This window comes from Cyrtonyx montezumae, unplaced genomic scaffold (assembly GCF_038088225.1).
Source record: "Cyrtonyx montezumae isolate F1298 unplaced genomic scaffold, pur_monq_1.0 scaffold_8, whole genome shotgun sequence".
In the NCBI taxonomy this organism is placed as follows: domain Eukaryota; kingdom Metazoa; phylum Chordata; class Aves; order Galliformes; family Odontophoridae; genus Cyrtonyx; species Cyrtonyx montezumae.
The window spans coordinates 109,780,294-109,906,794 of record NW_027072089.1 but is presented as its reverse complement, the minus strand read 5'-3'; the positions used below and the strand labels follow the sequence as shown (position 1 = coordinate 109,906,794).

The following is a 126,501-nucleotide window of genomic DNA, read 5'->3' as shown; positions in this document are numbered from 1 at the left end:
ACAAAAGCCCCCTGCGTGGAGCCCGTCCTGCCAGGCTGCTCCTATACTAGGCCTCATCACTGCCATTATGCTATTAAAGATAGTGTGTTTAAAACACACCTGCAAAATAAATGGTAAAAGGAATGAAGGAAAAGATGCAGACAAAGCCTACATCCATCAAGAGCACAGGAGAGCCACAGCCCTTTTTAGTTATTTATTTTTGGCAGTAGAGAGATGAACCTAATGGAGAACACAAGAGAGAGAGGAGAAGCAGAAGGGGCGAGCTGGAAGAGGCTATTTCTCAGGCTGAGAGTGTGCAGGTGGCCGTTTGTCTACTGAGACAAGATTTCTCGCTCTCTGTACTCCAGGAAATGAATGGACGTTTCAGAAATATGCAAAAATCCCTCTTCAAGGTTTCCATCCCTAATCAAGGTTTCCTCCCTGCCCTATTTGAGAAGCTCATCTCTCAGAGCTCTCCGGTTGCTTTCCGCTGAACTCACTGTAATGAAAAAACAACAGGATTTCCACCAGCAAAATATCTATTCCGTGAACTGTGGACACGCTTGGAATCGTCATTTTCTGGCAGTCACAAGCGATGGATTACAATACTACATCTGGGGGAAAATGCCAGAAAGAGTTCTGTGCGGCACAGATCTGGATAGCTCAAGAATGTGCAAAAGTAAACAGAATTTCACAGAGATAAAACACACTTGACAGGTTTAAAATACGGTAGTCAGCTCAGTAAGAAAAGAGAATATTAAAACTGAGCGGTTTCAGATTTTCTGAGGAGGACACCTCTTAGCAGCCGCTGTGCCCCTGGGCATGGCTGCAGCTCCTCACATCTTGGGAAGGTGTTTTCCTCCCAGTTGGTGGTGTGCAGCTGGCCGGGAGCTCTGCAGGACCAAAATCCGGACCCAGTGAAGGCCGATTCCAGTCAGGTATCCTACAGTCTTGTGGTTACTGTTACAGAGACCAGCTACAGCTGCTGGACAAAACAAACTAACACAAGGCAGCACCCCACAGCACTTCCGATGGGGCACTGCTCAGGACAGCACCCCTCAGAAACCAGAGCTTCATCTGTGCCTCCACCCTCCCCAATCCTACCAGCTGCACATGTGAACGAGGCTGAATTGCACTTGCCCAACCTCAGCTTCTGGCTGACCCAGTGAAGCAGCAATCTGATGCAGGCTAAAATATTAATGAGACACAGCTGTGAAGGGCAGAAAACCCAGAAAATTACTGTTCACTGCACATGGCCTTTATTCTCTGGTCATTAGCTAATTCATTCAAATCCTGCCCTTCCATTCAGTGAAGTCAACACGAGGTAATACCAACAAAGCAGACCGAGTTACTCCAGAGTTACACAGCTAGGAAGGATCTGCCCCAGTGTTCTTCAGAAAGCATTTTACATGAGCTGCATCTCCCAGGGCTCTGCGTGCCTGCAGCTCCCAACACCCCCAGCCAGTCTGATCCTCACAAGCTGCCCTTGCAAGGCAACCTGCATTATGTTTGCAGATCTATTATGGTAATTTCTCATCCGCCAGGATGATTAACCTGTCAGAAACAAATCTGTGTCTTCAGAACCTTATTTTCGCAAGTGTTCCCAGTATAAATGCCTAAACTGTACAAAAATGAACCAGACAAAATGTGCAGACACTTTATTTGGCGTGGAAAGAAACCAAGGACACGGCACGACCCTGTTACGGTTGCAAAAATAAAAGGAGTATGGGGAACTTGGCCTTCCTAAATGGAAATTCTCCATTTGGGTGGCCTTGCTGCAATCTGTGTGGGGCTGGCAGTCATTGTCTCTGAATGAAGAGGCTGGCTTAACCTGGAATGCTATCAAATCCTCCCTTCCTAAGATCTTTCATTTGGCAGAGGTACTGACAGAAATTCTCTGGCTGAGAAAGCACAATCAAATCCTGTTACGCATAATATCTTGAAAAGGGGTCCATTAGTCTAAAACACTGGGCAATTTTGACTGTGGTTGTTTAATGTTTTCTCCTCTTGCTGATTTATTTGAATTCTCCTTCAGATGAAAATCCCAGACTTGAACTATCAAGGAGGAAAAAAAATAAAAAATAAAAAATAAAGGATTTGCAAGGATCAGTGTTTTGAAGGGACCGGATTAAATTCTTCCACAATACATCTCCTACACATCACCCTCAATTTGTTCAATGCAGCAAGGATAACCACAGCCCAAACAATGAGATTACTGGCTAGGGTTACTGAGCAAGGAGCAAGTTCAGAGAGTGGCACCTGGTACAAACAGTCAGGCTGGGGAGAAAATCCCTCCTGGTGTAAGCAAGAAGGGATGGGCCCTGTATCAGCATAACCCCCCAGACTGCCACATGCTCTCACTGCGTGCACAGCAGTGACTTATGTACCAGCTGACTGCCACGCTCACCCTCCCTCCCACAACAAAATCTGCCCTCTGGATGGCGATGCAGCCTGCAGTGCAGGTGCAGAAGCAAAGCCACAAAAACATATTTCAATGCCCAAGGCAGTATGCCAGCTCTGTGTGCCATCACTTGCTCTCCCTTGTGCCTTATGTCAAGGGGCATTATAAACACAGTTTTGCTTCCAGCTAACAGCAGTGCTTGAACTTCATGAACCAGCTCTAGCAGGGAGCGTGTTCTGCTCCTTCCCACGTACTTTTCACCCTCCTCCAACAACGGCTGGCATTTGCTTGCAAGCATCCCACTGAGCACCATCCCAGCTTTGGGAATTTTGCTGTTTGTCTCAACAGCAGTGGATTGAATTCCCAACTCTGCAGCTTTTACTTACCCAAGGAAAGCCTGCAGGCTCTGACTCCAGGCCGTTTGCAAAGCCTGTCAAAAACTATCTGTGTATAGAGACTGCAAGAGCAAATACCACATTTAAGGCTAAAAGGCAATTCTACACCAAGCTCATTCTAGGTCACTAACTTCCTAAGGGTATTCTTCCAAGAAATAGTTTTATCTTGAGTGGTTCTGCCAGCTGAGAGAGACTGTGAGTTGCAATTAACCCCTTCTTCAAAAGCAAGAGCAAGAATTATCCGTTCCTTGACATTCACCACTCATTATTCATTCATGATAAGACAATTTCTTTTCAGAAGGGAATTAAAATATAAAGTTACAAGGTAATAGTACCTTCCAATGGAAAAAAAAAATCTACATCCTTTCAAAAATGATGCTTTTGTGTGTGCATATTGGGCAGTACCCACATTCCTTTTATTAAAGTAAATACGGTGCATTCCAATTTAAAAGTAATCTCACACTAAAGCCCATCATCAACTCCAGTCAAAAGCTTCAATGCCTGAAAAATTCACATACACATCAGGAGAGTCACTGCAGCAAAGACAGGGAAATCTAAAAGGTACACAGATGTGGCTTTGAAGAGAGAGCTGAAGCCACGTATGAAATGCAATTTAGCTGTTTAAAAGCTGGGAGGAGAATGGCATGAAGCAGCCTGAAACTGCCCTACCAAAACACAGAGTTTGCACACCTTCATCAGCCATCACCAGGGAAGAGCAGCAGGAATACACCTCGGGTCTGAGCTGTTGACACTTGACTCAGGGCACTCTGCCTTCTTCCAAAACATGCCTGGGCCATCAGCAGGAGTACATAGGAGAAAACCATGGTTACTCTGAGCTCAGATTCTGAAAGGCTTTTGCTTTAATTAAACATTAAGACATCAGCCTAGTGCTCAGGAAGCTTCCAAAAGCATACCTAACATTAAGTAATTTTGGAAAGTGGAGAACAGAGCAGAGAACAAATACCATCATGCCAGTGTACACATGATGCACTTACTTTCCTTCCTCTCAATGTGGAAGAGCTGGGCAACATTCCTAGAAGGCCAACAGGGCACAGAACAGCTCCTGTGGGGAGCGTGGCTGAGTAGACAGAGACCTTACACACTCAAAGCAGAAGTGAAATAAATGTCTTCAAATGAACCAGTGCGCAATGGGTTAAAAAGAAATGAAAAGAGATGACTTTCCTCACAAAGTGTCCCCAAACTGGGTTATTTCCTTCCATGGGATGTAGTGGATAATAAAAGCGTCACAGATTCAGTAAGTTATTAAGATAACTTATGGAAATATATATATATATTTATGCTATTAAGTATTAATGCATCTATCTGAAGCAGCCCATGACTCACAATGAGGATGGTAGGATGCTCTGAGGAAGTGCCACCACACGGGAGGAGGGCAATGCTGGGGATGGGATACTGGGCTAACTACAGACCCTTCCTCTGACTTGGAACAGCAAATTCTCCTGCTGATGCCACTGCTCATATCTCACCCCTCAGGACAAACATTCTTTATTGGGTCTGAAATAGCAAACCAATGGGTGGTTGGTCTGTACCTCTCCCTCCAGACTGCTTTCCTATCTAAATGAAGAGTCCGATTTTCTTTTCTGGGCTAAGGGATGCACACCAGCATCCACCAGTGTGGTGACACCAGAGCAGGATACTGAGGCTCACAGGAGTCTCTGCATCATATAAAAGCCAACTCAACTGTATTTTACCATTATGAGAAGGGAGGAAAGGGTTCATAGTACAATACTACCTAAAGGATTCAATAAATACCAGAAGGTGTTTGAAGCAGCTTTGCACAGGTATAGAATTTGCCCAGGCTTGTGGTCAGAGATGTGCAGAAACGAGAACCATTAAGCAGTAAATATTCATGTGCTTTTTTTTTTTTTTTTTTTTTTTAAGAAAATCATCCCCTGAAAAATGCAGGTTTTTTTTTCCTAGAGAATGTGAAGTAGTTATTATTCCTCAGACCATACCAGAAAATCTGCACTTCATGTAAACACCACAGGAATATACACAGATGTTGCAGCGTTTTAGACGTCTAGCAGGCTGGAGTCACTTCTAGAAGGGTTTTAAACAGAGGCAATTCTTAACAGTGGTTACAGTCACTGCGTATCAGGCTGCAGAATGGCACTGGTGGAAGGGCAGCTGAGCTTCACACACTGTCCAGCACCTTCAGGGCAATCTCCTCTGCTGACCGTACCCAGTGGCAGCATTAATGGCATGGCAATGATTTTCCATGATACAAGAGGAAGCTCACACTGGGCTGGGGAGCTGCCAGGAACTTTGAAGAGGTGACCTGATAAGCAAACAGATCAAAACAGGGATGGCAAGGAGTAATGACAGATCACTTTTGCTTTTACCCCCCTGGTAAGCCCCTTTTGACCCACTTCCTGCATGACAGCAGGTGACACTGTGAAAGCAGTTGGCCAGCTGGGCACAGTGTCTCTGTCGTTGCCCTCATCACACAAAAGGTTTCAGCAGCTCCAGGGCTGACAAGCCAGCATCCTCAGGATTACACAGGACCCTCTGGATCCTCCCTGCCCTTCCTGTTTCCCCTATGCCATGGCTACTACAGAGAGACATGAAGAAAGCATTTTAAGTTATAACAAAGCAGAATCAAAGCTAAAGCCTAACTGAGCACAAAGAGAAAGCAACCCACAGGGAACTGTGTGCTGAGAAAATCGTGGCATACATTTGTTTGATTGTACTTCAACCTCGATAAATCCTATTCGTACTAACACTTCATTAAGCTTTCAGTGTAGCAAATACTCATCCCTGCAGACAAGGTTGGTCTGAACTGAAATTAAGGAAAGATGGAAACAGGGTACATAGAAGCTATTTTTCCTGGTGGCAATAGAGAGCTGCCAGTGTACTTCCTTAATTGGTACGTTGAAGGTTTATTTAAAGTTGACCAGTATCTGCTTCTTGGTAGATAGATCACACTGACAGCCTACACACACATCTTTATTAACATGATGTTCTGCAAATTAGGTCAATTTCTGAATGGTGCTGAGAATCCAGATTAAAAGTTACAAAGGAAGGAAGAAGAGACAAGGCATTTGCATAATGACCCTTGGGTCATTACAACTTCCCTAACATACAGGCAAATGGAGCAAGTGCAAGAGCTGAAGTTGGTGACCTACAGACCTCAGCTCTTGGAGGTCCAGGGTCTCTGTCACAGACCTATTCAAAACAAGTCATGTACGCCTGATAAACAGGCACAATGATTCAGAATTACACAACCTTTTAGCTAATCAATCCATCTGCTTGTCGGATGCAAACAAAAGACTTCTCTGTGTCCTACATAACTGCCTTTTTGTAAGACAAGTGAACCATTGGTTCCGGGAATATGTAATATACAAGTAATGCACAAGGGGCCTACACACTGTGCAAGGGCCCGTGGTGGTATGAAGAAACCTTGTGGCTGAATTCCTAGAAAGGAACATTTCTGATGGGTTACTCAGATTGCCCTGCCTCCTGTTTTGGAACTACACAGCATGGAGAACTGTAAAAAGCTGTCTGCCATCACTGGAGTCTAAAGCTACTCACCAGCTCAGAAAGAACAAACACGGGCAGCTCCTCAGCATCACTGAACTTTCAGAAGGATGAACTCTGTTGCCATAGAACTCCATCCCTCTCCACGTAACAGAAGATACGAAAGCAAACAATAGCTCAACAATTTTTAAACACCTATCCCAGGCCACAGGAGACAGATATCAACCATCCTTGTTGTTTTTTAACTCTGTGTTTTTATTATACAGGGACAGCGATTATTCCCTGACGATCTGTAAGATACTGCAATACCAAGCTGAGTGCAATTTCTGTGGGCAAAAGAGGACACACCCCTTCCAAACAAAGTCAGCCACATCTTACTCTTGTTATGCTACTAAAAAGCTGAGGAAGGAAATAAAATGAAAACCTCAATAAAGCATTGATATATACTACATAACACAACTGTAATTCATATACAAATGGCATCATACAACATGCTCGTCATAAAACCCTAAGCACTGAACCAATGTAACTTTCCTATAATCACATCTCAAAAAGCTATTATCTGTATTTTAGAACAGTGGTGAATGCTACAGAAAATTATTTCAGAACTTGTATTAGCATATGCCAAATAAAATACAGCTGATACTTCTGAATACACATTCTCTGGTGTTCCTTTTTCAACTTAACTCTACATGGTTTTATCTGGAAGAATTGTGGAAAACAAACCCTGATATTTATGCAACTGTAGTTTGAACAAGGAGCTTAAATAGGATTCCTGCATTTATGGATAGACTGAAAACCACTTATTTTTAGCTAGCCTGGAGAAACATCAGTATCACAACCATAGCAGCAACTCAGCACCTTCAGAAATCCATGTGGCTGGTGCACAAGCAAAGTAACAGCCCACTATAATCACTAGTGCAGTTTTAAACATCTTTATTTAAGCAAAAGTCAAAATAAATATTCATAGCTAACCAAAGTACCGCAGCATTTTCTGAAGCAAAGATATATAAGTGACTGGAGTGCCACCTGCTGGCTTAAGCACAAAAACAATTCAAGTTGTGCATACTGCCTCAAAAACTTCTGGCTGAAGGAATTCACCTTCTGCCTGGTTTTGCTTTAACAAGTAATCAGAAGGTTCATTCCCAACATTCACAGAATGTTGTAAGTACAAAAGTAATTAAATACAAGACATCAGTAAGACTTGCTTATCTGGCCTGTAATTCAAGGAGCAGTCTTGGAACCAAAGTACTTCAGAGCATATTCTTGCAACATCCTTCTACCCTAAAAACATTCCTTTCTAGTAATGCATAAAGTGAACTGTGTGCATTTCTTATCTAGGAAATGACAGATCCGAACTAAACAAGACTTAAAATTTAGAAAAGGCAGAATTACAAACAGAACAGACAACCACAGCCTATTTTATATCTGCTGCAAGATTCAAATCACAATGTGCTTGAGAAAATATGGGTAAGTAAGAATCCACTTTGAGTTCAAAGTTCATTTGCATATTATTAACACTGCAGGGGTAAAAAAAATGTTGATTCCTGTTTAATTTCACACAGTGTGTACAAATGTAAATCATTAAGTCAGATACTCATTTAATACAGCTACCAAAGCTGTTTCTGCCATTCACATGTTGCACCCACCACAGTTATAATATATCCACGCTTTTCTTACACTCATAGGAGTAAAAACAATTTACCAGCAGCACTGGTTCCAGATCTTGCTATTTGCCCCATACTTAGAATATGGTGGAAGTGTGAGGGCACAAAACCAAGGAGATAGCAAACTGCCTCAGAACTGCACTTCTGTACAGCACCATACAGAACCATGGAGTCCTCTGGACTTCTAAATGTGCCTCCCAACATTGCAGCTCTCTATGAGATTTCATGCTGGTATATGCCCACACTGAACTGTACTGAACTTCTCTGCATAGTCTAAGAAGTCACTGCTAGATAACTGTTCTAATGTCACTGTAGAAGAACTCTGCACACCACTTCTACATATCGATTTGAAGTCAATTAGGATCACAGTCCTGGTCTTCCAGAGTATGTATCTCAATAATATAACGTTTAACACAATTGAACAAAACTCATTCACGTCGATGTCCCAGAAAATTCTTTTTCAAGTTATTAAGACACTTATTGCACGTGTTTCTCACAGCAGCAACAGCTTCCAGGCAGAGCAACGTCTCTTCCCAAAATTCCCATAACTGCTTATCCTAAAGCAGCAACAGTTCATGATGGATTCATCAGCACTTTACCAGTTCCTTGTTTGTCAAAGGTTCTGCAATGACTTCATCACGCATGAACTGTTCCTAGAGACAGTAAGTAGAGTTTTAGTTGGCTTTTATTTTTTTTTTTTATCTCCTCTTCCTCAGAAAAACATCAAATAATCGTTTTGTTTTCTAGTAGTCTGGGTGTAAGCAGCACAAAATCTTCCCCACAAAGATCAGAGAATGGATTAGGTTGGAAAGGACCTTAATGCATATATCCAGCACTCTGCCATGGCTAGGGTTGCCAACCACTAGAACAAGCTTCCCAGGGCACCATCCAACCCATCCATGTCACCTTCACAGATGGGGCATCCACAGCTTCCCTGGGCACCTGTGCTACAGCCTCATCACCCCATGAATAACAAGTTTTTCCTTGACAGCTAACCTAGATCTCTCTTCTTTTATTTTAAAGCTATTCCCCTTCATTCTATCACTATCAGACTGTCTTTTTTTTTTATATACGATTCCTTTAGCGATTTGAAGACCACAATAAGGCTTCCTCACAGCTTCTTCTTCTACAGACTGAGCAGGCCCAGGTCCCTCATCCTCTCATCATAGGCGTGGTGCTCCAGCACTCTGACCATCCTCACAGCCCTTCTCTAGGCTTACACAGCCCCACACCCTTTGTGTGCTGGGAACGTGGGCAGAGCACTGCAGATAAAAGCTTCAGCACGCCTAACAAAAGCTAACAAAAGCTGTTTGGCCAGGTGACCTTAGCTGGGGGCACGGAGGCCCTTGTGCCTGCGTTTTACCCCACAACAACACAAAGCCGAGACATTCTAGCTCAGGCACAGTAGGAGATGCCGTGGACCAGAAGAACGACTGGGACAGGACACAGCATTATAAAAGAAGATGCCACCGGCTGCCCCCAGCCGCGCGTGAGAGGCTTTCAGAAGCCGTCAGTGCGCCTTTCTCAGGATACAAGCCCAACCTCGGCTCGCAGATGACGCACCTGGTCGTAGATGACGCGCAGGATGAGGGAGCAGCTGGGGCAGGTGGCCACATCCTCTCCGTTCTCCAGCTCCTCCTGCAACAGCCCACGGGACACAGTCACGCACCGTGCGGCCCACGTACCCGCGGCCTAACGCCCCCCCCACCCCCCACGGCCCGCCGCCGTTACCCGCGTGATGAGGAAGCGGTCCCCGCAGGGGCACGGGTAGCTGTACGTCTCCGTCTCCTCATCGTACTCGAAGTCTTCGATCTCCACCTCATCGTGGAACACCGCCATGACGCCGCCACGGAGCGGGAACGCACCGGAAGAGGACGGGAATTGCACCGGAAAGGGGCGGGCAGCATACGCATCATGCGCAACAACTACGGGCGCTTTCCGTCACGTGACGCGGCGCCGGTAGGGACTGCGGTGCCGGGGTCGCGGCCGGAGGGGATGGGGCAGTCCTCGTTGGCCCCGGGTGCTGGGGGGCAGGGGGGAACCCTTCGTGGTGACGATCTGAGGGGTGTGGGTGTAAGAACCCCTGGTTTGTACAACAGAGTCCTGTGCTGCTCCGTTGAGCGTCCTCGCTGCCCCCTCGTTGCGTTCTGGAGTAGCGTGGTATCCAGGGCAGAGCAGGTTCACTGAAAGTCCCTCTCCTCCTTCAGATGCGGAGAGGAAAGAAGAGGCCGCAGTGGTAGACGTCATGCAGCATTAATCCAAGGCCGCTGGCTCAGAGGGTAAGCAGAGGGAGCTCTTCTTGGGAAGAGGTGTGAAAGAAACACTCATTTCACTCTGCAGAGCAATGGAAGAAAGGGAAAGTTTGTAGTGGATATTGAACGGGGTATTTTTATATGGTTTGGGTAGGAAGAAGACAAAAAAAGAATATTCATCAGAAGGGGAGCCTGGAGTGCTGCACTCAGAGGACAGGGAACTGCAGAGGAGCTGGGTGAGCAGGCAAGGTGAGGAGACAGCAGGTGGAGGACAGGCTGTTCCCATCTGAAAGCCACAACTCACAGCTGTGCATGGCAGAGCAGAACCTGGGCTCATGGAAGAAGACTCCAGACTGCATTAGTTGCAGCATACTGATTTCAGGATTGGAAAGTGATTGATGATACTGTAATACAGACCTAGGAGGTGACCTCACTGGGAAAGCTGCTGGGCGAGAGTTAATAACTTAGGGCAGTATCACTTTCTTTTAAAGAGTAAAACAGCACATTTATTTCTTGAAATGCTAGCCATCAAACTGGTGCTAGCTTTAAAGGGCTGTCAGGCCTAGGAGCAGAATTACACTAAACCAAGTACATAAAATAAACAGTCATGTATCTTTGTGTTGGATCTCACTACTTCTCTCTCTCTACTGTCAGTACTTGGCTTCTGAAGCAAAGCATTTTACTTCATGCAATTCATTTTGTCGTTGTGATGATTTAGTTAAAGTCACAGCTATTGAAATAAGCTGCTTATGTAAAGTTGTCCTCCTCCATGCTTTTTGTTGTTTTTTTAATTTTAAATTGGTTTAAGCTTGGAAGTATAAACTAGGAGATATAAGTGGACATAAGCAAAATACATTATCTGAAAGACTCTGGATTATAAAGCATTCTCACAAATCTGAGCAACCCAATGATTTTTGAGCATACTGGCTTTTCAGGCTGACTGCTGATGTTGATAGATGTGATTGCTTCATCACATTTCTTCATTACAATTTGTCTTGCTAACTGTAATGCTATAATGGGATGGAAAGAACCATGATAATATCAGGGTGACAGAATCTTTGGCCGCAGCAAATAAGAGCAAGTTCAAATGCAGCAGACACACAAACAAGAGAAAAAGAGCTGCTTACCTTCAAAAGGCCTCAGATAAGCAGGGACCTCCAGAGGGATCTCCTTATCTCCACTGCCAGCCCTTAAATGAGGTCTGGGAAGGGGTGGCTCCTGGCTTCACCCCTTCAGGTCACTCAGGTGCACTGCATACACCTGAGCTCCCCTGGGTTGGCCCTGCCTTCCCACCAGGTGCTCAATCACTGGTTCAGGTCACGACTGAGCATTTCTGCTACATTACTGTACTGTAAGGACAGTAATCACTTTGTTATCATACCTTCTATCCATTTACATGAAGGAAATACTAAGTTATTTTGTTTAAATAGAGAATAGTTTGTACGTGCTGTTGCAAAAACTTCTTGAAGTAATTTCACCCACTGTTAGCAGAAGATTAGTGAATAATTTTGCTTTGAAAAGTGGCAAGCTGCTGTATAATTAAATGCTAGTAAGCTATTATGAATTATGGACAGGAAGTATTTTTTTGTGCTTGAAAGTAGACATTTTCAGTGCTTACAGTAAATGTATTCAATTTCTGAGCAGCCTAATTTATGAAAGCTCTGCTTCCCATTTATGAAGATTACAAACAGAACAAATTACTGAGTGACCAGCCAATGCAGCTGTTGTGAAAGCCTCAAGAGTATAGGCCTGATTAGTAAAGCAAGCTGGATCATTGCCATCTAAAAGGGTTCAAAATGAAAAAAACAATTTGAAAATAAATTATATGCTTTAAAAGAATGCAGGAGAAGAGATTTAAATGAAAGTTAATGATTAAGAATGCTTTGTAGAAGCAAGGGACTGCTTTTTAGAACTAGTGTGATAGGTGAGGATCACGTGGTAGGAAATTATGCTGATCCATTTTAGGAAAAACAAAGGCAGATTTACAAGCAGTAGGAAATACCTTTTCCTAAACTTTATAAATGAAGGATAATCTTGAGTTGTGAAATTTTTTTGTAGGTTGCTTTGAAAGTAATGCCTCCCTTTGCATGTGTGTGTGGATGAGACCAAGGTGTGTGGTGTGGTGGTTGACATGCCCAAGGGATGTCATCCAGAGAGATTTAGACAGGCTTAAGCAGGGGGCCCACACAAGCCTTATGAGGTTCAAGAAATCCAAGTGCAAGGTCTTGCACCTGGGTCATGGCAATCCCCACCTCCACTATCAGTACAAGCTGGGGCATGTAAGGATAAAGTAAAGCCCTGCCAAAAAGGACCTGGGCATACTGATTAATGGCAGCTGGACATGTGCTAGAAATGTGCCCTCTAGCCCATAAAGCCAACCATAACCTGGGCTGCATCAAAGGAAGTGTGGGCAGCAGGGAGAGGGAGGTGATCCTGCTCCTCTGCTCTGCGCTGGTGAGACCTCACCTGGAATGGTGTCCAGATGTGGAGTCCTCAGTACAGGAGAGATGTGGACTTGTTGGAACTTGTCCGGAGGAGGATCTCAAAAATGATCCATGAACTGGAACATCTCTCCTGTGAGGATGAACTGATAGAGCTGGAGCTGTTTGGCCTGGAGAAGAGAAGAAGGCTCTGTGAAAATTAAAAGAGCAGCCTTTTAATATCTAAAATGGGCAATAAGGAGACAGACTCTTTAGCAGGACCTGCTGTGATAGGACAAAGGGAAATTGTTTCAAACTAAAGGAGAGGAGATTTAGGTTGGGTAAAGGATAAGGAAGAATTTTTTTATGATAAGGGTGGTGGAGCACTGGAACAGTTTGCTTGGAGAGGTGGTAGGAGCCCCATCCCTGGAGACATTCAAGGTCAGGCTGGATGGGGCTCCGGCTAACCTCATCTGGCTATAGGCATTGCTGTTCATGGCAGGGGATTGTGTCTAGATGACCTTTACGCATAGAATCGTAGGATCACTGGCATTCGAAAAGATCTCCAAGACCATCCAGTCCAACCGTCCATCTACCGACAATATTTCCCTACTAAACCATGTCCCTCAGTACATCTAAGTTATTTCTTGAACACCTCCAGAAATGGTGACTCAACCACCTCCCCTGGCAGCCTATTCCAGTGCCTAACCACTCTTTTAGAGAAGCTGTTTCTCCTTATGTCCAACCTGAATGTCCCCTGGTACAACTCAAAGCCATTCCCTCTATTCCTCACTCCTAGATTGTGGCTGACCCCCTCCTCGCTACAAGCTCTTTTCAGGCAATTGTAGAGAATAAGGTCTCCCCTGAGCCTCCTCCAGACTAAACAATCCTGGTTCCCTCAGCCAGTCCCCTTAAGACTTGTGCTCCAGCCTCCTCATCAGCTTAATTGCCCTTAATTGATGTGCTTCAGGGCCTCAGTGTCCTTCTTGTAGTGAGGAGTCCAAAACTGAACACAACACTTGAGGTGTGGCCTCACCAGAGCTGAGTACAGAGGTATGATCGCTTCCCTGCTCCTGCTGGCTACACTATTTCTGAAGGCCAGGATTCCATTGGCCTTCTGGTCTACCTGGGCACACTCATGGCTCACGTTCAGCCAAGCATCAGCCAACACCTCCAGGTCTGTTTCTTCCAGCTGCTCTGCCCCAGGCCTGTAGCGTTGCCTGGGTTTGTTGTGCCCAAAGAGCAGGGCCTAGCACTCATTCATGTTCAACTTCATCCCATTGGCCTCAGCCCAGTGATCCAGCCTGTCCAGATCCCTCTGTAAGTCCTTCCTACCCCCAGGCAGATCAGCATTTCCTCACAACTTAGTATCATCTGCAAACTTACTGAAGGTACACTCAATCCCCTTGTCCAGATCATCAATAAAGATATTAAACAGGACAGACCCCGATAATGTCCCCTAGGAACACCACTCATGACCGGTCACCAGCTGGATTTAACTCCTCACCACCAATCTCTGGACCCAGCTTAGCCAGTTCTTTACCCAGCAAAGAGTGTACCTGTCCAAGCGGAGGATGCCAGCTTCTGTATCAAAGGCTGCTGGATGTAGATCACTCGATCATAGAAGATCAGGTCAATCAGGCAAGACCTGCCTTTCATGAACGCATGCTCGTTGGGCCTGATCCCCTGGTTGTCCCTCACATGCCATGTGATCTCCATCTAGAACATATGTTCCATAACCTTTCCTTGCACCGAGGTCAGGCTGACAGGCCTGTAGTTCTCCAGATGCTCCTTACGACCCTTCTTGTAGATGGGAGTCATGTTGGCAAGTCTCCGGTCCTCTGGGACACCTCTGGTTGACCAGGAACACTGATAAGATTGTGGAAAGCAGATCCCTAGGGTGAATCCCATCTGGTCTCGGGGACTTGTGACAGTCCAGATGGAAGGGACCTCAAACAATTCTATTAATTTTCATGCAAATGATAACAAATACAAAAAGTGCAATAACACTGTTTGATAGAGCAAACTATCTTAAGTTTGCTGATGGTACATTCTGTCACAGTAAGGTTAATGAATATTCTCAGTATCAAACCCAGGGTATTTTTGGTTTCTAACCAGCAGTCTTGTTGAGTTGTATATGAGAACAAGTCGTGTGTAATATAAATATCAAATCAAATAGCGTGTAATATATTTAATGAATATTTATGTGGATTTTTCAGGAGCTGGTGATTCTAAAAGACGGCCCAGTTATCATGGCTCACGTTACCACGTACATGGGTTGTACTATTCCTCACTTACTGAGAAGTGCTAGCAGACTCTGTCCTGCTCATTCTGCGCTGGTGGTGTTGAGACACTCTGCTTCTTGTTACTGTACTGTGAATGGGTAGGTTATCTATCTACAAACACCTTTTTTTTTGAAGAGAATGTCATGATAACACTTCAAAATAACAAATGACAAACTATTACAGACGTGTAAATACTTTGTAATCATCAGATTATATTTCTGCGTATAACTGATTTAGAACTGTGCCATCTGGAGCATACACTGGATCACACTGACAAATTATTGGATTCATAGACATTCATAGCAGCAAGGTACCGTAGCACAGCTGTCAGAATGACACTTCGTTTGCTTCTTGTTGCAGCACAATACAATCAAAAAGGAAAATGGATCACCTAGAGAGAACAGCAAGTAATTTTCGCCAGGAGGTTAGTGTCCTGTTCTTTAGGATATTAATAAGTTTTCTTTTTGGCAAAGAAACTGGATAATTGTATTTGACTCAGAGGCTTCATTTTCTCTTCAGATGGAGTCTCTTTCACTTTCCCCCCCCCTCATTTTTGTATTTGATACTGTTGTAAAATTGGTGGGTTTTGTGGTCAATGCAGGAATTTAGCGAGGTATAAAAACTATTGTGATTCTGTGTACTTCATGTTGGATGAGAAATTGAACAGAATTCTGGTCATGTGGACTCTGATACGCAAACAGAGTCTTTTTCAGAGAATTAGGGCACTTTTTGACTGAAAAAATACATCTTTAATTCCCAGAACATTGGGCAGTGGTGCCTAGTTTTTCTCCCTTCTTTATATAACTTTTCTCAGTTTTAAAGAGTTGATCAAGACAGGCCAATCCTGCCTTTGTCACAGAGCAGGATGAACAGTATGCACCTCACACTTTGCAACATTTATGGTCATGTATATTATAACATCTATGGAAGAGCTTTTGCACCTCTGGCATAGGCTGTGGGTGGATGGGACGAACATAGGTTCATTGTGGCTGTTGGCAAAGCTGCTTTAGAAACCATTTGTCTCAGAGCTGTGCTACAGCAGCTCATGTCCATTACCAGCACTTTCTTGGGTATGAGTCAGCAGCTTTTCATGTAGGTCTGACCGATGCCAAATTAACTCCGTACCTGGCCAGAGTGACTCTGTAACAACAGGTGTAGATGATGATTTTTGCTTCTGACATGGGCAAAAGTCTTGCAGTTTTGCAACCATATATTCATCTTCCTTTTTTTCCTGCTCAGAACAGATAAATGGTGTTGGGAGCTCTGAGATGGTACTGGCAACCGCTAAGGTCTGAGGTCTGAAGGAAGCTGTATGGGTTAGGCGTACTGGGTTCAGTGGATGTCAGGGGAAAGTTCTTCACAGAGAGAGTGATGAGGTGCTGGCCCAGGCTGCTAAGAGGCTACGGATGCTCCATCCCTGGAGATGTTCAGGACCAGGTTGGATGGGGCCCTGGGCAGCCTAGTCTAGTGCCAGATCTGGAGGCTGGTGGCCCTGTGTGTGGGTGGTTGGAACTTGATCCTCGGCGTCCCTTCCAACCCAAGCCATTCTCTGATTCTGTGATTCATTTCTGTGAGAAATTCTCCATATGTCAGAGAATTATATTGTTTCTTTCTTTCTTTCTTTTTTTTTAATGCTTGATTTATGCTTTGTTACTTTTTCCCCGACCACTTTAAAATCAGTTTATTTTAAATCCTCTGCTTGGTTTTAAATTCCGTGTAATCAGCAGTTGGCTTCTCCTAGTCTGTATTGCCTTATTTGGCCATTGCAATCCTTTAGAAAGATGAAAGAAGGTCTGTTTTGCATTAGTGTGCATGCCACACTATCACCTGTTGAAGACTGGTAATGTGAAGGACAAGAGCAAGAAAAAGTGCCTGACACCTTCTTGAAATAGAAGGTCCCAGGTAGCATCCTCCTGTCTCACTGCAGTTTTGCTCACAATGTTCCAAAAATACTGGCTGAAGGTCTTTGATCACCCTGACTAGTTTACCATTTGTAGTATACTGATTAAAGATTACATTTCCAGTACTCTATCAGATGTATTGGGCAAAGAACAAATTAGGGAATGCTCAGAAGAGTAGAGAAGGGAAGGAAGAAGATCCAAGCTCAACGTCGATTTCCTGCACTTAAAGTTTCTCCAAGAAAACAACCATTTAAGTAATTAATCTGACATTTGTCTTGTTAACATAGAAAGATTGCTTTTCCCTTTTAATAGAGTCTGCTAAAGTGGAAAGGAAGCGTTTGCTACTTTATTTTAAATTGGCAAATGTCCTGCTGTTTTGTGGGACAGTTGATGTGTTCAGATGCTGCTTTATGAAGAAATTAATTTCCTGCCACGTGTTTTAAATTAAAACATAGTTTCTTAGGTTTCTTTTCTATTTTTTTAATCTATTTGATCTTACACAAATGAGAAGTGGTGAACTTGTGGCGAGTTACTTGTATTTCCTAATGTGGTAAATGGCATTCACACTTCTAATAGAGTGTGTATATTGGTCTGTTTAGAAAATATGCACAACATTACTTTTTTTGTAGAAGTAAAAACATAATAATTATCATCCCTGCTCCATCCCTCGTCATTTTTAACTTATCATCCGTCGTATTGATGGGCATCAAAGAGTTTAAACCTAAGTGGGAAACTCCTCCCCAAGCTGCAAGATCTGCTTTTCATTTCCTTCCTCCCACCCTTCCTTCCTCCCTCCCTTCTACAGCCACTCCTATCTCGTTGCCAAACAAAACTCTTAATGTGAACTAAAAACGAACACTTGTGTCACAGTTTCCTGTGCTCACAGAGCACGTATGGGGTCAAACAGGTACGTGTGCAAATCAGCAACACAAGGCATTCAGCTACCTGGAGCTAGATACAAATCCACAGTTCTCCCAGTGACTTAGTAGCAGCTGAGCTTTTGCAAGTTTCCTCTGTCAATTTTCACATCAGAGACTTGTTGTTGTTGCTAGAAAGATAAAGGAGCATTTCCTTTGTGGAAATGTGAAGAGAATGTGATGTAACCATCAGTCGCTTCTCTTTACCATTACATTCTCTTCAGCTGAAATAAGTTTATATACAATCTTAGATAAGTTCTGACAGAAGTGACAATCATGGTGGTCTGTGAGTATAAAACTGCACCTCCATTCACTAACTGATCTATTCTTGTTCCTCTACAACAACAAAAAAAAGCTGGTGCTTTAGGTAGTGAAATGCTGCAGGTAACGTGAAGTGCCAGGTATCTCACTTACAGGTTCTGGAGTGCTTTTGCTGCAAAAGCTGTTCACATCATGAAGGGACTTTATTTTTCTTTTGGTAGGTAATTTCACAAGCCAAAGTGTGTGGAATCACCAATGAATCAGAGACAGTCAAAAGACTACGTTTGGCCATCACAAATAAGGATTTTACTTTCAAAGCTGGACAATGGTAAGATCTTATATATAAATGTATCTTTTATATCTTATACATAAGACATATAAAGGGAAAAACACTAGCAGAAGTGCACTGTCAAGAAAGCGTTAACAGCCTCTGATAATTGGGCATTGAAAAATGGTAGTAATTTGTATAATAGGATGTTGTGATAGGACAAGGGGAAATGGATTCAAACTAAAAAAGAGGAGATTTAGATTGGATATAAGGAAGAAGGTTTTTTTGTTACAGTGAGGGTGGTGAGGCACTGAACAGGTTGCCCAGAGAGGTGGTTGATGCCCCGTCCCTGGAGAGAATCAAGGTCATGCTGGATGGAGCCCTGAGCACTTGATCAGGCTGTAGGTGTCCCTGTTTATGGGAGTGGAGTTGGACTAGATGACCTCTAAGGGTACCTTCCGACTCAAACAGTTCTATGACTCTAAGATGTTTTATTATTCATGGCTCAGTGGAGGTGCTGGTATATGGCTAATTATGCTAAATAACAGCACTTCATTAAATATTCTAATACTAATTTCTAAAGAGCAAAAGTATTTTTCTTTGATTATATATGTCACAAGACTTCAATAGTACTTCAGGATAGAATACAGTAGAATATTTCAGTTGGAATGGGCCTACAAATATCAGCAAGTCCAACTGCCTTTGAAGTACACTGCACTTTATTCTTCAAGTTCTCTACAGTTTTACCCTGGAATTTTCATCTCTGAGAGGAAGGGCCTGTTAGGCTAGATTTGTATAGAAATACAGATATGCGAACTTGAAAATGAATGGAGTCTAATTATTAAGCCTCTGAGGTATTAGCTGATTGCTTAAGCAGACATACAGCTTTTATTTTCCTACAGTGATTTTCATGTTTGTCTTCTTACAAAAAACGCTCCCACTCCACTTTTTGCTCCCCTTCGAAGATTAATTAAAAAGTATGAGTAGTTGCACTGGTCATTTAAAAGATTCTTAAACTTCTGCTTGGCTTAGTCCATCTGAAAGCAGTTTTACTGGAATCCAACTACAGTTGTGAGGATATTAACAGCATGTGTTGCTCTTACAGTGTTAATATGCTGGCTTTTAAATTTAGAACCAGAACACAAGATGTTGATTGCAATAATTTGTGTTTGTGGAGTAATTTGCTGCAGTTTTTGCACATGTGCAGTGACTCATTAAATCCTTGCTTGCCCGTACTCAGAAAGTTCATTTACCCTCCAAAAATGCTTTAGCAATTATCATGCTGAAAACTGAAAGCTTTAATTATAATTACTCTATTTCATTTTCTTTTTCTTCTAAAGTGTTTAATGCTATTGTAGGGGGTACAACAACTTCTCTACAGCTATAAGCCATGGTCACATTTTTTTTGATGAGTGGTACAAAATCCCCTGCCACAATTTCCTGAGTAGAAAAGGCTAATTTGTTAGAATTTACTATAGCGAGATGTTACAGCCAAAGACTGTCACTGATGTGTATACACATACATATGAAAGTGTTTTGGTTAGACAGTTCTTCAGAATCAAAAGTGGATTTGTTTTGGTGGCATGCTGGTAGATGTTGGCCTTTATCTGACTTTAAAAATGAAGACTCGTTGCTGTTATCTGATTCAGTTTCCTAAAACAAGCACTGAGGCTTTCACAATGGCTTTCTCATCTTCAGCAACTGCTAATAATTATTCTTTTCTTAAATACTTGGCTTAGGTGGCCCTTAAAAGGAAGAAAATGAAAAGCAACCCTAAGATCTTCACTGTTCTACCTCTTCTCATGCCTTTTCTTCTTGTGAAGTTATATAACGTGTTTGCTTTTTCCCTGTGATTCTTTGTACTTAAGCTGTCACATACTGCATTCCATCCGAGGCCTTACCCTCTTTGCACACAGCTGAGACGAGCTATCAGAAACACAAACTAGTCAGCAAGTGACAGTATGCTATGCACTGAAATCTCTCATCATAATATCATTGGGAAAGCAGTGCTAACATAAAAATACAGTAGGCATGACGAATTTCACGCTTACATGTCCAATGAAACGTAACTTGAATGTGAGCTGGTGCTCTACAGCATAAATACAGTTTTTTATTCTTTTCATTGGTCTAAAGTGTGAGGTAATTTTCCACCAGAGGGCGGTAGAGAGCTGCAGGAGCTTCTTGAGTCTTTGCTACAGTAACTGCTGCTACATAGGAGCCATCCTTTCACGTCTTTGATTCTTACTGCCAGCGATGCTGAGCCTCATCAGAGGGGCTGTGGAGGCTGAGGACAGCGAGAAAAGTGAAATGCCAGATTTTTCAGATCTGTCGGTCTTAGGTGTTTTGCCTTTGCATTTGCGAAGAACTGTCAATTACACTTCTACAAGCCATCAAGTTTATTAGCACAGACACCTGTATCGCCACAGCATTGTGCACTATGTGCTTCAAGAGAAAGTGATTCTCCTTTGAAGGGCAAAGCTTTGTAGGGAGCAAGCAGGAAGGATGTTTTTTTCTTCAAGTAGTAAGCCATTCAAGTGCTTCTCTCCTCCCTCAATCTTTTGTGGCCTCCATGCAGAATACAGCTTTGGTGCTTAAAGAAGATATCTGTGCAATAGAGGCCAGCTACTTCATGTTACGTTCTCATTTAACTAACTCTGAGCCAGCTTAACTGCATCTCGCATTGAGTAATTGTTACAGAGTACTTGGCATTGCTTACCAGTGCAGTCGTTCCTTAAGAGGAGCAGCACAACTGGTTTTAAACATTTCTTTTCAAATACACTGATTTTGTTATCTGTTGTAGAAAATTGATCTATTTAAATGTTTTGGTAACACTGAGGAGTTTAAATGTTAGGTTATGTACTAATTTCAAACTTTTCCTCTTATTTAGGGGTGTCAAAGCCTTATTTTCATGAAAATTAATTACAGTGAACATGTAGTAATGACTTGCCTTTCATACTCTCCAGTTGCTGGGATTGCAGGAAGTTGCCATGAGTTCTTACAGTCCATTTCTAAAAACGAGTGCATCATTTTCCTTTGCTTAAAAGAAATCACAGTAATTTCTTCCCATTTACCACCAACTGGAAAAAGATGTCTGCCACCAGAGGGCAATGCAGTGCAATAAGTAAAGCAGTTCTGCTTATTCTAGTAGCAACTTTTCCTAAGGAATTTTTTATCCTTTTTTTTTTCCATTAGATATTTCATCCGAAACTGTTAATTCAAAAATATACTCCCTAAAAGTTAGTTTTCCAGAAAAGGGGAAGGTGAGGATCCTGGCTTCAGCCGTTCCAGTCACTCAGCTGCACTGCATGCACCTGAGCTCCCCTGGGTTGGCCCTGCCTTCCCACCAGCTGCTCAAGCACTGGGTCCAGCCACGACCCTGCATTTCCACTACACAAAAGAGTGGGATTTAAGCCACTGTTAGGCCACGTGATGTTTTTACTGCATAAATGATTTACTTAAACACAATTCTAATCTGCTGCAAGACATTGCATCTAATGCTTGAGGCAAGATGGTTTAAAAACCTGACAGTACAATGATGATGATGGTATTTCTAGATGACAGGAAATCAAAGAAAACAGTGTTACTCAAGATTAGATCTATTCTTTGGAAAAGTTATGTTCTGGGCATGAAGATGCTTTTGTACAGGATGGGTAACTGAAATAAAGCCAGCAATCTTTACTATTCCATGTCTCAATTTTCGTTTCTGTCCAATTTTTAGGGTTGATTTTTTTATTCCTGGCATATCTGTAATTGGGGGATTCTCGATGTGTTCAAGCCCCGGTCTGTTGGAAAGAGAAGGAGTGTTAGAGCTTGCAGTGAAGTACACGGATCATCCTCCTGCTCGCTGGATTCACACTGAGGTACACCAGATACACTCCTGATTGTGCAATTTGGCATTTTTTCATTTTTGGGGGGTAGCAGTGTTTGTCTGCTTTTTGTATTGATTACGGAGCTCCTCTTGACTTGTTGCATCATTTTTAAACATTTCAATCTTGAAATAGGATACAGTAATTTAATTATTGTCATCTTCTGTCTCAACTTGTGCATGGTGGGGCCTTGTGACACTGCAATCTATGCGTAAGGCTTCTCATACCTTTGGAACTGAGTGCACTGAAATCCACAATTTCTATAGTGTTCTTATAAATTTCTGATATTTTTTAATGATGACATAATCTAAGACTTGAATTTTTGCTGTGTTAGAAGTAAGGTCTGACACCTTGGCCTCTTGCAGTGTTCTATTCATCTGGTGAGGCCATTCAGTTAGTCAGAAGAGTACCACCCACCTGAGAGTATTTCATCGATGAACTTTCCTGTCAGCTTCTGTTCTTTTCACATCCTGTTCACTGTGATCCGCGCATTTACTGCTTCCTGTCTGGCATTCGTATCACTTAAATGTGGCTGTGGGATTTAAGTTGACAGATTCTTTCAGGTTTACAAGAATTGACAATATCTGAAGTGGTGCTAATCTAATACTTGCCACGAAGCCATCCACACTATTTCAGGGTTATATGGAGTTACCTCCACTGGGACTTAAACACTGTGCAGGAAGTGTAGCGGGCGTGCCAGCAGAAACAGACAATACTTAAAAGGCAGTGCCCTGCCTTCTGGTGATGCTCTTCAGAGAGAAGGAGTGCCTAACTTCATAATTCCCAGTCTCTGGAGGCTGCCTTATGAATTTTGATGTCACATTCATTTTGCCATTGATGAACTTTCTGTTTGAATTTATGGGAAAATCTTTAGTTAAAAAGTGAGCTAGTTCAAACATAATGCTGTAGGAAGACCTGCCAGGCGTGTATTGACTATTCTATCTAATAAGAACTGTATCCTGTTTTCTGAGAGAAGAATTAAAACCTGTCGACCTAGAATTTAAGCACATCGTTTGTATGGTGGGAAAAAAAAATCTCAGTTGTTTAAAGGTTACTTAAAAAGGAAATTGGTGTCTCAGAGTAAAAGATGCCCTGAGAACAGTACAGATTTACTTACTGTAACTTATTTTCAGAGGTATTTTTATTTACTGTGTGGAATGTGCACTTCATTTATCTAAGGCATTTTAGATTAGGCAAAAATGAGATTGTTTTGGTCTAAAACTGCTTATTTCCACTAAAGATACCGTATCCTATGTCCTCCCTCTGCAGCACGAATCTGGAACACTTCTGGATTTGTGTTTGTTTCCAACAGTGAAATCTGGTGAGAAATTTTACATTGTAAATGAAGAAATTGGTTTCAGGTTATAAATGCTGATTGCCTTACACAATAGCTGAGTGGTTATACTTCTATGCAGTAATCAGGAAAGACAAGGAGCTTTGTTCTCAGTGGTTGTGCTGGCCACTGTAGGAACCCCTTGATTCTGTGCAGTACCTGCTGAGGGGGCCTCCTTCCTTATCAGCTGTCTTGTGTCCAGACCTTTGCTTACTATACAGCTGTCAATAATGGAAATCCTTTTGTTTCAGTTACTGTTTTTCTCCATTTTTCCCCACCTTCTTTTGTTTATCCACCCTGTATATGGTCTGAAAAGAGCTGTGTTTCCTGCTCCTGTTGATTTTATTAACTTACAGCGATGTGGGAGAACTCACCTGGCTCCTCTGTACTACATTTTCACCCTTCGACAAGCAGTGCTTGGTTACCAAGAGGACAGTGACCCAAATGTTTTACTCACTGTAGTTTAGTTTTCCGTATATCCACCCCCAATAAAAAAACAAATAAAAATAAAACCAAACCCACCACACTTTGGCAAGTCTCTTCTAAGAACTGCTTTTGCCTGTTCCAGGAGAGAGGGAGGTTTTTCACTCTATTTTTCTTCTGCAGTTCTCAAGCTGCAAATGCAGAAGTGGCTCTGCAAGCAATACTCATGTGGGTACTTGCTTCACTTCTGGGTGGTTTCTAATTTTTTTTTTTGAATGGGATGGAAAACTCCTGAGTCTGTGCAACTCACTCTGACTTCCACGTCCTCACAGGGCCTTCTCTGACATGAGTCTGTGCTTGCATAAAATTGTGATCTCGCGTGTTAACCTTGGGTTTTCACATCAAATACTGCTGTTGGAAAACATGAATCATTCCTCTTTCAGCTCTAACGGGGGTGGGCGGGGGAGGCACCATCCTGCCTTATCAGAAGACTGAAACTTCTCAAAGTAGCAACAGATCTCTAGAGACACTGTAACAGATGACTTCAGATAACTGCATTTATTTTACAGTCCCTCAGTTTTCCCTCACTGGTCAGAAAGAATAAAAACTCACAGTTCAGCACATCTTGTGACTTTATGATGCAGGAAGACTATTTGGGACATGCTTTGAGTTTTGAAATTAAGTATCTTCTTTTCCATCCTAGTGTACTCTTGGCTCAGAAGTGGCTCTGCGAGTGGGAGGTGATTTCTTCTTTGATCCTCAGCCTGGTGACACCCCTGTAAAGCTAGTACTAATAGCAGGGGGAGTTGGAATTAACCCCTTGTTTTCTATACTGCTGCATGTAGCACATCTTCATGGATACCAAGAGAGTAAAGGAAACGGATACAAAATGGGAACAGTGAAGCTGTACTACAGTGCAAAAAATACAAATGAACTCTTATTTAAGGTAAATAGTGACCAATAATAATAATCTTCAGCAATTAGTAGGTGTATCATTTTGTTGCCCCCTCTGCGTAAGACGTGGTTCAGACAGGTGAAAGTCACTTCCTGCCTCAAATCCCATCTGCATTTTCTTACTTAAGCCAGTGTACAAATTTTGGGTGTTGTTGGACATACTTGTTCACACTGATTTCACTGGTAAGCTGACTAGCCCTGCATGGCTGCATTTTCCTGTAATCTCATAAGAGCATCATGGTATACCAGAGATCATATATACAGGACTTCATAAGCATTTACTTAGCAGTTTGAGATCACTTAGCACACATTCAGCCATTAAGGGCCACTGATTACATTTTAGGCTCACACGAGCACAGCCTCTGTAAAGAAGCATCCCTAACAATGTAGGCTTCTCTGAAGAAATGAAAGCTTTTAAGATTGAGGTGAAAGTGGATGATTATTCCAGAAATGGTATAAAGGATCCATTACTAGTTTTGCACAGAGGATTGAGGAAATAGGATTGCTGGGCTTTATGCTGTGGGGAGACTGACGCACATAGATCACCATGAGGAACTCCTAGGTTTTTGCTGATGTTTTGGAGGACATACTCCCTGAAGCAGCAGCCTAAGAGCAGTGCTGTCCTTTGGCCCTGCCAGCCTCACACTCAGCCTGGTACTCATTTGGCATGTGCTCTGGTTTCACAGGTATATGCACTGCTTTGAAAGTCTTGTTCTCTGAAATAGGAGAAGCATCCAATCTCAAGATTACAATTACAAAGACTAGCCTGTTAACTTTACCACTTCAAGATGCCATTTAGCTCATTTCATGTGGACTGAACGTTGTCCTTTATTGTGGCTGGGACAGTGGGATAGGTGTTTTCCCTTCCGTCTGTACTGCTCAATGTTTGCTTCAGTTTGTACAGCAGCTTGCTAGCCCACAGAGATCCCACTGAGCTGTTCACATTCTCTTTCATTCAGTTAAAGAGAGCCTGTTTCTTGCTCTAGGATACTGGAAGACATTACATGGTGGTTTACGTCCCATGAATCATACCTGCCGCTTTCTGTCCTTGTCTCTGGGTCACAGAGTGGTAGGTTACAGGCAGGTGCTGAGAATGACTGCAGCATTATTTCAGCATGTTAAGGCTTGCCTTAAACTGCTTCAGTTCACTCTCTGGGTAGGTCTTGGGACCTAGGGTTCAACAGGACATGGCTTGTTTCAAAAGTGCTATCAAATTGGACATGGTTCCACACAAGGGAGACAGTTTACCGTCCCATTTGGACCTGTGAAAGCAGGCCAGCATTAGTGGTACTTATAACGGAACAGCACAGAGCAGTGCTGCCTGATCTGCCGTTCATTATTCCCCATCTTTATAGGGAATCACAAACAGGTTTGTCTAGTGAATAAAATCTATTTGAATTTTTTTGCTAAGTAATCCATAGCAGTCTGTTCAATGCAGTAACTAGTCAGTAAGCAACACAGCAAAGTGAGCTAATTTACCTATTCACAGAATAGAAATTACTTCTCCAGCATCCATTCCAGCAGTGAAAACCCCAATTAGTACAGAATCCAGACAGTAAACAAGTCTTCATTTCACAGTACCTACAGCATCTGACTGACAGGGGTATTTTTTGGTTGGTTTTTTGTTTTGTTTTTAATTATGATTTGAGCTGATGCCACTGCGTCTGTGGTGGTAACTATCAGAGTTGTGAATCACACCATAGTTGGTTTTACTTGGAGAAGAAGAAAGGATCTGGTATTCTTACAAGGTAAAGGAGCTGGGACTCCATAAGTTTGTAAGAAATGGTAAACATACATTACATGTTTCTGTTGTTTGTTTTTTTTTCCAAATGGAAATGAAAGGAAGAAAAGACAAAGTTGTATAGGAGAAAAACAGGGAAGGACATAAATAACTTATTCTTGGATCCAAATCTTACCAATTACAACGTATTGTAAACCAGGAGGAAAGCACTAACAACAGAGCTAGTAGCATATTCAGATTCCAGGTATAGAAATTCAGCATACTTGTGCAGATCAGCCCTTTGAAGTCAAACCCACAGAGTACTCAGTGCTGAAATGCAAAAGTCTTGGTACTTACTCATGATCACTGGCGTTCTGGGACAGTATGCAAACATCTGCTTTGATTTAATGGCTTGTGGTATAAGAAAGTATGTTTAACATTACAGAAAAATATTCTGGGTTTGATGAATGCATTTCCTGGAAAGATCACATGTCGTTTCCACGTTACCCAGCAGAGTTCAAAGATCTGTGAAGAACTTCAGCCCCACGTCACAGGTACGCACAGTGGCGCTGTGCTGAGATCACTTCTCAAGTGCTACGTTTGGTTACCTCCTTGGGGAGCAAGTTTAATACAAGTAGTTCTAGTGTACGTTTACCTACGTAACATAGTACTCCTAAAGATTCAAAATGAGATGTGAGCCAAACATGAATAATTTCAGCGTATGCATTATGCTTCGGAGAAAAGTTATACTTCTGCAGTTTTTGTTTTCCCTTCTACTGCAGTGCTTCTGTTAACTTGAAACACCATACTGGCATTTCCCACTGAAATCTTATTCCAGCAACTAGTATTTACTTTGCTAAAGACTGATGAAGGATAAGATGACTGTTTGCAAGAGGCACTTCATCATGTTTCCATTTCCGTTGTATTTGTCTTAGTTGTATTGAGATAATTATCTGTTTTTTCATCTGAATTTGGGATTTTTAGTCATGTAAGCCACATTCAGTGACTAATACCCTGTGCATTCCAACTGGAAGTAGGGATCTAAAGCCCCAGGAAAACAAATTGTTCCGTAGGCCTCAAAACTTACCTGTTACCCTTAACCAGGCCTGACGTTTTTAAGAAATGAGTGCTTGCAGTACCCCTCACTGGTCATTCTTTTTGAAATTAAACAAGTAAATATTTCTGTACTCATTTTTCTACTTTTTTTTTTTCCAGAGGGAAGAATATCTGAAAAGGATCTACAAAAACACGTATCTAAGGACACTTTGTGGTACATCTGTGGTCCTCCCCCAATGATAGAATCTATATCCAAACTGCTGTACAACTCTGGTGTTCCAAGGAACTGTGTTTTCTTTGAGAAGTGGTGGTAATGAGCAGAAAATAAATTGGTTTTGGTGTATTTTGATGAGATAAAATGTACAGAAGATGGACTTGAAATTACTTGGAAGATTTTATTTCATAGATTAAGCTGTCCTCAATCATGACAGTGTTCTTTTAATTTAATGGCAATACGACTGTAATACAGTGCTGCTGCTTTTGAAAAGAAAAGTGATTTTATATTAAAGCCATCAGCTGTCCTGGTTTGTGGATGGTTTGTCTACTTCTTCATATTTTCTTCCATATTGTTTGGAAAAAAGGCTCTCAAAGCCTCACTCTTTGAAGATGTGACTATGCTTTGGAGTACCAAACCAACGTTTTATTCCCCCAGTCTGCAGAAAAGCTCATCTTAGAAACATTGAGAATAATTGAAAAGAAAAGCACGATGAGAGAATTTGTTAATCATTAAAATAGTTCAGATCCTTGAGTGGTAGATTCCCCATGTGTACTGGAGACCTCAAGAAAGGAACATCTAAATTACTAAAAATACTGATTAACATTATATTATTATAAATATGCCCTCTTCTTTCTTAGTGGCTTTTTTCCTTGAGTTAAATGGCAGTCCTCCTACAGGTAACGCAGCAGCTTTCCTCCCTTCAGCATCCTTCCACTTTGCTTTTAGCTCACGCTGAGCCTTGCCACTCCAAACCTTCTCCTATCAGTCTCAGTGATGTTTCACAGCCTGTCGGACACTGCTGCCACATCTGCATTCACCTCACCTACAGACACAGTGAGGCAGACGACCTAGGCATCTCCTGGCTCCAGCTTTGAGTGCAGATTAAGAACAGGATGTGAGTGTGTGGCAGCTGTTGCAGAAGTTGCAGACAACCAGCTGAAATGCTCCTGGAGGTTTTCAGCACACTCAGTGGCAGAGGGGGAAATCTAATTCCTGCAGCTCTGAACAAACCGAACTTGAGGAAACAAAGCTCTGTGTCCCGTCACAGAGAGGTGAATGCTCAATTATGGATAGTAAAGATTGGTCTCAGGCTTTCAGGGCACGGCACCACGTTCAGGGTCTGCCTGTAAGTTTTCATCTCCTGGTGATGGCAGCCCCCTACAGTGGGTCTGGTGCTTCTGTACTATACAGTGCTGCCCGCACACTGCAACTGCTTGTCCCCCATCAGTCACTGCAGGCCCAGAGGGAACGTCGCATCATATTGCCTCTGACTGAAATGAGGGGAAAGAGCCTGAGTACCCTACTGCAAGGGATGGTTCCTTGTTCATTCACTCCAGAATGTAAATAGGACAGTGTGCTTGTCACAAAGAATAAAACCAATGGGGTTTTGTCTTCATGAAGATCGCGACTGACAGGTCAGAGCTTGATGCTTGAAGGAAACAGGGTCTTTTCCCCTGGAAAGGTGCATGAAACTGGGCTGTGGGTAAGGGTTGGTGCCCTGAAATAAAAACCAGACTGGGCTCCTCTGTGTTTTATGGTGTAAGAGTAAGAAAACTGTGATAAACCTTTGCATGTTGTTTTCCTTATGATTTTTAAACTACTAAGTGTATTGTAAACTGATTTACCATTTATCTTCCTTAATGGACATGCTTCCTTTAGCACAAATTGCATCTCTTTCACAAACCACTCCTCAGACTTGTACCAAAATATCCACGTAACAAAAGGCATTTCTAAACCCTTTGCTTCTGTAATCATCTTCGTTCCCTCTAACCTCTTTCTGTCATCCCCTGTTACACTCAGACTGAGAGCTATGGGGCAAGGACATATCTCTTTAGCTGTATGGTTTCACCCGCTTGTACAGTGGTATTACAAACTCCTCTGTCCACCCACCCACACCCACACTCCCCACAGCAGCAGAAGGTGGAAAAATGAAAAATAAGTAAGTCACCCCATTCCCATCACCTCAGTTGCTGTTACTGAATTTCTTACCTTGAGTGTTTATGCTGCTGCAAGGCATGGAACACCTGAATTCCATAATGCAGAGTGGCTGTAAATATGAACCTCCCCTGCCTGCTGTCTTTTCTTGTTCCTACACAAGAATATTTTGGAAGAGTCTTCCTTCTAGAGTTTCATGGTCTCGTAGTGAAACTTCAGTTTCACCTTCAAGTCTTTCCTTGGATCTCACTTCACTGTAACTGAAGGCAAAAAAAGCAGGAAAGTAAATTAACCTATATAAACAGAGGCTGTACAAATAATTAACTGACTGCAATGCCATTGAAGGAAACAGAAACCAACCCCTGCTGCTCAGAAGCTGAGCTGGAGAAACATTCTCTTCACGCTGTCAAATCATAATATTTAATTTCAGAAAATATTTATTAATCTTATACGTGTATCACCAGCTAAGGGAAGATGAAAAAGCAGACCAACATTTACTTTTTTCCCCATGAAATGAATAATATGAGGTGTATGTTCATCTGCACACTTGTATTTCAGCTCGGTGAGCTGGTCTGTGAGTTACCTGTGCTACAGCCACACTCAACATTTTTCCTCCTCCAGTGATGCTTGTTTCATCAGTTTACTGTTTGCTCATCAGGTACAATGAATATGAAGTACTGCTTGGGTCTGCATTAACTGGAAAACAAGTGACTATTTGGTTATTAATGCGTTTTAGTTTGTAGAGTGCTTTTAGAGCAAATGAAAGAAAGCGTTTAGAGGGAAAACCCTTTTCTGCAGCCCTTTGGTGTTTGGTGAGGGACTGGTGTGCAGCAGCCACCACCCACAGGCCCCGTCCTGCTGAGCCCTGTGCCAGGACAGCCTTAAGCACCAGAAGCACATCTCTGCTGCCAGCACGGGCCACGGCTCCAGACCCACAGGCAAGCTGTGGTGGTGGCCAGCGCTCCTGGTACCTTTGTGAAGTGTTTTTTCAGCAAGAAATTAGTACCCGCTCATTTTATGCTTTTCAGTTATGGGATGATGAAAATCCCACATGAAAATGTGATAGTGCTTTATTTCTGCCCTATAATTGGCTCCCTGAGGCAAATGTACGGAGCCACGGGAACTACAAAGAGAGAGCACAGTGCCAACTGCTCACTGCAGAAACTGAGGCTGATACAGGAACCAAATTAGTCAAAAAGAACCCACAACAGCATTATTCTCTACGCAGCTCCACTTCCATGCATACATTAAAGCAACTTTGAGCTATTATTTCTGTTCTGTTTTCACGGCCCAAATTAAAGAAGTTCTGCAAGATGAAGTGCCAGGCCCAACTTTTGTGCATTTAGCCTCTCTTACAAGTTCACGTAAACTACAATGATGTCCAAAGGTTTTGGGCTTTCATCCCACCTTGGTTCAGCATTGACATCCCCACCTCCTGCTGTCCTCTTCTTCATCCACATTCAGCCTTTGTATTCCCTAGTTGGTCCTCTGAACTCATACCATCCAATGATTGCCTCCTTCAGATGACCACTTGTTCTCAGCAGCAGCCTGCATAACTCCCATCAGTAGCACACGTGCTCTTCCTCCAGAGGCAGCTCTCGTGCCTGGCTGACACCATGAGCCTGGCTGATCTGAGAAAGGCAGTGCCTACACTAAGTACAGCAGTGCTGCAGTGTCACCAGCCCACACCTGGAACACACCTTAACACAGTTTCTTGCTGAGACGTGTAGCAATGCATCCTGCTGTCCCACTCCAAGAGAGGTGCACCAAGAGCAGTTCTGATTCCTACTAGGAGATTCTGCTGGGTTGAGCTTCACAAGGAGGAAGGAACCTGGCTTCATTCTCTGCCTTCAGCTGGGGATGAGAAATCCTGCCCTGCTCTGGGTGAGCATAAGCACAGGACTCTACCTCTTCACTACCAGCTCAGCTGCCTTCTCTTTCAGCTTCTTCCTGCTGCTGGGGACACTGCCCTCACTGCTCAGCGAGTTCAGCTCTTCTCCATTCAGGCTTCAAACAGGGTGACAACTGATTGCTTTCATTTCCTTGGGTACTGCGGTCTCGCTTTCTCAACCCTAAAATGCCCAGTAAGACTGAGGTAGAAAACACACATAGCAGATACAGAGCCTTCCTGCTGCGGCCACAGGCTGCCTTTGCCAGCCCTCCTCCCATCTGTATCATGTCTGCACAGTGATGGAAGCTCACACTTCTTAAGACAGGGGTGAGGGGAAGATGTGCACAAAGCTCCAGACTGCTGAACTGACTGAGAACAAGTCAGAGTCCCAGGCTGGAAATAATTACACGACCATTTGAACCGTTTGCCCTTTTTAAACTGAAAAACATGCATTTCTTGTCAAATTCTCCTGACCTCAAGCTGCTCCAGCAGCTACAGGAATGAATTTTTGTACCAGGCTTTCACTTAGAGCAGTGAGCTTCCTCACGCTCAGCCAGACTGCTGACAGACAACCAAGCAGCTCACTCCCAGCACTCAGCAACGCGTGCTAAGGCACTCAGCAGCAGCTTCACTTTGCCACACAGAGACCCTGAGTTCCTCCTTTTGGAGGCAAATAATTAGCAGTTGTGCAATTACCACAAATAGGAAACCTCCTCATGAACTTTATTTGTCTTTTGTTTTAAAGCAGTTGGGATCCAAACACGGGCAAACTGCAATCCGATAAACACTTTCTGTTCAAAAGTATTTGGCAAGTTCATTCTATTGCAACATTTTTACTAGTAAAATGTTCATTAAATACAGTACATTTTTAAACAAGATTAATATAAAGCTAGTCCTTAAGACAGAAACCATCAGTAGAAATATCTTATGCTAATAAAAGCTGCAAACAGCTACTTAGAACTGTCCAGAGCAGAGACCTAGTCTGTATGTGGAACAACTGAAATAGCACATTTTTGAGGTTACTGGAACTTCATCCTAACATGGAGAAACAGAGTGAAATAATTGAAAAAGACCACCAGCTGCTTACAGTCCTGTGGTTAAACCACCAAATTCAAAATGAATACCCTTCAGTCAGCAAAAAAAAATCCTCCCGTGCCTCGTGTGTATGAAATGGAACAGTTTCAACTTGAGTGCCATTGTCCCAGTTAAATAAATGCATTCTCCAAACAGGATGGTTTTTCCCTTCTCTGCAGTGTTCTGCAAATTGTATGATTTTCAGGCAAGGAAGATGTTTTGAACCATGCCAGGTGTACATTTGATGCGGGACACAGTTCTTCCGTTGTACAGCATTTTGGTTTGAAGACAGGAAAATTACTGGGCACAAACTAGTCGAAGGAAAAAGCCAACAAATGGCTTACTGAGCTCTTCCTTAAAAGAAAAGAAAAACAAAACAAAAAAAAAACAGGGATATCAAGAACATATTTCCCTGTTTCTTACCTTCTACCAGAGTGCTTGACCATTTCTAAACAGGAATCAAGGTGGTAAAGAAGAGAGAAACAACTACTTCCTATCTTTTTGGAACACTGAAGTTCTTGGAGAATATTGGTACAGAAACTATATTACACCATGTACATTCACTTGTAAATATCTTAATATAGTTCCCCCAAACAAAAAATGCTGGTAGCGTTACAGAATTCTGTTAGGTATCAGTCCCAAAATACCATTACTTGTATTAAAAAGCTCTCTGTTAAGGTATTTGTATTCTGTAGTATCATTTAGTGATGTGCAAAGGCCACTGCCCCTGCTATCTGCACCACTTCAGTTCTTTCCCATAGCACATTTTACAATGAGGAAGTGGGGGAAAATGAAGTGAGAGGGTCGGGTGGTGACATCAATTCTAACTTCAGTGAAGTGAGCAACTGAAGTACATCTTACCTGCCTTACCTTGTCCTGTCTTTATATCTTCTGAAACCCTTCTGAACTAATGATTGGCAAAGAGAACACGAGCTTAATAGAATAGGAAATGTCATTTTATATTGAGATCATCTGCCTCACACAAGTTTATCATGAGTTTTGATTACTCAGCGTTCCTAAAATGGGTTTATGATTTGCTTATTGCTTGAAGATCTGCAAGAGTTAATAGAATTCAGGAGAAAAATGTCATTGGTAACTCTGCTGCTGGAGATAAATACAGATATGGCCATTTTATCTAAGCTTTCTGATTTCAGCTTGCTTAAGCTCAAAAACCACTTTCATGATACAAGCTCAATGACAAACTAACAAGTGGCACAAGAATTTTTCCAGCAAGGATATGTGGACAAGAAAACATGGCAGTAAATTTTGACCAAGTGGAATGTTTGCCCTGCACTAGATACAAACCTATTTTGATGTCAGTCACAGAAAAGCCTGAGCATGTTTTCTGTCCCTCTTTTTAATTTCAGGTGTACCCCTACAATTCTGGAATTCCATGATTGTAGAAGATGACCCTTCCTACTCTGCAAAGTGGACGGAGTTTTGCCATTAGAAAGCCCAGGCCCTGTAGTTACCTAAAACACCAAGATACCGGCATGCTAAGGAGCAAAGTAAGTGCAATGCTGAAGAAATGCTGAACTGAGCAATGGATTTAGTGAAGATGATGAGCAAAGATCTGTTCTTTTCCCTTGGCTAAATACCAACGACTCAAGGGAGCCCTGAGCCATCGGCCTCACTCACAAGAAGGATCCACATCCACTGCTGCACCATCAATCCCCTGGCAGCTGTCAGGCCCAGCTGCACAGTCCTGCCCCGCTGCCTCCTGCTCCTCACAGCAGTTGGGTGCACTCTGGTTGGGACAAGCCTGCGCCTCGCTGCCACTGGTGTCACCAGTGTCAGCACTGGCAGGATGCATGCCCTCCAACGCCCCAGCACGGAGAGTGCCTCTGCTGTCGGCCCCAGCCGTCTCATTCCCCAGGTCTATGACACCATCCAGCTGCTGCTCGGGGCCAGGCCCTGCTGCAGCCGAGAGCTGTGCAGCTAAGTTCCTCGTGTTCTCTGTGACTTCAAATTCCTGCTTCTCTGCCATCTGCTTCTCCCCAGGACTTAGTTTAGTCTTCCTTGATTTCTTCATTGGTTTGTTGTGCATGTCTTCTTTGGAGAACCTCCAGTGAAACTACAAATAAAAGACCCACACATTAAAGGCCACCTGTAACAGTCTCAAGCCGACATTTGCTTTCCTCAGTAGAAATGTTCTACTTAGTTTTAATTCAAAGCTAGTTTGACCAAAAAGACATGAGATGAAGAAACTGCATGACTAAATCAGATGGCTTAGAGATCACTGGAGCATGCACAGGTGTGTCTATGACACAGAGACAGGAGACAGTTATGCACTCTGCTTCTGCTGCATACTGTGCCTGCTGTGTTCCCTTCAAGAGGACATTCCCCTGCTGCATGGCTGTGTCAAAGCTGGCCAAGACATGAAGTCACATTCATAAGTGTTTGATTTAGTAAAAAAAAAAAAAAAAAAGTGATTCAAAACTTAAGTTTATTCAATCATGAAGATAGAGCAATGCTCTTTCCTTCTCTTACCCAAAAATTAAGGTTAAAAAAATAAATTACAAAAAAGAAAAAATGGTTTTCACAAGATCTTTGGTGTTATACAGTAGAGGCTTTCTTTCCTTTGTCTAAATTGTAATGATATTTAAGTGAAAGATAACATCTCAGTTCTAGAGCTCAACTGTTTAGAATTCACAGACAGCCGAGTACTTTCTCTCTGTTTTGCAGCAGGGCTGTACACCCACAGCTCCTTTCTAAAAGGGTGCTCTCCCAGACAGAAGCAAAATCGGGGCCCTGAACACAAGACAGTTTCTCCTGAAACTATAGGAGACTCTCTGCATACCTGCACTAATGCATACGTATGAATGTATACTCAAGTATTTATATTGTATTTCACAAAAATGTGTACAGCCCATTTCTGTTGAGATAAGCACTTCTGTGTGAACACACGTGATTATCACTGAATTTTGCACTAATAAGAATATTTTTCTGTCTTACTAAAAAGAAGTTTCACCACTCCTTGCCTGTTTCCTATTCTGTTCAACTTAAACTGAGCAGCAGTTGGTTGGTGTGCACAGATGGGATGGACAAGCTTCCAGCACTCCAGTGTCCTTCTATCTTTACCAGCAGATTTCCCTCCACGTTTCAGCCATCTACAAACACTACAGACGTGCCACATCATAAGTTAAGACCACGTGAGAGCCTGTGAGTTTAGATGGCAGAACATTCAGCAGCTTCATCAAATTCTAGGTTTGGCATCTTTGAAGTGTCTCACAACAGCTGTTCACAAAGGCTGTGAAAGCCTTACAAGTCTCTATACGATCATAACCAACGTAACCCATTTTCCTTGACCTTCAGTCTGAAAATGTTAGCTACTTTTGCCCGAGTACGTCTGTATATTTAACACAGCCAACAAGTAAATCCTTTGTTTCATCAACCAGACACTGTTAAATAAGTTTTTACATTTTTTCATTTGGGGGTATAAACAAATCATCGAGTCGTCTGGATGGTATGCATTTGTTATTACAGTACAAGAAATCAGCATCATACTGTTTCTCTGAAGACATACAATTGCTTACAGCCACCCCCCCACACACCTTCCCCCCCATTCAAACCACACAGTGGTAGTACAAGAATAACTGAATATGGGCACCTCATCCCAACAGCCCTTTAAGTACTTGAAAACAAAGAGAAAGAACAAGAAAGATGTCCTCTGTAGCAGCATCACAGAATAACTGGACTCCAGCTTCACTAATAAGAAAGGGTAAATCCCAAACAACAGACGTGGTCCCAGCAGCTTTCTCCTGCTTTAGCCAGCTCAAGCTCCTTCCAGTTCTCCACAGTATTTAAAAGGCTACTCTCACAGAGCTAGCTCCAATCCGGGGAGGGCTCTGTAGACAAAAACTGTCTGCTGTTACCTAAACACCAGCTACAATGCTCTCAGTGCTCTACTTAACATTTCCCATATCCTACTGTAGCTCAGCTGTGAGCACAGCAATCCTGCTGATGACATCTGGCCAGGCAGCACTCAGCAATTGCAGAGAATAAAACAGAATAAAAATGAGGCCGTACAAGCAACCTTCTCATCACGTGGTCTCAGAGAGCTCTTCTGTACTTCACCTGGCTTTCTGATCCTTCCCCTGCACACAGAAAGGGCAAGGCAAATTCATACACAAGAGGAAGGTCAGCACTTGCCCAGTGCCAGTATTTCCCCTTCAGCCTTACAGCATGACACAGCTGGGTGGGGGGTTCCCACTGTTATGCTTTTAAAAAGGGAAATGGGAATACGTATGTTTATCCACGTATGAACGTTATTAGCTGTCAGCTGTGTTCTCAGATAATTTAGCTGGATTCAGGGGGCTTTATGCTCAAATTCTAGCAGAACTTGTTAACAATCTAGCACTAGATAGAAACATTAGCCAAGATCAGGACAGCACTGTGCAAGACATTATGAAAAGCTGCACTTTTCTCTGTCCCAGTGCAGAATGGGTAAGATAGAACAGTACCAGTTCCACTTTGCAGACAGTGAATGCGGGCAGAGAATTTTAGGTCACATGTGCAGGCTTATGGCACAGCTGTAAAGAGAATTCTACACCTCTTCTGCTGCCAAGAGTCCAGCAAAGAACAAAATACAAGGGTTTTCACATAATCTGAGCATCTGTTTCTTCCATTTGAACAGTTCAATTCCTTGTGCCTTGCTTCAGATTAACAGGCCTCTTTACCAGAGAGATGTTCAATAAGCCACTTTCACTTCTTCGGGAAATCAATTACAATATTAAAATTCTGCCAACAAAAAAGCAAAGAAACGAGGAACACAGGGTTATTTACCTTAGATTCTTTTTTCTTTGCTTTCTGGGGCAAAGAAGGTCTCTGAAGAAATACAATTTGCTTTGTAGCTAAATTCCCTTCCCTGAAAAGAAACAAATGCACACTCCTAAGAATGGATTAAGTTCACATGCAGCATCAGTCAAAGCAAAAATCCATCTCAGTCATTTATATCTGAGGGTCAAAGAAGAACAAAATGAAGAATGACCTAAACACTGCTCGTCCCCAGTATCTTCAAGCAGCCTGGCATTTTTGGAGAAAAGCCATCAACTGATAACTCCGATGGAGACTGTTACTGTGACATGCTTTAACTGTATGTTTTAGAACTAGAGTATAAACAAAATAAATCGCTTTGAACAAAAAGCAAAAAACTGTGGTGCTTGTGTGCAGCCCCAATGGGTCTGTGTGTGCCCCACAGGCATGCAGCAAAGCAGGAGGAGGCACAAGAAAACACCAGCAGCAGTTGCATTGGGTGTCTTTCTGCACTGACAACCTGGCCTGTGCTACTGGAGTTATAAATGTAACACAGGAAACCATAAGAGAAAAAAATGTATATACACCTTTAAGGGACAAGGCTTACATACCATAATTATGATTTTCCATTTGTTCCTATATTTAAATGTACATCAAAGACTTTAAGATAGTGGCACAGATGGCCTTACTTTTTAGGCATTTATGGGTAGGAACAGTCTTCACCTAGTTCTCAAAAGGAAGTGGGCATATTTTTCCTCTTTATTTTTCCTAAAAATATCATGACCGATTATATTGGCTTATATATAAATACATTCCTGATTAGTGTAAATCCAGAACGCTCCATCTTCATAGCTATCAAGTGGGATGATTTTTTTTCACCACCATTAGAAAGAATGTTTTTAAGTGACTCTCATTTATGTCTAAAAATCTCTGAATATTAATAATAGCAAAGCAGATCCCACAATGGCTACATATGCAAACAAGGCTACCAGAATAATGACATAATAATTGGACATGATTCTGCTCAGCTAGACTGTGTACCATCAGCATTAGACAGATAGTAATTAAGAATGAAATTAATTCTCTTCAAATAGGCAACATCTCACTCTAAACATTATCACGGGTTTTGCTTTTGCTCCAAATGGAGGTACTAAGTGAGAGAACCACAGCAGGGATTTATTTATTTATTTCTGACACAGAGACAGACACGATAATCAGAGAACACATGCAGAAACCACAGAGCCATTTTGCATTCTTTTGCCCACCAGACACGTGCTTCCTGCCTAACATGGCTTGTGGTGCTCTGAAAATGCAGAGAACAGCTGCAGGAGGGTTTGCAAAGGCACTGAATGTGGACGAGAAAATCTATGCTAACTGTGCACAGAATTGCTTGTGGTGCACAGGCAGTGGCTGAAAAGCAGTGCTCACCCCTCCCTACCTGTTTGTCTTCACAATTGGGGTAGGAAGCACGCACGTCAGCTGCCAGCCATACATGGCAAGGGAATTCAGCAGTGGAACATAGTCTGTCTGCACTTCCACCCCCTAGGAGAGAAAAATCAGCAGTTAGCATCAGCTCTTGCAGTGTGACATTCATTTCAACTTACTGTTTTTCTGGAAGGAGGAGAGGGATTTTGTGCTGAAGTGAATCATTGCAAACAAGTGAACCATCCACCAGCTGGACAAGAAAAAAAAATGAGGCATGGGAACAACCACCAGTTCACCCTAACCTGTGAAATGAGTTTGCTTGGAATGGTAAACATCTCTGAGTGTTGTTGACTTTTTTTTTTATATTGCCTAAATCATCCATACTTCAAATGATTCCAGATCTGAACAGGACAAACTCATTGTGTTTATTAAGTACCCCCTACCAAACAGAAACACTGACAACATGACAACAATGCTTTGCCCAGAATCTGCAGTTATCTAGGCTAGATCAAATGTGAACATCAGTTGGACAACTCTACAATGGCAGATCAAGAGCAAGATGGCCAACAACAGAAATAAAACCCAAGTACAAGTCTGTTCTTCGTACTATCCATGAATATACCCCGTCTCCTTGTTCATTTTGAATCAGGAAATCTGTGGGGAAGACCAAAAACACTGTCTTTCAGATACACACAAAGCAGCCTTGCTAATCCTCTCTCCAATAGATGGTGAAGCCTGTCATTCACACAGACAGAATACTGGTGCTTTCAACAAAGATTGCTCCAGTGTCTAATTGCCAAGAGTTCCGCTAACTTAAGAATAGATGTCAGAGCATATTTACTTGTTTTTGATCTTAATAAATACAAAATGGAGAAACGGTAACTACTAGCCTCTACAAACATAGCTGTATCCCATTGGAATAACAATTGGATCTGCCAGAAAGCTCAAGTACTTACACTGGACTAACGTGCAAGTAGTTTTAATTGCCAATTTTCAGCACAATAATTTTCTCTATTTTCCTCAGAGCTGCTCCAAAAATCCATTTATTCTGTAGTAATAGTCATCTGGTCAGATCTAATTCAAATCCTCCTGTAGTACTTCAACTTATCTTAGCAATTTCCAACTTCAACTATTCGTTTCTTCTAATGAATGTAATATAGGTCACTTGATATCTTCGTAACTGAACGACTGCCTGACTCTACTTATTAAAATCTCATCTCAACTGCAAATAGCCCAAGCAGCTCTATCACTCCTGCTTAAAATAAAGGAGGATATTTGAAAAATCTGCACCAGAAAGTGGCTGTAAGAGAACACTCAACTCACGTTGCTCTGATTTCTCTACAGAGGCTTTCACTCATACAGCTGCTTTGCAGCACCAGCATGTATCTGAATTGCTGATCACTGATTTCCCCTGAAGCAATCAGGTCTGATCCCACAGCTGAGATCACAAGCAGTTTGGTGCCTCCCCACACTTCCATTCTCCTCCTTGCCCTTCCTGCTCTCTGTACCCACTGAGCTTTATCAGGCTGGTCAACAACACCTTCTGAAAACAATGAAAAGATGAGCACCAGCAATGAGGTCAGTGCATCACCACTGCCAGCCCTCCTCCAGACACCTGACACATGGTAAGATCTGATGAAAACATTCCCTCTCTCAAAGCATTTGTAAATGACAAACCACAGGAAGCTCACTCCTCAGGAGAGCATCAGTCAGACCAGTGGGTCAGGAAACACCAGTACAGCAGACCTTGTCTGAGTCCCAAGCAACCTCCCATGCTGCAAACAGGACTCCTATTTTGAACTCAATGCCTAAGGTCAGGGAACACCAGGAGATCTTTCTCCTTGCATAAGGACACGCACACAAACATGTCAAAAATCAGCAGGATGACAGCAATGAGGAGGGACATCAGTATGACGTGGAGCTCGCCTGGCTGCTGCACAACCCAGAGTGTGAGGCCGTACTGTCCCCACTGTCACAGCCCTGTCCCCACAGGGCAAAAGGAGGCCAGGACCCATCTGACCTGTCACAGTTAAGCACCACGTGCAGGGATGATGCTGTGCTTCACACAGGCTTCTAACTCCTCATTTGCAAATACCGACAATGGCAGCTTTAAGACCACATAAATGAGTTATCCTCCCTCTCCCAGATCATTACCTGCAGTCCTGTCCTAGGACTGGAAGTTGGCCACAAGCAGGAGCTACGGTTATAAAGACCTTTAGGACAGCGCACAAAGAATCAGTGTCACCCAGAATGCTTTCCTACATAAATCCAAATAACAATATAGTGAGAGCTGGGTGCATAAGAAAAGAAATAGCTAATTTATTTTATTTTTTATAACAATGATTTTTTTATCTATTATTTGTGACAATGGACATTTGATTTCTTAAGAGGAAATTTCAACACTCTTTCTAGCTAACAGATCTGAATTTGAAAACCAATAGGAGGAGAAGGTACACACCAGAGCTCTGCTCAACAAGAGGTGTTCACGTAACGTGTCTCAAAGTAGATGTTTCATTCAGTGAGAGGGTGGAAAATCTTAATTAACTTCTTTCCCACTCTGCTATGGATGGTAAGTCATCTCTGATCACACCTGGGGTGTCAAGAAGCCAGAGCACAGTGAGTGAGATTTTTCCCTTGACTTACGTCACATGAAAAGAATTCATTTTTTCTGTAGTTGTATTGTTTGTTTTCAGCCTTTTTTTTTTCCCCCTTTCACAGCAGCTTCTGCTCATTAGAAAGGAATAAAAAGTACGATTAAAAAATGATAGAGATAATATCTAGGGCAACCCATACAAACGACTGCATTAACTATTTTTCTTTCCTTTTTCCCTCCTTACTGTGGAGATTTTAACCACAGCAAGAAAATAAACACGCCAGCTACTAAGCTCTTGTGAGACAGAAAGAAGTTGATCAGAAATCGTTTTTTCCTGGGCTAAGTGAATGTGATTTAGTTACAGAGCAGCTATGGATTGTCACTGTTTAATATTTTTTCCAATGTGGGTTAAAGAGTGGAAGATTGAGAATCCCATTAAATACATCTTAATAAAACCTTTACAAGCAAATCCTAATAGTCTGCATGCTAAGGCCTATGGACAGATGGCAAAGAGGATGGAAAGTAAAAATCACAGCAGCTTTTAAGTAGGCTCAAGCTATTGTTTGTGGGGGAACACAGACAGTGTTCCTACCCAGCCCCCTACACAAACACTGGAGAGAGCCCACAGAGGAGGCAGCATGCACCCTGGGGAGCAGACTACCAGTCTTTACCACTGCTGAAGTTGCAGCTATTTCTATTTCACTGCAGGGAGAGAAAGAGGATATGGTGAAGGTAACACTGGCACCTTGTGAAAAAGAGAGAAAATAAAATGAGAGAAATCAAATATATGGGCTATCTGAGAATGACCTGGTACAAGAATGCTGCAAATGTTTGATGGCCACAGTAATACAGAAGAGACCAAGCCCAAGCTCTAAATCTGGGAATGATTCATCCATTCCTGTTTTAAACTGATTTCATAAAACACTTTCTCTTAATAACATAACGCTATTGATCCATTAAAACTATCTATTGTAAGCAAAAGAGAAGTTTCACAAGTGCAGCAGCAAAAAAATTGCACCATGCTCCTCCAGTACTGAGCTTCTCCTAAATCTCAGCCTGTAATAAACTACAGAGCCTTGTCAGCAGACACACACGAGAAGTATGCCAGCTTTACAGCACAGCAGTGTGGGCAAATAGAAAAACAAAACAAGACAGCCTTTTGCTCATTATATAAGATGCATGTAATTTATATTTCTTAATAAGATTACTTATGATATGTGAATTCATGGACTGTGAAGTACTTTTGAGAACATACAAATCTGCAGAGCTGAACTGGGTGACATCCCATTGAAAACAGTTTTTCTGAGATTCAAACGTACCCATTCACAACTGCCACACACATCTACGCTGCTGAGTAACATTCACATCTGTCTCTGTATCTAGTGTAAAGAAAAATAAACAACAAAAAAAACTTCCTCTGCATGCTAAGTCCACTTCTCTCAGCGACCTCAGTGGAGGCATACACTACTTTCTGGCATGGGTATAAAAATGTTAAAAATGTTTGAGTACTTCTGGTATTGTCTACACCCGTAAGACAGAAGCACGTTTAGTGATGGAATGTCACATTTACAGAAGCAGGACAGGCAGCAAAAGCTCCTCAAGGTGAACGTACTGCATTAGAATGGAGAAGGGTCTCCTCAAAGCAAGTGTGGAAGTGTCTTACAAAATCTGCTGAACTTAATAGTGCATAGGGGACATGCACATGACAGCACAATTCCACATAATTGGCCGTGGAGCACAAGAAATAAATACGATCTAGCAATTCATCAGTACATCTTCCTAAATAACTCTGGCATTTTCAGTCTCATAATTCAGGCAACATTTGCATGCTGTATCTTCAGGTGAGTGCTGATTTAACCATCTATCCACCAACTGTTCTTGGAACAACAACTAAAAATAATAGACTAACACTATCTGAGAACTAGTATAACCCAGAGTGCTCACCACACACAGCTGAAGCTTCTGCACACAGCTTCCTCACTGTAATGTCTTTCAGTTTCCCTCAGACAATCTTCAGATTTCCAAAAATCTTCTGTGTACCACTTTACCATTCAGAAACAAATAATCTACTTCCTAAGAAGACGCACAGCTGAAAGACAGACGCTCTACGGCAACAGGTTCAAGTCAACAGGAGAGGAAACCTCAGAAACACCCTTTACTAACATGAAGGGCAGTGATGGCAATTGATGGCATCCCAGCTGCTGCCTTCCATGGTGCTCAAAATGCTGGAGCCCAACCTGTGGCTGCCCAGCAGCAGCTCAGGGTCAAGGAGGCACATGAGTCAGGTCCCTACTGCCTGGCCAAAGGTGACCTGATGCGAAAAAGAAACCAGACTTGTGCCCTTTGTGATTCTTTATGAAGTGTAAAAGAGGTCTGAAAGGCTTTTTTTTCAGTTTGTACTCGAGCAGAAAGTTCAGATCTGCTATTCCCATTTTTTTTCCTGAAAGTTTCTATGGGTGAGTGGAGAACTAATACTCATCTATGATCCTGCCACAGACCTAAGCAAACCATGTCAGATAGAACATGATTTTCTTTTTAATTGAGATTGTTATAAATCCTGTGCTTTTCTGCCTGCTTAGTTCAAGGGTCCTTTACTCACCTGGAAGAAACGTTGACTTTGCCAAACTTCAGTACTTCCAGCACTACAACAAAGTACTGCTAAAATCATCAACAAAAGCAAAGAGATCAGCCTGTGTATTTTAATCCTACAGGGCACATCTATTGAGTTCAGCAGACAAAAACAGAGATACTTATGCTGTTCTTGTATCTTAGACAAAAGAAAAAAACAGCAACTACAAATACCTGTTAAAGATAACAGGCTCGTGAAGGTTTTGCTCAGCTTTGCTTATACAGCAACAAGGGGCAAAATACTGAAATACTATGTCCAGGCTAACATATTTGTCTTTTGGGTGGTAAAGAGTCACTGTCAGAACTGCATTTCATGCCAACTGCCATCAGCTCTTTCACTGACCCAGTCATGCCTTTCTCCTATGGCTAAAGACAATAAAACGTCGCTTAATTGACATGACCTAAATCAAATCTACAGTCAAATCAAATCTTTATTTCCAGAGAATTTTTCTAAAGGCTTACATTAAGGCCACTTGCAACACGGGCTTAACAGAGATCATTTTCAAATCTTTTGATACATCACACCGTAAAAGGTTTATCGTGTCCACAGCAGACACTGACCCCATTCAGTTTCGCCAGGGAAATGGTAACACTGTGGTATATTTGAGATTTCAATCCATGCCAGTGTACCAAAGATATGGTAACAGCAGAGAAGAAGAAAGCAATGAATCACCAGCTGATGATTTTCAAAGAGAAAATATTGTAAATTACAGACAGTAATTTCAGAAAGAAAAAGATTTCTGAGAAACAATGTGGGTATCTATAAGAAACACTGCAGCACTCAACTCCAAAGACACTACTAGCCATTTTGTCTTGGCTAATGGTGAAGAGAAGGTGACAGATTAAGAGTTGGGCAGGGGGAAATCATGCAGGCTTTGATTAATCAGAGCTGTCTACCCACATTTGCCTAGGCAAGCAGAATTGAAACCATCATGTAAGTTCCAGTGCCATATCTCAGAAACTGCTGTGGAAATAACACGCCCTGACATTTTTAGACTTAAAATGATAGAAATCAGAGCAGCATTTTGCCATTAGTACTCCTCTGGTCATTCACAGAGGATGCGACAGCTCTACTTTGCTCGAGGAGAAAGAGTTAAATCACTCAGAGCTATTACATCCTGTCTGCTGCTTGGCGGGACCACATACTGTGACAGCTGCAAGCTTTACATCCTCTACAGACTGACATTTTACACACATAACCAGTGCATCACATTGTTCAGCTTGTTTTCTCTTAGCCTCAGCAATTAAAAAGGCAGCACATTCACCACTACGAGGTGTGCCAACCCCTCTCTTTTGCCTTTACGATTAAGCAGCAGAACTTTATCTTTTCATTGAGAAAGATTCTCTAGATCTTATTACTGAGAGCATCAGTATGTGCCGTATGCCTTCTGTGTTGAACAGCTTTCTTTTGTTGTGGCTGGGATTCTTTTCATTTGTTTGTTTCTTAATCCTAATTGGAACGCAGCACAATACATTTGCACAGTTCAGATCGCATCTGAACAAGTCTACAGCTCTTCCAGACATCCTATCTGATACAAGCTTGAAGTAAGGACCCATTATACACATTTATGTCATGCTGCCCATCAGTGCTTCTACTGCTGCCTAGGTATAAACAAAACTGACCAAAAATGGAAAAGGTTAATCTAGAGCACAGCTAAACTGGTATAAAAAAAACCAAAACATTCTACATTAATGAGGCATCCCCACTGCTCCAAAACTATCTCTGTGGCAACATTTTGATATACCAATAATAGAAAAAAAGTATTAGGGAATCTCCTGTCAGTACTGAACTCTGTCTCTTTCCCTCTGTATCTCCCATTTCAGTCTCTTCCTCTGCCCCTTCATTATTTCATGATCACAGTTAATAAAGGTGGACTCCAAGGGAGTTTAACAGAAGACAACTTAATTTTCTGGTTTGGACACAGGGCGAGTGCCTACAGATTCCCTTGGCTTCCAGTATTTCCTCCTTCATTTGACAACTTTATTTACCCATGCCTATTATCTCACATGGGGCAGGAAATATCCAGGCTGCTACTTAAATCCCAGGGGAAGAAAACAGGTGGTAAGGTCTGCTCTTTGTCTACATGGGTAGGAGCTTTCCAAGAGTTCCACAATGCCTCAACACCCTCCAGCAAGTTTTTTTTTCTCTACTCCATTCCTCCATTTTCACATTGGTGGGTAACATATTCATAGCGTGAAGTAGGCAACTGACCTCAGAAGGACAAAATTGCTAGGGAATAGCCAGCATTCAAATTTCAGATTACAGCAGAGAACAATCTGATCACGCCAACAAGTTGTGTACATGCTATCAGCTAGTTTCTGAAGCTGCACACAGACCTACCAAGTCTTACACCTGGAACTAGAGACTCTTTATGTTAGCCCTCACACAGACAGAGTACGCAGCATTACAGCATCTCCTGACACACCAGATGGCTTTTGCTGGTTGATGCCTTAATCTGTTGGCCAGTTGTGCCTCCAGCTTGAAGAAAGGCATCACAGCAAGACCTCAGGCAACCAATGTACTACCTTCCAGGCTCTAACACTTAGAGTGGCCATGCTAGAAGACACTCCTTTGCTCTGTCCTAGCATTCAGTTACTGCCATCATAGGTTCATAAGGTTGGAAAGGACCTACAAAATCTAGTCCAACCAACCTCAGTCGTGTGTCATGCGTGTTGCATTTGATGCTTGTTAATCATTGTTTTTGTATATATATTAAGCATGATGTAATGATGTTGAATAAGGGGGGGAACGTTATGGTTGTATGATTTTTGTTATATTATTGATATTCCACATGATAATATCATGTAGCATATTAGAGTTAAAGATTTAATGCTCCAGCTGCATAATGATCGATCATTCTGGGTATACCTGTCTCAGAAGAGAAGAACTACTTCCCCCACAGGACTGCGTGATGCTTTGTATTTTTACGTGTTCCTGCTCAGAGGGAAAGATAATAACTGTCTGCAGTCATGGGACTGGTGCTCTTTTCCTCTGGGATCAGCTCAGCAGTGGGTGCTTGCTGCCGTCTCGCCTTCAGCGCTAGCGTAATGCCTTTGGTTTATCGGACACTCTCCCTTGCTCATTTTATTTATTAGCCTCAATTCCAATTATATTGTGTTATTTTGCTTTCCAATATCTATTTAGTAAATTAGCTTTCCTCCTCAGATCGTTGCCACTGTTTTGTTCCTAGGCCCATCTCCCTCTTCTCCCTTTCCTGGGGCACGGATCCGCAAGTCCTCCGCACCAATCGTCACAGAACCGGGCCGAACCAGCCCTGTAAACCGTTGACACTTCCCAGTTTCTACTTGAACCCATATATCCTTTTTGAATGCACATTATTCTCCAGAAATGTGTTCTATCAATTTCCTTCCTGCTGTGTGATGTATGACCTGAATTAGTTTTGTTTTTTCTTCATTTTGCACCTGGTCCTTGACTAGCTTCATTTGAAGCCTCTCAAATCTTATACTGCCGAAGAAGGGAAAAAGTCAACCCCTATTCAAATGTCTCCCTATGATTTAGGAAGTCTCTACCTATACTGTTACCAGCAACTTTTCCTTTTCCATGTAAAGTACATACCACATAAAGTCTTCCTAGTGTGGAAGCTGTCTGTATGGCTGATCATCCCAATTGCTATTTTCTGGATATTTTCAGTGTTACCATAATCTCACAAAAAAAGGTACTAACAAACCACGACTTATATAGCAGTATATGCTTGCTGAATCACACTCTATTCTTCACCAAGCAGTTTTTAACATTTGGTTAACATTAATGCCTCTTGACATTTGCCTTCTTAGTCAGCACTAACCTAAATGCTTTCGTGAAAACATCTGTCATTACCCCAAAACTTTGTTCCTGACTGGCAATACCACAACTTGACCCTAAAAGGCTTCCAGCCACAATTTAAGTCTGTAATAACTGGAATAATATTAAATGTAATACAGGTTATATATTTTTTTAGATGTACATTAGCACAAGTAAAGCTCCTGTTATCAGACTGTTTGTCTGATAACTAATTGTTATCAGACAACAATGTTCTTCAAGATGTTTCTAGCTGTTATTATGTATCTATTTCTTGCTACTCTGCAAACTCATCAGCTAATGATAAAACCCTTTTTCCTAGTCTCCTGGATTTTTACATGTTCAGTCTAGCATCTGTTCCCTTTTTCCTTAATCTGTGATTCTGGCAGATGCTGTGCCTTGCTTAAGTCCTTCCTAGGATTTCACACCATTTACAATATAACCCAGGCAGGAAGACGAAGCATGACCTTTATAGATACATAACATCTATTTCTGGAAGACCAAAGCAATAAAATAATAAAAACAGAAAAATCTTCTGAAAGTTAGGCGATGATTTTTTTTCCCCTTATGATCTTTTTGCTTTTTATTGCAAAGATTTTAATCCCAGCTGTTTCAATACCTATCTGTGTACCACACCCACAATACTCTCCCCAGATTCTCTCCCCCAGTAAAGTAAGGAACGCATCAAAACCAAAAGAGCACTGTTCAAGCACAGAGTGTAGTTAACCCTGCATTACTGTTAACACTGACCCTTTTACCTCCATCACTCGTATGCACTGCTGAAGGATACATAAGTACAGGAGTATGCCTCCAGTCTTGGTGTATTTTGATTTACAAAAAAAGATAAGAAAAACATACCTTCAGTACAGTCCACTGCTCTACAACAATAGCATCATAGCCCTGCACGGTCTTATTGTCTTCCACCGCAACGTCTTCAAAGAGAAACACTCCATCCATTGTTCCATGCAAGGAATCTGTGGAAACATAGTGTTATGTGTAAGCTCTATGAAAAACACGCAACGTGTAGTGAGGCATTTAAATTTAGTAACAGCCAGTTCCTCCAAGCACATTAATAACATTTGGCTGGAAACACATTTTCCTCTGAAATCCCAACTGCAATAAATGCATGAGACTAACGTCTCCAGCTGTTTTTAAAAGCAACCCTCACTGTCCATCGTTATGTCAGAGTTTGTCCTCAAAAAACACAGCTCTTGCATTCTGAGGCAGCAGAACAAATTCAGTCCTCAGCTCAGTATCCTTTTCACCTACTTGAAGTTATACACATACCTTATGGGCTGAAGACCACATATTATGCTGCATCAACTTTTGAAGGGCTTCTGTAGATGCAATGAATGTGTACCTATGCACTCACACAAGTGAGAACCCTTTTTATGGAGCAGGTACTGCAGTTAACACAATCTACATAGACTAAGGATGGTCTGACATATCTGAATGCTGCAAAAGAAAAAGACACGTTCATAACTATTTCATTAACTCATGAAGGCTTTTTGACCATCTGGTTTAGTGGCTCTCTGTTCTCATCTGTATTCCCAGCATGTTCAGCCTTTTTTCAGGCTGAACACGCTATTGAAGTTACCTCAGCAGCACCTTCCCCTTGAACTTAGCTGTATACTTTATTATCAGCAGTCTCCCCCAGAGGCAAGCACTCAGTTTTGCCAGCTCCATGACACAACAGAGCACAACTAACTGAAAAAAAAAAAAAAAAGACTTACCTTTCCTTGCTAAAATAAAATAGTTGATGAAATAATAGCTGTTTTTAAAAAAATACTACATAAGCAGTTCTGTACTCTTTATGAACACAAAGAACTCTCACACTGTCTCAAGCAAGTTTCTCATCCTGCCTTTCAGATTTCAAGAATACACTTGCACTGTACAACTGATTATCAAGACCTTGCTCATTCCCCTGCCCAAATGTTGTATTTTACACAACAGTTTCTTCATATTTTTAGGGAAATAACGTTCCTTGCACTACCTATGCCAAACTGATAGATCCCTGAACCAAATTCCTAGGCAAGCCCGCTCAGTTGTTTCAGCAGGTCTTCCTACTTAAACGGTGGATGTTGGGAGGCCAAGAAATGCTAGCAGGAAGGCATCACTGCCTCAACAGAAAAACAATTAATTTTCACAAAGCCAGGTAGAAGAGGACTGAGAGGCTTCTTACGTCTTGGACTGAAAATCCCAGACAGCACCAGATATCTAACCTTGTTTATTACTTGGAAATGCATAGCTCACAACAAACTAAACTACTGCAGTTGTAGGCTCCTGTCTATAAATATACATAGCAAGACTGGTACTTCAAGCACATATGCAGGCACCCTTGTAACCTGCATAGTCCACTATTCCCTTCTACTGAAGTTTCAACTAAGTCACAAATATGCAGATGCAAAAACTCATAGCTAATGTAAAACAGGATTTATTTATTTTAGTTCAGTTGAGTTGTAAACCAGTAACAACAGCTTTCTTTGAGATACTTTTAGGAGACTCGAAGTAGAAAAACACCGTTTGCCTTCATGCTGACAGTCTCTACAGCTGACTTTCCTGTCATTTAGACTAAAAAGAAGGAAGAAAACTACTCACCACTACAGTGAGCCATTATTACACATTGCTCCGAGGACAGAAAACTAGACTACAAAGCAGTAGTTCCTGTCTTCTAGATAGAGGTCTCATCTGAGTGAGGTGAACATTCATTTTTGTTGTGAAATAGCAGGGCAGATCACTAAAGTAGCTGGTTACAAGTTAAAAACATACAGAGAACAGGCTTACCACATACAGATAGGTACAAGACTATTATATTTTATTCAGAAGTGGTATCTTATTATCTCCTACACTTCAAAGCAGGAACCAACTCAACTTCTGTACAATACGTTACATTCCAGCACCCAAACCCACACCTAAATCTCATTTAGGAAACACAGCACGTAGATAACCCTTTACTTTTCTAATGCAGGGTTCAAGGAACAGCACTGAGGGCTGAAAGCAGAATCCCGTGCATCACAACTATACAGAGGCATCTTAAATTTCTAAGGCAAGCTTTATACATAATCAGAGTACTGCTAGTGTATCGTGGATTCTGCTGATGAATTTCAATGTCACACTGTTGGCACAACTGCAGCTTGAGCTCTACCCACACATTTGCCAGCAAATTAGTAAGTGATCAAAACACAATCAACATACGTGTGTTTACACTCTCTCATAAATCATTCTTCATGTCTCATTCTGCTGTGCATTCCACAGGCACAGTTCAGAGCTTACACATATGTGAACATTATGGCACATATGTAATGTTTTAGAAATGAATAGATGAGCTTGTGAGACCCTACAGGGAGCAGATAAACATAACTGCACTTCCTTGTTGAACGTACAATGATTACTGCTAAAGACAATATCCAGTCCATCCTAAAACCTGTTAATTTCTGGGCCAGGAAAGAACCTGACAGAAAATGAGAAAAACAGAAAAGGGAAAAATTATGAGAGAAAGACAGCAGCTCTATACAGGTGTCTGTTTAACATAGTGATAACAGTGAAAAACTCCATAAGATAAACTGCTTGACAGCACCCATTAAGATCTTCCCTTAAACAGAATCACACAGAATCACAGAATCTGCTTTCCTGCCATAACTATGTCTGCCAGTTCTCACACCCCTGCAGTACATCTATCCTTTTACAGGCTGAAAAAGGGAGGTAAAGCAAATAAATAACTGGGAGAAATATTAAAGAATAATTGGATCATTAATTTGATCCCATGTGAAGCATCTGGTATGCTAAGAATAATTGGGAGACAGAGAATATCAGAAAGAGAGTTAAAGGCATCTTAATTTGGAGAGAAGGCACATATAACCTACCATCAGGACTAGCAGGAATTTTAGGGAAACTCACACAAATACATGGAAGGGCAAAGAGTTGGACAGATGCACCAAGTCTATCTGAAATACCTTCGTTCCACAGATGCTGTAAAATCTGCAGGATACAGTCATGCATGGAATTCACTTATCATCAGTTTAGTTGGCTGAATCTTAACTACCCTACCTCCAAAGATCAGCCATCCAAAGCTTAGATGGTGGGCTGATCCTTCCATTTTCTACAGTCTTCCACAGCAGCCCTTATTCTTCAACTAACATAACTTCACTCTTACTTTAAAAAATAAAAATAAAAAACTCCAAACACAAAGGTTACAATCACTGTCCCTCCTCTGAAAATGTTCTATTACCACTGCATTTTTTATTAAGGTACCCCACTGTGCACAACAAGCTATTTTCACTGGTTGTATAAATATTTGATGTAGCTCTGTTGACAAAAAGCTATTTTGATGTTCTTGCTTCTGATTTACAAGAAGTATATGGGAAAAAGATTTCTTTCCTTACCATGACAGCTCTTCTAGTGTGCAACAACTTTCACTGTGTTGCCTTTGAACTACAAATCCCCCTCATCTAGAAAACTAACCTTTATGCTGCTGTCGCTCTCAGAAAAGAAAACAAGATATCTGAGGCTCTGTGTGTCATGTGATCTGAATGTTGGCCTTTGCTTCACATTTATATTCCCACCTCCCTATCAACCTTTTCACCTTCAGTACACACAGAGAAAATAATCCCATGTGGATGATGAAAATACCAGCCACGTCTGTAGATAAGGTGAATAAAATTGGACAAATGCATCACTGGATCATCTCTGCCAGCAGCAGTGCAAATACAACCAAGATAATCAATTTGGCCCTTAAAAAGCCCAACTAATTTCCTCTTCCAAGAAACTCTTCTTTTGTTTCATTTGCTTGTTTTGTCTTAGTCCTATCAATGCTTTATGGGTAGTTAGCTGGCTTTATCTAAGTTTGAAAGACTAGAAATTTACAGACAGTTGAAAAACAAGTGCCAAATGTTTAAAGAACTGTAGTTTAAAATGACTAAAGATGATCCAACTTCTAATTACTTTGTTAACGCGTGAAAGTACAATCTTGGCTTTTATTCTTTTTCCAATCCATACCTGCTCTCACACTGCTGATTGAAGACTTGACGTTCTAAGTAAGCAGCAAATCCCACCTTCTATCTTTGCCATTTTCACTGTTATTAACTTACACCTTGCTCTACTTTTCACTAGAAGAGGGAATGAGAGAAGCCCTATGATCACGTCAGATTGCTAGAGAGTATCAGTTACACCTGGGATTACAAGGAGTATTGGAAATGACATGATACATCGCGCATCTCTGCATAGTTTACAAATTGTAATTTGCAATTTTATTATGTTTCTGCTTGTTATTTTCTGGTATGATAAGCAAAAAGAAACAGTTGCTATCAGTGAACTTTAGAATTCTCTTACATACAAATTATTTAACTGTTGGCAGAAGAAAGAAGCAAATTCTTATCTGCTGATAACTTGGAAATCTCTACTTGATTGGGCATTCCAAGGACAAGGGGGAAAAGAAGATAACCCAGCTTTTAAGTCTAATAAGCAAAGTAATTAATTCATATTTAAGGCAAAGAGAAAAATCAGTTCCCAGAACAAAGAAATGTAATTAACCAATTAGAGAAAATATGCTAATATTACCTTGATTTCGAAAAGGATTAATCAGTGAATACAGAGATCAGCTGTAAAGAGCTGGACAGGCTGCCTTAAAAGGCTAGAAGAGAAACAAGAAGCCCTCAATTTCTTCTATCTTCCCTCCTTGGTTGTTTCATTAGGTACAAGTCAGAAAAATATTGATTGCTTTGCAGCATAGGAAAATTTTAGGATTTAAATCATAAATGTTTAATAGCAACTGAAATCAACTTATGGATGTTCTCATCAAATATTCTTCTAATAGCAAGGTTTCAGTCATGGCATTTTACCTTAACTGTGCTAATACCCTTTAAAAAAATTTAACTTTGAGCTTTTCTGACTAAGACTTCCCGTAACCACAAGATGCTAATAAAAATGTTTAATCAATATTCATCCTCAATCTCTAATTTAACTTAATCCCAAACCTGTACACTGGTTTATATAAAAGTTCTCCTGCTTGCATAGAAACCTTATTGCCATCCTTCTAGCTTACTTTATGCCTGTAGGCAGTTATCTGGCACTCTTCACTGCAGTATCCAAGCATATGAACTTCCCTCAGACCACTGTTGTATAAATGAACTTTAGAAGTTTAAATAACAGAAAAATGTTGTGTTTAAAACATTTCAGAGTACAATGATAAGCAGTTTTTGTTAAAGAAAACACTGCGCCTTATATAGCCATTTAGATTTGGCTCTATGAGTTGCTATTTATACACATAAAATAATTGACCATGTTTTTAAATAAGTTAACTAGCAATTACAAGGCTTTCCAGGAAGCTGCACTATGAATGCATTCCATCAGCTGAACTTTAGACCTTCATTTTTTTCTACTTGCTGCAAAACAAAAAATTAGGATTGTTATCCCCGCTGACGTTTAACAGAACTGACCATGTTGTATCATTGGCCTTGGAATTGTGATTGACAGCAAAACAAGAAGAAGATGCTCTGGAAGCAGTTTTATAATTCTATGGTATAAACCCATGAAATTCAGTTGCAGTGCCCAATCTACGGATTACCACATCCTTTTTGAAGGATGCAAAACAAAACAAAATTAGGTGAAAGATTCATAGCATTCTCAAATCCTGTGAGTAAGAATTTTAACAATTAAGTATACAAGTGTAACGCTATAATGAGATGGAAAGCACAACAACGACAGCAAAGTCCTAGACTACAGCAAGTGAGGATATGCTCAAATGCAGCAACTACAGACACAAAAGAAAAAAATCTACATACCCTTAGAAGACCTCAGGCTACAGAGGAATCTGCAGTGCCAACCCTTAACTGAGGTCTGGGAAGGGGTGGATCCTGATTCCAACCCTTCCAGTCACTCAGGTGTCACACGCACCTGAGCTCCCCTGGGTTGGCCCTGCCTTCCCACCAGGTGCTCAATCACCATTTCAAGCTTTGGTTTGTTCTCATGCTCCTTTGGTTATGTCTCTGAGATCCTTATTATTATACACTACAATTTAATTTGTGCAACAAGATTTGCTTCAGAGACACCATGATGGCCAGCAGTGTAGTACAGACTGGAACAGTATCAAGCTGAATTCAGTGCTATTCACAACATGGAAGAATCTGGTTTTTAATCTGAAATTAATACCAACATTGATCCATCACAGATTTGAAGTCAACTTGGTAAAAACACTGTGCCATCAAGACAGAAATGTCCTCTACAAGAACTGGGGCTAGGTACTGCCCATATAAAACTAGAGCATCCTTACACTGAGCAACAGACCCGGATGCAGTGCCTGACAAGAAAGCTAAGAGAAAAGCCTTTAATTTAAGTAATCTGCTTTACCATCTTAGTAATTCAATTCAGTTCACTTGGTACTGTTTATTAAGTCTGTGTATTTCTGCAATTGCAGAATCGTCTCTATTATGTTTGTAAACTACAACGCATGATCTCAGTTTGCCTTATTCAAATGCCAAAATATTTTCTGTACTTTCATTCCACTTCACTGAAATAGGCTGATCTAAGACAAATATGTCCCAAGCTTACAGTAAAGCACCTACCAAATGCCTTCTCTTGAAAGATAATGACCTTTATTAGCGGAGAAAGGAAAATAATCACAACATAATGCTTTCTATAATTTCCATACCATTTACCATTCCAAGGCTGAAGATGGCGTTCACCAATGAGCCTCCTTTCCTGAAGTGATCTGTCATATGTTCCAGCCAATTTGCTTCTAGACTGTTGACAGTCTGCCCATTTCTGGAGATCCTCATAGGGATAGTCACCGTATAATACTGGCTGCATCTCTGTGGGATTTTGGGCTTGTTGAAGAGAGTGAAGATCTCTGTCTCTACCAAAAAGTAAAAATTGGAGTAATGCAACAACCATATTGTGGTACTTCAGCTAAAACAATGTATAACCCACTGTTTGCCCTTGGCCTTTCACTCTACACAAACTCTACTTTCGAACATGATTTTATTCTTGATATTTCTGCACTGCACAACAGAGTGGGGTCTCAAAATCCATCTCAGTACTTTGACTGTTGTTACAGTATTTTTTACTAATAATGGATTCACTGCTGATAATAAAAAAAATACAGATATTAACACTTGAGTACTAATGGACAACTCATCTACTGAAATTAGCAGTATAACCCGAAATATAAAAGCAATTAAGCTCCACAAACTGCATTAAGTATTGTAGAAGTCACTAACAATTAACACACAGAATACTTCTATTTTTGCTACTGAATGAACTTTGAAAGAGGTGTGACTGAGAACAGTTCAAATGTTATTGCAAATTTAGGAGGAACAGCATTCAACAGATCATGACCATTAAACTAAAGTATTATGCAGTGGCATGGAACCAACAAGCAGTGGATGCAACTTAAGAATGCAATTTATCATAAATACAGAGACAGTGCTAGCTGCTAGTTGATCTACTCTGGGTCTGAGCCAAGGTGAGACATTGACACAAGAGCAAAAGAATTATGAAAGCAGCATTGTGAATGGTCTCAAAAATCAGACTTGAATCTGTTCTGTATCTCTCTTATCGTTACAAAAAGTCACTGATGACAGCAAAGCTGAGGTTTCACAGCTCTGAAGCTGGAAGTAAGTTTAAGTGCAGACTGACTATTGACTTCCAAGATCAAAAAAATCTCTTCAAATAAATATAAAAGGCAAAAACCTTAGATTAAATCCATTCACTCAACAAGCTCCTCCTGTTTCCAAGTTATTATATTGTAATCTCAAGTATTAACAAAAGTGATATCTAGAAAAATGTTAAGACTGCTCCCTAACAGAAATGTTCCTAAGCACGAAGCATGTAAAATGAACAAGATATTAGAAAGCAGATGGTCAGAAACAGGCTGGCAGCACCTGAAGAAGAGACGAGGAAGCTTGCTATACAACCAACATTAAAAAGAGACCTAATGATCTCAGACATGAACAATGGTTAAAACAGACCAAAAAGGAGTAATTACCACAAATCTTCTGGCAGTTTACCATTTATCTAGAAAAAACAAATGATGATTATCCTTACTCAAAAGAGCATACACACAAAAAAAATCTATGTCCAGTTTGATCCTGATTCCTAAAACAGATTCATATTGGAAATTCAGATGTTTCTGGTGAAGACTGGATTGGAATTGAGATGTTTCTGAAGACAGTAACAACAGCAGACTGTGGAACTGGAAATGCAGAGGGGGATGATAATTTGGATTTGACTGGGCTGCTAAAAATGTTCATTTAATTATGTGTGGGAGTCTTTCAGTGTTTGACTTGGTTTTGTAATCATCATTATACCAGTCCTAACCACTCTTCCAGTTAACTACAGCCAACAGCTTTCACCAGGCAGTCTGTCTGCTCAAGCTTGGACAAAGACACCTTCAGTTTGCTTCTAAATAATACAGTACTTCTGGACACAGCATTGGAATATGTGTGCCTTGTTTACAGGCAAAGCATTTTTAACAGTGTTTTGAGAGTCCTTTAATAAATGGCAAAGTAGTTGAGCATTACAAAATACTCAACAACAAAAAAAAATGAAGCATCATCAAAATAGCATTTGAATAGTGTTAAACCTAAATTGAACAAAAGTAGGATTCCACAAATAAAAAGAAACATTATGGGTTTTTTTTCCAAAGTTTAATGCAGGGAAGAAGGAGTTCAAGAGAGATCACTTCCTATGGAATAAGTAGGGTAACAGGAAAAAAAAATTAACACCTGGTACTTTCTACCTTCACACTCTCAAGGAAGGATGGAGAACTGGTGCCAAAGACTGAAATACATTTTCCAAGAGCGGAACAAGTTGCGCTGTAATAACAAAAAACCATACCAGAGCAATACGGAAATCAGCAGTGTTGTACAGGCAACTGATGTGGGAAATCCTATCCTACTGTAGGTGAACTATTTCATTTTCTGTCACACTTTTTAAAATAAAATCCCTTATCTGGCAGCAGCTGTAATAAAATCCTGGGGTGTAGATAAATATTAAGGAAGGTTTGAGGTGATCAGCCTCATATTAATCAGAAATACTAAGAACATGGTTACTTGCAACAAAAGATTTCCACCATTAAAAAGATAATTGCTAGGTTAACTCCCTCAAGGACAGCATAGATGAAAAGAGAAAGTAATGGTCTGATTTGAGATGGAGATATCTAATTCAGAACTGTAAAACTCAGAGGGCTTCTATAATGTGAAAGATTCTAGACTAAAACAGAAGAAATTATTCAGCTAAGAGCAATGCTGTGACCTAATCCAGCTGTCCCCTTGCCCAACAAAATCTGAAGAAGCTTAACGAAAAGTTACTTCAGAATGATACCAATCTGATGAGAAAAGTCTCATTATACAGAAATGCAATGGAAACCAAGACAACAGTCCAAGTCCAAACAGTCCAAGAATGCAAAGTCATTCTCAGTCCTACATTATAAAACTCCCAAAAAGTCAAGGACAGCACCAGCTCAAAGGAATGTAGATGGAATTTCCTTGCACAGATTTATAACTTGTCAGGAAAGTAAGCAAAGCAGTGAGAGAAATAAGAGCACCTTCTAGGGTGTAAGCAAATCTAGGAAATAAAGGTTTAAAACTGAAAATGGGGCAAGAATATTTTTTTTTATGACTTCTGATTTCCAAATTACTCTGGCCTGCATCTGACTTTAAACGACAATTTCTGCCACTGAAGAAACAAACACACTAAGGAGGATATTTTGTGACCTCCAGTGAGGGGTTTTTTCTGTTTGTTTTTTTTTTTTTAAGATGATATAAAATGACATTTAAATCTGGAAAACACAGCCGAGAAGAAATATATCGAAGAACAGAAAAAAAGAAAACTGGCATGTGAAAACAACCTTCCAAAATCAAGAGAATCAGAAGGAGGAGCACCATTATCAGAAGGACCATTATTACAAATTAGCGAACAGGAATCATTAACAAAAATAACTACTGCTTTCAAGTAGTTACAATTCTAACTTCAGCTTTGATCCTTGCCTAACTATAAGTCATCTGGAGACTTTACTGTCCAGATGACTTGTATTCCTACTGCTTCTGACGTGGTTTATCTTCTGCTCCCTCTTTACCTGCTATGCAGGCTCTAACTGTGATACGGCTCTGTGACTTATACCCCTTATTCCTGCAAAATGCTGCAAGAGAGATTAGCAGGTCTTTTTGTTTGGAAGTACTGAAAGGATATAAATATCAAGCATTATAAGAAATACAGAAATGAAGAAATTCAGTAGAACATCAGGCTTTACTCTCAGGCATAGGAACAGGCCATAATACAGCCATACCTAGTTACATCAGCTCTTCAGCTGCCACCTGACTTACACTCAGTCATTGTAAACTGTGTAACCATGCTGAAACTGGGTTACGCAGTGCATTTGCTGCATCCATTCTCTGCTTTCACAGAGGTAAGTTCCTCTCCCTGCCTTGTACCCCAAGGAGTCGGGAACATAATTGGCTTTTATGTATTAGAGGTCACAGCAATACTTACTGTCAGTAAGTGGTTTTGAGCATCGTGCTGGCATTTCATTCTCTTCAACTCCATTCTGTGTGTCTGGCACTTCTCTCCCACCTGGGTTCTCATGTTGTTCTTCACTGCCCTTTGCAGACTTGCAATTGGGCTCCTCAGCAGCCTGTTCTTCACCTTTCCTGCCCTCCCTGGACGTGGCACATTGGTCAGCATTCTCCTCACCTGGTGCTGGAGTACTGCATCCATTAATGCCATCTATTTTCTCACCATCCAGTGAAGCGTGATCCTCAGGGCAATTTGAAACATTTTTGTTATCTCTGGATTGCACAGAGTTGTTACTGGCAGGTGTCAGAGAGGAGCTGACAAGGCAGTTCTTTTGGGAATGGTACTGAGGTATAATTCCAACAAATTTCAAGCCTTGACTTGCTGCATCTTGAATCTACAAGTCAAAGAAGATTACATTTTAACCTTCAAGCTGTCTTAGCTAAATAGAAATACAGCAAATAACACCCTTCAAGGGAGCTACAGCATGTCATTTTGCTACATTTGTCCACTACCAGAGGAAATTGCCATGTTACATTTGCATAAAAAGTTAAATTTTAGAGAAGCAGGATGAAAATTCCTTGAATTGTTATTGTTTGTAGTAATGTGAAATTGCATGTACAAGTGAGCACACACACACACACACACACAAATGAAAGAAAATGCTCATGATTTCCTCACAGAGCGTAACGTCTTTGTCTGAAATGTTCATTCTAAACTACCAGAGGTGGTATGACTCACATGAAGCTTTAGTTTCAATCTTAGGCAGTCACTCAATATTACACCTTCTGCTGTATTAGGCACGTGATTCTGACATTTATGCAAGGAAAAGGTTATTAATTCTCTCTGTAATATGCACCATCATAACAACAGTTGTTGTTTTTCCTATTTTGGATTCAGACACAAATGGCAAGCTTTCACATAGTGAGTACATAAAAGCAAAGTTATTTTAATACATTGCATTTGGGAAGACACAGAACTCTAAAGAACAGTTGTGAGATGAGCAAAGAAGAATAAAAACAAAGGGGCTGCATTATTAATCCTTTGTATGTTTTAGGTAGAGGAAGAACATGAAGGAATCAGATCACAAAAGATTCAGCAAAAACAACGTAGGGTGAGTCGTAGTGACAAACAGAAAAAGCAAGAATTAACTAAGGAAAGCTTGAGAGGAAGCAGAAATAGAAATCTACTGCAAAGATTCAGCACTGCAGAGCCCCATCCAAGAGATTTTAGTACCACACTTCTGGAACACAGTGAGACAGATTTGTGTGAAAATGTGTGAGGATTCATTTATCAAAATCACCACCAGAAATGGAAAGGTTTCCATGTACTGTGTACACTTTGTATAATATAAAGTCTAAACATGCATAAATATTTTGAAAATAAATGGCTTAACAATGGGGAAATAATTTCAGTTCCTGTGCATACCATGTAATTGCAGGGTGTTAAACTGTCTCAAGTGTTCTCTGAGGTTCAGTTCATAGGAACTTAAATGAAACAGTTCAGTCTCTTTTTTTTTCCAGTAACAATTGAAATATTGCAAGTTACACGCATCTCTAGTTTGAAAGCACACAAGATAGAAATGAATAAGCAAGAATTTTTTAAGAGGTAGTTCATTTCTGTGTCTTCCCTACACAGAATTGTACTTTTTTTAAAATGAATCATCTACTTCCTGCTAATGCCATTCTAAACATACAAACCTACAGATGATACCTGATCAACAACAAGAACTTCCTCTTTCGAACCAAAGTTATATTTTCCCTGTTAAATTAACACTTAATTTTACTATGGCAGGAACTTAACAGAGCTCTCCAGGAAGCAAAGGTAACAGCCTTCACAGGTGCTGTGCCTGATGAACACCAGCTTAACAAAAGATCATAGCTACAACTGGAACAGTAACCTCCACTTAAGACTACTGCCAGCAGTATCCTGACCAAATGGATATGTGGCTACAAAGAAAGCTGGAATGTAACGGCCTTGCTCAGGAAGGTTCCTGTGAATGTCAACAATAGATACATTCATAATATGCTTAAAGTTCCCCAATCCCTGTTGCAACTTCACAAATATTTTTTTATACAGCCATTGAATGAATTATAAATTCAGTTCATCTGTTACCACTAATCTAAACACGCATCACTACATTTGTTTGGTAGGTTGCAGGGCAGCTAATTATAGAAATTTAACTTGCATGCAACTCTTAAAAAGAGTGTGAGGATAGTACATATGTAGTAATGTTACTGGTCCTAGAAGACTGCTTGTCAGCCCACAGCAGGTTCTCCTACGCAGTGATTCGGATGAGAACAGCTTTCACAGCTTTGGAGCAACATTTTACAGTCCTGGCACACACAGAGAGAATGTGTGTGTTTCTAAGGAGCACCCGAGCCTGAGATTTTTCTTTGGAGGCTCTTGTTCTCTGAGGACAGTATCTGAGGACAGGATGAGAATTGAATCGTATTCTAATAGTTCAATAGTTTAGCAGAAAGATTACAAGAAGAGAATGTGCCTGCACTATATAGAATGCACCATCTTATTTAAACCTGTTTCAGATTCTCCTTGGTGCATAAGGGAGAACCAACCATTATTTTCCATAAAGCCAATTTGACAGGAAATGTTACAACAACACTGCAATGCGAGCTGCAGAACAGCAAAGTGATGCATCAGCAGATGCAAACTGCCTTTCTTTCCAACTTACCACAAAACCATGAAGAAGCAAGCTCTCATTATAAATGAAGCATGAAGCCTTACCATTTTCAAACTGTGAACTGAAGTAATTTCATTTCTGGCATCCTACTTAAGAGTTTAACTAGCACAAAATTTTAGTAGTCTTCATATCCAGAATGGTTTACACCACCCCACTGCACATTTCTGTCTCCTGTTGCCTGTATCTGAAATATTCTAACTAGAAAAACCCAAGCCCCAGAAGCAGAGAAAAAGCCCAGAGCCCCACACCTTGACAGGCTTTGCTCAGGAGTGATGAGTACTGGTGCAGCAGGGCTGTTTCCATCAGCCACCTGCAAAGCATTTTGTAGCTCTGCAGACTTTGAGCCTTTTCAGGTATCCCATGCTGCTATAGAAAGACAACGTCTGCTCATGCACATCAGCCCTGTGGGGAAAATACCCAGCAAAGGCTGTGTTGGCAATCAGTGCGAGGGCAAAGAGCAGGAAAAAGCAGGGGTAAAGCTGAAGTGGATGGAGAAAACAGTGCTGCTCTGACAGGCTCACCCACAACACACTCCAGACTGAATAAATACTACAATTAGCTGTTTTTATGTGCCAGCTCGGAGAACAAATGGGGAGAAGTGCTCACCATTCCGCAGTCTATGGCTGAATGAGAGGAAAAAGCAGAAGAAATGCATCTCCACCATGTGCCACATCAAAAAAGATAAAAATGCTCTCACACTAAGTGATCCATACTAATGCCAATTATTTTGCTGACATTTTTTTTTTCTGTATTTTATAGGTGCTACATATTTGTTCTTTACAGTTTGGGAAATTTTTAAAAGGGAAACTCCAACAAAGCAAAAAAATTTTTTTTAATTTCCTTGGTTCTTTCCCCAGATAGGAACAGAAACATTTTTAGTGCCTCATATTTTAGATGAATGGTCTTAACCACAAAAACAAAGACAGGTCTCCAACACAAAAGATGTTGCTTAACCACAGAAGCAGAACTTCACTCATTTATTTTAATTCAGACAAAACCCCAAGAGGGTACAGCTAAATCAGCCTGGAACTGGCTACTATCAATTTGCACTTATGGCAGTTTAAAAATAGAGCCTGTTTAAAGAACAGGTGAAATTTCTTGTGTACTGAAGGCCAACGCAGCTGAAGAATTTAATATCAACCCTGTAATTTGCTTGATTAGAAACCTGGCATTTTCCTTATGGGGGAAAAAAAGGGCAGATTTATCCTATGCTATCCGTGAAATAAATATCAAATCTCCCACAGACTCCAGCAAGGATAAAAACAAGCAGTGTCAAATCCTGATGTCATTACCTTAATTTAATTTTTGCTGGGACACTTGTGTTAATGTTTCTTAAAGTTTGCAAAGCATTATTGCTTATTTTACAACTGCCCTACCTCTGATTCTACACTGCATTTGGAGAAAAGGAACCATCAGTAGCATGAAGCAGTGTCACTGAACGTTATGTTAAGCAGCAAATTTACATTCCAACTTTTCAAGTATTTCTGGCTGAAGGCTTCTTACCTAGTTAGAAAAAAGCTGATGGTCTAATGCAGAGGTCTGTAACACATTTCAGATGCTGTCTGTGAGTCTGTGTTACTTGTAGCACTATCAGCTCCAAAATAATCTATTCACAGACAGAGAGATGATATTACTTATAAATACAGAGCTTAAGGATGCAGATAACCAGGCTGATGAGAATCATACACATTTGTCAGCTTCTGTTATTGCACACAGTGAGATTCTGTACATTTGTCCCACAGGATGGCAAACAGCAACACAGATGCTTCCAGAAAGCTCAGGATAGTATTCCACCTTCAGCAATAAACATAGGAAATAATGCTACATCATTTAACAATGAGAATCTCTCATTGGGATAAGGATTTTCAATTTAATATGACAAATGCCAGGAATTTCTCTAAACTCTTGTATGCTAGGAGCTGGAAGTTGTCAGCATGCATCCAGAGTAAAAGCAACTTTACTAATGTCATTGGGACAATCCAGTTGGTAACAGTCCCAAATGGTCACAAGACTTACAACTCCTGATGATCTGGATGCAAGCTATCTTTAAAACTTGTCATTGGAAGAAAACATTTCATTAATAGGTTTGCTATACATTTCATGATTAGCAAGGTACTGAAAAAAAAAAACATTGCAAGCAAAAGGGGACTGCTGCCAAGATGAGAAGAATAGAAATAAACCACATTTGGAGAAAGGACAACATGCAGCAGTGGCAATGAACTGATTTTCTGATGGCCAGATGCATGTAGCTAGCTCTGCAGTGAGCTAAGAGAAAGACTGCTAATTAGTCCCACTGATGGGAAAACATATGGCCTTTGAAACAATAGTTTTGAAACAATTTAGCTCAGAGCTATCTAGAACTTTTTTAAACCAAACATGAGCCATCTTAGCTAATAAAATAAATGCTTGCCTGCCTGTTTGCTTGTTGCTTTTCAAAGAATAATGTTAGAGGTATTAGATTTCACAATGCACACCAGAAACAAGATCACCGTACTTTTCTATCTACTTTTTAGGATTGAAACAAATCCCTTTGACAATCAGACACCGCACCAGGGATCTTCAAGCAACCATTATTTTGTTGTTTGAGGAGAGTACTACACAGTGTATGACAGGAGCTGGAATTGGAAAAGGATGTTTGAGACTACAATTCTCCAGCGGTGTCCTCCTTCATTACTATTTAGTAGTACGTGTTTCATTACAAATACTATTTTGTTCATTTCTGAGAACAGATGTTTAAAATTAAGACAGGCTTTAAGCTTGCCTCTGACATTTACTGAAGATCTCACAAGCTCCTTCCAGAGAAGGAAGCGACACCCATCAAGTGCTCAATGCTTATTTTAAAATCAACTAGGCTTAGCTAGTTGATTTCAGTGGAGATGCACTTTATATCTCCAGCAGTTACAAAAAAACGGATAACCCTACTAATCAAATAGTAAAGCAGCAACTGCTGATCATTTCTCTGTCCTTTTACTCTGAAATTCTGCTTCAGTATTTATAGATTTCCAAACCACATAACCTTTCTGACTGGGACACTCTTGTCGCTTTAAGCCTGTACTTCCCACACATTTTTATCCTTTCCCAGTTTACACTAGCCTGTTCAATTCTGAATTTGATAAAGATAGTTCCTGCTAGTGTAAATGTAAGTAAATATAAATGCAGCTTATAGAATGAAAAATCCCGGTTTGTATTCAGACTTTCAGCTTACTAATTTTTTCACTATCAATTGCATCAAAATAGGTCACCAGGGATAAGACACTGTGGGGATGGTTTGAAAAGAGTAACCATAATCCCACATCACTGGGTCTTCCTTTAAACAGTGTTGTTGACATTATTTGTACTAATATTTCCAATGAAAACCTTCACAAGAATTTTACCACTTAGGAACTTTAGTTGAGTCTGTTAGAAAGAATTGGGTAGATCCAAGTGAAAATGAGTTCAAGAACAAAACCCAAAGACAAAAACCATTTTTGCAGTAAACAGTCCCTTCAACAGAACCACTGATTTGACACTGAGTTCTCACTGTGTTTGTGGTAGAGCGGAACAAAGCAGTGAACAGGGAAAAGAAAGCAAGCTTTGCAGTTTTACAACGTGCTCATTGGGAGCAGACTCTGCAAATGAGAACTGAAAGCTACAAACAGAACAGGGAAAAATGTAATTAAGCAAGAATCTACTGCAACCTACTGTTACACTGAATAAAACAGAATATACACTCTCAAGACAGCACTGCCAAGAGAGATTAAGTTACAGCAAGCTGTATGTCTCCTGCTACCAGAGCCGAGAAAGAGACTAGAGGAACAAGTTATAATTCCTCTTCAGCTTCTGTTAGTTATATGTTCCTTTCTGAGAACAACACAGCTGTACTAAATCTGCAGCGGAGGGAAGCGCAAGCACACTTGTTCCTTTCAGAGTGCATACCATCTCAGGATACGACAGCTCCTGAAACCATACTGTATCAGCTTCTGTGGCCATGTGTGCACTGACTCCTCTCGTTTTATTTTACCATCTGGTTCTTCACTGAGCTGGCAAAGGAAGGACATCGCTGGACACAGGCTATGAAGGTTCGGTGACTACAGTACCTGCCTAAAAGCCACTGCAGCACACTCATTGTTCCACTTCTGCCCTAAAACTCTGAAAGGAAATCATGAATTTATTCACATCATTTAAAATCTACTCTAAAAACCGTGGGATCCCTAAAAACTGTGTGCTAAGAACTGCAGAACCCCAAAAAGCTGGGATAAACTGCTACAGAACACCCATCTAAGGTCATTCAACCCAAATGCTTGATATACACTACTAAACAAAATATCTGTAAAAACAGAGTCTCAAAACCTTAATCTAGAGAACTGCCATTTTCCAATTACAGTTTTGAAATTGCGACTGTGCCTGAATCTTTTGAGAGAAATTCAAAAGCAGTGGATGAACACAGCCAAGGGAAAAAATAAAGATGCACAGAGATGGACGGCTGGGCTCTGTATCTATCAATCATTTTAGGTGGATGAACAATCGCAGAACACGAGAAGACATTCCATTCACTTAATTGTAACCAATTTGCAGCAATGCTGTTTCAGTGTCTCTCTTTCCTAAGCAATAAAAAATCAGAAGGTTCAGGACCTTAAACATTCCTGTTTTAAACATGAAGAATTCAGTCTGAGATTTGTGGACTTCACTTTAATTCGCAGGGAACGCTTTCTTTTATCTTTATATAAACCAAAGAGTGCTTCTTTTAAACCACATAGTTTCATCAAACCATCTGTTACTTGTAGCCAAAATTACAATTTGAACAATTTGCCCATATTTTATTTTAGCACAGTATAAAATATTATCATGTTTATTATTTTAAAGTCATTTTCCCACCAGACAGGAGTGGGATCATTAAAAACATTAACTACATACTTTACAACATCTATTTCTGTCTTGGTCAAAGGGACAACTCTAAAAGCTGCTGGGGGCAAGGGATTATGAAAGCACAACCAGGCTCCTGGGAGAGTCCCGAAAATAGTTTTGCAATGTTCATGGAAGATACATATCAACACCACTCTTACATGGCTTCGTCAAAAGAACAGAAGTTGAAAGAAGCTTAACCAGGAACAGATGTTTCCCTTCACACCAGGCTGTTTAAAATACAGAATGTGCTATTTTTTTTTTACCATTTCTTTTTATATATACATTTGCAAAACGTTAACAAAGTGCACTTTAATAAATATTACCACAGCAGATCACGAATAACTGAACCACTGAGGTTAGCTGCTTCATGACTGTACCTAACATCCAAATACTTAAAAATTAAATAGGGGCTCCATTTGTACTGAAAAAAAAAAAGGAAAAAGTGCTCTGAGATGGTTTTCATTACAAAGTGTCAAAGAAATAACTGCTGTATTGTTCTTTTGCAAACACTCTGGAGAATGACGGTTCTGGGGTGGGATTTTCTGGTTTGTTTTAAGGATGGATCTGATTTTAAAAGATGTTGAGATCACATCTAGATAAGTAATCCCAGGTAATAAACAGCACTCCAGAGGGGTTATTTCCTAGCCAGAGAAGTATATTTGAAATGCTTGTTCATTTCAAGAACTATCCTATGAGCAATATTAAAGATTCAAAATTTTCCCCTTTCTATCTCCTAGTACCACCTGTTCTGACTGTATCTCCTGCAGGAAATTTCTGAACAGGTCAGCTAACATATTTACAGTAACAAGTAATGCTGAGGAATACAACATCCATCTAACAAACCTTGGAATTAAGCAATTGGAGCCTTCATAGAAGAGATCCTTCTAAGACTGCAGTAACACAGACCAGAAGTCCACCAACAGCATAGTGCTCTTCAGAAAACACAAACTTTGTTCCTTTTCACAATGCAGAGATTAAGAAATGAAGAATCAGAAATAAAAAGAGACAAAAAAAAAGTGAGAAATACTGGAACCAGTATTCTTCATAATTACAGGGAAAAGTAAAAAAATATATATAATTTTCACATACAAATTTTCACAAGAAACTGCATGCTTTTGTATTCTCATTTTGCTTGCCATACTGTTACAAGCACATAAATACCCGTAAGTATATGAATAAGTAGTATTTTGGACAAATTTGTTCTATGACACTTCTCATTTTCTGTAACTCCATCTAGTTAGATGCTAAAGAGAGTTTTAAGACTCTGAAAGGCTCAAAATCTTTTACCATCACTTGCATACACTATATGAATATGTGCCTTGTTTTGACCATACATAACAAAAGTTCATTCCGATGTGAGTAAACACAGGAAATAAGTGGACAGTCAAATCTGTGCTCAATCACTCCTGTGACTGGGAACATTTACTAAAAAGACTTTAAAAGCTCTTGAGAATTCACAGGCATCTTGGTTTTATTTTATGGCAGAAACTTTTAAATAACCCAACACCACTTCTATCTTGCATCTTAAGAGATGCTGGAGAACGAACCGCTCTTTGACATTCATGTATGTATGCACGGTGTGTGTCTATAACAGTATGGCAAGCAAAGTGAGAGTACAAAGGTCTGCAATTTCCTATGAAAATCTGTACACGAAAGATCCCTTCAATGCAGTCCAACCTTCTACTCACCATTAATTAGAGCTAACTTGCTTTTGTAGAAGGAGGACTGGTGACGACTGTTTGAGATGTCGAATTCTACAAAAAGTAAATGGGTGGCAGTGTCTTTGTAACGTGTTTTGTTGGCATATTCCTTCCTAGAGTCCCACTTAAGATCTGAAGTACTATAAGACTCCTTGGTCCAGCTGTCACTGGAGAATACATATCTCTAGAAAATACATGTCAACAAATTTACTGGAAAATCCACTACAACTGCAGAGTTCCCAATAATTAATTCCCAGTGAACAAACTTGACAAACACAGTCTCATACAACACACTCAGAAGATTAGCATTACATGGGTGTTTCAATGGCCCAAAGCCAAATTGGTTTACTTCTATGCAGACACACAAAACCAGTTACTCATCTGTACGGTCTTAGGTTTGTTGGAAGAAATAGGCCTTGTTCCTAAGTTGCATCAAGTAAGGACAATGAGCACAGAAAGGTCCTTCTCTAGTCAAAAACACAAAGGGAAGATGTTTGCATTTGGTTTTCGGTTGAGATACAGTATTCTTAAACCATGCTTTTCCATGCTCATTATACTTCCTTATGGAAGGATAATGAGTCTACAGGGACAAGAAATATGAACTCTTCAATGAGATCAAACTGAAACAGTTGCACAAACAAAATTTCCTCTTCACAGAACTTTATTAACCAGGCAGCCAAGGATACAAACATGTGCTTCCTAAAATTTTAGAAGACAGAATTAGGAAGAAATGGTAGAGAAGCTCTCCCATTTCCTAACCTTTCATTAACACTACAAAGATGTGAAAGTATGAGCAAAAGCCTTCTGCGTGTCACAGTTCTTCTAGAGAATGTAATTAAAGATTGACGTGAAAACCAAACATCATGAGAAACATATTTGGCATTCATACATGTGACCACATATCTAAAATAACTCTTGGGATGTCAACCTAGCTTCTTCTTCCTCTACTTGTCTCAGTTGACTCAGGAGAACACTGACACATTTTAAAAATGATAACAGAATGCACACAAATAAAGAGCAACTAAGTTAGTAATTAAAGGCTACTTCTATTTTACGTGAGACATGAGTCAAAGTGTTACAAAATATGGTGTCTTAGAAACGTTTCTGACTTGCAACAACTTCTGAACAATCTGAGCCACAGAGATCTGAAGTTCAGAAGTTTAGCTTCGCTCATTAAAAAACAGATGAGCATCTCTCATTTTCCTGAGAGCAGAAGACAAGAGAGCTGATATCAGTGAGGCAGTAATCTGCTCATACAGCAGTTCAGTTATCTCTTCCATTGCCCAGAATTACATGACAAACACACCATGGGACTGTTTGAGCTCTTTAGGACATGTTGAGCTGCATGACACTTCCTAATCTAGATACACATTGACAAGAAGGAACAAACAGGACATGGCCTTGGAAACATGTTTTTAAGACACAGAAAGAGTGTATCCCAAGCAACTTTATGTCCCCACTACTTAACTGCATTTACTCCTTCATGGCTCTTAACACAATCAGAAAGCATAGTGATGGCAAAAATGTATAGAAAGGAGCAGAGAATTTGGAGAGTCACAAAGTTCTCAGCATTGGCACACATACTTGATTGGAAAGCTTTCTTTGGCATTTCTGAAGTGTTTTATAATCAGTATAGTACTGAGGCACATGGTTTCAGTGAGAAGCATTCTCCAGGTTAAATAACTTCACTGTTTCTACTTCATCATCCTACATTTTTATAAGAGTTACAGAAGAAGAAAAAAAGTTATTAACTATGCTGTATTCTATTGCAAAATTGTTCTGTGTTTGCTTGGAACAAGCAGGTACTATTCAATATGACATACAGCATTTTCAATCAATTTTCATCATCAAAAGATAAGTTGAGAAAAGAAGTTATTAAATTTGCATCATTATTCAAACTCCATGTGAATGATACATGCTCAGTAGTGTGTAATAATTCTTTATCTCAAAGTAGAGGATTTTTTCTAGTAAATTCATAGCTGGTGAAAATTTTGAAGATATGGGTATTACACTTGGTACCTTTTTAAAAATACACTAATTTGCAATGCCATACATGACTGCAAACCTCTGCTAAAAGCACTTCTTACAAAAAGCTGTGATTAGGGATTTGACTACTCAATTACAACACACTATTAACTTCAATTGTATTCCATAGTTTGGGAAGAATGTAAGAGTTGTTCTTTTAGAAAGCAAGCAATTGCCCACTATAATAGCTTTTTGTTTCAACTTTCTTGGAAGAACTTCCTTTATTTTTCACTTATTTTGTTTGTAAACATCTGTTTTATTTGCCCTTAAAAGCAAGGGACTTTTTTGTTGCTCAGACAAATTAGTTAATATGACAATTAATTCCTACTCCCAAACAAGTCCTGTTTCCTGAGTTATATTTACAAAAAAGTGTTGAGACTTTCATAATGTGTTTTATCAGATATAGACAGGGACACAGCACACTTCTGACAGCAACAACTTCAAAGAACTTCAAATTCCTCTACATCAAATAACATCTGAGGATGAGCGACACACTCAGCCTACAGAGAAACAATAAGTATACATTTCAGCTATTAAAATTTAAATGATTATATTTCAAAAAGGCATCTTTATAACCCCATAATCAAATAGCTTCTACCAAGAGAAACATATCCGTGTCTAGAAAAGGATTTTAAAGTCTCAGAACTGAATATTTATGGAAATAAGCTGACTCCTGGGCTGTCACCTTGTTTTGACGTTAGCCAAGCTCTTTCTGAAGATTCAAATGCAAAGGTTTTTCAATTGGAACGACATAAAATTTTGCTACCAGCTGTGACAGATCCTTCTACACTGACTTACAGAACTGAAAAGCAAAATCAAACATGTTGAAACTAATACATAAGAATTACACCAGTTTTACCTGAGTGTAGATGCAATAATGCAATATACCCTGAAAAAAAGATTTGGGATCAAACTTCTGAAAAGTAGAAAGTGCTCAGAAAACTTCAATTTGCTCAGATATCAAAATCCATTTATCTGTAAGTTTGATGATGATCAGATAGTCACATATGTATTATTTCTAAACCAGTTCTTATATACATGGTAAAAGGGAAAGACTGAGCATGACTGCAGTCTGTCGAGTCCCTTCTGAACTCACGCAGCCTGTGCTGAAATCTATTTTACAAAATCTTTTTCACTATTATCACTGCAAGATGGATTAAAGCTAAGGGGGAGTATGCCTACTCACTCTATTCTTACACCAGGTGGCTATGTCAGCATAGTATTTACCACTCGTTTTCATAACATGCAATAGGACACAACAGATGCTGCAAAATCTGAACCACACACAGCAAATCTGTCCTCATGAAAATGGACACGGCCTGCTAATTTCCAGACTAGTGTAATATTTAATCATCAAAAGTAATTTTAAAAGAAGGAAACAAATAAGGAATTTAAGGGCTATTTTCAATTTCCCAGTACATAGAAATTTACTGACAGCAACACTATTGAGATTGACGAAGGACTTTAGCTCACAAGTACCTAGCTGCAAACACTATGATACCAAAAAAACCTTAAGTAATTTCTGGGGGATTCTTAGAGTTAGTAGGACTTCTAGCTATAGTATTACCCTATAGTATATTTTGACACTAAAATGAAAATGAGGATATTGTTTCAATTTAAAATGTTTACACCATTACAGGACTATTTTCTATACTGTAACTTATTTGGTATCATCTGTGAGAGGTCACTTTTCTTGGATACTCCAAATCATTTTTTCTTAATAATGTGATCAATAATTTATTTCTTTTTAAAGTACAACTGCCCTTCAGGTACTTAAAATTACAAAACACCACCAGATTCTAGAGAAGTGCTTCAACTACACAAAATGTACGTACACTTCTATTGCCAGACTGACAGAATGAGCAGCAGTAACTATAGTGCGAAGCATATTGTGTTTTAGGGTTTTTTTTACTCACTTTCTTAATAAAATCAGGTATCTCCTTTTTGTCTGAAAGTTGGTTTACAGAGGAGCAGCACTCTACCTCCAAGATATATCCTTCACTATGGATACCACCTTTTGGAGACCTAGAAACAGGTAGAAAAACAGAATTAGTTTCTGTTGTTAACACTGGACATTCAGATGCCCTCTTTATAAATATTTCTCTCAAGGAGCTAACACTCAGACAAAACATCAGCTCCATCACATTCACTCCACAGTGCTCAGCACAGAGCTGACACCTTGCAGCTACGCCATCTTGCTGCTCCCTAGGGAAGAAAATCACACCAGTGACTGAGGACTGTGGAATTCTTTGTGGACTTCCAAATTTCTTAACATATCCAGTAAACCCTTTGGCAGTGTGGCATCTAAGACCAACAGCAAGGGAATGCACAGACAGTACAGCTCTCAGGCCTTCAGAAAGCAGGTTACAATACTAGAGACTGACACACCCTCTAGGCCCATCAGGGCAGCCTGGAAGATGAATGTCATCTGTATGGAAAGTGAGTCATTTATTCCATTCGAAGTGAGAAGAATGGCAAAGAAATCTAAAAGGTGTAGACAGTGTTTTACAAACAGTAATTAAAGGAATCTCTATTTACCATCACTGTAAGTCAGCATTTAGAAACTGAGGGTAATAAAATCAGTCTACCCTTCGGTCTTATCTTATCCTTTGTAGTTGAGAAATGAAAAGCTACATCTGAAATCCCTTCTCTTTCAGAAGACACTAACCCCTAAAACAATTCAAACCACACGGCATCTGACGCATATACTGCTGAAAAACGAGTGCTGTGGAAACATGATATTGGTTGGAAGTTATTCTGACTGATCTTCCAGTCTGTAGGACTGCACTGCTCAGCAGAGCTACTAAAGGTCGTTTTCATCTCTGGACTCCCCATTCAAGGAAACTGGTATGTTTGATCAATACAGAAATCTAGAGAATCAGTTGTTGCATCAGCTCTTCAAGAAAACACACAGAGGAAGACATAAAAATAAATGTCAGCCTGTAGTTCTTGGGATTAGAAACAAAGTAGTTGTCTTAACATCCCCCAGTAAGCAGTCTGAAGTAAAACCCTAACTCTGGCCGGCAGCCATGTGGTGTAGTGGGCACAGATGAGTCAGGAAGAAAGGTGTAGAAGCCCGAATTCAGACTGCTAAGGAAGCAGCATAACATCAAAATAAGGGTGACACAGGCCTGCCATGCTTGTAAAAGCATTTCTGTGTAAAAGCCTTGTTCTGAGGACTAAGACCGTGCGACACGTCAAACATGTGCTCCAACTACGAATGGTCCCAGGGGCTTTCCTTTAGATGTGAAGTTACTGAGAGCAGTGAGACGTGGGTTGCTGACTGGAAGTTCGTGTTTCCTAGGCAATACTGCAGAAATTTCCTAAAGCATCACAAGACACTGTATTTTTCACTTGATCCTCCCAACTTTGACTGTATGCACTCACCTCACTTCTCTTATCTCACCAACACATGGCCCATACAATACTATTTTGCAGACTGAAAACTGTTTGGGAACACTAAAGCTCTTTCCCTCCTTGATCTTCCTCTGCTTTTAAGGTTCTTCTTGTAACTAGTGGTCTTGTTCTTTACTCAACCACATATAACACCTACTGCAACCTACTGCAGGGAAGCTGATTTAGGCAGGGGGTCCCTTCCAACCCCTACAATTCTATTATTCTGTGTGAAAACTACTATCCATGGAAACTCTCCAAATGTCTTTATAGGGTTTACAGAAATATTTATTGGGGAACTACAAGGGTCCTACTACTACCCCTCTCTAACAGGCGTACAGAAATTCAGTGAAGCACAAAAGATCATTTTGATATGGAGAAAAAGATCATTTTGTGAGAGACAACACATAAACTACAGCAACCGTGTCTAATCTTCTAGATAAAGTCCCAGATAAACTAATCCAGTGTGTGCAGATTTTCCTTCACTGATTAATGGCTTTTCAGTAACACAAAAATAAACTTAAGAAAGCCTTTCTGCTGGACTACACAGCAGTATATATATGCATATATATATATATTTTTTTTTTTTCCAAAAATCTCAATATGACTAATCAGAAATATAGCCCTGGTATTATCTAATCATTACTTCCAGATATAAATCAAATTTCCAAATAGAAGTGTGCACGAGCTAAGGCTCTCTAATGTTCTAGCATTAATAAGCCACCAAAACACAATTTGATATCACAATGCAAAGTACATACAACATCAAATGGAGAAAATGCAGTTTTCCAGTGTTTCAGTTTTTGTATTGTTACAAACTAGAAATGGGTAGCAAGGAACCAAGCCCTTTGCATGCAAGCAATCTCATTTTTTCTGGGCTATCACCAGACCTTTACAAAGGTGAGGAAGCAATACCTATAGCTCAAAGACTCTGAAATAACGCAGCTCAAGTTCAAAGTTAACACAGCAAATCCTGAATGTATGTGCCAAGCTATTAAAGCTTATTTAAAGTGAGGCCCAGGAATGGGAAAGAATGAAACAGATCCAAGGGCATGGTCCCTCCCATGTCCACTCTAGGCCAAAATCTTCACACAGTGGCAGTTCTCAGTGCTGCTGCCGCAGCAAACAAACTAAAGCTTACTATTCTAATAATTGCAAAAGTACCAGAAGCAGTGCATTTTCATGTTCAAATCCACTGCCTAGCTATAAAAATAAACTCTTCTCAAAGCTTAATGGTGAGGTTTATACACGTGTAAGGTTGAGGGAAGTTCACCACTCTATGTTAATTCCTCTCCTTCACCTCAGCAACTTCCCGGCCTCTCATTTCAAGCAGTTTTCAAATGACATACTTGCAACCCATTTAAAAGGAGTAAAAATCACTTGAGATGCAGATGATATCCATAAAAACATGGTGATTCTTACGTAACTGCTTCAAATGACCTGTTTATTTTTCCCCCTTTAACAAGCACTTAATGTGAAGCGCACTTGCTGCTTGTAAATATTTAAGAGAACAAAAGACAATGAATTTCTCTTCTAAGAGTCTGATGGCTACCTCTGCTCTGAGCTCCCGAAAATAACCGCAGGAAGTACTACTGCAGTCTGCTAGGAACATAACTTTACAGAATACACGTAGCAGATTCTGTTAAAGGCCATAAAATCTTTAGTTAGCCCTAAACAGACATACCCCTTATTACCAAAAATTACTTTCCCATGCTTTCAAGTAAAATACACCTATATATACTAAAGGGAAGTCTTTGTCCATGGTGGTAGCTTTTAGCTTTTTAGGCAAAAAAAAAAAGGATCCTTTTATTCACTCAAAAACAAACAAAACAAGAGCTACAGCTTTTCATGCAAAGGTAATAAACGGCACTGGATTTCACAGACTGCAAAAGTAATCTTCTGAGCAAAGCCAGGTGGACAAGAAGTTATTTCCAGCCCCTATGCAAAAAACAATACTTTTCATACATGAATCACAAAGTGTTTCATCAATATCACAAAAATCTCTCATTATGCTCTTTGAATATTATTGATGTCATTAGTACAGCCATACGTAAATAGCTAAATATTAATACGAGTAAATTCTGTATTGATCAGAAGTTACAACTTCTTTTTGTGTTCATTTTTTTCTCTTTTTTTTTTCACAGGACTACTTTTAGGACCACTTTCCTTTCACACTATGAAGTAGGATCCCCAAAGTAAAAATCTCCAAAATAAGGCCAACTGTTTGTATCCTGAGCTTCACCAAAAGAGGGGTAGCCACCAGGAACTGGGGTGTGATGATTCCCCTTTACTCTGCCCTCATGAGGCCCCATTTGGAGTACCACGTCCAGGCCTGGAGCCCTCAGAACAAGAAGGATGTGGAGCTGTTTGAGGAGGTCCAGAGGAGGGCCACCAAGATATCAGGGGACTGCAGCACCTCCCCCATGAAGAAAGGCTCTGGAGAAAGCTCACTGTAGCCTTCCAGTACTTAAAGGGAGCATATAAGCAGGAGGGGAACTGACTTTTTACACAGTCTGCTAGTGATGGGAAAAGCGATAATGATTTCAAACTAAAAGAAGAGAGGAAATCTAGATTAGATGTTAGGAAGATATTGTTTACTCAGAGGGCAGTGAGAAATTGGCACAGGCTACCCAGAGAAGCTGTGGATGCCCCATACGTGGATACATTCAAGGCCAGGTTGGATGGGGCCCTGAGAAACCTGAGCTGGTGGGTGGCAGCCCTGCCCATAGCATGGGGGTTAGAACTGAATGGGCTTTAAGATCACTTCCAAACCAAGCCATTCTATGATTCTGTGATTCAAAATAGGAATATCTATCAAGATCAGAAGTCTGAAGCTAAATCAAAAGTGAAGCACGGATATCCTGACACCATTCAAAACTTTGCGCTCATATCTCCTTCTGAAGGAATGACGTCAGACATCTGAAAAATAACCCAATTATCCAGAACCTGGAGTCTCCTCTTAATTTTATAGCACAGGAACTTAAGAGGAGGCCAATGCAAAAAATATTTTTGAATGAAAACAATGGTTTTATGTGAGGTTCATTTCCACCTTCCCATCATAAAATATTTATCAACAGAAAATAAGATGCTGAGACCAGATTAGTTTAAAAAACGTATAGGTTTCAACAACTTGAATGGTTACTTTTCCTTTTTTATGTATACTTAGTAATTTCTTCCTCCTCCTTTCCAACCTTCTAGGATGGAAAATTTAATCTTCCCACTATTCACTGTCTCCAAATTGATATTCAAGTTTTATTACGTTTGCTCCTCTAATAAAAAATATCTGTGCCAATTAAAAGTATCTCAGCCCGGAAAGAGGCACACTGTGATGCTGTAACTTGGAAGCTAGGACTAATGGGAGAAGCCGGTACACAGTGACCAGAGCCTGTTGTACTCATTGCAGTGTGTTCTGTGAAACTTGCAAAGGAAGAGAAGTGGCAGTGCAAAGGATGTGGCATGAAGCAGGGGAGGGAACTTTCTTGTCCAGAACATCAGGAGAGGGAAATGAAAGGTTAGTAATCATGGAGACAGATGGGACTTTCCACTACATTTTATACATCCTGGCCTTTTATTTTTCTTCCTTTATGTATCTCATGGTTTATCTTTATCGATTTTCTAGGTTAAGGATTTTCTATCCCTGTTGGTGCCCTTGGTGACTACTAAAAGTCTTAACCAGAGGGTGGCAAATAGCTGGGAGGAATTACAGTCTACCAAGCACTATTCAGAGAGACGGTGCTTGCAGGCATGTTGAGGTTGGAGGGTAGAGGGCCATCCTTAAGTATCACCGATAAAGAACAGAATGAGGACCACAGGCTTGAGAGAGTTGGGTCCTGAATCCTAACACGACCTCTACTTCCAATAAAGAAGAAAATACATAATTTAAATAAGATTTTCACTTATAGTTGGACGCTCACTGGCCAAAAGATATTTTATGACGGTTGTTTCAGTAGGGTGTCATTTCCTATACATCTGTTTGCAGTTAAGCACCATTTCATGGTAGATAAACCATTACCAGCTGTAGAATACCAGTAACTTACACTTTAACTATTAAAGCTGACAACTCAGTGTCTGTTAAATACTGGATTTCCAGTCCTTTTCAGGCACAAGAAGAAGAAACAAAAGAGACGACACTAGGTTGCCATCTTTCTGAAGTTCTTCATACCTACGAACTCAAAAATGAGAAAGCACACTTGAAGTTGCACAGATACTCTAATCGTTTCATTAACATGATGTGAGAAAAGCATGTGATGTTTCAAGATTTTTCCACTATACAGATATAATTCCATACTAAAATAGCTTACATTTCAAAATATAACTGTACATTTATCACAATCTGATCTACATTGTGAGAAAACAGGAACACATGTAGAGGATCAACACTAGTGGTTGACATGGGTCTAATTCCAGGTTAAAGAACTGTCTAAATTCAATTATCTGAAAACCAAGAAGTCAGAACTTAAAAATTCACAAAATATATGTTGTCCACCTAAAAACATTAATTTTTTTCCTCAAAAAATATAATATTTTATCATAACAAGCTCAACTCCAAAGAGGAGTTAAAACTGCTGTTTTAACTTCGTTAACTGGGTGTCTTCTTCTTACCTACAATGGAAATCTTATAACTTGACTATGCATTATTTGATAGTAATTTGTTTTAATAGAAGCATACAGAGTTTACGGAGAAAATTTCAGGCATACTCTTTCTTAACATGCGGTGTTTCTAATTTTGAGAACACTCTTGAAAGAACATTTATTTTGGGTCAATGTTAGAAGTTGTTGTAAGGAAATCTCTTTGAACTTGAAACAAAAAGCAAGCTTTAAAAACTCAAGCCATTGTCCCCTGAACTAAAGGAAGATAACTGTTGACTCTTGGGTATGAAATAAATATTGTTCTTCCAGCAAGTTGAAATCAGCCTGCTGAGAGCCACAACACATGCTGCATTTGCATGTTCATGAAAGGTCAGAAATTTCCCATAATTATGCTTAAATCCTACCTGCAAATCAAATAAATATGCATACACATGCACTTAACACTTAAATTAATAACTTATTGTACTAGCATAAAGTATGTGCATTTGCCAACTCTAGCAAACACAGGAGCACTGGAGAAGATCACTGTTATTTTTCTTCAGACTGTATTCTTTTGAAACACTTTAGAATGGAGATCCTGTATTTCTGCAGACTGTAGCACATCTCATAGCCCATGAAGAAGACAGAGTTAACAGGCAAGGATTTAGCAAGGGCAAATCAATCAGTGACCAACCTGACCTGTTTTGATGGTAAAATGACCAGTCATTTACAGCAGTTTGAGAAAGATGTTTGGCTCTCTTAATATTCATAGAATCCTAGCATGGTTTAGGTGAGGAGGGGGTCGGCCTCTTCTCCCAGATAATTAATGACAGGATGAGAGGGAATGGCCACAAGTTGCGCCGGGGAAGATTTACATTAGATTTGAGAAAAAAATTTTCTCTGAAAGAGTGGTCAGGCACTGGAATGGCCTGCCTAGGGAGGTGGTTGAGGCACCATCCCTAGCGCTGTTCAAGAAGCGTTTAGATGAAGTGCTAAGGGATTTGATTTAGTAGTTCAGTGGATAGGGATGGTGATAGGAGGATGGCTAGACTAGACAATCGTGTAGGTCCTTTCCAACCTAATGTATCTATGAACCTATGAACCTAGGTTGGAACTGACCTTAAAGCCCATGTGGTTCTAACCTGCCCTCCAAAGTCAGGGCTGTCACCCACCAGCTCAGGCTGCTCATGGCCCCATCCAACCTGGCCTTGAGAGACTCTGGGGATTGGGCACCCACAGCTTCCCCAGGCAGCCTGTGGCAGTGCCTCACCACACTCTGCGTGAATCATTTCTGCCTAGTATCTAAGAGAAACCTACTTTTTTAGTTTAAAGCCGTTACTCCTTTTTCAGTCACTACACTCCCTAACTGAGCCCCTCTCCAGTTTTCCTGTAGGCCTCCTATAGGTACAGGAAGACTGCAGTAAGGTCTCCCCAGTGCCTTCCCTTCTCCAGACTGAAGAAGCCCAGCTCCCTCTGCCTTTCTTTGTAGGAGAGGTGCTTCAGGCTCTGATCATATTTGTGACTTCCTCTGGAATCACCCCAACAGCTCTGTGTCCTTCTTGTGCTGGGAGTCCTAGCACTGATGGTAGAACTCCAGGTAGGTTCTCACAAAAGCATTCTTGTATGTTTAGGATACTACAGTCTGGAAAAACAGATGAATACAAACCAATTAGATAATGGTGATGCCCTGTACACCAGTAACAGGTGGAGTACCACAAGGGTCTGCTCCTGGGGACCTGTCATGTTTAACAACTTAATCAGTGACAAAGGAGGGAACAAAGAGTGCTTTTGTCATACCTGCAGACGACAAAGGAATAGAAATGCAGCTGGCAGGGCAGACTGTGCACTTCTAGAAAGGCTCCAGATCATCACACATGTTTGCTGCTGAGTGGTGTGCCACTGAGTATCAAATATGGCATGAAAATTTTCCACACGGAAAATGAGAAACTATCCAAGGCAATACAAAGATGAGCTTGCCAGGCAGATGCATCAGTGATGGCTCAAGGCCCAGTCAAAGAAATTCTGTACAAAGTCAGAGCAAGAACTCTCTGTTCTGAGTAGCTACCGAAAACTCAAGAAGAAATAAAAAAGCATTTCTGGTCTGGAGGTGTTTCTGAAGCAGCTAAGAATCACAAATTTAATAAACTCTCTGGATATTTTCTGAAAAATTTTCCTTGCCTCTGGAAAGTAAATGTGCAAATCCAAATGCCAGAGGACCAAGCCATGCTTTGTGAAGCATCATGCTTCAAAAGGCTGCTGCTTCTTTCTAATGTCATTATGTACTGTCATACTTCATCAGTTCCTTGGTACAACAGTATTCCTGCCTTCCATGGAAACAGAAGCTGTTCACTACAACTGCAATGGGAGTTCAGTACAACTGAAAAAGACAGAGAAAGAGCTGGTCTTTCAGGAGTGAAAAATCAGGGTTTCCCCTTGCTCAGCTGCCCAAAACATTCAGTGAAATGCAAACACAGCATTAAGAAACATCACAATTACCAGTGTGAAGTTTCATACATTTGCATGTTAAAACCATTTCAATATTTTGTGTTTACATTTAAATAATTCTGCCTTAATATTACTAATCATTTGAAGAAGATTTTAAATGACGCAGGACACAAAAATTTAGCTACATCTCAGAAGATCGCATTAACAGAAATCACATGGAATTAAATTGTGTAACGGAAGAAAAACCCTGTAAAAATCCTGCTTTACTATTAAACTTTTGAACTCAAGTCTGTCAAATTCCTTTGCTGATAAATACAATTATTTTTGGCTGAGTGATGAAAGTTTGCATTTCATTGGGATTAATGGATACAGAGAAATTATAAAAATAGAAACAGAATCATCTCATCAAGTGCATTATTGGAGCACTGGACACCTCATTATTTTACAGTAAAGGAGAACAGCTGCAAAGTTGTCTGAGGTAAACACAGAAGTCAAATGTAAAAGAATTATATTATTTAGTATAATTCTGCATTGCAACATTTCCTTGATCACACCACAGTCATTGGAAGGAAGATGTGTAAGAGAGTATGTGTTAAGAGATACATGAACCGTGGAGAGAAGGGCTTCTCGGAAGTTACACTTCTTCCCCCATTTCATGTATTGTTGTAAAATAAAGCATCTACAAATACAAGAATTACTCTAAGTAGACAGTTGGTGAGTCTGGAACATCAGTATTTCTTAGCAGAAGATAACGTTGTGCACAGTTCTTAGAAAGAGAAGTGCAAACAATTTACATTGAATTTTTAAACTTCAAGACATCAGACAGAGGTATCACTACAGTGAGCAGGGAATAAATTAAAGCAGCTTTGTGCTATGGCTTTCTTGTAGTTTTGTTTAGAGGCTGATTCTGGGATTCTTTTGCAAGAAACAGGCACTGACCAGCAGTAATACTGATGTCCACAAGACACTTAAACTCAGACTTCAGTATTTAAAACTAGTGGGTTTGAGAAATAAAACAGAGAAAGAAGAAATGTTATCTTACACCTGAACAACTGATGATCTTTCTGTTCCTGTTTTGTCCCTCCATGGCACATAAATGACATGCATGCTATTCTCATTTTTATTAGACAGGACCTTACAAATGAGTTGACCTTCGTCATTCCCTTTGCCAAGAGAAACATGCTATCACAGCTTTTCATTTTTCAGAACAGTACCATGTATCCTTTTTCCTGAGATGCTTGTCTTCAAGTGTAAATCAGTGTGAATCAACTTTTCTCAAGTGTGAATCAGTGTGAATCAGCAAGCCATGGCTATACTTCACATTTGGAGCTTTCCTTGCATTTATTGAAAAAAAAAAAAAGACTGTAAAAATGACGGCTTGCTGATTCCTCTTTGTATATTCTCTTATGAAACGACAACTCTGAGAAAACCAAGTGTGTCAGAAGTGAGTATAGTTAAGTAAAACAGTCATCTGCTTTCTATTTTAATAGTCCACTGAAACTGAGGGAGAAAGGGAAAAAGTAATCGTAGGAGCATTATTCTACTCACTTTGACTTTCAAACTATTGTCAATCAATTGACCAGTGTGCATAACGCAATCAGATACTACAGAAATAAATAAAGAGATTTAAATCTATTACATGAAATAAACATGACAGCTATGGCATACAAGAGCTACAGCAGAGTCCTTCAGCTGCTCAGCAGGCTATCTTTGTGTCCAGTATCTCTAAGGAATCAAATACTTCTATACTTATTTGCTTTATTTAATTGAACAAGACACTTTTTGCAGCGTTTATAATTTTCTTGTTGATTTGAAAAAAAAAAATCTATCCCTCTGCTTTCCTTAACATTTTCAAGGGATAAATCTTGCTTTTCAACATTTTTGTCTTCCATATATGTTAGCAGTATACTTTCCTAAATGTCCAAGAGCAGGCATGACTCTCATTTCTGTATTTATCGTTAATGAATTGACAGCTAAAACAACATGACGAAGACACTGGTACAGATTAAACACAAAACTATCCTGGTGACTGAAAACATACATTGACATTGCAAATCCACAGGGTGTTTTAAAATGCCAGGACAATGGTAAAACAGGAGGACCAATCCTATTAAGATAGTTTTCCAGTGAGTTTTAATGTGTCGTACGCCTAAGCACTCCTTTCTCCATTTTATTCTTGAACAAATTAAGGCACTGAAAATAGCAGCAGCTTGTAGATCCACATCACCTGCTGCAGCTAATACAGCCTCTCTTACCTTTGGAGAGGCAATGTTACATAAAGCAACTCAAAATGTGAGGCAATAGCATTCATTTTAAACCACAAAATGGGCATAGGAAGACATAACACCGATTAAAGCAGACAGATTAGTTCACCTATTCAGTTCTACTTCTGTATACACAAAATTGATATTACTGCATCAAAAGGCACTAACATAACAACTCCATTTATGTTCCATTCAGGCAATAACAGCTAGGTGAAAGAACTACACCTAGTGCCTGCTGGACAACTGACAAGATAAGCATATGGTGTCAAGAGCCATCTTGAAGAAATACCCGTAGTAACAGAGAAGCTACAGCCCCAGGAGTTTTGCAGATGACTGGGGAATCCTGAGGGTGGTCCCACACCTCAGCAAAGAGCTTGTTATGACTCCTTGGCTCCCTATGCATGCCTGGCACCGCCAGCAGAGAGAACAGCAGGAGACCACTTTTAACTTCATGTGTTTAGTGTTGAACCTATGACTGCAGCTCGACTACTCACACTTCAAAATCTCACAGAAGAATTTAACACTAATCTCATAAACAAATATCATAAGCAGACCTTAGCATCTACCCAAAAGTTTAACTGTTTTATACAGAGATAACGCCTGAGACCTGACAGTCTTCAGTGACAAAACTACTATTTATTTTTTACCAGCAATGTAATGAGAAAGACCTTATCAAATTTTTTTTCCTACTGCCATGCATGTTCCACGCTCACACAGCTCTTGCTGGAATAGGAGGAACCCATGCTTCCAGTACAACAGGTCTCTACACAGTTCATGCTCATGTGAAATCCACAGAACATCCATTTCTCTTCATTGTGCTTGACAATTCAGTGTCATCGCATTCACACACTAGGAAAGCAATTTCTCCCATACCCTCAGCCAAACTCAAGAGTATTTAAACTACAGGTAACACCAAACTGATGTCACTTCCCATTCTGATACCTCTCTGTATTTTCCCACTGCACCAACTTTCTTCCTCTTTCTCAGGCAGCCAGAAATGACAGAAAAGAGAATGCAAAGAAATGAAGTGTGAACATAAGAGGAAATCTAATTGGTTTAAGATTCTCTACTGTCTTTAATTTTGTACAGTCATTTACAGCTGTCTAAAGAGCGTGAAACACCGGCATCCAAGCAAGTGAGTAGGCAGTTAAGATTTTGTACCCCTCTACATCCATTCTGCACAGATGTAAACTACTGGATATGGAGCAACAGCAAGATGCTGAGCTCTCTGGCTTTAAGGCATTACATTCTTACACTGTCACTGCCAAGGGCAACGCTGCTTTCCCCTGACATATCTGAGTCCTGAAAGATGCTGAGCCCTATGACCCCATTGCAAAGTCAGGCATGCACACACTTTCATTATCTGCATCAGGGAAGGGCAGGGAAAGCGAGGCCTAATGAACAGGTAAGCCAATCTCAATGTTACTCAAGAAGCCCAATGCTCAGCCAAACATTTTATGTTTTGACCATAAAGCTGGAAACCATTTAAACAACTAGATCAGGAAGGCAGCTCAAAGTTCTGCATTAATAAAACTAAAAGCAACTCCAGGCAGTTTGTTTAGAAGCTAACATTGCCTCAGATACCTAATGCCTGCATATTTGGTAATGAAACACGGAACTTCTTTTGCAGACTGAAGTTTGACCCTGTTCATATTTCCTACCGATTGGTCACAAGGCTGTAGTGAACTGAATGGTGGGTTTGCTTTAAAGAGGTGCCTAAATCTTTTTGTTCACACAGGAGCAGAATAAGAGAGACTGGAATCAGCAAGTGGAAACTGAGTTATCCCCCACATTTCAGTGAAGGTCACTGTAAAAAGGGGTGAATGGAGAATGCGATTAATGTGGGAAAACCACGCAACATGATCGCAATAACACAGCTGCTGTGAATGCTCAAATAACATTACACACTATTTGAAACAGTGAAGTAAAATCCCAAATCTGTGTTTAAAATATTCACATCTTAATTTGCTTTTGGACTAGTTAACAGTACATTCTATTGATGTTTTCAAAAATCAGATTAAAACATAAAGGAACAGTATTCCTGTTTGTTTATTCATCCTCCAACTGTGATTATGTAGAATATTAATGCATCTTAGTGCTCTGAACAAAGCAAGAAACTATCTTTTTATTTAAGGAGCTTGCACTGATTCAAAAATTAGAAGCATTTGCATTGTTTAGAGGAAAGAAAAGCCTAAAGTATGTACTAGTACTGTGGCTTTCAAATTAATTGCGTTAACTGTAACCCTCTAAACACAAAATACATCTTCTGTAAGCAAATGTTTCTTCTGTTTTAATTTAATCCAATAAATTCTTAAAGGGTATCAACTAGACCATCCTCACAAACTGTCAGGCATAGGGTTTGTTTGTTTGCCTTTCACGACAACACATCCCAAAATATAGAGCATATTTCAACTCGTTATTCCCTGAGTTGTCTGCCAAACTGGAGATGAACTGTAAACACGAAGAGCATGCTAAGCCTATTCAAGCCCACAAAAAAAAAAAAAAAAAAAATTAAAAAAATCAAGTTTTGCTCAGCAAACTGCTATAATTTCCTGATGTAGGTCAAAACTCAGCAGGAAATCACATTGTCTATTTTTATCCCAGTTCACTGGAATTGCTTTACCTTTCTGTTTTCTTGATAAGCACAGCCCTGAAGATTTGTTCCTGGGGAGTTCTCTCTTTTTCATCAGTTGGCTGCACGAAGGGGTGGACAGCAGCCAAGACGAAGCCCTGCTGGTATAATTCTTGCAGCTGGGCTGGAAGATCACGCAAAGAGGAGAGCTTGATTGCAGATGATCCGGGTAGCTCAGCTGGAAACAAAACGAAATTGGTCAATAATCTTACACCAGACTACCATGTTTTTTAAAATCCAGGCTCTTCAGAGTTAAGCAAGCCTCACACCGATCTACAATATTAACACAGAAATTGACCTTTCCTGAAGCCCATTTTGTATTTCACGTTTTAAGCAAACTGTATTGACAAAGAACTTGTATCACAAGACTGGTGTGATTAAAAAAACAAATTCCCTATATAACCTGGGAGGGAAAGGGAATAGTCAATGAGGGCTGGACATGTCAAATTCAAAACCAACAAACCGAAGTAGACAGCTACACCAAAATTGTATCGTTTTACTTGCAGATCACTGACAAAACACTGCTGAGCCCAAGTATCTACCAATACATCCAGAGAGTATTTTGTATGTATACTGATAACAATACTAAAAGCAATAAACACCCACAGTGATGAGAAACCTCTTCAAACAGACACTAAACCCAGAATCTCAGGGTTTAAATCAGTACATATTAGAAATGAGGATGAGTCCTAAGCATGAAAATGATCCATGCTCAGTGTGTTTACTATCGGCCACTGTCAGAGACTCAATGCATAAACAGACAGGCAGGCAGTATAGCAATTCCCTGCATCTCCTTGGAGTCTTGTGGGCTTCTAGAGAAAACCCCATAAATCGCTTAAAACAACTTCTCACTCTCTTTTTCTCTACATTAATAAATCTTCATACACATTGAAATCTCCTCTGAAAAGATATCTTTCCTCCCTGGCCTTTGCCTTTTCATTTCCATCTCTGTTGGGAGCTACTTATTATTTCATTCCTAACTATGCTGGAGCAGAGTATATGGTGAGGTGCTGAACAGCTTCTCCTCCCACTGAAACCAGCAGGGAGGGCATGTCACAGAAAGCACAACAGAGGTTCCCAGCACCTTGCAAGCTTGGGCCTTCCTTAAAGAAATTCACCAGAGAACGGTTTGTATGAAAGACATCAGTGATGCAAAATAAGCTTTCATTGTTCTGCTTTTTTCATCAAATTCTGTAGCTACCCATTATGAATAATGAAAGAGGTTATAAAAGACTAATAAATATTCAAAACTAATAATACAGTGAAATAATTCAAAGTATAACAGAATGGCCGTGCTTTATATGCCTTTTCTTCATATAAGACCGTGTTCAGAGGAGGATAACGGAATGCTCTGACCAAAGACTGTAAGATGCAGAACTTTAATTTTTGTAAAACAAGAAATTCAAGCAATGCATATATTGACAGACAATATGGTTCTACCTTCTATAACAGCGTAAAAATCACATGAGAATCATTAGAAGAGATACCCCCTAAGAAATAATACAACTGACAGCCATTTACTGGACCCTACTGGAGATCAGTACAGGGAAAAAAAAAAGATGCCAGAAATACCTTTTCCCTCTCGTGACACAGGGACTCCAAAAATGTCCAAATATGTTGCAAATAATTTAATTAGTTAAAAGAACATGAAAACTGCTACAGTTCTGAAAATGAGAGAGTTCTTTGGACACAATTAAATGTTTAAACGCTACTCAGTAATGTTAATTCTAGTAATGGTGCTCCACAATCATCTACGACAACTCATGTTCACCTTGCACATGAACCCAGTGTCTCGATTCTTCTGAGTATGCCTTGTTAAAACTCATAGAAAGTCCACTCATTAGTGCGGGAGTGTGACTATTTACCCCTAAAAGCTAGCATGAAGGGAAAGTGTGAAAATACATGGAATTGGAGCCTAGGGACACTCGACAATTAAAAAGAGAAAATAACAGAAAACAGCTGTAAGGGATCATCCACTCTGGCCATTTTATTACCTACAGGCAGGATCAGTCCTAGTTTAGATAGTTCTCACAGACTGCCTCCTCTATGTTTAAAATCCTTTAGAAATGGAGCTCCATTCACAAGCCCCATACGTAATCTTTCAGTACTTCACTATCCTCACAGTTCAATGGGTTTTCTGAGCACTCAATCTAAATTTCCTGCTCTGAAATTCAGAGTTGCTACCTCCTCAATAAAACAACACTTTCTGTATCAATATTTTACAATCTCTAGCACATATCACACCTTAATCTTGTCTTCTTTAGCATGCATAAACCCAGATCTTTCAATGCTTCCTGTTCCCTTATATTTTCTAGATTTCTAAATAATTGTTATGGGTCTTCTCCTGATTGTCTTCACCTTTCTTCAAATACCTGAAGCTCACCACAGTGATCCAGCACAAACCTTATCACTGCTTTGGAGACTGGAAGAGGTTCCTTCAGATTTATTATTCACAGCATGTCAGTTTACACTGCATGAGAAAAAAATGTGAATCCTTTCTCAGCAACTAACAGTGGTCAAATGTCCCTGTGCTTAATGAATTTTAGTTATTTTTTCCTTTCAGCTCGGAACAGCCATCCTCGGTTGTGACCTTCACAGTACCTAGTACACATCTAAGTTGGGTTAACAATCATAAAATTCTCTTTAGAAGTTGTTTGAAGAGGGACATCACACATTCCTGGAGAGCCACATTTATCCTCCGTGTTCAAACTTGAATGACAAGATTTCAGTTATTTCTTCAGCTAATTCTTCTAAGGTTCAACCTACTTGAAAACACCTTATTTATAAAAGCAGTCATTGATCTAGCCTTTCCTTACTTTAGCTTAAATACAGAATAATAACATTTTCATGAAGTCTTATAAAACTTCAAATGAAACCCATCCAACTTTTTGGTTTAGTTGTTAAACATTTCTAATCATGTTTCTCTCAAAAGGAAAAACGAAGTTGTGTAGAATAGAGAACTGCGTAAGGTAGCAAAGCAAATAAATGACCGAATAAAAACTCTGATAATTCCAGTACGTACTACAGTCATGATAAGCTGCTACTTTGCCAAAAGGTTCAGCTGAACTCTTTTAGCAGCACGCACGTACATCCTGAAACAAAATGAGATCCAAGTTTTATGCTCTGCTCCATGTCTCCTTATTTCATAGAATCAAAGATGTTGAAGGGCTGGAAGGCACCTTTAAGACCATGCAGTTCCAACCTTCCTGCCACAGGGGGACACCTCCCTCTAGGCCAGGTTGCTCAAAGCCCCATCCAGCCTGGCCTTGAATACCTCCAGGGTGGGAGCACCTACAACCTCTCTGGGCAGCATCCTCCAGTGTCTCACCACCCTCACAGTAAAGAATTTCTTCCTGATATCTAGTTTAAATCTACCCTCTTCCAGTTTAAAACCATTTCCCCTCATCCTGTTGCTACCTGCCCTTATAAAAAGTCCCTCCCCAGCTTTCCTGCAGGACCCCTTCAGGTACTGGAAGGCCGCTATAAGGTCCCCTCAGACCAAGCTCTCTCATCCTGTCCTTGTAGGGGAGAGCTCCATCCCTCTGTTCATCTTTATGGATAATTATTGCTGCACTTCAAAAAATGACCTCAAAGAATCTTTTGTTTATTCTGTCTGAATCTAAAACTGCGTGTAAGAAGCATTTAAACTACAGATGCTGTGATATTTTTTCTTTTTGTTTTGTTAAAAGTTCGAATGGAAATAGAAGTACTGGTAGCTTTTGGAGCCAAGGATATCTATATGGTCCAAATGACTTTTCTGGGTCTATGGACCTGCACGTTCTTTGCCAGTAGCAGGGAAAATTTGCCTCAGTATCCTCATCTTCCACAGAAAACAAAAAAAAACAATAAAAAGATAGATTTGACATAAAAGTCTAATTTTAAGTCCAGCACTTAAAAATAAAAAAGATACTTATGAAATGTTACAAAATAAAGCATGGTTTCATTTGTTACTTCATGCTTAATACAGAAAAGGATCTTTATTTATTTATGTACCAGCTACAGTACGTCCTTTTAAAATATATATTCTGAGCAGAATCAGATATTTTAAGCTGTGCTGTTTGATAACAAGCAATTTTCCCTTCCTGCTACCTACCTTAATGCCAAAGCTAAAACAAATCTTATTACTTTTTGATTTCTTTATACTTGTTTAGCAATTAGTTAAACCATAGCTATGCTATCTTAAGTGCCAGCACTTTGGCATGAAGTGACAAAATGAGGCTAACTTAATTTCTCTTTACTGAAGTTGTCAAATAGAGGCGTGAGTTTCTGACTGTTTAACCCAAATCTCCCTCTTGCACTGCCTTAAAGAACTCAGATAGGGGCCAGGCACTAGCATCAATGGTCCCGACCAGATCTACCAATGAGCACACAGGATGAAAAGAAGACACATGCAAAATTGCACTTGTATGGTAATAGAGCCATTACCCAACAACATCCACTGATTTCCTGCAGGGTTTATAATAGATCTGGCTATTTACCTTCTGCCATTAGTGACCACCTCATAGAAAACGGCATTAGCTTGCTCTGTTGTGCTTCATGAATCTCACCAAGGTGGCTGTAATTGCATGTCTGCTAGCAGGAAGCTAAAAAGCAACAACGAATGGAGACAATAACATGGGAAGAGAGCATACCACTGACTGAGTACGAGCGAATGCATAAATCTGGTTTAAGTCCACAAAATTTCCTGCATTTCCTTCTTGCTGTAAAGTACAAGAACAGAGACGAGCCCATGCTCACAACACTTAGGATGCACAAGTAAACAAGTGCTGCTCTGAGCTCCTCAGGGAGAGGTGGGTGGATGCCTGTACACACCTGGAGGAGGGGACAGTGTAAAACCTTTGGGAAAAGGCTGGCTTTTGTCTAACAGACTTGAAAAGATACTCTCCGTGCTATAATAAGAAAATTTCTAAGGCAGTTTAACAGTTTGGTTTTAGCAGTTGGTTTGAAACAGCAGAAGGAATCCATGCCATCGCCCTCTTCAATTATTAAAGCTTGGTACGGCCAATTTGTTACTTAGGAGAGCAGAAAGCAAACTGTAAATTGAATATTATCAAAATACTGCCTGGTTTCTTTGACACAGTACAAACTGCATGGGATTCAATGCAGTTGTGTTACTCTCATTTAACCGTAACAGTTCTTTCCTCCTTGAATCCACAAGTAGTTTCTTAACAACAACGATGTACCAAAGAGTCAAGAGTACTCCCAGTGACAGTAAAAGCAAAACCACTAATAATGTAACTCAAAGAAGACAAGCAGGAAGCAGGTTTCTAGTAAGTTTTGCAAAGAGTTCCAAATAATTATTTCTCGGCTGAACTTACCAGATTAAAACCCTCAAGCAGTACAACTAACATGGAAGGGAATATATGATGCTTCACACAGTGTTACACAGCTTTGATTAACTGAAACGCGCTCATGCTAGAATTTAATGAGTTAAAAGCCCCACCTTTTGTAGTGAAAATAGTACATGCTGTATTGTCACCTTTTTTCCTTTGTAATAGAGCTCCCATGAGGAGTAGAGGCTCCTAAACTTTGAAGAAGCGTGAGACAGTCTCAGTGTATTCTCATTCAGGCTGTCATGAGAGGTAAGGCACTGGCTGTTAATATTTCACATTGCTCTTTGGTTATGCTAAATGACATTCTTTCAATTTTCAAGGCAAATACAATAAATGTCCCCATCAAAGGAAGTAACAGTGAATATGCCAGAGAAATCAGGAATTTAAATGAAGGAGGACCGTTCAATAAGCTCCTGCTGTTTACTTTTAGTGAAAATCTAATAATGGATCTTAAAAATATTCAAAAGCAGTAGCACATTATCTCAAGGAGAGGATTAAAAGGAGAAAGACTGAAACTGCATATACACCTTGTGAAGGGATGTATATAAATATCTTTACGCAGACATGTAAGTGTATGGATGAATACATATGTATGTGAGTATATGCGTAAGGACACACACAGACATACACAGATAGCCTCTTATTTCCTTTAGGAAACAGCAGATACATGCATTAGTCAAAGCAAGAAAGTACTAAGACAGCTCAAAGATGCAATGAGATTAGATGACTTCCTCTCATCAATTCCGTTGCCTAATCTCATAGCATCTTTAGGTTATCTTTGTTGTCCAATCGAAGCTCCATTTCTGTATCCTGCAACCATAAGATAAGTATCTTAAGAACTGGCTACATCTGCTGCACATGGTGGGATTATACACGGAACAGTTTTATTTTTGGTGTTAAAAAAAAAAAATGACATGCCCAGGCTATCACATCCACCACACAGTGTGAAAAACCACCCACGGAACAGAATCTAGTTACCTAAATAAATCAGCAGGCCCTTCTTAAGTGACTCACCACTTACATGTATTAGCTTGTGGGCAGAATTATGCAAAATGGGCAAAATGAAAACCAGCACCTAGATGAAAGGGTTAACAGCCATGCAAAATACAAAATTACAAAGATGAAGAAGGGGAGGGATTTCTCATTTAGACTGTACAGAAGAATAACCAAATCCTATCCTCTCTTGAGTAGCTCTGAAATGTTACCTGTTTGTCCCTCCATGATGTTTTGCAAAAGGGAAGGAATTGGTTCTGCTTCCTAAACTGATACAGACCGAACACAGAGACAACAAAGACAGATAATTTGCATTTCACAAATCCAAGAGAACTCCAGTTACATCTAACCAAATGGGGAAACTGTTCAAAGTTATAGTATTTTATTCACACATCTGTATAAGCTTCCAAAGGCAAACATTACACTGAAATACAAAGGGTTAATTCTGAACTACTGGAAGTGCCAGAACATTTATTCACATCTCTGTTTCCAACACCATAGAGTACTGGTTCCCTGCACTTAAGTCTTCAGACACCAAGCTTATCTACTGATGGCAATACTTCAGCTGCCCAAGTCCAACACTGAACACCTACTGTTCCTTTTAACAGCTTAAGAAGACATAAAATAGGACTTCCCATCAGTCACACAGTGGTGCAGCAAGTTATATGCTCTCACAGCAAGCAGTCAGGAATCAAACATTTTAAAATGCAGCCAAGTAGGAGCCACCCAACAACCATGTAGTGGTTAAAAAACTTACTGACATCTTCTGATATGCCACAGCCAGTAGCATGATAACACTTGAGAGCTTAAAAGATACATCTTTTTTTTGTTTGATCCCTCTCTAGCTAACTTGCTTACTACTTTTCTTTTAGCAGTAACAGCAGTGAACACCAGGGAGCTTTACAGATATGCTGCAGCCTACAGAATTTCCAATTCTCTCCCTCCTACACTTTTCCTTCCATCTATTTCTCCTTTCCTGGCATAACTCCCATCTTTTCCCTTTTCTTCTCCTCTATTTTATGCTTCACTTTAACATTCTTTCCACATTTCTGACAAATTTTCATCACAGATTTAACAGGATAAAACAGAATTAACACTGAACTCTGCTAATTTTAAAATCAGCAAACAGGAGCCATAGCAAAGGAGCTGCAAAAAGCACAGATAATATCCTCAGAAGAGTACAAAAGGCATGCTTCAGTAAATTCTAAATCACCTTGCTAGACAAAAAAGTCTCTGAAATAGAATAAGTGGCATTTCAAAGCTTTCCACTTCGCTATATCCTGCTGTCAATGAAACCCTGCACGTGCTGACTCTTCAAGGAGTTAATAAGCAGAAAGGTTGTTACATCAATCTACGTATTTCTATCCAAACCAACTGAAAGCAGTCTTGAAATTGTTGGGGTTTCTTTTAATCAAGCACAGATGAACAAAGAAGGCTGCATGCATTATATTAGGAAATTTTTCCATATTCACTGGATAATTAGTAACTATAAATCTGATTGAAGTCTAGTTTTCAGGCTGAAAAATGACAAGAGGATTTCAAAACATTTGGGAAAGAGGGGGGAGAAAGAAGTCAACAGCAGTAATTGTCACTGAATACGTGCACTATGATTCCATGCACATTGTTCATGATACACTGAAAATTATGATTAAAATCAAAGATTTGGCACAACGTGGACAATAAGATAAAACTGCCATCAAAGTATTACATAAAGGAGGTTTTTCCCCACTTCACAAGATAATTACTGCATATTTTAGGTACATACCGAGAGGAATAACTGAACACTAGAGAGGACATTAAGACATTTGCACTTTATAAATTCAACCTTCAACACCAAGATCCAAATTTACTGACATATCCAGTAACCTTGGGGAGAACAGTTTGGATTTATCAAGATGGCTCTTATTCACCAAGCCAACCTGTGCAACAGAAAACTGATAGTCTCCAGGGAAACCAAAATCCTCTTGGCAGGTCATGGCTATATGCATTTTATACATAGCACCTCACTGCATATACACAAAAAAAGTATAGATAGCTTCAAAATGCTTGAAGGCTTTATTCAAAAGTAACCTGTCGATTTCCGTTTCTTTTCACATTAAATCTCCAGTGTTTCACATGCATTTTCCCCTTCTGCTGTAACAGCTATTTTCAGTCTATCCTGTAAAACTGGAATCAGGATGATACTGTGTGCCAAGTTTGTTTGATTTTTTTAAAAGCTTGAAATGGATTTTTTCCAATCCTGTGACTAAAGACCATATATTAACCTGTTTCAGATGCTCTCATTTCTTGCTTGCATCAATAACATTCCTCTGCTTCAAAAGTAACAGTACATACTAAGCACTTAATACTTCAAATTAGCATAAGTACAGCAGTGACTTTGATCTTTTTATCATTTTCTTGGCTTGGAATATTTGATTATTTTTTTTTTAGATAAAGAGATGACATTTCCTATTTATGCACATTTTCATTTGGAAGAGAACATGAAGTTTAACTTTTCAGGGTTCCCTGGGTTCTTTTTTAAATGAAACCTCTTCATTCAGGTAATCTTGAAGTTTTTCATAGAAGTCAGTTAAATTGTTTTCAGCTTTCCTGGCAAAACTGAATAAATGTCATAGCAGCCAAAGCATGCAACATGCATTGCATAACTAAGAAAACTTTGTTACTTGAAGGTGTATTCTCAGATAGAATTTTTGCCCTAGATTTGGTTATGTCTCAAAAGGAACACTGGGTAAGAAACTGCAACATGGTGAAATTCAATACAAACACGAGGCAGAGAAACTAAATCCAAAGAAAAGGAAGATGTCTGGTGTTTGGATTTCCTGTTTAGACACTATCCTTTAATGATCCTAAGACAAACAGTTCCATGGACACCTATACTCAGAACACACAAGAGGTGTTAAGACTATAAACAGAAACAAAACTGACCCATGTAACCCCACCCTGACCCACCTAACCTATATAACTTGCCAGGAAAACCCTCAGATTTTAAAAACAAATAAGAAGTAAATTAGGTCTGTATTCCTTGCCAATTATTATGTGTGTCTGGGAACTGCAATGGAAAACCAAATGCAAAACCTTCTCCAGACAACATTTACCGTTCCTCTCAGCATTCCATCCCCATTCTCCTATTTTCTCATTTAGCTCTACTGATACTGGGAATATTCTCCTACCACTGCAGATTTTCGTAAAGTCATAGAATGGCCTGGGTTGAAAAGGACCTTAAAAATCATCTAGTTTCAACCTCCCTGCCATGGGCAGGGTTGCCAACCACTAGAGACCAGGCTGCCCAGAGCCACATCCAGCCTTGCCTTGAATGCCTCCAGGGATGGGTCATCCACAACCTCTCTGGGCAACCTGTTCCAGTGCCTCACCACTCTCTGTGTGAAAAACTTCCTCCTAACATCCAACCTAAATCTCCCCTGTCTTAGTCTAAAACCATTCCCCCTTGTTCTGTTGTCCTATCTCTATCAACCCATGTAAATAGTCGTTCCCCGTCCTGTTTATACTCTCCCTTCACATACTGGAAGGACACAATGAGGTCTCCTTGGAGCTTTCTCTTCTCCAAGCTAAACAAGCCCAGTTCCCTCAACCTTTCCTCATAGGAGAGGTGCTCCAGCCCTCACTATTTTAGTGGCCCTCCTATGGACCCGTTCCATCTCAAGCTGTCCAGGTACCTGCAGGAGAACAGGTCACAAGAGGAAGATCCTATGTTCCAATCCTCTCTGTTCACAAATGTCATAGGAAATGCCTTCTGCTAAGGCACACTTTATGTGCAAATATTTGTGTGGGAATGTTCAGAAATAAAGGATGGCAGTAATTCCCACAAAGCAACTTCCCCATGAGTTCCTGATTAATTTGGCATGGAGAAAAGGCACGTTACCTCATCTATGATCCTCAGAAAAACCACATAAACTAATTCCAGAAGATATAAAGCTAGGACTTATATCTAAGGATGTGGACTGGTTATTTTGCAGCGTATCAGGCAATCATGTCCATCAGAAATGAGGTACAGGAGGGTTACACCTATACCAAAGACAGCTTGTTTTAGAGTCAGCACATAATGGGACAGACCAGCTCTACTGGTACCCATGGTTAAAGATCAGATGAAAATCATTCAGAATAAACTGAATTTGCTTCCTGTATCAGTGCTATTACACTAATTCCTACATAAGCCATTCCCCATGAGAAGCACAATGAGTGAAAAGTGATTCTCACTGATGAGTCTTTTGTTCTCCAAATCCTCTACTGCCGTAGCCTCAAATACACTGTCTTTGCTAAGCATTCTGCCCCACCCCACAGCTCTCGGAGCTGTAAAGAAGCAGCACTGCTGTGGCAACGAAGCCACAAGCACTGGCTCTAAGGCAAGCGAGCTGTCACTTAGCTGAATGGGCAGGGCTAAGTGCTCCTCACCTTCTCCTGACACACGAAGGTTTCTGTCTTGTACGCAGCTGCCAGCTGGGAGTAACACAATCGTCTTTTAAAGTCCTAGCAAACTGGTTTAAAATTGACCTAGGAAAACAGTTCAGAAACAGCAGAAAAACCAACCACACTACCACTTCCAAACCTTCTGAATTAAGAAAATAAAATCCTTCAAAAGTAAGGAACTGAAAGCAAAATCTTGCACAAAGCACTACGGGATACTGCCTTCTAGAACTCCCCTAACAGTGTATTTAGAAGTGATAAGGCTTTCACAGAGTATTGCAAACGACTTGCAAGCAATAGCTCACCACTGGCACCTAAACGAAGCATGTCACTGCCAAACACACCACATCACTTCAACTTGGCAAGAAGGCTTGAGAGAAAGCCAAAGAGTAGTGGAAAAGGCTGTTAAAAGTTAACAAAGCACTTCCCAAAAGTACTGTTTTGTTTTTTTTAAGCAAGTCTGCTAGAGCATTGGTGATGGATTTACTACAGGAAAAAGTTTTTCTTGGCAAAAATCGCCCTGCTTTTTTTGCTTAGAGCAAATTTTCCTGTCACTCTCTAGAATCTGAACTCCTACTCCCTTGTTTCAGAAAAATGTGGCCAGTTTCTGTTTTTTAAGTGAAGAATTCCCACACAGTGATTCTGATAGCACACAAATCTATTGTCTAATGTGGGTCATGGGAAAATGGACACAAAATCAGCTATCATTGGAACGGAACAATCAAAGTAGGATTACAATATCTTATTTTTTATTTTGCAATAAGATAATTCTTGCAATTCTTTTGCAAAAAGATCAAAGTATTTCCCCCAATGCTTATGAGAAAGCAACATCTTATATTTATTTCAGGAAAAGCACATTTAAAGCACTTGCTGTAGAGACACCGTACCCTCAAAGCCACTGAAGGTAAGTACATGCAGTGGTGATGTAACGGATGCCCCGTCCAACAGAGACAAGATTCTTTGATGGCATAAAGGTGACAATTATGAAGCATTATGAAGACAGCCTTGAGATCGAAACCTTTTCACCCCGGACAGGTTCCCTTTCAGGTGGTTAGCAACAGCAAAAGAAACAGTTTGATATTTCTCACTGATATAAAACAAATGCAGAAGCAAATAAACAGGTTGAATCTTCAGTTCCTGTTATAAGGAATATAAAATATACAGTAGTGGGCAAAAATTCATATTTATTGCCAACACAGAACAACAGAACTGCTCGCTGTTATTCCTACTTACTGCTAGCACAGGCAGCACCGCAGGAACATTCCTGTGACTGCAAAGCGCAGTGTCTCTGTGCCATGGCCAGTACTGTTTTCTTACTGTTCCTAACCCAAAGCGTGGTCACAAGCAGCCTCAAGAGGGTCTAATTTTTTTTTTTTTTTGCTTCTATGCACTCCAAAGTGCATTCTACAAAATAGAGAATTAATCAATTCTAGGACCTTTCAGGTCAAGTAGAGCCAGACCTGTTACTGTCTTAATAACAAAGCATCACTGGTAAAGCAGTCTTCTAACACGGCTAGAATATTTAAATAATGACTAAGACTGATGTAAAAAAATGCAAAGTGGTGGTCTGAGTTCCATGAGTAGTTTTGGGAGGGTTCTGGGGAAATATCTGCTGATGAGCAGACCCATCTTTCCCCAGAATTTACTGTAGCAAAAAAAAAAAAAAAAAAAAACAAAAAAAAAAAAAACCAACAAACAACAAAGCCTGCGAGAAGTGCAAAAATACAGCTTGACAACAAAGAATTATAAAGTATTCTATTCTTTCTCTTTATTCAAGAGTGAACACATGGTGAAGAACAATGAAAATAATCCCAAAGAATACATACAATTTTATCTATTTGATCATTTGAAAGGCTTCATCAAGGCATTCAACCCAGCTGGGTAAAACGAGTAGAAGGGCTACAGAGAAAGACAGATGCTCCATCGGAGCCGAGCATCCCTCAGTAAACAAACAACATAAACATACAAAAACCAATTCTGACACAGTTCCAAACTCTACGATACAATAACGTAACAAAAGAACATTCACTCTGTCAGTCTTTCCATTCTTTTGTTTTGTGATTTGAGATAAAAGTAGACGGCTTTTTTTTTTTTTTTGCTTACTAATAATCTGTACAATAATTGCTAGTGAATTAACCCATGCAATTTAGCACTATTCGTCAATTCTTCTATCAGTTATCATTAAGAAGTTCAGGAAAAAAATGTTCAAATAAAAGAACACCAATGAAGGGCTCAGCAACCAAGGAACTACAGCAGTAGACTGATGTTTATTTGTATTTCCCCAGTAACCATGTCTTGGCTTATCTCTAACTTTATCAAAATTCCATCTATTTATTTGTAAACCTCATACCACATTCTCTTTTAGATTTAAGGCCTTTTATCAATTCATTTGGAAACATATGGCATCTTTAGGACTTCTCACATCCTTGATGTCTTTAATATTTTATGTACCATGTAGCACGCAGAAGCTTCTGTATTCTCAGAAAGAGATGAACTCTTTCAACTGATGACTGAGACAGGTAATATTACTGAGATAGGTAATATTTTTGCAGTTCTTAACTCATCTGATGACTGTCAAGCCTGTCTTTAGAGCATTGATCAAGAGCCACAGCTCACAGCAAAGGCTTAATGAGATTCTCCTCTTCTTGAAAAGGACTGTTTCTTTCAGCAAGTCTGCAGCTAATCAGTGCAAGTCTCAAGTTGAGAGCATGATTATTGAGGGGGAATGGGCAGGGAGAAGAAAAGGAAGGAAGCTGAGAGTCCTTTACAATTTTAACTATACAAAGCTCCATTTATACGAATAAGCAGGCATTGCAAAAAAAAAAAAAAGGAAAACAATTGGCTGGAAAGCCTTAAACTTGCAGTTTTTGTACATGACCTTACTACAATGCCAGGGTTACCATTTACCACTAAGAGCCACGTCAGTTGGATGTAGTAATCAGTGGACTTCAGCTGTAAACTCTTGCATGCCACTTTGCATCCGGGAAACCCCAAAACAGCTGCAGTTCTTAAGTTTATCACATAGTACAAGTATTGAGTCATCTGCAAAAGCATGACTGTACACATAAGCCAAGAGTCTGCTGGGTATGAAGGTTTTGTCACAGGAAGTTGCAATTTTACACAGTAATTACGATACCTGGACTCTTCTCAAGTGCACGATATCCCAAATTTGTATGACAGCAGAAAGACAAAACTAAGTCACTAAGACTTGTGTTTAATGCTCACACTACAGGGCAAAAAAATACAGTACATGCTAGGGTTTTGCCATACCTGAACTACTACCAGAGAGGCTTGTTTGGGAACTGGAAACGAGACTGGCACAGTGCTCAGTAAATGCCACTAAGTTCACATCCTCCACACAAACGATGGAAAATTTTCCAGACTATCTCATCACTTAAAGAGAAAAAAGCAGGGGAGTTGGACTCGATGATCTCTCGAGGTCTCTTCCGACCCCTGCAATTCTGTGGTTCTGTGAATGCAATCTGGAGGCTGCATCAATCTGTATCAGCTTTGTAATGTCATAAGTGTAAGACAGTAATTTTCAAACAGGATTTCACCATGACATTACACTGGATAGATCTGAAATTGCTGCAGACTGACCATGAACTGGTAAAAAGGGGTTGTGTGTACCTGGAACTCACTCAACATTAAACTGGAGCCTAATGGAAAAAGGTGTGTTATGGCAGGCCCAGATGAGATGCTTACTTGGCAGTAGATTTGCATAGTATACAGACAGAATACTTATTAGGCTACATAACACACATACACATGTGGGCGCTGAAAAGCAAAAGAGAAACGATGGTTTTATGTAGATAATAATTACCATGGATATTTTCTCTATAGGAAGTCAAGGTAAAGAAAATGCAGGTCAGGCATTCACACACAATCCGTGGAAATGCCTAAGAAGGCAAGCTTCAGGTACAATTAGCACTTGAAATGCAATTATTCAAGTCTGCAAGCTACATTATTTTGCTGAGTGCAATATTCATAACCTTAATTCAAACTGTAGTCACAATTATGCTTGTTGCTAAAGCAACAATTTTACCTATTTACAGAACTCAACAAAGAAAATGAGAAATTCTGCGACTTCTATGTACAACTGATGCAATTGATTTAAACAATCAAAATGTTATCAGGTTATCCTACAGACAAAATATAAATTGAACGCTGAACTTCTCTAGAAATTATGCCACGTTAAGGTTTAAAGTAACTTTTCACTGTTTGGTAATAAAACGACTAATACATTCAGGGATTTTTCATAACATTTTCAGAATTAAAAACAAAACAAAACAAGATCCAAACAGGGTCTGAACCCAGAAACACAGGTTGTCTTCTTCAGTACAAGACCACGTGCATGCATACAGATCTATGGGGTCTTATCATGCAGGAGCAACAGCAAGATAACAACTACACTCCCTCACTGGATTTCACTTGTATTCGCTCAACATGAAGGCAGATCTCCAGCAACAGAAGACTCTCAAAACTGAAAACCTATGCAACATCACATCTTCTCTTGTTACTTAAACAAATCAAATGAAATCTGTCCCTCCATTTTCACTGTCACCCATCACCCTCAAGGATTTGCAGTTCATGTGTTCAGCTTCACGTCTTTCAATATTCTTTCCCTATTTTATCTGCTCTATTTCCCCTTGATGCCCCCTCCTTTCTGAACACCTTGACACCTTTTTTACCACCTTACATTTCACAACACAACCTTTCTTCCTGCTGTCCTTTCTTCAGAATGACACCTGTCATTCAGAAGATCCAGCACAGTGCACTCGGGGCATAAAGGAAACAACACTGCTTGTCAGCCTCTACCAAGGGAAACCCAAAGCTTCTCAGCCATGATCTAATTCAGTGACATTATCTGGAGTTGCCAACATGATGAATGCCTCTAGGTACAAGAGGCCTAACTGTCACGTAAAGTCCTCTTCAACTTCCTGACAGAAAGAGATGTGAGGCTCACCTTCATTTACAGTATGTTGGGTACTGACTTGCTTTTACTCCCCATTTCAGCAGACACAACATAATCCTATCATGCCTAAACTGGGCCCTGCTGGTGGTTTTTCAGTCTAGACAATCCTCTGAACACGCCAGTCCACTTATGAATGTTTCTGTTGTAGGCCACCGCAGCACGTCATCACCCTTTCTCTTCGTCACTGTCCAGAAGTCCTGGATTCCAGTTTCCTTCATTTGATTATTAACCATAATATAATTCTAGTATTTATTAACTATAATATTAATTATAACTTTTGAGCCATATTGGCCTTCTCCAACATTACTGTTACCTGGTGAAGGTGTTGCTCAAACTCTTTTGTTGATCCATTCTTCTGTAGTTGCAGGTGTACCTTCCACTCACCTCTTTCAGTGGAGGAGCCTAAGGCTACCAACCTCCCAAACTGCTGCGTGTGGTGCAGCAGTAGGAAAACTACAGCAGGGAGCCTGGGCTAGGCATGTGTAAGACCATCACAAGGTTGCCATAGGTTTTGGTTGCTGTATTTTCCCAAGAAAGAGGACAGAAGCAGTTTCTAGGATTAAAGGATTCTGGCTATAAAGATGTTCTGGAGCAGGTACATGAGCTGAGCAAAGAAGCACACAGTCTGTCAAGCAGCTGACAGGGCATGGCCCTGCTCTGAACAGAGTGCCACAGCCAAAAGCTTAAGAAGAGGACTGGCAATCTGCAAAGGGTAGCATGGAAGGGACAGATGCTTGCCAGGGAGAGACACATGCTACCTTGTTGAGAATAGGGGAGCACTGCTCTCTATCCTGCAGAACTCGATCTGTCAGCATTGCTTCCCACACTCTTCTAAGTGTCTCCTCTCCAAGCCCGGGAAATAGGACAGATTTTTTCACTCTTCCCTTCATATGTTCTCTCTTATCATTTTTCTGAACAGCAGGGCAAAAGCATATGCATCCTCACTCATTCTTTCTCCTGTATAATATACTGCAGCTACTTTTCAGCTATGTATTTCCCTAACTCATTCCCAATCACTAAACTGTGAGGTTTTCTGAGGGCCACTGAGATAGCAGTCAAAGGCATCTGTAAACAGTGAGTCAGTCTCCTCACCACTAGACACTCAGCTCTGCTGTGCATCTATGAAAAGGGAGAATCTGGAGGATAGCACTGGATGCTACAGATGTGCCTTCCCTCCCCAAGCTGGTTAGCCACAGACCACAGGCCAGTAGGTACTACAATCTTAAGACTACACAGGGTTACAGCCATACCTCTGACACCTATGACAGCAGGTTTGAACATCACCACCAGAGATGGTGAAGTCATGGCAGTAGCTTTGAACAACAGCAAGTTCTGACCCAACAAACCAGTCTCAGTGCAGAGAGCCAACAATGAGCCCTATCACATCAACCAGCCCTATCACATCAACCTCGTGTCCCATACTCATGCCCTCCAGCAGATGAAGGGCAAAGCTCACACAGGAATGAAAACTCAAGAAAGTAAAGAGAACAGCCCATGTCTTTCTTCTCAGACAACAGAAGTGAAGGACAGAGTCAACTCATCTGGTGCGTGCTGCCAGAGCTGCAGGAGAAAGCCTACTGCTCCATCACCAACTCCACCTTTGGCCAGTGGGAAAAAAATGTCTGGCAGCACATGTGAAAAAGCAGGAACAGAAATGAACCAGGAAGAGAAGTAACAACAGAAATTAATCTGGCTTCTGCACGTGAAATCTCTTTACAAGCATCACTGACAGAGACAATGACAAGATGCTGTCATCTGCATGAAGAAAACATGGAGACAAAATGGCACCTGCCTCAGAAGAAGGGCTTGCAAGCTGAAAAGCAGACATTTGTCAGACACCTTTCCTTCAGACTGCTTTGAGGCACATGTAGTGGGATGTCCCACTTACAGGAGCATACTGTCTCTCATCCACAGAAAAATCCTCAAAATGCTATTAAGCATTTTAAGAAGCGACTGCCCCGGTCTGGCAGTAGACTCCCTTAGCACCACAGTACTAGATGAAGATATGCAGTCAGACACTGACAAGTGCTGAGCCATGCAGACACACCAAGAAAAAAGGTAATGTGAAATAGCTGAATGTCCACAGTCTCCATGACAATACAGAGTCTTTATTCTTAAAATAGGAAATTAGAAAAATGAATGCAAACAGAAACAACCCCTCATCACAATCAAAGTACATCTGCTCAGCATTTTCTTTTCAGTACAATTAAGAACAGTGACTTCTCAAGGTAAAGAACAGCTGACACCAGCAGTTCTTGTTTTCTCTCAAAGAGGTATACTTCACTCAGGATTAACAATTCCAAACCATTCATTTGCATGAGATTTTAGAAAAATAGCAACGCTTATTTACAAAGTAAATCACTAACAACTCCATTAAAATTAAAATATGACACAGATTTTGAATATCATGTATATCTTGCTGATGTCAAAGAATTTGTAGTAACAAGTCATACAAAGACTAAACAAGTTTCTGTAGTGATCATGCCTAATCACTTCTCTCCCATAATAAAGCCATGAAACATTTACTATTTAAAGTTACAAGTCACTGTGTGATCTCCTGTTCCAGTTAAACACAGGGGAAGTTTTGTTTCTGAGAAAAAAAGTATTAGGCTCCTCTGACTTGAAGCATTTCGTCACTCAACCAGAAACGCCTGTCTACCAGCCTTGCAGACTGCCAAATCTGGCTCCTTGGCTCTTGAGCAGCATCAGGAGATGAAAAACACATGAAGACTGGAAAAATGAGCAAAGCCAGAGGCAAAAGAAAAGACAAGACCACTCAGAACAGTCACGTGCAATTCCTTAGCTGCTGCTAGGATGGAAAAGTTTCTTGGAAGTTCAGAGCTCTTTTTAAATAGATCTGCAGCATTTTTCCATTATGTGAGTAAATTACAATTAACATTCATTTACGTTTGACGTATGGTATGTATCAGTAATTACATTAAGAAGCTTCAGCTAGCAGAGTAGATACAATCAACAGCTGCACTGAAGAACGGAGTACCGTAGCTACCAATTTTTACATCTAAGTACAGATACAGACTAGGTAAGTCAACACAAACATGGCTATTTCAGCACCCATGTTTTTTTCACACTGGAACGCACACGAATAGAAAACATCTTACAGATATTCCTTCCTTCCTTCCTTCGTTTTGCATTTGCCCACACCAACTGCCCAGCTAAATGTGCAGAATCCAAGTACAGAAAGCAACCACTCCATGGCTAGGTGGAGTGGTAAGGTTGATGATAAGGTGGATGAGATTCCAGAGAAGCATATATAATAGTCTTTTTTTCTAATCACAATCTCCAAAATACTGATCACCATACTGAAGAAATCCAAATGCAAGATCCTGCACCTGGGTCATGGTAACCCCCACTATCAGTACACGCTGGGGGATGTGAGGATAAAGAACACCCCTGCCAAAAAGGACCTGGGGGTACTGGTGAATGGCAACTGGACATGAGCCAGCAATATGCCCTCACAGCCCAGAGAGCTAATTGTATCCTGGGCTGCATCAAACCAAGTGTAGCAAACAAGGCAAGGCAGATAATCCTGCCCCTTTGCTAAGCACTGGTGAGGCCTCTCCTGGAATACCATGTCCAGATGTGGAGTCCTTAGCACAGGAGAGACACGGATGTGTTGGAGCACATTCAGAGGGGGGCCACAAAAACTATCCAAGGGATAGAACACCTCCTTAATGAGGACAGGCTGAGAGAGCTGAGACTGTTAGGCCTGGAGAAGAGAAGGCTCTAGGGAGACATAAGATCAGCCTTTCAGATCTAAAGAGGAGGACAGTCTCTTCAGCAGAGTCTGTTGTGACAGAACAGGGGAAAATGTTTTCAAACTAAAGGATGGGAGATTTAGACTGGATATAAGGAAGGCATTATTTACAATACGGGTGGTGAGGCACTGGAACAGGTTTAACCAAAGTGGCGGTGAATGTCCTGTTCCAGGAGACATTAGAGGCCAGACTGGATGGGGCTCTGAGGTTAGACTAGTAGACCTCTAAGAGTTCCTTCCAACTCAAACATTTCTATGATCGCACAATACTGATCAGCTTCTTGCTCCAGATTCTGTGAGAATGGGTGCTTTTAAGACCACAATCCAGCAGCTAGAGGACTGGATTGAACACTATATATTCCCAGTTCAGTCACACTCATCATACAGGGACACGGTTTAATGGGCATGGTCGTATTGGTTTGATGATGGTTGGACTAGATGACCTTAGTGGTCTTTTCCAATGCTGATGATTCTCCGAGTCTGTATTCTGCCTTTTGATAAAGCCCTTCCTACTTTCTGTTGTGGCATGAAACAGAATTAGGTACAGTCATAAACCAAGACCTAACAAGATTGCATGTTCATATCCATATGTATTACCCTTCTCAATAAATGCATACACAATACATGCAGGTCTGTATATTTTACGTACACAAAAGCATATCTGTATCTGTACCTCAATAACACGTGCATAATATTCTACCATAACAAAGTTAAATATAACTTATTGAAAGCAAACCTTTATTTAGGAACTGGAATGTGTCTTACAGATTTTACTCAAGGTATGGAACTTTAGTTAAAAGAAAACAGTAATGAAAAGGTTCAAGTTATTCCCAACAACTCCATAAGCAATTACATTTACGTTGCAGTTCATTACATTTATTAAAACTCTTAACATATGGAATGCTCCCTTTATGTCAAACTGCAAGTTTCCCAAGACATACCAGCAAGTTTTATAAACTGCTACCAGCACAAACATTTCATTTTGCTGTGACTTACGGTGGCAAGTCCAGAAAGGTTACATGTTACAGACTGCAATTCCCTTGAAAGAAAATACGTGCACACGTTAGAGAAGCCAAAAAAATATATAATTTCCTCCTGTTTGCATTAATGGAGGGGACTGAAGACCAGACCTTGCAAAGTCCTTGTGCCAATTCTCTTTATCATGTACATATTTTCATGTACATACAGTCAAACTAAGTGGAATGGGATCTGCACATGGACCAAGCTGAAATGAAAGGGAAGCATTAGCAGAATCTGAACTACACAGAAGTTCATTGGCCTTTTTTGCTCATCGTCTTACTGCTCTTAATATGCTATTCATCTCTCAAACAATGTTTTAGTCTGCGGTGTGTGATCTATATGCAGTCTGGTTCAAGCTATCACATCACATTAAAAACCTAGCAACATCTTGCCTTGCTAATTTTATTTCATCACTCCTGAGGACAAAATGACGGTAACAAACCTGGGCAACTGGAAATACAAAACTGGAATGCTAATTTCATTTATGTTCCTTTGCTTACAAAATTGAAAACAGGAAATTGAATAAATTCGCCAATGGGGAAACAATTGCTCTTACTTGTCTTAAATCAAATAAAAACACCTGCAAACACTGGGTCCTTTTTCAGAGATAGAGTTGCTTGCTCAGAGAAGGGTTTGGGGTTTTTATTCTTTTTCTCCTGCTCTCAAATGAATGATGAAGAGAAACAGAAAACAGAAACAATGCACAAATAGCTACTTAATTTAATATAAAAAATTACCAATAGGAAGAGATGATAAGCACTGATGTAAATAACAAATATGGTGTTCTATAGCAAGCAGACTTGCCTGTGGATAAATGCAGGAAAACGCATACAAATTCTGAGGGAAAAATGCCATCCTTACCCCCAACTTACACACTTTCCACCATTTAAAGCTATAATTATATTTTTCCCTTCAGTTTTTTTTTCTGACTAATTTAACCATACTACACACAACCAAAATGTGATCCTAAATTAAGAGTATGTCCATACCTGATTGCCTCTTTAATTTTTTACTCCAATACCATTATGTTTTTTTCCTCAATGTTCACTAACACATTACATGCACCTTCATTAGAGAAAAAAACACAACCCTAATCAAACAAAGCCCAGCCATACCAATCATAACACAACCATAACAAATTTTTTTTGAGTAGCAAATCTGCCCCTAAACATTGCTGCATAATATCCAAAAGCCTACCAGAATGGGAAACGTAGACAAACTTTCAAATTCATATATATAAACATTATATATATGCATATATGTACGTACAAAAATGTATACACATACGTATAAAAATGCCTCAGATCATAATGTTTTGGCTTGACAATGCAGCCCTTGGGCAACAACACTTCAGCAAAAAAATAGAGTGGAAATGCTGAAATATAACTAATAATCTTACTTTTTTTGCAGTAATTGTCACTTTGATTTTTTTTCCCCACTTGAGAGATAAATTACTGACAATAAGGATAAAAACCATATGCCCTTGTATTCACATTATGTCTTCAGAACTTCTCTGGGACATGTGAAGTAGTGTTATTATTCATTCCATCAGTCAAAACATCTGGATTTTAGTGGTTTTATAGCACAAATGGCTTGTTCAGAGTGTAGCCTTTCCCCGTTTAAAAAAAATTTATATCCCCATTTCATTCTCATTGCACGGCTTGCGTATGTTTCATGCCAACTTTATTCGAGGCCAAACACTGTCAAAACTCATCAGGCCAATGAATTACTATAGGAATCTAAAGCAAAGCAAAATAAAATAAAATAAAGATGTTCCAATCAAGTCAGTTAAACAAACAAAAACCCTCTACAGTAATCGGAGGAGAAGGGAAGAGATAAATGCCTCAGATTCCTTGCTTCTCTTGGTAGGTCATCATAACTGAAAAGAGGTAGAAGAAAGGAAACAAAAGACAAAGAAGAGGCACTGCCCAGTTTCTGTGCGATCTGTCAGTCCAAGTGAATTTCTCTAAACTTGGTAGATTAGGTCAGAACAGGGCAGGAGCATAGATTATTTAAACATTCCTCTTTCAAATCAAATAACAATCTGAACGATCAATGTTATCCCATTTGTTAGCATTTGCCCTCACCTGCTCCATTTACCTCCTACTTCCAGTAAAACAGAAATGCATGGCCCCTTGGAGATGTAAGCCATAAGATGATCACTAATCACTTCTTTTTCTTTTACAGAGAGAAATACAAAATAAACAACATACTATTATTATTATTATTATTTAAAGTTACAGGGGTTATACAATTTTTTTGTATTTTTTTCCAGTAAAAGTCTGAGGCATACACACAAAGACACTTATTTGTCACTTCTGGCTTTGTGGCAAAAGGTTTTGCTGGAATATTAACCTAACGTTACCGTCTTTTACTTCCATCAAATTCTTTATTGTTCTAAAATCCAATTATTGCCACTTAGCAATTGTGTCATCTCAACACCAGAGAGAAGGCATCCAGCTGAGCTACTCTAAAGCAACATTTGGCCAGCAGGGAGCTTGAGAACATTCAACCTGAAGACAGAGCAAAGGAGAGCAAGTTGAGCTCAAAGCACACAGCACCTGGGAGGGCTTGCCTGCAGCTGTGACATGCCACCACCAGAGCAGCATCCCTCAACATGACCCAGGGAACAGCATGAAAGGGAAGACTGCTTAGCAGACACCACAAAGCAAACATGAGAAAAGCAGCACACCCTCCTCAAGGCTCTCAAGACACCTTCACAAAGTGCTCCTCGTTCCTCCAGCACTCATTTGCAGGGAGTGGAAACCCTACTAGAACCACATCTTATCAAGCAATTTGTCACATCTAAGGGTTTTGTTCTGACAAATCATAAAGAGTACCAGTATTGTGGCACGTGGTGGAAACCCATGAGTTCTTGGCAAGTCTTTCTCTGGACACTTTACTTTTTAGTAGGTCAACCCCCTAACGCTGGGAGAGGTCAGTCTTGCAACCTTAATTCAGCATTATGCTTGCATGTGTGATTTATACAGTGCTTAAGATATGAAATACTATTTTCCAATGGACATCTGCTACACCATAAAGCAAGGCTCAAGACTGGAAGTGAATAAAAATGTATAATGTATAACAAAGGAGCATCTTTTCTCAATTCCCTTCAGCTGTACGTGTCAGAAGGCAACATGTAACCACAGACAGCAAGAAAAGGTGAGTTTCTGGCTAACAGCAGAGAAATGACCAGCAGGATGGTACTTTATCCCTGCTCTCAGCAGTGATGCTAATGGAATGAGTGCACGACAGTACAAGCTGATTTAAAGGTCCCATCATTTCCTGGCTGTCCACACTCCACACTTACACCAACTCCAGTATCTGTCAGACTCTTCCACAGAATGCTGATCTAAGAGAAGATAACCAAACACATCTGTACAGTCTTCTGCCAGATTCGTAAGTTAAGGAGTTCACTGAGATTACAGAAGGTGAGAGAGGAGCTGCATCTCCCCACTTACAAGAACAGAAAACTCACATTCACTTCACTTCCTATTGAACTGCAGTTAGGACAGATGAAACATTCTCCCCATTCAGATTAAATTATTGCAAGAGATATATAAGTATCAGAGCAGTAAGCATAACAGGAAAGACTCAGATAAATGAGTAACTCTCTTCAGAGCCAGACCCACTACAGTGCTAAGTAAGGCTAGAGTAACAACACAGTAAAATGCTACACAGCCACTCATAATTCAGCAGGGCTTATTCTAAAAACCAAGTGAAGCAGAAAACCTGTGGAAAATATGATGTCAGGGTATATACGCACTGAAAGGACTAATGTAGATTCACAGAAGACAGCTTTCACAATCCAAATGCTCTTTTCGTACAGCTGAGAGCAATTTGTTTTCAGAAACACCTGAATCCGCACAGGCATGGGTGAAACATTCAGGATTATCTTTGGTCATCTGCAGAGGTTACTTCTGAGCAAAAATATAAAGGAACCAGCCACTCTCTCAATACTGAGAAAAACATCCTAATACTGTGCAGTGGGACATGAGCCTTTGTACAGCTGACATGAGCAGGGGGAGCTGCACAGCTGAGGGCTGTCATCCTGCCCATCCCCAGAGCACGCAGCCATGGGCAACACTGAGGAAACAGAGCAGAACCGCAGCTCTACCTCCTCCTATTCTGCTGACATCTTCAGAGACCAGGGCAACGGGGGATACAACATGCCAAGTCAGAACTCAGTAAGAGCCAAATAGCTTATTCTCTCTAGAATGACAAAGAATTTGATGAAAGTACTTCTAGTCACAGTTTCCTTAAAACAATGTCTCCTAAAATCTAAGGTGAGCAAGAAAAACCTACAACTGCACTTTACATCAAACTTATCCACTTGACTTACAAAGTCTGGCTTTAATTCTTCACTCTGTGCCTCGGGGAAGTCACATGGCTGGGTCCTCAGCACGCAGCCACATACACCACGAGGAACCAGGAGGACGTGCACATGAAAGTTTGTGAGGCACTCATGCAGAGCTGTGATGAGTGTCACAGAAAAGTCCCCAGAGTTAAATTTTCACTAAGTCCGTCTCAGTAAAAAAATCTCAAACTATCAACAGAAACTCAAGACTGTTCACTGAGAAATAAAAACAAACAAATGTGGAAACAATTGAAACACAAACACGATAAATAAATAAATAAATAAATAAGACAAATTCAGTTTTGTGTTCTCAGTAACAGCAGTGCATTCCAGTTAGAGTCACAGCAAATGGAAGAATCTGAAAGAATGAAAGACAGGCACAAAGAAAAGTCTGCAAAAACAAATTTCTCTGTTCTCACACTGCCTACAAAATCACACTCCTGTCCAAACACCTACTCCACACCTCCAGCTTTTCCAAACACAAGCCCACTCACAAACAAGTTCTGGAAGACAACAAACCCTGGGTTGAACGTGCTGAACTGCAGTGTGAGGTGGCACACAAAACAATGTGCTAGCAACTCTTTGTCTCGCACAGAAAGAGACTTACCATCACCTTTTCCCTGGACCTGACTTGCAAAACATGAAGTAGCAGCACAGTGCAGGGCAAAGCACAGAGGCTCTACATGGCATCCAGCCAGCTGGCTGTAACAGATTTTGGTACTGTGTTGGTTTATATATAGCAAAAAGCAGGTCCCAGCCTTCTGCTCAAGCTTCAGATTTCCAAATGGTGTGAGGAGTAATTGCTTGCAGAACAGGCTAATTTTGAAGTGAAAGAGGGCACAGGCGATAGTGTGAGCAATACTGGCAGAGATGCTTGATGTCAATCAGCAATGAAAGAAATGAAATATCTGCAGATTGTCATACAAATTAAAGTGAACTACTTCAGATCTCAAAAAAAGGTAAAAATGGACTGGACCATTATTCCTTCCATGTTCTAGATCTTAAGTGCCTCTTGTCATACTGTTTCCAGCCATATGAATGTACCTACAGGTGCTCATAACCACGTAAGAGTTATTGAAGATAAAGTTTGCAAAACTGAAAACACCAACTTCAACCTCTCAGAATACTCCTGAGAGAGCACAGGGAGCAGGAAAAAAAAGAGCAATAAGTATATAACATACCAGACTTGAATCACTTTACCATATGAAACTTGGATAAAATGCAAATTCGAGAAAATGAGAATACATCCTTAGGGTAACACAGAAAAAAAAAAAAAAAAAAAAAAACAGCAGCACATGGGTAAAAAGAATCTAAAATCTGAGAACCTACAAATAAATTTATGGCTAAAAATTCACAGAAAATTCTCAGGAAGAGTTCTGGGCACAAACATGACTGGAGAGAAGGCATTTACTTAAACTAAAGGACATTTTAGAAACTTAATTATTACACATTCTATTCTAAAACCAGTATAAAGCAATCAACTTGCCATTCTGAACAGCAAAATATCTAAAGGAAAGTACTGTGTACTTACCATCATTTAGAGTTGTGAAGTCCAGGAATCGATATTCATAACTGACATCTATCTTGGTTTCTACTTGGGGCCTCTTCAACGTTGAATAGATGTTACCAGGCCGTTTTTCATCATGCTTCTCTAGTTTGTTCAACCCACAACCCATTTCAGCAGATCCTGATACAAGCAGGCAAGGAGAAGGAAAAAGGAAAAGGACTAAATATTCATTTGGGTTTTCCACCTTTCCAGTTTCATTCCCCATAATATAACACATGGGTGATTTTTGTTTTTAAACACAAGCTACCTACAAAATAAATGCAATAGTATAATTAAATAAACGTTCAGAAAATAGTTGAAATATATACCAATTATATCAAGCCCTGGACATGCAATTATTTTAATGTAAAACTGATGGCTTAATGCATGTATTTTGTATCTTTCAAAGGTATGCAATCATACACTTTGGTAGATACATAATCTGTTATAGAAAGTGGCTGAAAGTGCAAGTTAATTTGCTAATATATAGACTAATAACCTAACAACCATTTTTATATAAGCACACACTATGCAAGGATATAGTACTTTTGTCTTTTACACAAACCTCTGTAATATTCAAATGAACACTGAGATTTTTCATTCAACCAAAAAAGCAGGTCTGCAGAGAAACCAGCATTGAGGAAACTACCTCATTTCCTTCCACCTTGTTTTTTCAGTTTAGGCACAGGAAATAATGGCTTTTATAGAAATCTTCTTTAAAACAGAAGAGGTACATGACAACTGAACCAAACTAGATAAATCTGGTTTTCTTTAATAAGCAGCCAGTCTATAACATTGTAGAGGATGACTCCTGACAACCATTTTGGCTACCCCTTGAAGGTTTCTTAACATCCTGCTTTATTGTGGCTCATCTGAGTGTGAACAAATGGAAGAACAGCTTGGTGAAAATATGTAGGTGATTGTAGGCAGCAAATCACACCCCACGCTATAGGATGAAACTAAATTCTCTCATTCCTCTTCAGTGACACTGCTGTGACCAAGGCAAAGGACCTAAAGCAGTTGGTAATACAAGGAGATAAGACATACCAGCCATGCACCTAGGTTTTCATCACAACCCACTAAACATCCTGTCCTCTGCCTGTGAAGAACTACTGCTTCAGGTTAGGGTACAACCACCACCTGAAAAGCCTCTATCACAATCCAGGAGTGCCTTTACTGTGGCAAATAATTCATAAATATGAAGCAGAGAATGAAAAACCAGCTCAGGCTCCCCATCTCCAAAGGTGTACTTCTACATATGTGTCAGAGCTTCATCCCCCATTCAGTTAGCAATTTTCATCAAATTGCCAGCACAAACCCATCCAGCCATCTATGTGAGTCTCACTGTTCCCTTCAGCATCTCGCCAGCTCACGTGCATCATTACTCATGTCTCTATTTGAACGCAGGTGACCATATGCTCAAAATGAGAGCCTAACAATGCCCCTTAAAGCAGCATTAACGCTTCCATGTCTCTATTGCAAATAACATGCTCGCTGTGCCTAAAATCACATTAGTGTTTTTCACAGCTGAATCAGAAGCACAGTTTGCTGCCATCTTCCCATTAGCCAAGGAACCCATTTATCCTCATTTGTATCCAACACAGCTAACTGAAGAGCACCCAGTCTGTAACAGATCTCCACTCATTCCCTGTTACTCTCCACTCCCGCAGCCCACCATTCTGTCCAACCCCTCCTGCACCCAGAGCTGGGATTCCTTTTGCTATTGGCAAAGCCGCCTGGCTTCGCACCATCAGCAGATTCCATACACGGCCTGCATCTCATAACAAAGTCACCAATAAAGATAACAGAATCAGACTGACCAACGCATCAGCCCTTAAAAAATACCACGGAAAACAAGCATTCAATCAACTGAAAGCATGAAGAACATTTGCTAACATGACCTCTAGCACCAAGAAAAATGGATACATCTTATCTGTTCCTGAACTTTAAATATTTTGGGATTCATCCAACAGAAAACAACGTTCCCTCATTATTTTGGCAGAAATGCATTTTAAAATCTTCTGTAATTGAAAGCTGGATCTGAAAATTGAAAACTTGGTTTGTAAATTTAACATTAAAAAAGTTCAGGATCTTCCACTGCTCCTCAAGTCATAGTGTCCTCTTATTTTTGACTGATGATTTTTTTTTCAATAACAATATTTTCTGTTAGAAAATGGTTATTCTTCATATACGCAGCCGCTTCTTTCTTTTCCATATGCAATATGACCAGCACAAGTCTAAAACATTATTTTCATACATAAATGTCTGTTGTAATTAATGCGTCTAGTGACACACTATGAGTATCTTCATAGGCTGTAATGGACCTTTGCACTTCTTCAGAAAGATGACTTCACAAAAACAAAAGAGGAAGGAAAAAAATTATAAAAGCCAAAGCACAACATGAGTATAAATAAATAACGTGGCATTTCGCAGCGTGGGGAACTGAGTTAGCAGTAAGCGTCAGCAACTCTATCAGTGCAGGATAAGTAGAGCACAGCTCTGCTGAAAAGGAGCTGGAGGTACTGCTGGATGATCCCTTGCAACTCAAACCATTCTATGAATCTGTGAATTCTCCAAAGATCAGTGCCAGCCCCGCAGCTCTTCCACGTGGTAAGCAGATGGTACTGAATTTCGTAAGGAAAAAGTTCTGTTTCAGAGGTCACTCACTGAACAGCAGAGTTTGCAAACACTAGTTGCACAAACCCACAGGATTCCTCAGACAGCAGCGGCTGCAGAAGGAGACCTCGGGGATGCAGTGTTTTGTATCACGGAGAGTTTTGCATTCTTTCTCAAACTGGGGTTAAAGTGATAGGCAATCCAAGGCTGTTGGGCTGGTGTCAGCTGCAGGCACTCTGCTGCACTTCTCCGCCAAACCTGTTTCAGAACACTGCTGCTTTGAGAAAAGCTGTCCACCTGCACCGCCCCTTGGAGGGGCTCACCAGAATCACGGCCTGCCGCCTTCCCACTGCCCAGCTAAAGCACCCATTAAGGTCACTGAAGAGAAATAATTCCCACCGTTCTTTCCAAACAAAATAATGTCACTAAATCAAACAAAGTATGAGGGAAAGGATGTCTGCATTCAAATCAAAATGGTATTTTAGTAGAAGAAAGTAAGTTTCGCAGCATCGCCATCTTTTCCACAGTAATTATGATTCAAGTGCTGCTGCAGTAGAAAATCTTAAAAAATAAAAGTACCTACTTTGACACAGGAGTCTATTAAAAGATAACACAGAGATGTATAAATACTTGAAGTTTTCCAAAGCATACTGAGGGTACATGTAGGACATACAACCTGAATCACCAAATTCCGCTCAGTGCTTTCCCTCAGTGCTTGTGCTGCCACCTTTCAGCTCCTTTCCTCCCTCTGCAGCAATGCCACTCCTGCTCAGTTGTTCCATCCTCAAGTCTGAAAACATCTCTTTGGGTTTTAGGCAGAAATTTTGCTGTCAGCGGGACATTATTCCTTAATTTTCTACATTTATATAACTGAGGAGTGCAGTACAAAACGTTTTATCATTCATGCTTTCAAAGTAATCTCAACCCACTTCAGCCCCTTCTTCAATAGCTCTTTTGTTTTGCTATCAGGGATGCTTAAAGATACTACACCACATATATTTATCCTGGCTTTCTCCACCTGCTTGTGAATTCTACATCTTTTATTCAGTACTAAAGCCAAATATGATAACTGAATAACATTCACTTTTCAGTACAGTAAATCTGAAAATGATTCTTCAGGAACACTGCAAAACTGTCAGATATTTCTGTTCTTTAGAAGGTTCTAAAGAGAAATTTTCTCATCATGTTTATTTAAAAACTCATTTATCAGCTCACTAGTTCAATGCTTAAAAGAAGAACCCTGAGTGATAGTAAATGTAGTATCTAATAAAGATTGTTAACTGCTAAAATGGAGATTTAGTTACAGGCTCTTGCAGGTACAAGTGCTGGAAAAACCAATCCCATCAGCAGACTCTCTTTTTCCCTGTGAATTAACCTTACTTGTACTCTACTGTCTTGTCAATCTCTGAAACTATTTTTATGTTCAGGCACATGATAAACTAGAACTGAAACCCGAATCAAGAAACAGATTTTTTTGTTAAGTTCATATCTCATTTCCATTTTTGTAAAACAGCAGAAGTGGAAGCTGTGATGATGAGTTGCAGAAACACAGCAAAGCCTATGGTCAACTCATGGCAAACTGTCTCCTGAATGCCAGCCAGTGCCCCATTGGAGTCAGGGAAAGATCTTCTTTCTTCCGCAAACCGAGGTCAGAAATTAACCTGTACTTTGTGCGTATCAGTCCGGAGAATTCCCAAATGGAAGCCAGGGGATGAGCTTCCTGCTGCCACCTACTCCTGGTCACTGTCCTTCACCATGTGTTTTAGGAGTAGAGCTGCTCTGGGGGGAACTGGGAGAACAGAAAAATGCCTCCAGCATGGCAAACATTGACATACCTCTGAATAGCGCTTCCCAGTTTAAGTGTTATTGAAATTGGTACTTCTATCATGAAAAAAACAGTTGTCAAACAGTTACAAGATTTCTCCAGTCAGCAGAAAAGAAAACAATTTCCATTTTTTAAGCTCCTCCATAATCCAGGACAATGAGCATACCTTGAATAAAATATAGGAATTTGTATAGCTCTTCTAGACATCTGCCAAGCTTTCAGCTCCTCACCTCGGCACCTAAGCTTTGCTAAAGCACTTCCAGCAGCTGGGCTTTGCCTTCTCACCTCCCCAGCCCATATTCCAAACAGATGAAACACACACAGCAAGTTCAGAGCCACCAGAGCACAACACCAAGTACAGAACAATGCCACACAGCTAACAATTCATTTTTCTACTAAGGGCTCAAGGTTCCTTTCAAGGCACAAAGAGAAGAAAAAGTGACTTCTACATCATTTTCTTAACTCCCTTTGTTTTGGGGAGGAGGGAACAACTAGAGCTAATTTCCTGATTTATGGGCCCCTCCTCCATACAACTCCGTAACAATTTATCTCCAAAGAATAATAATGAAAATTACACTGAGACGTAACAGAACCACATGGCTAATGGAAGCTTGAATAGATTACAAGGCTCATTAAGGGATGCTTATCAGCTAAGTATATATTGGCTAAACAGTTGATTTCAACTGTATCAACATTACGGAATGACTGCTTACAGGGGCAATTCACTACAAGTTCCTAAACAATTCTTTTAAACGCACGTAGCATCAGAGTCAGCTCCTGGCATAGTGTATTAGAGCACACATTCAAATACTGTCTCATAAAAGTACATCTGCAACACATCCACCTGAAACTTAAGGTCATTTTAATATGGCATCGTAAGGAAGTACGCCGTACAGGCAGGTTACACCACTGTCAGCTTGGGTTTAAACACAATTAGTGGGTAGAAGCTCACTTGCGTTACCATATTTTCAATGTTTATCATCCAGAACTCGTGACCTCCTTTTGTAAGCCTCGCCATAAATAATTAATCACTTTTTAAATACAGATCATAAGTTACTGAAATTCCTTCCACACATTATGAAGCACGGTGTCCTTACTGGTGAGTTTAGCAGCTGGGAAACCTGATAGCTGCCATGTGTTAATAGGTTTTCTCTCCCAATTTTGGCTAAGTCCTTTCATCCCGATTCTTCATTCTGCGGGTAACACTCAGCTGCCTCACAGGGATGCTAGAAGGCTTTTACAAATAATTACAGGACTTCACATTTGCTGTGCAGTAATGAGATGCACTTATTTCCTTAAACTCTCACTTCTGCAATCCTGACCTTTCCACATTCTAAACAATAAGCACTCCCTGCTCAGCGCAGTTCCCTTGCTGGCATGTGGTCATTTAATTCTCGCATCTTCTGCAGCCTGCAAAACACCACGGCATTCCATCCCCACTCAGCCCCAAACAACCCCTGGGAGAGCCTGCAAGTGATGGGTGAACCCCTCTCCTAGGGAAATTAAAGCAACGAAATAGACTTCAAATAAGAGGAGAAAAATAATCAGCAGAGAATCATAAATGAAGCAGAGAACTGGAAACACCACACCTGGCAAACAGGGTGTGCAGATAAACAAAGAGAGAACAGAGCACTCAGTGCTTTACAGGATCCCAGAGCACTGCCATGCTCTTGTGTTTTCCCTCTCATTCAGCGTGGCATAGGCTTTGTGCATGACATCACAAAGAGGGGAAGTTTTTACCTACATAAACCCCAGCTAGTCCTTTTTCAAGAGCACTGCCTTTTTCAAGAGTAATGCTGTAAGCATATACTCAATACGTGCCATAACAATTTTTGTTTGTGGGAAGGGAACAGCTGTTTAAGTAGCCAATGTTTTCAAAGCAATTGGGAAGATTCTGAAAGACTTTATTTTGAAAATACAAAGATCAAATAGTATATATCAGTCCTATCCCTGTCTGTATGTTGTAGCTGACCCGTTTCTTTGCCATGTAGTTATCAGTGGTATCAGGATTTACACTTGCAGTTGGTAAGTAAATCTCTGCTTACAGAAAGGTTGGTGAAAGAATAATCCCAGATTTGTTCTTTATGATTGATTTCATTTAAATTGAATGGCATAGCAGCCTAAGTAAATCTGCAATTAAGGTTTTCAGTTTCAAAAGGCAAATCCCAAAAATGAAGGGAACTCGTTAGGGAGATGAACAGGAATGAAAGGCTGGAGGACTTGAGCACAAGGGATGTCTGGAACATGTTTGAACCACAATGCGGGTATCTGCTGAATGCGTAACCCAAGGAAGTGGCAAGAGAATTTGTACGAAGGTTTCCAGATCCAGTGAGATGAATTACCTAATAAAGAAGGAAAGGTGGAATAAGCAGAGGGCTTTCAAGGGACAGAAAGAAAGCTCAGCAGAGGAAACTATGGCCTCAGATAAGAAAAAGCAGCAAAAAGTGAGAAGTGACAGAAGTCGAGCCCAGTTAGGCCAAAGGCCCCACAGCTGGATGGAGGCAGAATTCAAACCCGAAGGAGGGTCTGAGACCAGGGCTCTCAAAGAGCTGTCACGAGGCAGTGCAGATTCAGCTGCTGGAGTTAAACAAATCAGTGCATCGACTTCAGTACCATCTCCCTGAGAAAGTGACTGTGAAAGCAGCAGGAAGACATAATTTGGTGGGTTTGGCCAATTGCTGGTCTTGCCTTGAGCCTGCTAAGCATTAGGAAACTTTACGACAAAAACAAAATAACCTACAGATAAATAAAAGCATGGATTCCACAGAGTCAGAGCTGACCACCCTGACAAGTAGAAAAGAAAGCACATTCCTGGCACGCAGCGTGTCAAGTAACACTCCAGAGCAGTAACAGATCTTACCGAAGTATTATTAGGTGCGATCACTTTTATGATGTTGTTCACAACGCAGCTCTGCACGCACCGCATTCCCCCGCTCTGGCCCTGGGCCTGCAGCCTGCAGGCAGTGCCCACACACAGGGGCTGCCTCACACCAGGACACCTTCTGTGGGGAAACACAGTGCTTCAGGTGTGCCTGTGTGTGCACGTGGGCCAGAGGATGAGCAAGCAGGGCTCGGGAACCAGCAGGGGTGTGAGACAATGCTGTGCTGGCTCTGGGGAGAAGACTGAGAGCAGCAGGTTAGGGGGAGAACCACACATGCTCCTAACCTTATTTGCATCACCTCATGACAGTGGCATCATGATGCCCTTTCTCAGTACAGCAGGAGATTCAAAGGGCAGCACCCACTTCAGCAAAACACTTTCAGGTAAGGTATTTCTGTTCAAAGTAAAAAAGAGTTGACGTTCCTGGACAACAAACCGGTAACGTTTCTCCTGAAGCACCATTCATTCTGCTTTCACATGAAGCCAGAAGGCTACTGAGATGCCAAGAACTAAGGAACTACTGTAAAAACCTGAAAGAACCTAAAGCAGCAAACACTACCTAAAGAACTGAAGACCAAATGGACCTGACAGAAGCATGCACAGAATGCCAGGTACGAACTCAGCCTTTCTTTGAAGTTGACCCCACACTTCTCTGAGCCCACAGAAAACAGAGAGGAACAGATGTACACAGCAATGCTCAGAGCACACTGCTCTGAGATCACTGAGCAAAGCCCCAGCAGAACACAGAGGTGTAGAGCTGGGAGCCCCATGTGCACAGTTCCGAGGCAGTCAGCCACAGAGCACAGCCCTGGCAAGATGATGTGGGTAAAGAGAAGCACAGAGCCAGCTGTAAAGCCACGGGATCTCACGTGCAGTTGGGGATGAAGTAAGAGGCTAATGTGATTTTTCAAATGCATCATTTCTCGATTACAGACTCAAGTTTGATTTTTATTTGTTGACGGGTCACGGATCCCCACGCTGAGCTCAGCTTCCCCCTGGAGATTCTGAGGCCACGGTGCTATAAGACATCACAAGCACTGCGGTGTGGTGTTCCCCTGGGCACTGCTCGCTTCGTGCCCAGCTCCTGCTCTCTGAGCAGGGAAATGCCGCTACTCACTGGTGGAAAGCCCCTCGGTCCAACGCAGCTATCCTGAGGTTTAAGTTAGACTCCTGAAATCACTGTTCATGCTGCAACTGCTTCTTTTTGAGAAGTTAAACGCGCAAACGTGACCGCTAGTACTGCGAAGAGTGCTATCGCCATTTTTCAATGCCCACAGCAGAAACCGGTCGGATTCCTCAAGGATAAAACATAAAAGCAAACGGACGGAGGTCTCCGGCCGTAGCACGGGCATCAGCCGTGCCTCGACAGCGTTACTTATCTTCCTACGAAATCAAACAGCATCATTCATTTCTACGGGAATAAAAACGGCAGCGGCACGCGCCCGCCCCGTCAGGTGCGGCTACCTCGGTCACTGCACGCCCCGCGGGACGGGGAACCGCAGCGCTCCGGAGCCGACAGCCCCGCGGGGGCCGAACGCGGGCAGCCCCGAGCTACGCGCCGCCGCCCCGCGGTTCCAGGTGCCGCCCCGGCAACGGGCACAAAACGCTCGCCGTCCCCCGCCGCGATCCCTCGGAGCCGCGGCTTCACTGGGAGCGACGTCCTGCCGCCCGCAACCCGTCCAGAAGCGGCCGGCCCCGGTTCCGCCAAACTTCACGACCGAGACGCGAGCGGAGCCCGGACCCGTCCGCCCCCCTGCCGGTCCTGCCCTGCCCTGCTGCCCCCCCCCGGCACCTCCCGCCAAAGTTTCCCCGCCGCGCCAGGCGGGTGCGAGGCGGTACCTGGGACAGGCGGCGGGCGATGCGCAGCCCGGCGGTACCGATGGATGCCCGGCGGGCGGAGACGGCCGGCCCCGCTGACAGCGCTTCCTCCTCCTCCTCCTCCTCCTGCGCCCGCCCGCCGTGCTCTGGGGCCGCTCCCCTTCGGCGGGGAGGTGCCGGGCAGCGCCGCGCCGCCTCACGGCCCCCTCCGCCCAGCGAAAAAGTTTGTGCCGCGCGGCACGGCGCTGGGAGGCGCCTCGCGGGGCCGGGAGCTCCGAGCCCGAGCTCCTCTGCCTGGGGCCGCGGCCACTTCCTCTTCCTCCGAGCCGCCGGGCGAGCCCCGCGCTCTGCCGGAGCCGCGCCGAGCGGGGCAGCGCTTCCCGCCCACGCCACCTCCTCGCCGAGCCCGCTGACACGAAGCGGGAGCGCTCCGCCTCCAGGCCGGGGCTGGAAGCCACTCGCTCCCGCGCCCGTACCGCTCCCTGCCCCCGGGTTGGCGTCTCCTTCTCCACGGGCCCCACCTCGGGGCTTCCTTCGGGACGGAGCCGGGCTCGCTTCCTCAGCCGCTTTTAGCAACTGTGGAGCCGTAGAGCAGTTCGGCAGGAAAGGACCCCAGGAGGGCTTCGGGCACAGCACGGGGATTCACTGCGTCAGGTCTTGAAGAAACCTCCACAGGCACAAACTGCACAACCCCTCTGCGCCCCATCTGCAACTCTGCTCAGCTGCCCTCACAGCGGAAAGCTTTCCTTATCCACAGTGCCTGAACCCTCCTGTCAACGTGTCCATCCTCTTTCACCCTCCCCCAGTGAGGCTGGGAGTCCCCTCAAAGCTGCCCCCTTAACGAGACAAACACAGTCAGCCCCTCTGCCTCTCCCCAGCCTCGATGCATGCCACAGCCTTCCCAGAGACGTAGGGCTGTTGAATGGCAACAAGTCCGTGCCTAGCCTGGTACTTGAGCTTGGCCAGGTCCTACTGCACAGCAGACTTGCCCAGGAGATGGCCAGCTGCAGCCCCTAATATAGGGAGCAACTGCACATCTTGCCATCCCAAACAGCTGGCTGGCCTCCAGACAGCGCAAAGGTCATTAACCACATTAACCCACTAACCATAACTGTCAGGGCCTAGCCCCACAGTCAATTTCTTATCTCTCTAGTTGCCCAACCACTCAGACTACAGGACTGAAGGGCACACAGAAATCGCACAGAACCCAGCACCGCCTTAGTAAAGTCGTCCTAGCAACCACCACCATCCCCTGGTCTACAATCCAGCCATTCAATCACAGAAGGCAAGCAGTTGGTAGGAGAGGATGACACCCTTTACATTCACATATTTCATGCATCAGGGCAGTCTGTTCCAAGAAACTTTATGATTTATCCTGGAATTGAAATTCCATGCTTCCCAAAGTGTCACTCTCCCTCTTTTTTTTTTTTTTTTTAATGGATACTATTTATCTAACTGTAGCTGTTGCAAATACTTTTTAACCTCTCCGGTACAAGGCTGAAGCTCTGAAGCACATCCAGAGAAGGACAACAAAGCTGTGACTGGACTGCAGCACAAGCCTTACGAGGAACTGGGATTGTTCATGATGGAGAAGAGGAAGCTCAGGCAGTTGTGGGGGTATCTCCTGAAAGGAGGTTGTAGTGTGGTGGGGGTCAGCCTCTTCTCCCACATAATGAGAGTTAATGGCCTCAATTTGTTGTGTTAGGGAACAGATTGCCCTGGGAAGTGATAGAGTCACCATCCCTTGAGGTGTTAAAGGAAGTGTGGGTATAGTACTGAGGAACAGGGCTTCATTGGTATGGTAACAATGAGTTGTCAGCTGGACTTCATGATCTTTTTCGACCTTAACGATTCTGTGATTGAGAAGAGAGTAGTTGCTCTCAGCCAACAGCTACCTTTCCTCCCACAGTGCCCACCTCGTCTCAGATCTCCATACATCAAAACCTCTGGAGTAATTCCTGTCTCGGCCTTCATCCACTAAGGGTAGTTCTTCTCTTCCCAGAGACTTTATTCTCAACACACAGGCCAACAAAACCAAGGTAAATGCCAAAAAGAAAACAAAAGCTCCAAGTCCATTAGCCTTAGTTGTGCTTACATTCCGTGACAGACTATCCATTACTTGTTCAGCCTTTTACAGCTAACAGCTGTCAAGGGGAAGAGGAGACTCCACAAGCCCTTGTGGATGTCAACACCATTCCTACATGCCTTGGCAACATTTCTAATAATCCTTCAATGGTTTTTGCCTCTACCACACTAGTTTTTTCAATGAAGTTCTGTCATGTGTTGCCTGTTCAGCAAAGCTTGTCTTCCAATTAATTGTTTTCCTGTCTGCATGGGATCGACCACTCATATACAGAAAAGGTTCTCTTTAAAAGCGTGCCAAGCTTCCAGTGCTCCTTTACCTTTCATGAAGGCTTCAAGAGCTCCCCAGATTGGAGAGTAAAGTTTGGTTTAAGTCCAAGGACTGTTTGTGTCTCACCATTACCCCTCCAGCCATTGCAGAGATTAAGTGCTCCACATGAATCAGGATCTTTAACCTATACATATGCTTACTTTCCTGAAGATTTAATTGACTGTCATAACCCTCTGGTCTGTAATTCCACCTGAATGTCAACCTCCGTGGTCTCTCCTTTGATGCCTACCCGTCACTCCCAGTCTGTCATTCAAGAGATATGCACCAGAAGAGGAAAATCATCTGCCTTCATCCTCCCTGTCTTTCCAGAAAAACTTGTATATATCCTAAATGTCATCTTCATGGGCCAAGTCTGGAACTCTGCTCACTGCCTTTATCATTCTTCTGGCCCCTGTTAGGCCAGAAGTCTGTTCAGCAACTCCTGAAACGCCCACAACGAACCCTTCATGCTGCTTGAAACCCTCGTGTCCTAAGTATGCTGCTACACTTCAGCCACTTGAGACTCTCCCTACTGGGAAGGTATGTAAAACAACTTCAACTGCTGTATAAAAACAAATAAGCAAACAGCACATTAGCACCTCAGCTCCTTCATAACTACAGGCGCAGACCAGTTCCATATTTAAGGCAGGTGTTGTGAGGGATTAATGTTTGAAAGTACTCTCTCTCTCCAGTTTTCCTCTCAAGTGCTACCATGGAACATGAAGATTGCCTGGAGCAGCTTTTGTCCACACTCAAGTCCTCTTAGTGTGCAGCTATCAGCACTGGTTAAATAAGCCAACAGCATAACATCAGAATAATGAATGTGGGAAAATCAAGGTTCTTCTTAACCAGTACTGCTACAAAGCAAACACACAAGATGTGCTATTGGTGTTAACTTCGCCCATCTCCTTTTGTGTTGTTTTTTCTCCCCTCTTTCTCCTCATTCCTTCTAATTATTTGCACAGTTTTTCCTCTTCCCTTGTCCCTCATCATTTTTCCTCCACTCATTAGATTCTCTGGGTTTCCAACTGTGTGAGAAAGCAGCATGCATTCACACCAGGGTGCCATGTAATTGAGCTGTTTTTCTGATGCTACTGTTAAAACATATGGGGAAGGATTACTAAGTGTGTGGGGAAGAAGTGAAAGTGCAGTTTTCCCTGTATTATAAGGATATCAGGTCACAGAAGGCTCCAGAACAGGCATCCCAGGCACTGAACCTTGCTGACACCACAGGATTTTCAGATCGACACCTCACAGTGTGAACTGAATGGACGTCTGACAACATTAGAGACTTCTGATGGTGTAGAGTCCTCTCAGGCTCAGAAAGGGACATAAACACTAAGAAAACAACACTGGATAACCATGGTTTGCTGTGAAGCAGCCGTGGTGCACAGATGAAGAATACTTAAAGTAGTGATTACAGCAGATCACAGTACAGACCCACACTCTGCATTCTGTCTCTCTTCTGCCCACTTCCCAGACATGTCTGCAAACTCAGAGCTGGGAGAGACAAGGTGTTTTGACACAGATTTCAAACTGGAATTCCTCCACCCCAGGATAAACATGTAAAACATTCTATACTTTCTTAATGGGGACAATTCTGATTGAAATTATTTCATACTTTTTTTTGTAGCCAAAATAATGTTCATGTCAAAAACTCTATTGCAAAAGCACTAGATTAATTACTAGAATAGGATATGACTGTCAACTATTTTAAGCTGTCTATATTAACAATACAATAAATAATGTTTATAAGTAATAATTAAATCATTAAAAAACCCTGCTCTAACATCCTACAACCAACAGTAAGATGCTGCTCTTAGACACCATACCATTAGGCAGCATTAGTTCACTTCAGTGAGTTAAAAATTCTTTGATGCCTTTTATTTTTGTTTCTCTCATAAATCGACATACTTTACAGTGCAGAACTCTACAACCAGGAGTGATCACATTTTCCATTTGCACTTTGTCGTGCCAGGTGCAGCTGGGTAAAACAAGTTCAAAGTAAGTGTTGAAGTGCTACTGCTAGGGCAAGTGAAGAGTTCTGCTTTGCCAAATATCTGCACTTACTTTGGCACAGACAATGATAATTACACATTGTGAAAAGTAGCAAGAAATTGCATGCAAGTCTATGTACAGCATTTCTAGTTACACCCTTTGATAATCCCTTGATTGGTAATTCCAAGCCTTAGTGGAACAACTACTTGGAAAGATCCACAGAAGTATAAGCCATTCATGTTCCAGAACCTTTTACAGTTACTGGTATTTGCAGTACAAGGCTGAACTCCAGCTTTTAAGTTAGTTCCATCCATTTCCTAGTTTACACATACTTAGGATGAAATTCTTAGAAGCTATTTTAGAACAGTATTTACTTCCACAAAAGCCAACACACACTCACAACACTGAATTGTTATTTAAGCTCTTGCTGAATCTTGAACAAGGAAGTTAATGCACCTACCACTCTGTAAAAAGATACTAAATAAATATCTACTGACATTACTATGAAGACTATATCTG

General features: G+C 40.8%; 3 protein-coding genes across 3 annotated transcripts; 1 reads left to right on the top strand and 2 right to left on the bottom strand.

Annotated features, from left to right (window-relative positions):
• Window positions 1–7,676: 7,676 nt before the first annotated feature.
• On the bottom strand, window positions 7,677–9,828 carry DPH3 (diphthamide biosynthesis 3). Its single transcript, XM_065752964.1, has 3 exons — window positions 9,672–9,828; window positions 9,504–9,578; window positions 7,677–8,593 (listed from the first exon to the last, which is right to left on the bottom strand). Exons 1-3 carry the CDS (start codon window positions 9,777–9,779, stop codon window positions 8,528–8,530), a joined length of 249 nt encoding a protein of 82 aa, XP_065609036.1. The 5' UTR covers window positions 9,780–9,828; the 3' UTR covers window positions 7,677–8,527.
• Window positions 9,829–9,876: 48 nt separating this feature from the next.
• On the top strand, window positions 9,877–28,118 carry OXNAD1 (oxidoreductase NAD binding domain containing 1). Its single transcript, XM_065751710.1, has 9 exons — window positions 9,877–9,899; window positions 10,148–10,219; window positions 14,832–14,995; window positions 15,258–15,321; window positions 18,198–18,304; window positions 21,963–22,104; window positions 24,570–24,812; window positions 26,986–27,094; window positions 27,756–28,118. The coding sequence occupies exons 3-9, from the start codon at window positions 14,865–14,867 to the stop codon at window positions 27,908–27,910; spliced, it is 951 nt and encodes a 316-aa protein (XP_065607782.1). The 5' UTR covers window positions 9,877–9,899; window positions 10,148–10,219; window positions 14,832–14,864; the 3' UTR covers window positions 27,911–28,118.
• A 4,228-nt stretch (window positions 28,119–32,346) lies between these two features.
• Window positions 32,347–121,725, bottom strand: RFTN1 (raftlin, lipid raft linker 1). Its single transcript, XM_065752963.1, has 10 exons — window positions 121,614–121,725; window positions 112,438–112,593; window positions 86,023–86,209; window positions 72,645–72,753; window positions 59,398–59,815; window positions 55,559–55,762; window positions 48,772–48,887; window positions 38,907–39,010; window positions 37,499–37,580; window positions 32,347–34,787 (listed from the first exon to the last, which is right to left on the bottom strand). Exons 2-10 carry the CDS (start codon window positions 112,580–112,582, stop codon window positions 34,344–34,346), a joined length of 1,809 nt encoding a protein of 602 aa, XP_065609035.1. The 5' UTR covers window positions 112,583–112,593; window positions 121,614–121,725; the 3' UTR covers window positions 32,347–34,343.
• Window positions 121,726–126,501: the final 4,776 nt, after the last annotated feature.

Bases quoted from the DNA above. Each gene is read 5' to 3' on its own strand.
- DPH3 (XM_065752964.1), bottom strand. From the start codon at position 9,779: ATGGCGGTGTTCCACGATGAGGTGGAGATCGAAGACTTCGAGTACGAT. The intron at 9,579-9,671 runs GTAACGGCGGCG...GGGCTGTTGCAG, and splicing joins ACCGCTTCCTCATCACGCGG to GAGGAGCTGGAGAACGGAGA. The intron at 8,594-9,503 runs GTGCGTCATCTG...TACTGTCTCTAG, and splicing joins TGCGCGTCATCTACGACCAG to GAACAGTTCATGCGTGATGA.
- OXNAD1 (XM_065751710.1), top strand. From the start codon at position 14,865: ATGGCTCACGTTACCACGTACATGGGTTGTACTATTCCTCACTTACTG. The intron at 15,322-18,197 runs GTTAGTGTCCTG...TTCTTTTGGTAG, and splicing joins CAAGTAATTTTCGCCAGGAG to GTAATTTCACAAGCCAAAGT. The intron at 18,305-21,962 runs GTAAGATCTTAT...TCCAATTTTTAG, and splicing joins ACTTTCAAAGCTGGACAATG to GGTTGATTTTTTTATTCCTG.
- RFTN1 (XM_065752963.1), bottom strand. From the start codon at position 112,582: ATGGGTTGTGGGTTGAACAAACTAGAGAAGCATGATGAAAAACGGCCT. The intron at 72,754-86,022 runs GTAAAGCAATTC...ACCTGTTTCTAG, and splicing joins CTTATCAAGAAAACAGAAAG to GTCTCCAAAAGGTGGTATCC. The intron at 55,763-59,397 runs GTAAGTATTGCT...ACTTTTTGGTAG, and splicing joins CTCAAAACCACTTACTGACA to AGACAGAGATCTTCACTCTC.